The sequence below is a fragment of the Equus caballus genome, chromosome 31 (assembly GCF_041296265.1).
Source record: "Equus caballus isolate H_3958 breed thoroughbred chromosome 31, TB-T2T, whole genome shotgun sequence".
NCBI classification, from domain to species: domain Eukaryota; kingdom Metazoa; phylum Chordata; class Mammalia; order Perissodactyla; family Equidae; genus Equus; species Equus caballus.
Window position 1 is genome coordinate 9,905,391 of NC_091714.1, and position 124,610 is coordinate 10,030,000.

At 41.5% G+C, this 124,610-nt stretch overlaps 3 protein-coding genes across 18 annotated transcripts in view; 1 reads left to right on the plus strand and 2 right to left on the minus strand.

Moving 5' to 3' along the window:
• Positions 1–19,329: 19,329 nt before the first annotated feature.
• GTF2H5 (general transcription factor IIH subunit 5) lies at positions 19,330–33,653 on the minus strand. Of its 3 annotated transcripts, none has more exons than XM_070256308.1 (3): positions 33,544–33,653; positions 32,682–32,754; positions 19,330–21,367 (listed from the first exon to the last, which is right to left on the minus strand). In XM_070256308.1, exons 2-3 carry the CDS (start codon positions 32,714–32,716, stop codon positions 21,187–21,189), a joined length of 216 nt encoding a protein of 71 aa, XP_070112409.1. In that variant the 5' UTR covers positions 32,717–32,754; positions 33,544–33,653; the 3' UTR covers positions 19,330–21,186. The 3 variants fall into 3 exon arrangements, with proteins under 3 accessions (XP_070112409.1, XP_023488832.1, XP_070112410.1); XM_023633064.2 differs by having other exon boundaries at positions 33,440–33,570; XM_070256309.1 differs by having other exon boundaries at positions 33,508–33,562.
• A 25-nt stretch (positions 33,654–33,678) lies between these two features.
• SERAC1 (serine active site containing 1) lies at positions 33,679–86,645 on the plus strand. 4 transcript variants are annotated; one of them, XM_014738136.3, is made up of 17 exons: positions 33,679–33,799; positions 44,417–44,508; positions 45,825–45,861; positions 48,118–48,254; positions 49,460–49,549; positions 50,881–51,012; positions 53,301–53,422; positions 54,848–54,976; positions 67,328–67,441; positions 69,511–69,673; positions 76,997–77,147; positions 78,390–78,534; positions 79,541–79,635; positions 80,934–81,031; positions 82,219–82,401; positions 83,920–84,063; positions 85,716–86,645. In XM_014738136.3, the coding sequence occupies exons 2-17, from the start codon at positions 44,418–44,420 to the stop codon at positions 85,850–85,852; spliced, it is 1,968 nt and encodes a 655-aa protein (XP_014593622.1). In that variant the 5' UTR covers positions 33,679–33,799; position 44,417; the 3' UTR covers positions 85,853–86,645. The 4 variants fall into 4 exon arrangements, with proteins under 4 accessions (XP_014593622.1, XP_023488830.1, XP_001501141.1 ...); XM_023633062.2 differs by having other exon boundaries at positions 33,684–33,799; positions 50,881–50,943; XM_001501091.5 differs by lacking the exon at positions 33,679–33,799 and adding an exon at positions 33,835–34,137.
• Positions 86,646–87,688: 1,043 nt separating this feature from the next.
• Positions 87,689–124,610, minus strand: part of SYNJ2 (synaptojanin 2) — a 117,611-nt gene continuing 80,689 nt past the window's right edge. For 3 of the 11 annotated variants that reach the window (XM_023633037.2, XM_070256299.1, XM_070256305.1), the window contains exons 17-27: positions 124,395–124,551; positions 123,220–123,337; positions 119,308–119,526; positions 119,124–119,202; positions 118,356–118,524; positions 117,762–117,935; positions 115,660–115,794; positions 114,232–114,344; positions 112,964–113,072; positions 110,677–110,828; positions 104,429–108,768 (exon numbers count right to left, since the gene is read on the minus strand). In XM_023633037.2, coding sequence (XP_023488805.2) covers positions 108,022–108,768; positions 110,677–110,828; positions 112,964–113,072; positions 114,232–114,344; positions 115,660–115,794; positions 117,762–117,935; positions 118,356–118,524; positions 119,124–119,202; positions 119,308–119,526; positions 123,220–123,337; positions 124,395–124,551 — 2,172 coding nt within the window. In that variant the 3' untranslated portion in view covers positions 104,429–108,021. Of the gene's footprint in view, positions 88,346–89,137; positions 89,186–104,428; positions 108,769–109,709; positions 109,861–110,676; positions 110,829–112,963; positions 113,073–114,231; positions 114,345–115,659; positions 115,795–117,761; positions 117,936–118,355; positions 118,525–119,123; positions 119,203–119,307; positions 119,527–123,219; positions 123,338–124,394; positions 124,552–124,610 lie in introns of those variants that run through there. The other 8 variants (XM_023633039.2, XM_070256300.1, XM_070256306.1 and 5 more) reach the window with 6 other exon arrangements.

Below are 124,610 nucleotides of genomic sequence, written 5' to 3' on the forward strand. Positions count from 1 at the left end.
TTTGCATGTGGGACACTGCCACAGCATGGCTTGACGAGCAGTGTGTAGGTCTGTGCCCACGATCCAAACCTGTGAACCTTGAGCCACCGAAGTGGAACGTGTGAACTTAACCACTACGCTGCCAGACTGGCCCCAGTATTTGATATTTTTGATGCTATCGTAAATGATATTTCTAAAATTTCATTTTTCAACTTTTTGTTGCTAAGACATAGAAAATGTTGATTTTTGTTTATTGCTCTAGTATCCTATGACTTTGCTAAATTCAATTGTTAATTGTCTTTTTCTTTTTTAGATTTCATTAGGTTTTCAACATACGCAATCATGCTGTCTGTGCATACAACAGTTTCACTTCTTCCTTTACAAGGTGTGTGCCCATTATTTCTTTTTCTTGACTTTTGGACTGGCTAGGACTTCCAGGATAATGTTGAATAGAAATGGTTAAAGTGGATATTCTTGCCTTTTCCCCAATTTTAGGGGGGAAACATCCAGTCTTTTGCTATTACATGTTAATTGTAGTTATTTCAATAGACGTGCTTCTCAGATTGAGGAGGGTCCCATAGTTTCCCAGTTTGTGGAGAGTGCTTATTATGAAAGAGTGTTAAATTTTGTCAAACACTTTTCAGCGTGTGTGTGATGGTTCTGTGGGTTTCTCCCGTATTCTGTTAGTGTAGCGAGTTACGTGTTACATTGATGGATTTTTGAACGTCAGACTAACCTCAGTCAATTGATCATGATGTATTATCCTTGTTATATATATATATATATATATATATATGTGTGCGTGTGCGTGTGTGCGTGTGTGTGTGTATTCTCCTTAGTAGATATTGCTAGATTCCATTGGGTAATATATATATTTTTATATATATATATATTTATTTTTTGAGGAAGATTAGCCCCGAGCTAACATCTGCTGCCAATCCTTCTCTTTTTGCTGAGGAAGACTGGCCCTGAGCTAACATCCGTGCCCATCTTCCTCTACTTTATTTGTGGGATGCCTACCACAGCATGGCTTGACAAGCAGTGTGCAGGTCCACACCTGGGATCCAAGCCAGCAAACCCTGGACCAACTTAACCACTGCAGCACCAGGCTGGCCCCTCCATTGGGTAATATTTTGTAAGGATTTTTGTGTCTATTCTTATGAGAGATTTTAGTTGATAATTTTTCTTATGGTATTTGTCTGGCTTTGGTATCAGGGTTATGTTGGCCTCATAAAATGAACTGGAAACTGTTTTCTCCTCTACTATTTTCTCAAAGAGAAGGTGCGTAAGAAGGGTATTATTTCTTCCTTAAATGTTTCATAGAATTTCAATTGGGCCTGGAGTTTTATTTGTGGGAAGATGATGATGATGATGGTGATGATGACGGAGGAAGACTGGCCCTGAGCAAACATCTGTGCCCATCTTCCTGTGTGTTATGTGTGGGACACCTGCCACAGCATGGCTTGATAAGCTGTGTGTAGGTCCATGCCTGGAATCCGAACTGGCAAACCCCAGGCTGCCAAAGCAGAGCGCACAAACTTAACAGCTATGGCACCAGCCCAGCCCCTATTTGTGGGAAGATTGTTGATTAAGCATTCAATTTCTTTAATAGTATAGGGATTTCAGCTTTCCTGTTTTATCTTATGTTGGTTTTGATAAATTGTATTTTTTCAAGGAATTTGCGCATTTCATCTAAATTTTCAAATTGATTGGCATAAAGTTCCTTGTAATTTCCTTTATTAAGCTTTTAGTGTCTGTAGGATCTGTAATGATATTCCCTCTTTCATTCCTGATATTTCTGATTTGTGTTTCCTGCTTTTTTTCTATTCTTTGGAATTATTGAGGCTGTTTTATGAGACAGCGTATGCTCTAGCTTGGTGAATGTTGCATATGCACTTGAAACGAGTGTGTATTCTGCTTCTGTTGGGTGAAGTATTTTGTACATATCAAATAGGTTGAGAGTGATATTCAAATCTTCTATATCCTTACTCATCTTATACTTTCTCTGCTCCAACTCTGGAGTCAGCCATTTCTCCAAGGAACTCTGATTCTTTTTAGCATAGTATAGCATTTAGAAACCATGATCTGGTGCTTTTGCCATGAGGATGTCATTGCTTCTAGGCCCTTTCTGGAGACAGAGATAGGAAATTTTGTACCCACAGACATCTATAACTATTTCTAGAATTATCTGGATATCTTATATACATATCATGAGTTTATATCATATTTCCAATTCCAATCCAACATTCCTATGTTCTTTCTAGCCCTCCCCCTTTCATGTTTGTAAATCTCTTCTCGGACAGTCAGAACCATGGCTCCTGTTATCCTCAGTATATTTACTTATTTGCTCAGACCATTAACTTATTTGCTCAGTGTAGCCATCTCCCAGTCGCTCTCTCCAGTGCCTCCTCCTACCTCCTCTGCACCCTCCATCCACTGCTCTGTTTTCTCTGCCACCAAAGCTCCTGCATGACATCCTTCCTTCATTTTCCCACACCCTCAGCCACCAGGGCATCCCACTGCTGTCTCTGTATGCATCCTGTCCCTCCGCTGGGCCACATCCTGGCACTCTGGGGCATTCTGCCACCATAGACTCCGTGTCACACTCCCTCTCCCTCCTTGCCTCACTTCCTCCAATGCCAAAGTTTCTGTGCCAAGAGGGAAGGGAAAGAGAGGATGGGTAGAGAAAAAAAGAAAAGAAAAGAAAATTTTAAGTCTTTTATATTTGTCCATATATTTACTCTCTCTGGTGCTCTTCATTCTCTCCAGCAGATCTGGGCTTTCTTCTGGTATCATTTCCACTCAGCCTGAAGAACATTTCTTAGGATTTCCTGGAACACAGGTCTGCTGATGACAATTCTCCCAGCTTTTGTCTGTCTAAAAACGTCTTTATTTTGACTTCAGTTTTGAAAGATATTTTGAGAATTCTAATTTGACCATTCTTTCACTTTCAACATTTTAAAGATGTGTTTCCCACATCTTCTGACCTCCACTGTTTCCGATGATGTATTTAATGAGTATTTTTTTCCTCAGGCTGCTTTTAAAGATTTTTCTTTGGTTTTGGTTTTGGCATTTTGACTATATGGTGCACAAGTATGACTTTTCTTTGCATCTATCCTGATTGGAGTTCCATGAACTTCTTAGATCTGTGGGTTGATGTCCTTCATCAATTTTTGAAAATTCTCAGGAATTCTGTCTTCAAATATTTCTTCAGCCCAATTCTCCCCCTCCTTGCCTTACTTCTCCTTTACACAGATGTTAAACCATTTGATTGTTTCACAGACCTTAGGGGTTCTCTTCCTTTTTTAAAAATTCTGTTCCTCTTAGTATTTCAGCCTAGAAACAGTCTATTAACCTGTATTCAAGTTCACTGATCCTTTCCTTTGTTGTATCCAGTTTTTTGTTAATTTCTGATATATTTTTAGAAATTATTTTCAGCATTTATGTTTGATTCTTTCTTGTAGTGTTCATCTCTTTGCTGAATATGCTTATCTGTTCATGCATGTTGTCCACCTTTTCTTCTTGATCTTTTAACATTTTTACTGTAGTATGTTTAAGTTCTCTATCTGATAATTCTAATATTCAGGCATCTCTACATCTATTTCTATTGATCATTTCCTCTCTTGACTATGAGTCATATTTTCTTCCTTCTTTGCATGTCATAATTTTTACTGTATGATTGACAATATGAGCAAAAGAGCAGTAGACGCTGAAATAAAAAATATTTTGTCTCAGAAAAGGGCATGCCCCTTCTCCTGTCATGCCACTAATGCAGGAGGGGGATACCAAGTGAAAATAATCTGTAGATGAGCTAGGTCTGGGCTTTGTTGCAGATTTAGTTAGATTTTCCACTATTTTTGATGTTTTAAAATTGGAATTAAGACTTTCCTTTTGATAGGGCTTGGAATCTGAGCAAAAGTGAGACTCCAGAGTTCTCTTTATGCCTTGCAACCCAGCCACCAGTTCCCCAAACTGCAGATCTGTGTGCTTTATAGTTAATTAATAGCCTGGCTGCCAGCCTTGGGGGTCGCCAGAGGGTTCTCTTTTCTCAAGTCCTGTTCTTGGCTTTCTGTGCTTGGGAGGTCTCTTCTCCCCTTGCTGCCCCAGCCCCAATTTGCAGGCCACTGCAGTGTACTTGTTGAGGGCCAGGAGTCTGTCAGAGGGATTTCTTTCTGCTCTCCTGCTCCGCCCCAGCCTTTGGAGGATCACAGAAGTGCACTAGCTGAAGGCCCAGACAGCTTCGGTGGCATTTTTCTCAGGTCTCCTCTCCTGTCCACAGCCTCCAGAATACTACCATGTGCACTCTGGTGAAGACCTATGGAAAAGAGTTGGCAGATGGGTGCAGACTTGCTGGGTGACTGGAGCTCAATCCATCAGGCTAGCCCACACATGGTGTCAAATTTGTTAAAAGTTAGGCAGACTTCTCCATACCTCCGTCTCTGGCAGCTTCCTCCTCCTCTTGCCACTATGGCAAGAATGAAAGTGGCTGTAGATCTCCTCTGTCCTAGGAAGGGCTCATCATTTTCTGGAATTTAGTTCATTTAGGTTTCTTTGTGACCTCAGCTCTCTGATGTGTTTATAAAACAAATGATTTTGTACCATATCTAGCTTATTCTCATTGTCAGAGTGAGAGAGATGTCATGCTATTTTTACTAAATGGAACTAGAAGTTTAACATTTTTTCAAATCTTGAAATTTTGTTTGATCTGAAAAACTTATGATATATATAGTTAAATTTTTATTTTGAATTAGTACATATATGTTTATGTATATACATTAAATGTAGCATAAATTCAGATTTAAACTTTGCCCCTATGGGAATCTTTTATTAAAATGCCAATGGTCCTTGGTCCTACTTCCTTATTGTCCAAACCTTCTGCATCACTAAAGCCCACTGGAGGAGCAAAGAGAACCAGCCACTGGAGCAGGGAAATAAAAATGAGGCAAAGGTCCAAGGAGGAGGACAGCTGTGTGGAGTCAAGGACACCACCAGAAAAGGAATGGGGTCAGGAGAGCAAGTTGTAGGTTGTTGTGTTATTGTCTAAGACTCGGACTACTCGGATCTCATCATATGCTCTTGATCGAGAACACGTGATCCAACTTGTTGACAACACCTATGGTTCTGTGCCCTGTACTGGTGTCATTCTGCATTGCTTTGTTCTCTTCTGTCGCTGAGTCTAAGATGTGTCCTATAAATATTCCTCTCTCTTGCTTTTTTTGGCTAAAATGTTAATGGCTATTTCCTATCCCTGTCTCCATATTTGCAGCTCACATGGCTTATTGTCCCCACAGACAACATTAATTTATCAAACCTTTATTTTCCCTCAATGTGAAAGGATTAAAATAGAAACTAAAGATTTAAAGGGACATCTAGTTTGGGGCCAGTATGACAGACAATAATATAAGTTCACTCAAATGGATAAGAAAAATATTAAGACCCCAAAAATAAATAGGCAAAGGTCATGCTCAGATCGTTTATAAGAAGGAATAGTCAAAACTACTGCTACCTCCCATACGCTAACCTCCAAATTTGCATTGCTACCCTCTTTGTTCAATCCTGAATAGCAGACCGTATATCCTAGTGCCACTGGATTTCTTCATCTGTGTGGACTCAACTTCTGCATTCCAAAATCAAACACATCTTCTTCCCTGACCCTTCTTCTCTTGCTTGTCTTGGTGAATGGGCTAACCAGTCCTCTCTCTCCTCCCAAATACAATCACCAACTCCTGTCAACTCAACCTCCTAGATACCTCTGTTTGACTCTGTTCCATGCCCACCGCAACCTCACTGGTTGACCCTCTCATTTTTCAGCCGGTATGTTGAGATGACTTCTCACCCAGATCTTCTGCCTCAGTCTACAGTCCATCCAGATGTCTCACCCAGTCTATCCCCACTCCATTTCATACTCTTGCCAATGGCTCCTTTGACCCTTCTAAATAGATACCAGAAACAAATCTATATCAGAATAAATGAAGGGAAATCATGAAATGATTTTGCTTAAACATTTTCTGTGGCTTCTCATTGCCTACAGGATGAAATTCAGATATTCTGTCGTCAGAGTACAAGGACCTCCTCTCCTGCCCCTCTCCCAAACACACCGTCTGTCCTCTAGTCTTCCCGAATAGCTTGCAGTCCTTTGAACACAATGCACTGTTGCACATGTCATTGCTCTGGCCGTGTTGTTGTTTCTGCTTGAAAACCCTCCCCCGTCCTGTTGCCATTAAGTTTCAGTATGAATGTCACCTCCTCTGTGACGTTTCAGGCAGAATGAGATGTCCCCACCTCTCTCATACAGCATGTTATAAATACTTACATGTGTGGTGTTTATCATGTTGTCATCTCCTTCCTGCACCGGAATGCGAGCTCTGTGGTGGCAAGGATTTTGCTTTTATTTTGCCAAATCCTAATCAGTCCCTAATACAGTACCTGTTTGTTGAATGACGAAATGAAGACATTCTGGTCCGTGCAGTGTGAAACGAGTACACCTTGACATTGCTGGTGGCGCTTTTGGTTGGTATGATCATTTTAGAAAGCAATTTTAGAAACATATATCAAGGACCAAACATATATCATAAAAATAGTGATATTCTTTAACCCAGCGATTCTACATCTAGGAATCTTTCTACAGGAAGTGATTCAAAATTTTTGCACAAGTTATTCATCATTTTATTACTTAGATACTCAAAATATTGGAAACTACCTAAATTCTAGCAATAGGGAAATGGCTAAATAAATTATCATATGATTTTAAGAAACACTGCAGTCATTAAAATTTGCGACTTTTAAGGAACTATTGGGCCACATGGAAAACTGCTTCTATTCCAGCACCACCGGATGCTCCGATTCCAGTGGTCCCCGAGGGTGGCCCCCGGAACCAGTGAAGACTAGGTCCGCTCTGGGATTGTCTGGGACAGGCAGAGCTAGAGACTTGAGAGACTTGAGTCCAAACTGAAATCCTTCAAGGGGAGCTGAAAGTCAGAAGCCAGAGAAACCAGGCACAATTGCTAAGTCCAAAAAGCCACAAGGCAATCTGAAAAAAGAGGATAAGTGGCTGCAGTGAAGGCGGAGTGGGTGAGATCAGAAAGGGGAGTTTGGGCACTTGCTGTGAACACTGTGGGTCTTCTGAGGCTCCACAGGTGAAGGGACTTAAGGTACAGGCTCGAGGCAGACAGCAGTCAAGCAAGCTGGTACACGCATAACGGGAAAAGAACCCACATCCCACCCTCTGGCTTCAAGGCAGGGAGGGTATGGTTCTGGACTATAGCACTGGGTGAAAGTAGGGTTCCTGGTGAGCTGGGTTCCGGATTGAGCCAAGTGGGAGCTCCCTCCAGGTCAACCGCCTGAAGAGGCTCTGGGCTATGGGAGAGAAAGCAAGTTGGCAACCAGGAGGTGGGGGTGTCACAAGTCAGGACAGGAGCCTGAGTTGTTGACTGTCTGGGATGTTTCACTGGGCCAGCGATGTCCACAGAGCTGCAGAGCACAGCAGACAAGATTTGCAGGCAACACACCAAAATGCTAATTTGGGTCGGGTTAGGGTGGTGAGGTTGTGGCTAATATTTTTATTTTCCTTAAAATGATATATGGCTTTCAAAAGGGCAAAATTAACATTTAAAAATAAGAAGTGGACATCGAATGACTCCAGGTGCAAGAACAGGCTGACTCCGGTCACGATGTTGTGCAGACTGGCCAGGGAAGCAGTTGACCCGACTGGCGGCGCAAGGGAGGGAGCTTGGTGCGCAGAGTCAGCTCCCCGGCGTCCTGTGACTCGTCGTCATTTCTCTGCGATGCTGGGGATTTCCAGATCACTGCTTACAGTTGTACACAAGCGCATCCTGCTGACAGGGTGAAGAGGAGCTGAAGTCCTATGGAGGAAGGGGCGCCTTTTTCTTCACCCAAAGGCACCGACCAGTAGCAAAGCCAGGTACCAGTCACCTTTTTCTGAGTCACACAAAGGCACTGGACAGGCAGCTCTGTGCTTCCCATCTGCAAAGTGCACATCTCAGAATCTGTATTTCTTTTACTAACATAACTTGGATCCTATTTCTTGGGAAGTAATGAGCCTGCCTTTACCTTGGTAAAGGTGTCTTTGCCCCTCTGGATGGGAGGACATTATAAAGCTTCTTCACAGTAACACCACACCCACATCACTTGTCTTTAATCCGCAGGTTTCTCCCCAGAGCTGGGGTGGGAGAAGGGAGAGTTTCAGGTCACGTGGGTGGACAGCAATAGGTCGACTAACAGTCACACAGTGAGTGCTGGGAACACCTCATGATCCCTTAATCTGCTATTCCTGCGGCTCCCCCAAATCAGTTTTTGAATTCTCTGCCTTGACCCAGAGTGGCTCCTTTATGGCAGATCTTCTCCAACTTTAATGTGCAAAAGAGTCATCTGGGAACCTCGTTAAAACGTGATTCCGATTCACTGAATTTGGGGCGGGTGTCCACATGAGGCCAATGCTGCTGGTCTGCGCACCACCCTTGGTTTATCAGGGCTCTAAGGCCTCCCAGATGCCTATGGCGGAGGCTAGAAAGGAACTGGGGGTTCCCAAAGGAAATCTGGCTACTGAGGAAAAGGGTGCTTCCTCCAGGGGTGGCCTCTGCTTCTCAGAGTCGATTGTGGACACATGTCAGCGCATCCCAGAACACTAGCACAGCAGCCGCTAACATCTGGCTTTCTAGGGAGGAGAGCTCCACGGTGTGAATCTGAGGCTCCTGGCTTCACAAGAGGAGAGGAAGGTGCAGAGGGGCGGGGAGAGAAAGCGCCGTGTTCATCAGATGGAGGGCATGGAGTCGCGGGCTTTGGGAGTGCTAGGGTTCCTAAGAAGGGGCGCTTGCCTGTAGACTGCAAAACAGGAAAAGACCAGGCACTCCCCTCCCTAAGGCATGATTACTCTAAAACAACCTCAACGGCCTAACTTCTTGTGCCTTTGGAAGCCCTTCCCCAGGGCTTTCTGACCTGGCAGTGTGTGGCTCTCAAGATCAGCTGTCAGAACTGATACCAAACTTGCTGGAAGAGCTCATGTGTCCAGCGGCTTTTTTCTTCTCAAACATAAGTGTCGTGTGAGTAAATAACACATTATATTATGTTTGGGATGGCGGGAGAAAGATTTACCGACCAGACTAAACTTCTGTTTTTCTCGTGAGCTTTATTAAGTAGCTAATTGGACCTAATCTGGGTTTTAAGAAAACAAAGAAGCCATATTTCCCCACATTACTCCTTCCTTACATTATTCCCCCTGCATTGATCCTTCCTGAGGATACAAATTTAGAGAATGTGACCTGTTCACTTCATTGGAATTAAAATCTGAAGCCTGTTTATCTTGCTGCGTTCATTAACATTTTTGGCAGGATCTGCTTAATTATCCTCGAATACTGTTCCTTTCTAGCTTCTGCCAGCCTTGTATTTTCATTTAGAATTTCCAGTACTGAGATATAAACTAAAACATCAACAGAGAGGATGAGTGAGTACCTCTCATAAAATTTTACTACTCGCACAGTTAGAATATTATCATACTAAAGTTCTAAAATGTCATATGAATATTTGTTCTTGATTTTTATTTTATTATTTTTTTTGAGGAAGATTAGCCTTGAGCTAACATCTGCCGCCAATCCTCCTCTTTTTGCTGAGGAAGACTGGCCCTGAGCTGACATCCGTGCCCATCTTCCTCCACTTTATATGTGGGACGCCTACCACAGCATGGCTTGCCAAACGGTGCCATGTCTGCACCTGGGATCTGAACCAGTGATCCCCAGGCTGCCAAAGCGGAATGTGCACACTTACTGGCTGTGCCACCCGGCCGCCCCTGGTTCTTTATTAAGGATAGTTAACTTTGTCGAAATACTTGGGATTAAATTTGGAGACTAGATTCAAGTTTTTGTGACTTTAAGATTTAATACTTACTGGACTCTTGCAGGAATGAGAATGCCAAGAGAAGTAATTATATATTTTTCTTACTAACTATACACCCAACAATCAAATGATCCACTGATAGGTCAACTGGTGTATTTATGCATAGCTTGTAATACAGTTAAAAGAAAAAATTGTTTTGGGCTTGGGTTTTGGCTCTGGGGGGAGGGGAGGGAGTATACATGCCATAAAGCAATCAGTTCAAGAAACATGAGAATAAAATACTTGATAACGATGAGGAGGAAGAGGATATTGATAATGATTTTTTTTCCTTTTTTTCCCCAAAGCCCCCCAGTACATAGTTGTGTATTTTTAGTTGTGGGTCCTTCTAGTTGTGGCATGTGGGACGACGCCTCAGCATGGCTTGATGAGTGGTGCCATGTCCACACCCAGAATCTGAACCAGTGAAACCCTGGGCCGCCAAAGTGGAGCATGTGAACTTAACCACTCAGCCACGGGGCCAGTCCCCCTTTTTTTCCCCTCAATAATGAATTTTTATCTTTGAAAGAAAAACTGCAATTTTTTTCCATATAAACATTGGAAGACAAATACATATAATGTATATGATTTCCATAACCTATCCACATGGTCACAGTCTCTGCCTCATTAAAATATTTTCTTTTACTTTTATTATTTCTCTAATATGCATATGTCACATGTTACTTGCAGGCAATACGGAAAAGAAAGAACAAATCACCTGTGATTTCAGCCAGGTGGAGTTTTGGTTTTGTTTATAATTCCACTGTTTTCTTTGCCTGGATAGATACATTCACACTCATTGGTCTTAGTCAAAAGTTTTTCTTTCAATGAAATGTTAATTATTCTAGTAATCAAGAACTGGGAACATGTAGTTTTCCTTAGATTTAATCTACCAGGTCTCACACTGAGGCGAAATGAGACTTTGAGGCAGAGAAGTGGAGATTTCAATATTTTTTGATACAAAATTGATTATATAACATTTGGCATTTTAGGGAAGAGTTTAAGCTAGGTGTTCTCTGCTAGGACACCACACAGATGCTGGCGCCATCAGACGCTCCTCGTCAGACTACCGCGTGGCTTCTCAGTCACAAAACACAGGGTGAATAACGTCAGCTGCAATATGAGGAATACATCAGGGTACGACAATGGAATGATACTTTTCACTTGGTGATTATTTTCCATTCAAAAAGGATTTGAGGCTGTGTTACCTACTTTCTCCAGATATTAGATATTTATAAATCTATTTACAGACATAGAAATCTTCAAAATTTAAGATTATGAGTTTTTTTCATTATGTACCCACAGTGCCCAATAACATCTCTGGTTCTAGCATAAAGTTGAGCAAGAGGACAACTAGTAACAATCGCGACGACCACATGCATGGACCATTCTCTCCTGGTGACCACATGCCAGCCAGAGGGTTGCCTGGTGAGCACAGGATGAAAACACAGTAAGTGAATGTTCCCACGGACATCTACAGGGAGACAGCAAGATGACGCCCTTCACTGTCCTTTTATCTACATAACCTGACTATGCTTCTGAAATTAGGATGTGTGCACTCCTGGAAAGTACACTGTAAGGAGCTAGAGGATATATGGAAGTCATAGGATGTACAGAGCACACCCTCCTTAGAACATTACTTTTTCTCAAGTTTGAAAGAAAGTTTTGAATGTTTGTACTTTTGTCACAGGCACATGAAAGTAAATAATTAAATTCTGCTTTTCTGCGTTGCCAAATGAGGACCAAGTCTGTCATGTTCTATGTATCCTGAGGCAGTTACATCGTGTCTGGCATTTAGTAGGTGTGTAATAAGTATTGGTTGAACAAACAAATGAAAGAAGCATGGGTATTACTAACTTGATTTTATTGCCGTCTATTGTTTTTATATAGAGAATTTGGTGAAGATCTTCCATTTTTCAAAGCCCATGATTGTAAAGTCACTGGTTTTAGTGAATACTCTTCTATCGGCTGCACATGTCCATCCACATGGTTACCCCAGTTAAGCTTGTACAGTGTGACTGTCTTCCTGGCCACAGCTGCCTGGGCCAATGGGCCCTTCCTGGGAAGTTAGGAATTGGGATCAAGAGATTTTAGTGTCGGTCTGGCAGGAACCTTGAATGGACAGATAGGATCCTTAGAGCTGCGGGCCACCACCGTTCCCTCTTGAATTCGAGACTGAGAAGCGGAGAGAGTTGGTCCTTGGCTGGAAGAAGGAAGATGGGCTTGCAGAGGGGCCGGAAAGTTCCTGGTTTTAGCCTCTATGTGAAGCTCAGCTGCATCCTGTCCTTGGGTTTTATGAGACACACCTTGATAATAAATTCCTCTTTTTTTGCTGAATCTAACTGAAGTGTATTTCTGTTAAGTAGAGCTAAAGGAGACTAAATTTATATGCTAGTGAGGATCCTTTCAAATCGTTCTGTGCTTATTACGTGCCATATACTGTAACAATGCATGTTATATGCTTTATCTTAATCCTTAAAACAACCCCATGAGGTAGGTATTATCACGATTACCTGCATTTCACAGATAATGAACTGAGATTTAGAAAGGTTTAGTAATTTGCTCCAAATCACCCAACTGTTCAATGTAAAGCTGACATTCAAATATAGAATTCTTGATACCCAAATCCATGCTATTAACCATTATGTTATACTTTATTATTGATTGAAACGAATGTAGGCACATTAGGTAGTCAAACAAAATGTTCACATTTTAACACTTTTAATGGAAACCTTCAAGGATAGACAGACGCAGACAGAACAGTGTATTGAGTTCCAGCGACCCATCGCCCGGCTTCAACTTATCAACCTTTTCCCAATCTTGGTTCATCTAATCCCCCGACCCCCCACCATGGTTAACATCTGACAACCTTACGTTAGCGTGGTACGTGTCACAGCAGAAAAACCGAGACTGGGACCTTATTATTAACTGCAGATTTCATACGGATTCTCTTCGTTTATACTCAGTGTCCCTTTCCTGTCCCCAGATCCCATTTGGGTACCGCTTCACGTGAATCATCCTGTCTCCTTCGTCTCTTCTTGTCTGCGGCAGTTTTTCAGTCCTGCCTTGTTTTTCATGACTTCGGCGGTTTGATGAGTACTGGTCAGATATTTTGTAGAATTTCCTTAAATTTGTGCTTGCCTCATGCTTTTCTCCTGAAAAGACTGGGGTTCTAGTTTTTTAGGAAGAAAACCAGAGGTGAAGCGCCCTTCTCATGACATTATTTTGGGGTCATGCTCGCACCATGACTCATCTCAGATGTTAATCCTGATCACTGGGCTAAGGTAGTATTTTCCAGGTTTCTCCAATGTACAATTATTTTTCACCCCGTCCAAATCTATTCTTTGGAAGCAAGTAACTGAGTGTGGCCCACACTCACGGTAGGGGCTGAGGTCCACCTGGACTGGACAGCATCTACATAAATTATTTGGAATTCTTCTGTAAGAAAGACCCCAAGTGATTTTAAAAGTTGAGAATCACTGATCTAAGCCCATTATGATTATTCCATTTCTCTGTCAATGATACTCTACGAATGGACATGTGGGAAGATTCTGGGAAAGATTTTTCTCCAGGATAAAAAGAGTTACACCAGGGGGAGGTTTTGCCTTATCTTCTCTGCTGGCAAGTGGAGACTTCCTTTCCTCGTTTGGGTTGCTGCTGTGAGCACGTAATCCTTGGAGTGTCAGCCACCATCTTATGACCATGAGGCAATAAGCCAGGGACAAAAAGCCAACATTATTAGGATGGCAGAGTAGAAGAGGGTTGAACTCTCTGGAACTATCCTCCTCCAGCCTTGTTGTCATAAGGGACAATTAAACTTCTTTATTGTTTAAACCACTCTTCGCTGCTGTTCTGTTACTGGAAGTTGAAAGCTTCCTGATATAGGTGCCTCATCCATCTTTTTTACAACTGTATCTATCCTCCACATCTAGGACATGGTAGGCATTTCATAATTATTTTTGGAATGAATAAGTGAATGACTGAATGAAGAAGCTATTCTAATAACCATAAACTATCAGTGTAACTAATGCCAGTATATTTTGCAATTAGATTCTGTACTTCCATTTCTTTTCTCTTGATAGTGGTAAATTTTTCTGACGTATCAAAGTTATCAAGTTCAAATTGAGGTCTAATGCATGTATAGTTATTTATTAAATTTTTAGGATTGATTTATTAAGCAAAATCTCTCTAGCGTGGTTGAGGCAAACCTACCGTGCAGCAATGAGAATGAGAACTATTACCTTGCAACAGCATGGGTGCATTCCCCCCAATAGAAGGCTGAGCAACAGGTGCCAGACCCAGGAGGACATGCTGCATGACTCCACTGATAGCAAGTTAAAAAATAAGCAGAACTAATCTAGGCTGTTCCAAGTCAGGACAGTATTTACCCTCTGGTGGGTGCTGGCAGGAAGGCATTTCTGTGAAAGGGCTTCTGGGATGGTGGTAATTTTGTTTTTCCTGATCTGGGTGCTGGTTATAGAGGTGTGTTCAGTTTGTGGAAATTCAGAGAGTTGTACATTTATGATGTGCACTTTCCTCTACGTTACACTTCAGTTAGTAAGTTTGCTTAAAAAATTCAGCCTGAAATTTTTCTTTTGCTGAGGAAGATTCCCCAAGCTAACATCTGTTGCCAATCTTCTCTTTCGTGAGGAAGATTGGCCCTGAGCTAATACCTGTGCCAATCCTCCTCTATTTTGTGTGTGGGTCACCGCTACAGCATGGCTGACGAGTGGTGTAGGTCCGGGATCCAAACCTGTGAACTCGGGATGCTGAAGCTGAGTGAGCAAACCCAGCCCCCAGGCCACAGGACCAGGCCCATCAGCCTGAGAATTTCTCTCTCTAGCATTGTACTGATCAACTTTGGAAGCAGGTAAACCTCTTAAGTTATGCTTATTTACAACAGCACAAAATGGTTTCCTATTTTTAGTAAAATTTAGACTGAGTGTGGGGGGGGAAACCAGCTTATTGCAGGAAGTCTCCAACTTACGAATATAAGCTACCTTTGTACAATAGCTCATTTGTAATTCAGTTGTGACAAACAATATTTTCCCATAGATTTAGTGTTAGAAAAAAGGATAAGATAAAGGCCAACCCATAAAAATAATGAAGCTGAAATACTATTTCCCATTAAACACGGTGTACAATTAGTGCTTTTACACAAGACTGAAACAGCTTCCAAAAGTAAACAAAAAGATAAAAACGTAGTTGAGATTAAATTCCATTTTAAATCCATCAGATAAGTAACAATAAAGTGTGGTAAGGGTGTAAAAAATGGGAACTTTCACATATTGCTGGGGCCGTGTTAACTGATTCAGTTATTTTGGAGGTTAACCTGGTAAGATTTCTTGAGGTTGAAAATGTGCCTAACCTCTGACCCAGAAACTCCATTTCTGGGAAACAGGTGCAGGAGGAGATATATGTATGTTTACTGCAGCATTGTTCCTAACATTTAGAAACCGCCCAAAGGTCCATCAAAAAAGGAATCAACACGTAGAGTGTATGTATTTATATGACTGAACAGTAAAGAACAACTATAATGAATGAAACCACATGTATCAACATGGATAGATCTCAAAAATAGGGAGAAAAGAATTACAGAATGATGGCTTACATCATACCATTTACGTATCATTTAGGTTTAAAAATACACTAAACAACTGTATGTAACTTTTTTGGATACATAGTAAGTAATAAAAGTAAAAAATGTGCAGGATGACACAACTTCATGGTTAGACTTGTGTTGGGAGAGTAAAAAAAGAGGAATGTGATTGAGGAAAAGCACAAAAGAGAATTCAATTCTGTGTTGCTTTCTTTCTTTAAAAAAAAAACAGAATCAAATATGAATGTTAACACTGAGTGGTATGGATGCTGTTCTGTGATTCAATCTATTTATGTGTGTTTGGATGCTTTCATACCAAGAATAAAAGAAACGAGGAATTTGAAAGGAAGGAAAAGTCAGGATATGAAATTAAAAGCCACGACTAAATTAACACACTGAGATGCATATTATAGGACCTATATAGTTTCTAGAGGCAGTGGACTAATTAGTTCTTTAGCAGTGTCTGCAAGATTAAAAAACAAAACTAAATAGTGGAGGAGGAACGCACCTTTGTTCTTGCGAAGTACTGAGAGGCTTTCCCCTCCAGGCCCTCAGCTACTGTGTGACACAGCCTTGGGACTCACAGTGCCAGGCAGAACAGCAGCACTGACATCGCCTAGGAGCTCGTGAGAAACGCAGACTGTCAGAACCCTGCCCAGACCTGCTCAGTGAGAATTTGCATTTTAACAAGATTGCCAGCTAGCACACTGATGTCTGAGAAGCGCTAATACCATAGAAGCAGCCCTCAACAGACCATCTGCCTAGATCATGACCAAAATAATGTTATTCTGGGAAATTTTCATACTAATCGCCCACTGTAGCCATAGTTGAAGGTTTAAACCCTTATAGAACATTCACTTTTAGACAAGGTGGCTTCTACTAAAATTTCTAAGATGCATTAATTGCAAATTGTAGCTGCAAGTACCATATGATTTAATGGTTTTATAAGGTTGGCTTAAGACTAGCTCCTCCATTCCATGTCCCATGGAAAGTTCATCAAGATTTCTGTGAATTCCTCACGTCACTAAATAAATTTTGTTTACATATTTCTCATGGTCCTGCCTCTGCACTCCCTGCTTTCTGAATGAGAAACCAAACTTCTCTTCTTAACAAAATCATACACATCCAAGACCTCGTCTCAGTGCAGACTTACTGAGGGTTTTGGGGAGACCGAGGAATGACCATAATAATTACGCAGACATGCTAATATTGAACATCAGACATCCCCCTCAGAAAGGCCCTGCCTGAGAACTGATGTAGTGACATAGCTTAACAGTTTGTTTCACTAAAACTCTGCCCTGTGGTAAATAGTAAATAAACAGACGACTAAAGCATCTTACAGGGAATTTATGTTTAACCAATTAGGAGCGTGGCAATTACTTTCCTCGATCCAGCCGAAGGATCTACAGCAAGGTAACTGCTGTCAATAACGAAGATCCTGCAGCTACGTGGGGAATCAGTTATCTAATTAGTGGATTTTAACAGAAGCTGGCTCCATGCTGGACAGGCTCAGCCATTTCCTTGGCAAAGGAAACAGCTACGCTGGAAGATTAGCCTAATGAACACCAAACAAGGCCCCAAACCAAAGCCCCCTACTCAAAGCCTCCGTTGCACACACTTGGCCAGGGGTTCTCAGCTCCCACTGCACATAAGAAACACCAGGGAAGCTTTGAAAAATGCTGACGCTTGGGTCCCGTCCCAGAACAATTAAACCTGAATTCCCGGGACTCAGGAGAGGCATCAATACTTTTTATAAAGCTCCCCATGTAATTCTAACGTGCTCAAGAGATCAAAGGAAAGACTTCTCTCTGAAATAGAAATGCTGCTTCATGTTTTCAATAAACAAAAGATGATTAAGTGAAAAATCCAGGGTCAAAGCAGTGTGATCACATGGGGCAGGGGGGTGGGGACTGTTTTTATGCTCTTAGAAAAAGGTTTGAAGATTGTCATCAAAATGTTAACTATGGCAGGACTCTGGATGAGTCATATTTTCTTCTTTTGCTTCCCTTTTCCAGTCTACCTGCAATGAATGCGTACTGCTCATAAAAAAGATAACTTCAATTAAAATTAAAGATACCAGTGGACCTTCAGTAAACAAAAGTAGGCTGTGACAAGGGACAGTTTAAAGAGCGCAATGTAACCAAAGGCACAGCAGCCAAGATAAGGTCCAAGTTGGAAGCAGTGGGAGGCAGGTTTTCATGAAAGTAAAATGAAGTTTAGTGACAAATATGAAAAGCATTCCCGGAACAGAGAATAAAAAAGCAATGAAAATGATGAGAAAACAACATAAAAAATGTTAATTGTGGAGAATTATCTACTGAATAGGTGTTTCTAAAGAAGACAAATGGAATACAGGCATGGAAGTTGTAACAGAAAATTTAAAAACTTAAACAGAATCCTCCCCAAAGCAAAATAAACAAACCAGCTGAATTTTCAGAGATCAGGAAGACTCACATATTGTGAGCAAAATTAGCAAGGGATATATTCTCTGACTAAGTTTTAAAATTTCAAAGAAATAATAAATAGTACAGAGGAACCAAAAAAAGGGAGGGTGCAAGGGACTGATTAAGAATGAGAGCAAGGTAGAAAAATAGGGTAAGAGAGCGACAAGCTGAAAGAAACTCCTGCAATCCAAGTAGAAAAAGTTATTCAAAAGAAAAAATCCAAACTGGACTTGGCCAATAAACATCTGAGGACAATGAGAAAAATGGCCCAGTTGTGACGGAAATGGATTGTGACCCAGGAATTCTATACAAGAACAATCATTCAAGTGTGAAGGCAGAGAGGATTGGTCTCGGAAAAGTTAACTATTCAGATATTTCCTGACAAAGTTGCTCAGAGTTTCGAGGTCGATGAAGGGAGTGGGCCCCTGTTGAACTATCTACCCAATGCTCTTTTTCTAGGAATTCCCCCCCTCCCCCATCTGCTTGTTCTCTCTCTGCACTGCGACTGTGCAAAATAAATAAATAATAAAAAATACGTGGGGTGTGCTGAAATGTCTTTTCCCTTTTTCATGTGCTCTTCGAGGCAACTAAATTTCAGAACCACCTGCTTTACATATGTTAACTTAGAATCATCCAAAAGATTTTTGAGGACAGGGATTCCTGTTTGCACAGATGAGTGCTCAGAGAAATTGGATTGGAAATGACATGTCCAAGATCCCAGAGCTAGGAAGCAGGGAGCTGACATCTGGGTCCAGGCAGTGCTCTGAATCACCTTCCTGCAGTGAGGAACAGTGTTTTTATAAAGCTTGTTCAATAATCTCACCAACAGGCCTTTCCACGTTATCTCTGCTGCAAATGAAGTAGAGCTAGGTACACTCGAATATTTATTGACTATATTTGCAAACTGCATTATTTCTCCACCTTTCATATATACCCTTTCTGTCTGTTAAGGTTAAGAGAGAGATTGATCCCAGTATTCTAGTTAAATTAGAAGGAATTATGTCAGAGCTTTATTATTTTGTTTCTTTAGAGCTAAGTGACGTTTAACGTGTAACTACAAACTCATGTGAGTACGTTATTTACCATCTTTTCAGAAAACTAGCACAATTATGTCAAGTGACCTGTTACAGCTAATGTTAAGAGCAATATAATCATTAATAATTTTGATTACCACCTACATGTCTATCAGAGATAAGAGAGACTAGTCTTTGTTGCCTGTTATCAGTAATGTTCAATTACTCTTCACAAAGCTCATTTCTCAATACACCTTTTCACATTAACTGTGATGCATACTTAGGAGGCCTGGAGTTTTAAAATGATCACTCTAAATTTTACAAGGAAATCAGAGTTCAAGGAATTAAGAATTTTTGACCTGATATAATATTAAAAAAAAAAAAAACAACCTTTGTCAAGAAGTTAGTATAAGTCTAAATATCACAATTTTAATACATGGATATCTGTGACTATCTTCCATGAATTAAAATATGAATCTTTTATGCAGTTAAGAAAATGTAAGTTAATACCTTTTCACAATATTTAGGACTTTGTTAAAAATAAAAAGTAGTAAATTTCTCCAGTACCAAGCAGCCAGCACCTCTTGTTGTGGAGATGTAAAGTGTGCCAAATTAATAACATCAATCAGATTCTAAGAAGCAGAGTCTAGGTAAAATGGCACTTGGTTATTTTCTATTCTCTGATAGTTGGACAAGTCAACCAAGCAGCTGCAAGTGGGGTTCCTAGTCTCACACGGTCCCATTTTTCTAATGCAGTGTCCACAGAAAGATAGTTAACATTCGCCCCAATACAACTTTTTAAAAAATAAGAGCTAATGAAGATTTTTCTTCAGTTCACACTCGTTGCAGTCACTGTCCAATACAGTTTTTTCTGTACCTTTTAAACTCTGAGATTCTAAGAAAAATTTTCTCTAAGTTTCACGTTAATATAAAAGGTATTAGGTGATAAATGCCTGAGGCATATTAGACATTGACTTAGACATGCCTGAAATACAAGATTCAATAACATTTCAGTACAGCTGGACATTCTAAAGAAATACATTTTCTATTCAATAAATTTTAGGACCAAATGTACCAATAACTCATCAAAATTGTTTGCACTGTAATGTGGAAATCAAAATTGTATGGATTGATTTATTTGGGTGAGAATCATGATAAATATATCTAACTCTGGAAGTTTCCAGCTTCAGTAATGCATGTATCAGTGAGTGAAAATGGTGCACAGGTGCTTTGAATAAACATCCCATCAGGAGGAAAGTAAATTGGGTTTGATATGATTCCACCTAATGTCATGAAAGTTCTGTTTTCTCTTGGAAAATTCCCATCACAGGAACCCACCCTGGTGACACTGTCTTCCGGAGGGGGAGCAAAGCCCCCATCAGTGTGGTTTCTGCCTCCAATCAATCATAGGACTAGAAGCAAGGTGCCTTAACCTAGTCACGTCACTTCCCACAGCACTGACTTTGCTTCCATCTGTTCCTGCCTTTCTTTTTTGGATAAGTTTAAACAGGGATTCTCATAGGGAATAAGGCACAAGTAAAACTGATTTCTTAACAAAAGAACACTTGCCTTAATGGGAAAACGTGACCACCAAAGTCTGAACAAGGAAAAAGAAAAGCTGCAAAGCAGCCACGTACCTTTCCTATTTGGTTGTTTCTAATCCTCTGCACTTTTGAAAAACTGTATTTTTAGGGAAATGGAAACTGTAGTGTACATTGTTACAGGGTTCTCTCCCCCATCAGCTTCACCACAGAGCTGGCAGGTATGCGGATATTATTTGTAAGACATAAATATTAACAAAGATCTCACTTTGGCACGGTTATCAAAATAGCAAATCTGTGAAATTTCTAATTAAAACAAAACAAACCACATCCACACTACAAAAACCCACAATTAACAGGAACAAACAAAATAAATACCTAGGTTAGACTGATAATTTAAAAGTATATCCATTATATTCATAATGTATTAAATTGTCACTAAAAATATAGAAAATCACTTACATTTATAATAAAGTATAATAAAAGCCAAATTACAGCCAACTATTAAAGCTCTTTTTTTTTTTTTAATTTCTAGGGAACATATGAAAAAATACAGAACAAGAAAATCAGTTCAGTGGCTTCTTTTGAAGAAACGATACCACAGCCTTTCCTGTAGCACACTCCTAAGCAATTCCCTAAGTCTAATCAATCACATAGGATACTGAATGGTGACAGTCTCTCGCACTTGTAACTTGTAACTCCTAAACGGTCGATATCTAATAGCTTCATTTCTGGGTAAGAGAAAAAGCATTCTGGTCCATTAATTCACCTACTCGCTCCTGGAGGACATTAACCAGCTCTGCTATTACGAAGACATGAGTGTCATCAATGTCTTGAATGATGAACTTCTTCCCTAGGGCATTTGACTCATCCAAGTACAGCAGAAACTGCTTCATGGCAGGGTCACTGCAGAGATAAACACACGATGATGAGACACCTTGTTGTCAAGTTACACTGTGAACGATTCGAACTGAGCAGGTAGAATTTTTAGGATAATTTTTAAAAGTTCTACACTGTTACTCAACCCCTCACTCCTTCTCTGCCTGAAGTGTTAACAATTTATAGACATAGCTTCATTTTAGAACTGTTGGTGCAAGTTTAAGAGAAAGAAGCCAATGATAAGATTTAAAAGAATAATTTGTTACTGACAAATGAAAAGTAATGTTCAAAGCCTAGAATCACAAACCCTTTAACTGATTTAAACAATGCATTTCCTTACTTGTCCATGGTCATTACACTTAAGAACCCAACAGCTTTCACATCTTGCCCATGAAAGATTCCTTTACGAAACCAGTTAAATATTTAGCCCCTGTCCTAAAGCAGGCAGGAGAGGAAGTCAGATCTGGATTCAACCCCAGCTTTACCACTTCCTTGTGTGACCTTAATATGATCTTCATCTCCCGAAGCCTCAAAGGGAGCCTACGTGACAGACTTGTTACGGGAATTGAAGGAGAAAAATGCCAAGGGCAGTGTCAGCTTGCAGTGGGTACTCAACTTTTTTTTCTTTCCTTAAAATTTTGAACCTCATAAATCTGAACTATCATTCAGAATCTTTAAAGGAAATCCTAACAAAATCTCTTTGAGAATACTGAGCTCAAAGAAGAGATCCAAATTCAATTCTATTTATTTGTGGTTCTTAGTTTGGAATGAATAGAACAGTCATAAGCGAAAGAGGAATACAATTTTGGATTTACAGAAATATGTCTCTTTCCTAAAAACCCTGAATCACAACAAAGGACACTCTTTAGATCTAATACACAATATGTGTTTAGCAAAAGATGAATATAAGAATATCAAGTTGCATACAGATTTTTTTTTTAATTCTTAGAGAAAAGGTAATCTTTTCTAATCTTTAGTTTCTTGAGGACTGTCAACATCAATTACAAAGATAATTTAATTCAAAAGAAGTCACTATAACTTACTGAAAACAATAAAAATAAGTTTTATTTCTTCCAAGTACAAACTAAGTGTAAGTGAACCTAACAAAGGATTCTGTTCAGTCACTAGATGGGTACGGTTCACGGTGTATTAACTGTTAATAAAGTCAAGTCTTCCTGAAAAGATGGTTTCCTTAAGTACTTTCAACAACTTCTATTAAAATGATTGATGAACAATTCACTATGCCATAAGATGAGAGTAAATAAATAGATCTGCCCATCTATTTCAGTTCTGCCCAGAACTGACACAGATTTTAAATTTAGTTTCTAGTATGTTTATCTCACACTCAGATTCAGAATACTTAAGTTACACATAGCCACTTAAGTTTGGCAAAATTCAGTTCAATTCTACAGTTGCAGTACTAGAATGATCACACTAATGTGCAGAATTGATTTGTTCAGAAGTAATAAATTCGCAACTTTAAATTTTATTCACTCATTCAACAAATATTTATTGAGCACCTGTCAATAAATATAGGCACTATTCTGGTCCTGGGATTCAGAGGTGAACAAAACGACTAAGAACCCTCCCTGTTACGGAGGTCACATTCTAGTGGTAGCACGATGATAAATAAAAACACAAAAAACAGGGAAGCAGGATGAGAAACGGCAGTGACGAAAGTGATAGGATCTTGCAAGTTTAAACGGGAGGAAGGCCTTACTGAGCAGGTGTCATCTGAACACACACCAGAAGGAGGCACTGAGCAGCCACATGGTGCCACTGGGGAAGAGCATCCTGGGCAGAGAGAACAGCAAAGCCAAGGTGGCTGGAGGGGGTTGAGGAGTGGGAGATGAGGTCAGAAAGTTAAAACTGGTCCAGATCACACAGGGTCTTGGAGGTGATTTTAGGGACTTTGGCTTTCCCTAAGTGACAGAAAGCACTCTCAAATACAAACTGACTTAAATTTTAAATGTAAGGATCATACTGTCTGCTGGGTTGAGAAAAGACTGGGAGGTGCTGAAGGCAAGGGTGGAAAGAGGGAGACCAAGTAGAAAGTGACTGCAGTAATCCAGGCAAGAGGTGAGGCTTGGGACCCAGGTGGTAATAGTGAAGATGATAAGAGGCTGAATTCTAGACAGATGGTGAATAAAGTCAACATAATTTGCAGAGACTGGACTCGAGCTTTGAAAGAGAAGAATTAAGGAGACTCCCAGATTTTTGGTCTGAACAAATGGAAGGATGGAGTTGCCTTTATTCAGATGAGGAGGAATGTGGGAAGAACAGGTTTGCTGGTGAGATTAAGAATTTGGTTTTAGGGATCTGAGATGCCTACTGGCACCCAAATGAAGAAGTTGAGCAGGAATTCAGCAGTGCAATCCAGACTGAAGAGTAAAAGTTATTCATCAATGTACAGACAGTAGTTAACATAACAAGGGAGTGAGCACAACTACAGAGCAGAGTCCAAGGACCAAGGCCTGGACACTCCAACATCAAAAGGTTAGGAAGGAAAGGATGAATCAGCAAAGTAAATTATAAAGAAATGACCACTGAGGTAGGAAGAAAGCCTGCAGAGTCCTGGAAGCTAAGTGAACAAAAGATATTCAGGAAGAGGAAGTGATTGCCTGTGTGAAGTGCCGTTTAGAGGCATTAAGGTAAGATAAGGACTGAGACCTGACTACTGGATTCAGAAAGTTACTGGCCCTTGGCAAGAACAGTTTCCGTGGTCACAGAAGAGAAAGCCTGACTGGAGTGGGTTTCAGGATGGGAGGAGAAACTAGAGAAAGTGAATACAGACAAGTCTTCTGAGAAATTCTGCTACAAAGGGCAGGAAAATAGAGTAGGGGCTGGAAAGGGAAGTGGGAATCAGGAGTTTTTGCCCCGGGGAGGATGAAAGCATGCTTGTAATGCAGAGAATGATCCAGTAGAGAAAGAAAAATTGATAAAGGAGGAGAAAGAGGAATACTGCAAAAAAGGTGACTTTAGATAGGCAAGAGGGATGGGCTCCAGCTCCCAGGGAGAGAAGCTGGCTTTAGACAGGAGAAGGGACAGGTCACCTGCAGTAACTGGGCCCTCTTCTGAGTGCTTTTCTTTCCTCAGAGAAACAGGACGCAAGGTGAGGATCAGCTGGTAGTGAGGACAGGGAAGGGTTTTGACGTAAGAGAACTGAAGGTATGAAATGCTGTATTTCAACCATTCTAAGCAGCAAACTTCCCCCAACATTTTAATGTCTCCTAAATTGGAATGAGTCTTATAATCATGCTATAACTATGCAATAGTATAATTGGCAGTGATTTTCCTTAGAGGAACATACAATACTGGTAAGTGTTAAAATTGATGAAATCTTAGATTTGATGAAATATAACTGCTTTACCAGGAAAGTGGGAGAATAAAAGGATGGGAAACGAAGTAGGTTTGCTGGCTAGCATCAAGGGCCCACATGAGTTTAGCAGTCATGAATTTAAAGCGAGGCCAATTGGTATGCTTGTTTGCTTTTCTCCAGCCACTTAGAGCTGTGGCCGTAAAGGTTCAGAGTAGGTGGAGAGTGGATGGAACCAGATTTGGTTAGTGTGGCTAAATGAAGGGGAAGCGAGTTGAGAGTGTCTTTAAGACGAGCATACTGATGGACTGTGGAACCCAGGCTGGGTAAGGAGGAAAGTGAGGACGTTGGGTTGGTGGAGGACAGGGAAAAGGTGGGAGATCAACAGACCGTAGGTTTGGTAGAGTGGAAGAAATCAGAGTTAGGGCATTAGAGGGAGTGAGCTGGAAAGAGGAGGGGTGGGCAGAACAAGGTGCCTGACCTGGAGATTCTGAAGAGATGGCAGTATTGGCAGGGACAGGTGTAGTTCTGTCCAGGCGAATGAGTGGCTGTGACAAGGTGGAGGATAAGCTCATTGGAACAGGAGGTCAGGGAACTGAGAGGACAGGGTATTGAAAGGACCAACCACATGAAATCACTAAGAATCTGAAGAGAACTAGTGCAGAGTGACAGGTAGCCTTCGCCACCTGCAGATGATTACAAGAGCAGGGTTAGTGGGTGGTCCAGTCTGATGGTATGAGATTCAGAACTGGGGTTTCTAGAGAAGAGGGAGGGAGAATTTCTGTAAGTAATGAGGAAGCCATGAGGAGTAAGGTAGATACTCATCCCACTTCTTTTTTTTTTTGAGGCAGACTAGCCCTGAGGTAATATCTGCCAATCCTCCTCTTTTTGCTGAGGAAGACTGGCTCCAAGCTAACATCCATGCCCATCTTCCTCTATTTTATATGCGGGATGCCTACCACAGCATGGCCTGCCAAGCGGTGCCATGTCTGCACCCAGGATTTGAACTGGCGAATCCCGGGTCACCGAAGCCGAATGTGTGCACTTAACTGCTGGGCCACCAGGCTGGCCCCCCTCCCCCCAATCTCATTTCTTGACCTGATGGTACAAGAGGTATTAGAACAAAACGTCACCAGTTGATAGGACTGTGGGAGAAGCAGTGTGCTCAGGAGAAAGCCAGGTGCTGTTATAGCGAAAAAATAAAGGGGGGGGGAAGGGCGGTTTGAAGGAAGGAAAAGTGCAGAGAAGAGGCTGAGGACACAGTGGACTCTGCTGCTGACATCTCACTACGTCCTAGAGGGCAAAGTGGAAAGAATGGAGGGGCGGTGGGTAGGAGATGAAATTTAAAAAGCAGATGTACAGGGCCATAGATAATTAGTGTCAAAGGGATGAGGGATGGCCTGGAAGTCTGTGGCTTTCTGGGTGACCGAAAGCAGGAAAAGTCGGGATAATGGGCATGAGAATGAGGGTCTCAAGGCAGATAATGACATGAGACTGAAAGGCGACAACAGCCACGGAGGCTGGGAGAGAGAATTTAAGCAGATGCTGAAGAAGTCAAATCTCACATTTTCAGCAGCTCCCTAGTTTTGGCAATTACACAGAATAAAAATGTAAATAAGAAATTTCTGTAAAGAAACAACACACTGCACATTGAGAAATCTCACTGAGGTGAACAATTTTACCGATTATGGACGAGCAGGCCGTGAAACCTAAAATTACAAAGAGCTTACAGAGCAATTCTAGCAGGAAGGTGGGGTAACGCGGCAGGGTGAACAGGGCTGTTTCAGACGATATTATGGAAATGGAAACGAGGAGGCCCGCGGACGGGGAAACCAAAGCTTCAGCTTCTACGGAACTATGGTTTTCCTGCTCGGACTCATGCCAAAAAGGCAGCTGTTTCCCTCAACTTTTCCATGCCTGTACAAATAAAAGAGGGGTGGTGGGCTGAGGTGGAGGAGAAAAGGAGAGTAAGAGTGACAGGAGTGGGGGGACAGACGCACTCCTCGGCTTTAGTGCTCCACAGCTAGGCCGCTTCCTCCTTGCCCCGCAATTAAGGGAGGAGGGGGGGCCCGCCTTTCTCGCTCCCGTAGTGACCCCTTCACCGGCCAGGCCCTTTCTGTCCTGGACTGTTTCAGGTCCCACAAGAATCTCAGTATTTTCTATAAAAATCACAGAGGTTTCTTAGAAAGATATACTTTACAGGACAGGAAGAACAACAGTTTTTTGTTAGTCCTTTAAAATAAATTTCAGGTCCAAATGAAACACAGTGATGAGGACAAATGTGAACATGATAAAAATTGCTGTCCTGATCTGATATACTATCTTGTTACTGTTTGAGCTCAGTGCGTTCACAGATGACACCAATTTACTCTAGTAATTGGCTGCTACCACAGGTATCAGAGATAGGGTTAAGCAGTTATGAAGACTAATGTCATATCTCTAAAAATTTTCTAAATGACATAAATTTACATAATTTCAATGAAGAAAATGCTAAACAATTGAAATGAATAAGTGCAAGGGAACAGTCTGTGCTTTCAAATTTTTTCACTGGCAAACCATCCTTGCTATTTTAGCCAGCTCTCCCAACACCTGCGTTTCACATTACTTAATAGTTTTCTTTAAATTGCCTTTAAATCAACTAACACTTATGCTTAACTTCACCTGGTACAAAATCACCAGTCATCTTGAGGTGTTTGCTTTATTTTTTCTCAGATAAATTAAACTGGTCATATAAAAAGTATTTTTGTGTTCTACCCATGCCCTCTCCACCCAAATCTGTGCTCTACTCCAAATCATCTCAAACACCAATGGCATTCCCGAGACCTGGACAAACAGTGCTAACTGACAGACGAGAGGAGGACTGAGAAAATGACCGGTCAGTGAGACACTGAAATAACTACTTCTAATGTCGACTGCCTCAATTAAACTTATTGAAAGGAAATGGAAAGCAGTCAATTTGACACTGAATTCTCAAGCAAGTACCTGAAATATAATCTGTAACGATTGAAAAAGACACTCAAAGTTTAAGGGACATTTCGTTATGAAATGCAGAGGGCCTGGAACACCTTGCCTGAATGAATACAGGGCTATTCTACTTCTACACGTTTCTGGGAGAACCTACTGGCAGAAAAAAAACCCAAACCAAGTGACCATATCCATACCTGGTCAAAGTCCTGGGGTCAGGGCTGGTGAGCAGGAAAAAAGGTCTTCGCCCCGGAAATGTGAAGGGCAGGTACCATCAATCAAACCCCCTCTAAAGAACCTTATAAAATATGATTCCATAAAATACGATTCTAAATGAGTATAAAAAATGATTCTAAAAGGTATTCCACCATGAAGGGTCTATCAGGATGATGCAGTTTGCTCTAACAGACCACAAAATTAACTGGCCAGTTGGACAAAGTGGTCAGCACTGTCCATCCAGTTAGAACGATACTCTTGGCTTAGTCAATGGTAAACTATCCTTCTTGATGATACTCAGCCAACAGATATAATTACTTAAAAATTTTCAAAGTATTTCTCCATAAATTCTGTACGTCTTGAGAATAGAATGTTTTAGAAAATTGTTATTGAATGTGAAATGGCTTTGTTCATTTAAGTTTACTTCCCTCTGACAAGCGTTTTCCAAACTGTTCTCTGAATTTCGGTTCCGTCCAGCCTGAGATACAGGTACCTACTTTAGGGTCTGGCATACTGGAGGAGCTCCATCAATATGTGCTGCATGAGTAGGGTCTTAAGAGAAAGTAAGGGCCACCACAGAGGACATTAAGTTAACCAGAATGACATGTCTTGATTTCCCAATAAGACACATAATAGGTTTTACTGTTACAAAGACACAAGACTCTCAAGAGAGTACAGTCATACAATGCTTAATGATGGGGACATGTTTTGAGAAATGCGTTATGAGATTTCATCATTGTGTAAACATTGTAGAGTGTACTTACACAAACCTAGATAGTTCAGCCTACTACACACCTAGGCTATAGGGTACTAATCTTATGGGACCACCGTCATGTACGGGGTCTGTTGTTGACCAAAACGTTGTTATGCGGCACATGACTCTACATATTTCAGGCACTGTTCTGGGTGCCCGGGAAACTTCAGTGAATGTGGCCCTGCTAAGCGGCAAAGGCTCACAAAGGATATACAAACACGGTGAAAAAACAGAACAAAGGTTAGACTGGTTTTGCCTTAGTTCTTAGTTGCTTTTCACATACAACATAGGTTTAGAAACCAAACCCACAGGGATAAGGCTGGTCTAATAATACCTATGTCTCCAGATTCTTTGTTATTGTGCTGTAAACTGGCTGGAATTTGCACCTATACAACAAATCTTCTTGCTGAAGCACTTGCCAAACCAACTGTGATAACTGTCACACCAGGGCTCTGCTCGAGCACCTGGAATTGGACTCAGACGTTCATTGGGCATATGCTGCTTGCTTCAGTAACTGCTGTGGTTGGCTCGATTTGGGAAAATGCTTGGTGTGAGGCTGGCAGCTGACAGTGGTAGATCTCAACACAGAGGAAGTTGTCACCAATCTCAGTTTGACATAAAAATACAAATTCATAAACAAAAAACTTTAATTTAGCTTTAGATTTTGCTATGTGATAAGCCTTGGGAGGAGAGAATCTTACTATATCCAAGTATCTTGATTTTCCAATTCACCGATAGTTGGCCTACATGGCCACCATTATACTCTGGTTTCTTTACTTCTTTATTGTGGACTCAAAACCGGTTAAAAGGAACTGATGGACGTGGATTTTAAATAAGGCAGTAAGCTAAGCCATTCTAAGACAGGTGTCACATTTAGACTCCCTTCTTGAACCAGGTCATACAGGTCTAAGAAGTACTTTGCTGGCTGCCTGGACTGAAGATGCGGAACAGCACCACCTAGGCTTTTATAGACGACCTTGTATGACAACACGACTGGAATTTGGAGAGAGAATCACTGGGACAAGGGAAGAAGTTTCAGGAGACCCTTAAGTGGTTCACCTATAAACTCCAGACTTATCAAATTCTGTACTCTGATACACCCAAATGCTTCATATAATCTATAGATATTATGAGATAATACTGTATTATTAATCTTCTCTTTCACATCAAATATAGACATGAGGGAAACTGCAGGACTTTCCCAACTATCATCCTGTTCTTTCTTTTTTTTTTTTTTAAAGATTGGCACCTGAGCTAACATCAGTTGCCAGTCTTTTTTTTTTTTTTCCTTTCTTTCTTCTTCTTCTCCCCAAAGCTCCCCAGTACAGAGTTGTATATTCTAGTTGTAGGTCCTTCTGGCTCTGCTATGTGGGACGCTGCCTCAGAATGGCCTGATGAGCAGTGCCATGTCCGTGCCCAGGATCCGAAGTGGCGAAACCCTGGGCAGCTGAAGCGGAACATGCGAACTTAACCACTTGGCCATGGGGCGGCCCCACCATCCTGTTATTTCTTAGGCTTGGAGCCTTTTTGGAAAATTTGTATCTTTGGGAAGAAGGATACCCTTCGGAAAAATTGTGCAGGCTACACTTTATAATTCACCATGAATCGAAAAATTAGTTTTGCAAGAATAGTATCCATCTGCAAAATAAAATGTAAGCGGTCCCGGTGCAAAACAATTCTCCATAGAGGAACTGACTAGCAAACTTAAGCTTTTTAAGTGCTTCTCAAGCTTAAAACTGCACTGTGACAAGACCCTTTGTACCCACAATTCTGGTTTAGATTTGAGAAATAAACTTTTTCATTTCTAACAAGCGCCAGATGATGCTGTTGCTGCTGGTCTGGGGATAACATGGAAGACCAAGGTGATGGGGCGCCATTCGAGCCCAGGCAGATTCAGAGCCTTGATAACAAGCCAGCAAGCTAGCAGAGAGGTCGCCCAATCAGGAAAGAAAACACACCTGAGTTCCTCTTACAATCCTGTACTCTGTCTTCATGGCTAAACCGAAGGCTTACCAGCGAGATTTTAATGAGCTTCCCAGAGTCTTGCTCCTTAAAATGCAGCCCAGCCATCACTTTTCTCAAATTAAAATATAGGTTCAATACAATCTCAACCATCATTCCAAATAGATTATTTTAGAAATAGGCTAAATTATTCCAAGGTTATTCTCGAATACACAACGACGACAAAGGAAAAAATGGATGTGGGATGGGACAAGGGAGACTAGCAAGGGGAGTGCAACTATGTGATTCGAGTCATCACGCATCACCAGGGAATAAATGGTGTTGGACAATTATTCAGCTATTTGACCAACAAAAAAGCTCATTCGTTCTAGATGAATGAAAATTAAAACATCAACAAAAACTCTTAAAAAATACAAAAACTCTACAGGAGAGGTGAATATTCATCAAATCCAGGGTGAAGATTACACTTAGGAGAATCAGAAGAAACAAAAGGGAAAAAAATTGATAGCTCACACTGTGGGTATGTATCCTCTGTGTTAAGACCAACCAGAAAAATGTTTCCATTAATTATGACAAAGTTAACAAGAACAATACAATACAGAAATTAGCCTAGAATCCTTCTCCAAAAGACAAGAGAACAGTGTGTGTAGAACTTCCGGGATGTAGACCCGTTTGCTTTCTTAAGTGAATACCTGTCCCCTCTCTACCAGTTTATTCTTCCTCAACATACATTCTAGTCTCTCACATTAAAACAACAAAAATAATAAGAACCAGAGTCCCTGACCATATCCTTCTTCTGCTACCAACTCATTTTTCTATTCCTTTGCTCATTACCACAACACAACTTCTCCAGATTGTCCTACTTCCTCACCTCCCTTTCAAAGCAGTCCAGTCTGGCATCTACCTACCTCTCCATTAAAACAGCTCTCATAAAAATCCATGACCTCCAGTGTGTCTTCATCTTATTCCACCTCTCATCACCACCTGACACTCACCTTCATGAAACATTCTCTTCCTTAGCTTCCATCCCACTTAACCGGCTGTTTTCTTCTTAATTGCCGTTTTTGGTGTCTCCTCTACCCAAACTCTAAAGTTGCACTACTCATAAGATAGCCCACCAGTCACATGTCACTATGGAGTACTTGAAATGTGGCTACCGTGTGAGATGTGCTGTAAAACACACTGGATTTTGAAGCTTTAGTATGAAAAAAGATGGTATCAAGTCTGAAGTGTTAGTGGGGACTTTGAAGACTTAGAACATGTTGAAACGTTTTGGATGTGAGTTAAATAAAATATATTCATTTCACCTGTTTCATTTTACTTTATGACGTGGCTACCAGAACATTCAACTACATATGTGGCTTATATTATATTTCTATTGGGCAGTGCTGCTCTAAACGCCAGAAGTATCTTAGGGTTTGGTCTTGTTCCTCCCTCAGCCTTGCTATCACAGTAAACAGTACCATCATCCACATAATGGCTCCTATTAGGGGCACAGAAATGTAGACAGTAGTATTTTCAGACAATGGGAGTGTCCGCAGGGTAGGATTCCCAGATGAGACAGAATTGTTTGGTGGAGCAAATAAATAAGTGGAGACTGAGCAAGACTGGTCCAGCAGTACAGGTTTTCAGACTGGGTGATAACTAAACCCTGAAGAACTCAGCTCTGCCCATTAAATTTTCTAGTTTTGCCTCTGGAATGTGTGTCTAGTTTAAGACATCTTCAACTGGCTCTCTTGTTTTCCTTTCTCTTTTTTTTTAAAGACCATAGTTTGTAACGAAGACTAAGGCACATCATAAAATTCTAGTCAATCTCTGATGGTTTGAGAATACAAGCACTGATCCTCTAAAGAGGGTTAATTAAAAAACATGCTGCCTCGGACTAAAACTTGTTGGAAATAATGCCAATTGCATCAATTCAACAGAGAAATTGAAATCTGGCACCAGGAAGAAACATAGCAACAGAATCTGTCCCACTTGTTATTAAGAAAAACGAAGTTGAGAAAATTCAAAGACTTGATTCATTTAGATCTTAAAGCAAAACAAAAAAACGGGTTTTAAAAAGGTATGCATGTAACTCAAGATTCAACATGAAGATTTAGAACTCATTAAGTATCAAAACTACTAACCATTCTATAAGCACTCCTTTCAAGACGTTGACCATCTTTTCCCAGTCAGAAGGTGGAGACGACCTTAAAAATGCTAACAAAAGGAACAAGGTGACATAAACTTCAAAAACATCAACTTAAATATACTTTGGTGATTTACCTCTCAAACGAGGTGAAACATTAAATGTCAGGAGTAAAGATTTAAGTTTATGAAAGAAAACATAGATATTCTGATCTTTTAACAAAGTTAAAATGAGTCTACTTAGAATACTAATAAAGCATAAATCTTACTTGCAAACAAATACTACCCACTGTCAGTCCCAACGAAGGCCTAACTCCACAACGGTGTGCCCAACCCAGGTTTAAAACACGTGCATCAGTCAAAATATTTCTTTCCCCACCCAAAAATATAATAAAAGATAAGATCCTGGGAGGCAGGAATTACAGAATGGTAGCTGTGAAAAGGGTCTTAAAAATTATATAGCGAGTCGGACCATCTTGTTTTTCAGATGAGATTGAACCAAGAGATTAAGCGGCAGCTCCGGGTCAAAAAACCCCGAAAGGGCACAAGGCAAGTCGACTTCCCGATATTGCGTTCCTTTAGCAAGCAATCACGTCCCCAGAGGATGTGGCTTCTGTAGGAAGGGAACCCATCCAGCGCTCGCCAAGGTGACCCTTAAACTTCCAGACCTGGGCGCGGGGCAACGCCTCCCCCAGGGAAGCGCACGGTTCAATGACCGCCGGGCGACCATGCGGGACACCGCCCCACACCCTGGCACCTGAAGGACAGGCTTCTGAGTCACTCCCCGCGCCGCCTTTCTTCGGGACCCCTCCGCCTTCCACATACCCGACTCTCCCCTCTCCAAGAACCGACGCCACGTACCTGCGCCCACACACCCAGCAGCTCCTCGGCGTCGCCGTCTAAGTGCGCCTGCGCCGGCTACGTCATCGCGTCAGCGCCGCTCTTGTGGGTGGAGCGCGCCGGCGGGAGGCGGGGCGTGGGCTGGGCCGAGGGGGCGGGGCGGGCCGGGGGCGGGGTCACGTGCCGCCAGTCACCGGCTGGAGGGCGCGGGGTGGGCTCCCGGCCGAACGGGTCCGCGGTGAGCGGCGGGGGGCGGGCCGAGTCCGCGTGCCGGCAGGTAGGAAGAGAAGGGTGGGCGAGGGCGCCGGCGAGGGGCGTGGGGAGGGCGGCGACGGGCCGCGGCCGGGACCCCCCCGCGAGGTCGCGCGGCCCCCGACTGGCCCGCTGACCCGCCGCCGGGTGTGAGGGCCGCTCGCTCAGCCTCGGCGGCCCGGCTCTTCTTCCCCGGTCGCCGCCCTTCTCTGGGTCCTCTGCGAGGCGCAGAGAGCACCTGCCGGTCCCATGAGTGCGGGCGGGGTAGTCACGGAAAGATGATGACCAGGAGGAGGAAGGACTCTCCCCATTCAAATCGGAAGCTTTCAGACCGTGGCTTGTAGCTCTGCCCCGGGAGGTCGGGTAGGTGGGATGCTGATTAGGTCTCTGAGCCCGGTCATTTTAACGCGAAAGATCCCAGGGGGTTCTAAAATTAATCCCTTTCCCAAATTGTGACCTGTAGTCTCCTAGAGCTCTCTGTTTCTCCGATTCTTTTTACCAGTGGAGATAGGACGTTCTTGCTTTCTGTACGTTAAATTGTGCTTCCCCAGTTGAGCTTCTGATTGTTACTTCGTGTGTTCACGTGATCTACGAACCTAGCTCTTCCATTTATTTCCCTGTTTATCTCTCAGTCTTTTTCCTCCCGTTGGTTTCCATATTGTTGAGCACGCTCTCTCGCTCCCTTTAATCTGCCTCAAGTCTAGTTCCTCCCAAGTATCTTTTCTTTTTCTTCTTCTTGAATGTATTCTTCTCCTTGAGCGTCTCTGCAGTTCCCTTACGTGGAACCTCCCACTCTCTGGCTCCAGGTGCTGGCCTGGTGCCTGCATGTTAATGACCTGTGAGTACTCTCCACGCCACCTCTCAAACTGAACCAGTTCTCATTTCACCCTCATTTCAAAACCTGCTTTTCTTCCTGTGTTTTTCCGAATCGTCCAGATTTAAAACCGCCGTCCATTTATTCTACAAACATTTTTCTGCACCTAATATGTGCCAGATACTATGCTAGACACTGGAGATACAATGGTGAACAAGCAGCTAATTATAGTGGAGGAGAGAGGCGCTAAAATGAATTAGCAAGAAGGTATCAGATGGTGATGTGATAAAGAGACAAAGGGCTGCTTTGGTTCTGGGGGTGTCAGAAACGGCCTTCAGTTCAGGCGGATTTCTAAATTAAAAAAAATTGCCTTCTATACACCAGCAATAACGAGCTAGGAATTTTAATAATAAAGATACTGTTCATAACAGCATTCAAAACTAAAAGTATCTAGAAATAGATCAAATTAAAGCTGTATAATCTTTTATGGAAAAAATTATTATGCTCTATTGAAACACAAGAAAGAAAACTCAAGAAATGGAGAGCTATACTGTGTTTATGGGTGGGCAGACTCAATCTCATAGAGATGTCAGTTTTCCCCAATTCTACATATTCAGTGCAATTCCAATTGAAATTGCTATATGGTTTTTCATGGAATTTGAAACGCTGAACCTAAAATATATTTGGAAAGGTAAAGGACCAAGAATAGCTAAGTCAATTTCGAAGAAAATGAAAATCCCTTTTTCTCAGATAGCAAAACTTAATATAAAGCCGTAATAATTAAGACTGTTGTTTTAATTACTAGTATTGGTTCAGGGATAGAAAAGTAGACTCGGAACAGAATAGAAAGCCTAGAACCACACCCACCTACCTATGAGCTTAGTATACTACTAAGTGGTATTATAAAGCAGGAGGAAAAGCATAGAGTGTTCAATAAATGATACTGAGGTATGTGATATCCATATAGAATAAAGACAAGATTAGACCCCTACTTCACACCATTCACAACAGTAATTCCAAATGGATTAAAGACCTAAGTGTGAAAGGTACATCTGTAAAACATTTAGAAAAAACCATAGAAGGCTATGTTGTCTCCAGGAAAGATTTGTTTGTTTTATTAGGGTTAAATACATATAACATAAAATTTACCACATTTTAACCACTTTTAGATGTACAGTTCAGTGGGATTCATATTGCTGGGCAGCTGTCAGTTTATCTCCAGAACTTTTTCCTCTCTCTGGGAGGGATTTCTTAAGTTACAGAAAGCACCACTGAGGATGCTGTTGCATTACTCCAAATGGGAGATGACGGTGGTGACTTGAACTAGAGTGGTAACAGTGAAGATGGAGACAAGTGCATGGATTTGGGATATGTTTTGATGGCAGAGAACAGGAATTCTAAATGGTTTGGATATGAGGTGAGGTGAAAACAAGGAATCAAGGGCAACATCTTAAGTTTTTTGCTTGTGCTATGAGGTATGAGATTGTTTAGTTTTATCATCAAAAACTATTTACCATTTGTTTGGTAGTGATGGGGAAGATGAGTGGAGGAAGAGTTTGGGGAGAAGAAAATAAAGAATTCTGTTTTGGATAGTTAAGTTGGAAAGGCCTGTTTGATATCCAAGTGGAAATGTTCTACAAGCTGTTGGATAGATGAGTCTGGAAAGGTTGTGGCTGGAGGTACAACTTTGGGATCACTGGCATATAGATATTTAAATATCTTAGATATTTAGACCTTAGATCTATAGATCTTAGATCTATAGATATTTAAATATCTTAAATATGTTAGAATTAGATTCAGCTGTGTTACACAGAAAAATATAAGATAATAATGGCTTAAATATGCATATCATTCCATGCGTAGGCAGGCCACAGCTGGTATGGCAGCAGCTCCGTGATCATCAGGGACTCAGGCTCTGTCTTGCTCTTCTGCCATCATTAGCATGCTGCCTCATGGTTGAGATGGACCCTTTAATTCCAACTGCCACCTGCTCATGGGAAGACGGAAGAAGAAAGAGGAAAGATTGAAGAAAGGCACATACTGTTCTCTTTAAGGACACTTCTCAGAAGTTGCACATGACACGTCCACTTACAACCCATTAACCAGTACTTAGTGACCGCACTTAACTAGAAAGAAAAACAGATGATGTCGTCTTTATTCAGTTATCTTTGTGCCCAGTTGCAATTCAGGGGTTTTATTAATAAGAATGAAGAGAAGAATGGATGTTTAGTTTCAGTCTAGTTTCTTCTCCAACCAGGGCAACGAAGCTACCATTATGAAGCCTCTAGTACCTCCAGAGCCTTGTTAAATTTAGTGGAATTATTGAATATTTGTTTTATTTGGTACTCACAGTCTCTCCTTTTCTACTTTCTGTGTCCTCAGTCTGCTTCTCAGAATTTCTCTTCTGTTCTCTACATAAAATTAGTGTTTCAGACTTAATGCAGTCACAATCTTAATCTAAAGACTTTATAAAAATAGAAATTGACAAGCTGACTTTAAAATTATGTGGAAGTGCCAAAGACCTAGAATAGTTAATCTTGAAAAGGAAGAACAAATCCAGGGAACTCACACTAGCTAGCTGCAAGATTAATTATAAAACCACAATATCAATACAGCATGGTATTTATATTGGGATAGACAAATAGATCAATGGAATGGAATACAGTCCAGAAAGAGGCCCCTACTTCCATAGTCAATTGATTTTTGACCAAGGCACAAAGTCAGTTCAATGAGGAATGGAAAATCTTTTCAACAAATGATGCTGGAACTATCAGATATCCATGTAGGAAAAGAAAATGAACCTCGACTCCTGTCTTACGCAATACACAAAAATTAATTTGAGATGGATCATAGACATAAATGTAAAATCTAAAGCAAAAATGTGTTTTAGACAAACTTTCTCATAGGAGAATATCTGTCACTTTGACATAGGCAACAGTTTCTAAGGCAGGACATAGAATGCAATAACCATAAAAGAAAAATTTTGATTAAAGATGTTATGAAAATTAAAACTTCTGTTCATCAAGAGATGCCTTTAAGAAATTGAATAGGCAAGTCCCAGACTAGGAGAAGATATTTGCAGTATGTGTATGTACCTATATCTGATAAAAGATTTATTTCCAACGTATAAAGAACTGGTAACTCATTTAAAAAACACAAACAATCCAATTTAAAAAATAGGCAAAAGAAGGGACTCCACAGAAAAATAAATGTAAATGGCTAACGTGAATATTAAAAAGTGCTCAACATTGGTTTTCTGGGAATAGCAAAATAAAACCACAATGAGATACTACCATGTACCCCCATTTAGGCTGAAATCAAACAGGCTGACAGCATCAAATATTGGGAGGATGTGGAACAACTGGAACTTCGTACTCCAGCATTACTGGTTGCAGGGTGAAATGGTACAATCATATTGGAAAAATATTTGGCAGTATCTTATAAAGTTAAACATAAATCTGCCCTGTGACCCAGCAATTCCACTTGTGGGTATTTACCCAAGAGAAATGAAAACATATGTCTGCAAAAAGACTTGCATCGGAATGCTCACAGTGGCCTGTGGTAGGCAGAAAAACGGCCCCCTAAAGATGTCCATGGCCCAATCCCTGGATCCTGTGAATGTGTTACATGACATGGCAGAAGGGACTTTGCAGATGGAATTAAGGTTACACATCTTAAGGTGGGGAGATTATTTTAGATGATCCGGGAGAGCCTAGTGTAATCACACAGATACTTAAAAGTGGAAGAGGAAAGCAGAAGAGTCAGAGATTTGGCAATGTGAGAAGGATAAGCTTTTGCTGGTTCTGAGATGTAGGGGGCTCCCTGTAAAGACCAGAGAGAAGCCTCTGAGAGCTAAGGGTGGCACCCGGACAACAACGAGCAAGGAAACGAGGACCATAGCCCTTCACTTGCATGGAACTGAATTCTGCCAACAATCTGAATGAGCCTGGAGGTGGAATCCCCCCAGAGCTTTCAGTAAGGGATGCAGCCCCCCTAACACCTTGGATTCAGCCTTGTCAGACGTAGAGCAGAAAAAGTCTGTCTAAAATAGTGCCGAGGAATCTGCATTTGAATAATCTGCAGCTAATCCTAGGATGACATTTTGAGAAACACTGTTTTATACACCATTTGCAATAAGTTCCCCCAAAACTATGGTTTCAGTTAATAATGTGGTAATGACTCAAAAATGTGTATCTATAGCTTAGACCTCTTTGCTGAGCCCACGTAGCTTAATGGACGTCTTACGTGAGTATTTTACAAGAAGCTTAGTCTCAGCGTGTTGAAATTGGGAATTCATCTTCTTCCTCAAATCCATTTCTCTTCCTGTATTTCCCTATTTTGGTAAATGTTGTCCTTATATACTTAGTAATCCAAACCACAAACTGAGAATCATAATTGTCTCCTCCCTTTTATCCATTCCCCTCTCTTATCCAATTGTTTATTAGATTCTGTTCTCTTACTATCTTCTTAAGTCTTATCCGTTCCCTCTATCTCTTATCAATTGTTTATTAGATTTTATTCTCTCAATATCTCCTTAAGTCTGTTTCTTCTTGATCATTCTCAGAGCCACTTCCTTAATTCAAATACACGTTTCTCCCTGATTATCATTAAAACCCTCCCAATTAGTTTTTCCCATCTCTGCTTTGCCTCTTCTCCAACGTATTTTCAATCTTGTCAAGTTTTCCAAAACAAAATTTTTTATCATGTTACTCCATTTGTTAAGGTTAATCTCCTAACAGCTTCCCATAACTCAGGGTAAGCCTCAGACTCTTTGACTTAGTTAAAAAGGACTTGCATGATCCGACTAGCCCCTGCCTTCAACAGTCACTCCTTTGTTAGTAATCAACAGAATGAGTATTAAAATCAGTAAGGAAGAGAAGACCTGAAAAACACTGTGAACCAATTAATAGACATTTTAGGACTCTCTACCCAACAGCAACAGAATATACATTTTTTTCAAGCGCATATGGAACATTCACCAAGATGGATCATATTCCACATCATAAAACAAACCAAGATTTAAAAAAAAGGAAAATATGCAAAGCTTGTTCTCCAACCGCAATAGGATTAAGCTAAAAATCAATAACAGAGATATCTGGAAATTCATAAATATTTGGAAATTAAACAACACACTTCTAAATATCCCATTAGGAAAAAGGAGCTTGCCACCCACTTCCAAAAAAATTGACCATGAAAACCCCATGAATAGCAGCGGAGCATTGTCTGATATTACGCTGGAAGATGAGAGGATGGTGCAAAAAAAGGACCAGGCAGGGCCCTGCTCTCCTGTACACAGGAGAGCACTAGGAGTCAGAATTGACTCGACGGGACTATCAACAATGAAAGTATCCCATGAATCAAAGAGGAAGTTGCAGTGGTATTAGAAAATATTTTTAATTGAATGAAAGGAAAAACGCTCAGCATATCAAAATTTGAGGGATGCAGCCAAATCAGTGCTTAGAGGGAAATTTTTAGCATTAAATACTTGTGTTAGAAAAGAAGAAATCTTAGATCAATGATCTTAGCTTCAATTTTAAGAAACTTAAGAAAGGGGAGTTAGTTGAAATCAAAGCAATAAAGTCTAGTAAAAGAACACAAGTTGATAAAATTGGTAATAGGAAAACAAGAGTAATTCAATAAAGCTAAGAGCTAGTTCTTTGAAAATATCAATGAAATTGATAAGCCTTTAGCCAGACTGGCTAAGAAAAAGAGAAGACACAAATTGCCAAAATCAGGAATGAAAAAGAGGACATCACTTTAGACCTAACACCTTAAAACTTTTTAATGGAGAAGAAATGCCAGTTCTATATAATCTCTTCCAGAATATAGAAGAAGATGGAACACTTACCAACTTATTTTATAAGACTGGCATTACTTTGATGTGAAAACCAGAGTAATCAAAAGAAAACTAGAGATTAATATCTCTCATGCATAGACTTTAAAAACCTGTCTGAGTTACTGATAGATCATGCAGACAAAAATTAGTAGGGCTGTAGAAACTTTTAACTACACGGTTAATAAACGATATAATAGGTATTCTAAATTTTGCCCATAACACAGAATAAGTTTATGTGATACATTTGTAAATATTGACTGCACCCAGGTGACAAAGCAAGTCTCCACAATTCTAAAGAATCCACGTCATGTAGCACAATAAAAAGGTAATCTTTAGAAGTTTCATGTTTGGAAACAAAAAACAATTCTAAACAATCCCCAGATTAGAGGAAATTGTAGTGGAAATATCAGGACTTGTGAAATTGAGGCAAAGCAAAATTTAGAGGTAAGTTTGCAGTCTTAAATGCGTTTATGAAAGAGCAAGAAATGCTCATTATATATTAGGTAAGCATTATTGAACAAGTTAGGAAAAGAACAGGGTGAATCGAAGAAAGGAAGAAGAAAATAATGAAGAGCAGAAATAGAAAAGAAAACGCAATACAATAGAGATGGTCAGCAAAACCAAATGAAAAATAAGCAGTTTTTTCTATTAATAAACTTCGAGAAGACTCCTCAAAAGTAAAAAAGAAGAACCACAAATAGTGCTGGGAACAGAAGAAGGTAGGCAATTTTAGGGATAAAAAATAGGAATAGCATGAACAACTTTTTGCTAATGATTTTGAAAACTTAAATGCCTATTTTCTTGAAAAATAGATATTATCAAGACTAATTCAAGAAGGAAGAAAATCTGAATAAACCAGTAATTACAGAAATAACTGACTCTAAAAAAGAGGCACCTTAGCAACCGAATGCCATGTGTGGATCTTGTTTAGATCCTAATTCTAACAAACCAATAGTGCAAAGCAAAATAAAAGATTATGAAATAGTTGAAACACTGATTGGATATTGGATGATACTAAGGAATTATTTATATTTTTGGACATAATGATGGTTAATTTTTCTTTTTTTAGGATATGCATACTAAAGAATTTATAAGCGAAATGATACTACATTTTGGATTTGCTTCAAAATAATGGAGTGTCTTGGTGGTGGAAAGTGATGTGGGATATAGCGTAGAGCGCACTGTTCAGTATGATAGCCACTAGCCTTATGTATGTAAATTAAAATGTAATGTAAATTAAAATTAGTTAAAATTTTAAAAGATTAAAATTTCAGTTCTTCAGTGACACTAGCATATTTTCACACTAGTAGTACAGATGTAGGACATGTCTATCATGCAGAAGTTCTTTTGGATAAAGCAGGAATAGATGACACAAGATTGGCCAGTGTTGATAGTTTTTCAAGGTGAGTGATGAACCCCATTTCTTTACTCTAAGTTTGTATACACTTGAAATTTTCCGTTAAAGGAAGAAACAAAGAAAAAACTTGCGTGACCTTGGTGAGGAAAAGTGTAAAAGATCTAAAAGAGTTGCAAATATACTTTTCACGAGTGGAGGGACTCCATATGGTATCAGTTCTCCCCAAATTAATCTGTAAATTTAATTCCTTTCCAATCAAAATCCCAATAGGCAAGACAGTTCTGAAAAGAATGAGTGTAGAGATGCTCACTGTAGAAGCCATCAAGGCTCATTTTAAAGGTATAGGAATTAAGAAAGATGTTATAGCATTGATGCAGGGTTAGTCAAGCAGATCAGTGGAACAAAATTGTCCAGAAACGGACCCTAGCTAGATTAGACCTTGGTGTATGGAGGAATCATTTGTAATCAATGGGGAAACTATGGTGTAGTAATAAATGATCTTCAGATAGTTGGTTTTAAGAATATGATGATTTGATTTTAGCCCTTCTAGGTTTTAGGTGTTTGTGGTGCTTCAAAGTTGAAATGTGCATTAGGCAATTGAATATATGTGTCGGAAGTTTAGAGAGACCTGAGTTAGTTACAGAGATTTGGGAATCATAAGCTATAGGTAGAGCTTTGTGAGGAAAACACTGAAATTACTCAGCCAGAGAATATAGCATGAGAAAAAAAGACCACAGATGGAACCCACTGGAACACTAATATCTAAGGGCTGAGTGGAGGCAGCAGAGCCAATTGTAAGTTCCGTAGGGCAGGGGGCTATCCTGCCTTATTCACATCTCAAATTTCCATCCCCAATGGGTGATAGGTGCTCAATAAATGCTTGTTGAATGAGTAATGGGATAGCGCAGCCAGAAATGTGAGAATAAAACTAGAAGACGGGGTATATAGCAACTAGAGAAGGAGAGAGTAGTCAAATGCTTCCGACAGCAAGTCAGATGATGACTGGAAAGTGGATTTTGCAACAAAGATGTCCCTCACTGGTGACCTTAAGGATTGCTGTTTCAGTGTTGGCAGAAGGCGGACTGGGGAGAGAAGAGCTTGTAGCGGGATGGTACTTGATGGAGGAAGGGTGGTTTTTTTTCCCATCCTTTGTTTTTTGTTTTGTTTTGATGGGAGAACATTGGACATCCAGTATTTAGGGGAGAGGAGCAGAAAGAATTGAAAGAGAAAGAGAGTGTGAAGATTAAGAAGACGAAGGCAGATAATGACTGAAGGTCCCTTTGAAAGCAGAAGAGAGGAGGTCTAGAGCGTAGATGGCACATTTCCTGTGAGAAAGGGGTGAGGCCTTTTCCTCGGAAGCAGGAGAGAACAATGCAGATAAAGACCTGTTTGGACTCTGGAGTTTACATTGCATTCCACCCCAGTTTTATGAGCACCTGCTTCATTGCAGCCATTAGATAACTTTTACCGTTATCCTTATGTCCTTAGAGAAGTAGCAGCAACCCATTAAATAAGAGAGACATCATGAAACAGTGGCCTTTACAAGTTTACCTGTTGCCTAAACTGGTTTGCTTAGTCATCAGTGGGTGTACTAGAATCACGAGAAAAAATTGGAAAGCTTTTTATTTTGTGTTATCGCTAACAGATTTTTCTTTTACATGTCTACCAAGTAATTTCCCCCAATCCCTATAAAGCTGCTAGAAATTTTTTATATGTGAACCAAAGGACCATTTCTCACATGAGTCTCTCAAAGCATCTTCCTTCTTTTCCCTTATAGGAAAGGAAAAAGGAAAAAATAGCTCATCCAAAGACAGTCTGATATGATCTAGAATACTGCGTTCTAGAAACCATTGCATCGTGATCATATTTCGATCATCTTTACTCAGTTGATGAGATAGTTGAGCTATATTTCTCCTTTTTTGACAGGATGCTAACAATTAACAATTAAATTTCAAAGATTTTGAACAATGTTGGGTACCATCATGAAGGAGCTGGAGAAAAACTAAATACTTCCATGGTTCTGTGTATATCTTCCATTCAGAGCTGCTTTTCATTTCTGTAGGGCTTCCAGTCACCACAGAGAAATGGAAATATCTATCTATCTATCTAAATGCATATGTCTTTAAAAAGACATTTAAAAATTTTAAATTCCTATATTGATATTCTGATTAATGATCTGTGTTTTCCTGTTTCCTACTAGTCATTGGTCACAGTGGGACACTCTTTGAAGAATAGCAAAGGACTAGCAAAATATTCTAATAGGTCTGTTTTAAGTTTTTAACAGAGAGATCTTTTTTTTTTTGCTCAGGAAGGTTTGCCCTGAGCTAGCATCTGTTGCCAATCTTCCTCTATTGTGTATGTGAGCCACCATCACACTAGGGCCACTGATAGATGAGTGGTTTAGGTCTGTGCCTGGGAACCAAATCCAGGCCGCTGAAGCGGAGCATACGGAACTTAACCACCAGGCCACCGGGGCTGGCCCAGAGAAATTTTTTTCAATTGAAAAGTTTTCCTGGTCTTGAAAATTCTAACTCTGTGGACAGTCCACTGTGATTGTGACATGTTCTTCTAGTTAAAAGAAATATGTTTAATTAGATGCTCAATTAAATTTGTTGTAATTGTTCTAATTACACAGAATGTCCCTGGCTGCTTATTGTGTCATCTGTTGCAGAAGAATAGGAACTTCAACTCCTTCACCAAAAAGCAACACATACTGGAGAGATGTCCGTGAGTACAGTTTACACAACTGTTTTCTATAGAAACAGTGATAGGATTGTGGTTAAGTTTCCGGAGTGGTCCACAAGACTTATTTAACCCAATGATAAATCCATGATTTGTTTTATGTCTTTTCTGTCTATGCTAATGGTCCACCCCAAATATTCTTATTGTCCTCATGGTCACAAGATGGTTGCTGAATCCCTGGACATCAAGAAAGCAGAAAGGGGGCCAGCCCTGTGGCCGAGTGGTTAAGTTCACGTGCTCTGCTGTGGCGGCCCAGGGTTTTGCTGGTTGGGATCCTGGGCGTGGACATGGCACCACTTGTCAAGCCACGTTGAGGTGGCATCCCGCATGCCACAACTGGAAGGACCTGGAACTAAGATATACAACTATGTACCAGGGGGGATTTAGGGAGATAAAGCAGAAAAAAAAAAAAAAAAGAAAGCACAAAGGCCAAAAGCCATTGTGTGAGGCTTTGTCTTTTCTTCTGGGGAAGGATCCCTCCCTATGCTTCCATCGCTATCTGATTGGTTTGAACTGTGTTGCACAGCCAGCCGTAGCTGCAGAGGAGTCTGGGAATTTGAATATTTTTAGATCGGGTTGACTATTTTTAGTAATCAAGTTATATTAGTAAGAATTAAGGGGCTTACGTGTATTGGATAGGCCACTAGCTATATCTGCCACTAGGAGTTCTTTTTTAATGTTAATAAAATGTTTTCCAAGTTCCAAACAAAAAAATTATGAATAAACTTGTAGAATGTAACCTGTATTTTAAATGGAGCTATGTACATCTGGCACTTAATCACCAATTATAACACTGTTACTTTGAGAAGAGTCATTTTGTGTCCCCGCTTGACAAACATAATCGCTCAGTATAGTCCTAGTAGTGATAGGGAGAGTTCTCCCTGTTCCTTTATTTAACTGGTTGTGAACTGACAGGAGTCAGAGGGAAGTTAGCTCCCCAGATGTGGCATTTGTGGAAGCAGTGTTGGCCTGGCAACGTCAGTGGTGCAGCAGGAACCAGGTCTCTATGATGTGGTGGGCGCTGACAGAATTAGAGGTGGAGGGAGGGGAGAGTGAGTCTGAAATGGGGAGAATACAGAGTACAGATTCTCCTTTCGTACCCAGTGCTTATTGGTTCGTTTGTTTGCATCTGGAGATAGGAAGCCATGTGTTGATAGCAAATGATTATGTTAATGGAAAAATATCAGTAATTTCTTATCCAATTATATTTATTATAGGTAGGGACTTACACTGTTGCCTACTTCCTGTCACATTTAAAAAAGGAAATTCATCACATTGACTTTTTTCCTTTCTTTTTGAAGGAAAAATAATAAAGTTTACTGGATCACTGATTTTAGGGTAAGTGTCAACTATGAAATATTAATTGGCTTCATTATACTACTATTGAAATCTCAATGGAAGTGATTTACAGGTAGCATGGGGGTAGTGAAAAAGGTATAGATTTTGGAATAGACAGGTGGATTCATCACTGGTTAATCACTGGTTCTGCCACTTCAGTGTTGTCTGGATTCAGCTACTTTGCTTTCTGAGGAGTGTCTTCTCTTGGGTCCAAGTGTATGATGGGGATCCACCCTCCTGGCTGTCTTGCTCTGAGGAGAGCACTTGAGACCCCTACAGAGCCTGCACTCTCCACTTAGCTCGCATGCAGTCCAGTCTCTTCTTGTGTTACATTCTAAAGTGGATGAAGAAGGTAAAAATCGACTAGAGTCAAATTATTTTTGAAAATCCTTTAAATCACCATCAAGCTCTTATGAAAAGAAATTGAGCCTGAGGGAGAAAACCAATAGATTGACATCACCCATCTCATTCTGTTTCAGAGGTTAATGCTTAATGAAGGGAGTGACTCTCCTTTCCAAAATTATTTTTCATTCTCTTTTCTTTCTTTTTTTTGAGGGAGGGTTATATATCTTAAATGTATGTCAAATACTACTCTAGTGTTTTTGTTAATAATGCTCTTTTTCACTAGTGTAAATATAAAATCAAGGCTTAGATGCTAAAATGGTAAAAGAGAGAGATTTGGCATTTTATCCAAATACGTACATTTCTCTCTGACACTGTAAAGTAGAGCAAAACGTATTTAGATGATTTTTCTCTCTGGCTCATTCCAGGCAAAAGAGACATGTATGCTCTTTTCCGTAATGCAGTTTCTTTGTTTATATCACAATTATATTCAGAAGTATAGTGAAAATTAATCACAATTTTTTGTAGAGTGCTGTCTTTCATGGCAAGCATGATCAAAATAGTGAACACGTCTGCTCTGTTCCTCTGTGCTGGCCAGTGTCTGGCCTTCCTGTCTTGCCTGCTTTTGCTTTAGGGTGGGAAGCTCAGGAGAGACTTACTGTAACTGAGGTTACTCAGCTCTGAATCCAGACAGACTGCAGCCTTTGTGTCTGGATTTAGGGTGTGTGTACATCAGTCTGATTAGGGGAAAAAACCTCCATTTTAGGGTACACAGTAAACAACATAGTATTTCACATTCAAAACTTGACTTTAGTTGTAACTCTTGGGAGAGGAGAAACTTTCATATGCCGGTGATGGGAGTACAAATTAGCTAATGTTTTTGAAAAAAGTTTGAAAAGGCATTATGTAGTAAAGTTGAACAACATATATATATATTGCCAGAAAGTCTGTAATTCTACTTCTAGATATGTACCCTAGAGGAACACATACACGAGTACAGAGGAGACGTGTAAGATGTGTAACAGTGTTGTTTGTAATAGACTCAAACTAGGAATCCCCTCAATGCCCATCTGTGGTAGAATGGGTGAATAAGTTGTGGTATACCCATACAACGGATGAATCACAGACCACATGAAAACATAAGTGCCTGAGCTCCAGATACGTGCAGCCACGTGGATGATTCTCACAAACGGAAGGCTGAACAAAGGAAGATGTGCAGTGCGATTCCGTTCCTGTGCCGTTCACACACAGACGAAACTAAGCTGTGTTGTTGAAGGATGCACGCATAGTGGTATACTATATACAAAAGCAAAGGTGTTACTATAATAAAAGTCATACTGATAATTAGCTATAGAGGTAAGAGGGCAGGTCAGCATAAGGGAGGGACACATTGTGGGCTTCTGGGGTACTGTTAATGTTCTGTTTCTGCCTGGATATGGTAATGGAGCTATTTATTATTATTTGTTAAACTGAAATGTGTGTGTATACAGTTATACAAATATTTTTTAAGTATCTATAAGTATGTTATATGCACATTACTGTATATATATTATGTTTCTCAATATAAAAGAAAGAAAAAGTTCACTACAAAAAGCTTAATAAAAAGGAGTGGCTCTTGGGCTGACCCCATGCCCAGTGGTTAAGTGGCGTGCTCTGCTTCGCTGGCCCGGGTTTGGTTCCCGGACGCAGACCTACACCACGGTGGTCACACTGTGGTGGCAACCCACATACAAAATAGAGGAAGATGGGCACAGATGTTAGCTCTGGGCAAATCTTCCTCAAGCAAAAGGAGGAAGATGGGCAACAGATGTTAGCTCAGGGCCAGTCTTCCTCAGCTAAAAAACCCAGAAAAGAGTGGCTCTTGTGTTACATTTGGATCATGTATTTATGATGAATTTTTTGTTTCTTTTTAAGAGGTTCTTTATTTCTTACATATGAAGTCCTGGCGCTGAAGAAGTCTTTGACATTAGATACTCAAGTGGTAGAAAGAGAAAAAATGAAGTCATATATATATGTGCACACAGTTTCTTTAGATAAAAGAGAAAATCATGGTAAGTTTATGGTAAAGTAATCCCATCTTTGTAAAAAATGGAAGCCAGTTACTGAATTTAAGAATGAATATTTAAAATACAATAGTAATAAGATGGGTAGAGCTTACTCTAAGAATCACCAAACCTTGTGAGAACCGAGTTCCTGAAGAGTTAATTCAAGACCACATTTGGGACTTCCATGCTAACCCAAGTTTGAAATTCTCCTATAGCTAGGTGAAGTGAAGACGAGCTGGTTGTTTCAGTCTAAGCTTGGAGTTCCACAGTTTACAGGGCCGTCAGTTCACAGGCTGGCCCTCGGTTTGGCAATCACAGAAACATGATTCTGTCCCGTAGCTCAGAGATATTTCTGCTTTAAGGGATTTATTTATTCATGCACACTAAACTCAGGAGATGGATTCATAATTATGAGTATCAACCTACTTATTTACAGAGGGAAAACATCTGTCATAAAGGCTAGAAAACCTCTCTCTACTAGACGGAACATTCCCCTTCTCCATATTTAGCTCACGTGGAAACCTAATTAGTAATCAGGCGATCGCTTGGCGAACGTGAAATTTTAGAGCAGAGCAGTATCCTTTCATCGAGATGTGGGTAGCCCGGTGAGTCTCCACACTTGGCGTCCAGCTGTCTGTCCCTGCGTTGTCAGCCGGAACCGCCACGCCTGGTAGCACATCACGTTCCCTGAGTGCGGCAGGTTCTCCGAGCTGCAGTGGCGCCACTCTGTCCTGTTTGTGTCGTCATTATTTGGCCTTCCTGTAGTTCAACGTGCTGTTATGGTGTGCTAACAATTTCAATGACACAGAATTTTTATAGCTTATAATTTACCTATATAGTGACGCTTAATCTCGTTAGTAAGGTATCTCCAAATTTCGGTTTGAGAGGGGCTATTTTTAAGGAGCATTTTCCTGAATGTAGCTAATCCTGTGTTGTTCATAAGGATTTTTGTTATCTTTAGTTAGATAGTGTTTTTGGTTTGTTTTTACTTTTTCCCTGACTTGGAGAGCAATCTTATTTTGGGATCTAGAGCTCTGTGTTCCCATAATGGTTTTAGTTGCTTTGATAATGACCCAAAAAAAGGAAAAATATGCTATTTTATATTTTCTTTTTGAACAAATTTGGAGTTTAGTTTATATTTCTCTTTGAAGTATTGGAGCGTAGTGTTTAGAGTACACACGTGATTTTGTTTAAATTTGTTATCATTTTAGGAATCACCTACCAGGCAAGAAAAGAGCTTCACAAAGCAGTAAGAAAAGTATTGGCAACATCGGCAAAGATATTACGGGGTCCATTTGCTGGTAAGTATCAAATACAGTCATGCACCGCATGGCAACGTTTCAGTCAGTGGCAGACTGCATATGTGATGGTGGGCCCATAAGACTAGCACCATATAGCTTAGGTGTGTAATGTGCTACATCATCTAGGTTTGTGTAAGTACACTCTATGATGGTCACACAATGACGCCTAATGACACATTAATCAGAACATATCCCCATCGTTAAGCGACACATGACTGTATTTAACTTGGAATCCTTCTCAGTAATCTGAAAGTCATTTGATGATCAACCTGAGATTTTTTTCTCCGTTTCTTATACTAACATTTATTATAGCTATGGAAAATTGAATAACGTTATTCTCTTGGGCTATATTTAATTTTAAGGACTTGATGCCTTAAACAGTTTTCTTCCTCCCATCTTTGTGGATGTATTGTTGTTAGATAGTTTTAAATAAATATTGAGACTAAATATACCCTCGAGTGTTTCAGAATTTAGAGTTTGTTAGAAAATAGCTCCCATGCTTTCTCGTAGTGAGAATTGCATCAAAAATGCAGATTGCACAATCAGGCAAATCTACAACGTGGAGCCAGCTATAAAACAGCTGACGTGACCTCTTTACAAAGTTGGCATCATGAAAAAGAAAAGATGGGAAAATGTTCTAGAATTAAAAGACTGCAGAGACTTAATCAAATCTTGGTTTTAAAAAACAGCTCCAAAGATTTCTGGGATAATTGGAGAAATTTGAATATGATGTTAGACTGGATTTTACATGATTTTGGAAGATTTTTGTTAGTGTTCTTGGCAGTTATAGTGGCGTCATCATTATATAAGAGAATGCAAGCTTACTCTTAGGAGATGCAGGTTGAGCTGTGAAAGGGTAAAATGTCATCATGTCTACAGCTTCCTTTCACATGGTTTAGAAAAAAACTACACTCATGCATGTAAAATAAGCAAATATGGCAAAATGATAACATTTATTAAATCTAGTTTTGGTAAGCATATGGATGTTAATGTATTATTCTTTTAATTCTTCCATATGTAAGATATTTTTCATAATAAAAAACTTTTTAGGGAAAAAGAGCCAAAAAAAAAAAGACCGCATTGTGAAAGCAACATAGTATATAAAACAAAAGCACATACATAGTATACATAATAAATGTAACACAATAATACGACACATCTGAGAACAAGCCTGTGAGTCGTGATCAATACTGGAAATGGATTTAACTCTCCTAGTATAGATTTTATATATATATTTATAAGGACCATCTTAAATAAATGTGAGGATAAAAATGTTCTTCTCGCTGTTCACAATGTTCACTTTGTCTTGTTATTTTTCCCTTTTTCCGAAGACCCTTTTAGTACAGTTGACGTAGAAGATCATGAATGTGCTGTGTGGCTGCTCCTGAGGAAGAGTAAGTTGGATGACAGGACAGCACGATTGCAGGCTGTGCAGGAAATGTCAGAGACCCACCACTGGCATGGTAATGAGACCATCTGAACACATGGCACACCATCAGCCAGCTCCTGATTTCTCATATAGAAGAGAAGGGAATGAGATATTAAGGAAGGAAAATAATTTAGGCAATCTTAAAATATATAAAAAATATTCTCAAAATTTTTAAAAAGAAACTTCAGTGATAAAGTGGAAAACCTACTGCCTGTTAGCCAGATGTATTTGGTAAGAACAGCGTCAAAACAGAGGTAGAGGGGCTGGCCTGGTGGTGCAGTGGTTAAGTTCACATGCTCCAATTTGGCAGCCCAGGGTTCTCGGGTTCAGATCCTGGGCATAGACCTACACAGCACTCATCAAGCCATGCTGTGGCCGCATCCCACTTACAAAATAGAGGAATATCAGTATAGATGTTAGCTCAGGGCCAATCTTCCTCACCAAAAGCAAACAAACAAAAAACTGAAGTAGATATATTTGTCTAACTTTCTACCAGAACAAAGTTTTACTTGATCAGAGAAACTCTTGAAAGAAACTCTTGATTCTGATAGTTATAGCCTAATGTTGTATTTGCATTTTCTTTTGGTTCCTCTTTAGTGAAATACATTTTAATTGCTTGCTGCACTATATGGTTGTATTTGCTTTCACTTTGACAATCGACTTGGTGCTAATACTAATAATCAGTCAACCGTACCTGATTTGTGTATATTATTTTCTAAGGAAGATTTAAAATATTTAAAATATGTAATTGTATTTAATGTCAAGTTCTGCAGTAAAAGCACACGAGTGAGACCTCAGATCTGCTCTTATTATAGTGCAGGAACCCAAGTACATTTTGTTCATAGAATCATCTTATAAAAGTGGGTAAACAAATTCGGGGCTGGCCCCGTGGCTGAGTGGTTAAGTTCGCGCGCTCCACTGCAGGCGGCCCAGTGTTTCACTGGTTCGAATCCTGGACGCGGACATGGCACTGCCCATCATACCACGCTGAGGCAGTGTCCCACATGCCACAACTAGAAGGACCCACAACGAAGAATATACAACTATGTACCGGGGAGCTTTGGGAAGAAAAAGGAAAAAAAAATAAAATCTTTAAAAAAAAAATGGGTAAACAAATTAAAAAGAATAATGTTTTCAAAGAAAAGTCAAGTCGCAGAATAAGATCGCTGCCTCCATACAAGTTAATTAGTTGATTGATTGGTAGCTGTAATTGTAATAATTTATAATGTAAATACAAGCTTACTTAATGTTAGTGGAGACTTAGAATAAAAATCTTTTTCAAAATCTGCCTTCGAGGACTCCTTTTCAGACTTACTATATGAGAAAAATCAGAGTTGGAGCCCTGGCATGTAGCTTTTGGAAGAGTTTCCCACTTGATTCTGAAGACCTCACCCAGGTTATGAGCTGCCATTATTACAAATAACGTCTGCCTCAGTGGTTGCAGTTTTGTTTTGATTCATGTCTTAGTCCATTTGGGCTGCTGTAACAAAATACCATAGACTGGGTGGCTTATAAACAAGAGAAGTTTATTTCTCCTGGTGCTGGAGGCTGGGAAATACAGGATCGGGGTGCTGGCAGACTTGGTGTCTGGTGAGGACCTGCTTTCTGGTTCATAGATGGCTGTCTTTTCACTGCGTCCTCACATGGCAGAAGGGACAAGGGATCTCTCTGAGGTCTTTTTTTATAAGGGCCCTGTTCCCAGTTGTGAGCGCTGCACCATCATGACTTAGTCACCTCCCAAAGGTCCCACCTCCGAATACCATGACATTGGGGATCAGGTTTCAGCATGTGAATTTGGGGGACACAAACATTCATTCTGTGGCAATACATAAAGAATGGAATGGTCACACCATGAAGGCCAAAACCAAGTGCCACCACCTGGAACCTCAGGTTGTTCATGGGCATCGTGGAATGAGTGCCAAGCACTGGACTGTTACCAGTGACAAGAGATCAAAACGCAGCCTCGGGTTTTTGAGGAGTGATCAAAACAGCTTTTGAACACTAGAATTATTTTAAAAAAAAGGAAAGGGAGAAGATGTTAAATTGATTCTGAGCTATCCATTTTCACATTTGAGGTTCATTTTTTTTAAAAAGGTTAGTTAGACTGGTAGACCTAAAAATATGTTAAGGAGAATTGTGAGATCAGTCATGGAAATATTGGCTATTTAGCTTATTGGTATTGTAAATGCAGTTGTAGTTGTGAAAAAACTTTGGGAAATTTTGAATTACAAACTTGTAGTTTACCATTAAATTAAATTGTTCACTTAATCCTTGAAACAACTGTAAGCTACTTTGGGTGCTAATGATGTACTCTTACAATAGATTACCAGTACAGGATAATCGCTCAAGCCTGTGATCCGAGGACTCTTATTGGTTTGGCACGAAGCAAAGAGAGTGATCTTCGCTTTTTTCTCCCACCACCTAGTTTGCCATCTTTAACAGAAGTAAGTAAATAAACCGGTGAGTGAAAAATAGCTTAACATGTCATCTTTACTTTGGGTGCAAAGTAAACATTCAAAAAGCAGTTTGTTGGCTATTTTTCACAAGCAGGTAAACTAGGATATAAACCTGAAATTATGGTTTCCGTACAAAGGTTTCTTGATTCCCCAGGAGATGCTGCTCTCTCTTATGTTATTTTCTCCTTTGGGGTTGGAGTCTCGGTACACCAGAGGGTAACTTCACAGTGTATCAGCAGCCATGAACTGACCCATTGTCCTGAGGTTGCTATAGATCAGTTTTTCGCAACCTCAACACTATTAACCTGTTGGGCCAAATAATTGTGTTGCTGGAGGCTGATCTGTACATTTCAGGGTGTTTAGCAGCATCCCTGGCCTCTGCTTGTTAGATGCCAGGAGCACCTCCGGAGCTGTAACAACCAAAAATGTCTCCAGATATTGCTGAATGTTTGCTAGGGTATAAAACAGCCCCTGGAGAACTACTATGTATAGATATTAATGTATTACTATACATATATATTAGTTATTAACCACTCATGTAGATATTAGAGCATATTTCTTGAGCGCTTTTCCTAGAAAATGAAAATCTGAAAACTTGGGGCTGCCCCGTGGCCGAGTGGTTAAGTTCACGTGCTCTGCTTCCGAGGCCCAGGGTTTCACTGGTTTGGATCCTGCACTTGGACATGGCACTGCTCATGAGGCCACGTTGAGGCGGTGTCCCACATGCCACAACTAGAAGGACCCACGACTAAAAAAAATACACAACTGTGTACCAGGGGGCTTTGGGGAGAAAAAGAAAAAATAAAATCTTTCGGAAAAAAAGGGGGGGCCAGCCCCGTGGCCAAGTGGTTAAGTTCTCGTGCTCTGCTTCGGCGGCCCAGGGTTTCGCTGGTTCGGCTCCTGGGCGCGGACATGGCACTACTCATCAGGCCACGTTGAGGCAGCGTCCCACATGCCACAACTAGAAGGACCCACAGCTAAAATATACAACTATGTACTGGGGGTATTTGGGGAGAAAAAGCAGGAGAAAAAAGAAGATTGGCAACAGTTGTTAGCTCAGGTGCCAATCTTTAAAAAAAAAAAAAAACCTGAAAACTTGCAGTTTTTGAAAAATAGAAAAATGAATATACTAGATGTAAGTTGTTAGAGAAAATCAGATATTAATGAGTTCTGGATTTTCAAAGCCAGCTTTAGTTAGAAAGAGGGTAATAATCCATTTTGAGTCAGGATGTGGAGTAGCCCGTAAGGTGCAAATCTAGAGCTGTACTTTGCAGTTGGTCTTTCAGATCAAGGTAGCAGACATGAAAGTACAGAATTCAAAATTAAATGATTCTCTCTTTCCCTGGGTGAGTCACTGTTTTCAAGACTAAAAGCACTAATTTATCTGCTGGTTTTCTTTTCCTTTTGTTTCAGGATTATTCCATTGAAGAAGAGCTCAGACAGTTGCTGGCTTCTTTACCTCAAACGGAGCTAGATGAGTGTATCCAGTATTTTACATCTCTGGCTCTGAGCGAAAGCAGTCAAAGCCTAGCCGCTCAGAAGGTTAGCTCCTCTATTCATTCAGTAAATATGTTTGAGCGCCCAGTCTTCCCGGGGTATTGTGCCAGGGGATGTTGACTAGTCATTCCTCCAGGAGCCCTTCCCTCTGCTTAAGAGTCACGTGAGGCTTCCCGGGAGGTCACTGTGAAGTTGCATCTTGAAGAATGAATAGGTGGTGTAGTACAAGGTTTTAGATAGCACCTGTATGCTGCCGATGCCTGAACTGATATCTCTAGCCCCATGTTCTAACCTCAGCTCTACATTTGAATATTCGACCTCCTACGTGATGTCTCTATTTGGAGGTATAATGGGTGCCCCCAACCTAACGTGGAACCCACCCTCCCTCCGCAAAGCTCTTCCTCCTTTAGTCTTTTCATCTCAGTGAGTGGCAGAGTGTCCACCTAGCTGCTTAAGCTAAAGGCTCAGAATTCTTTGTTCCTTTCTTCCATGTCCAAATAGTCACCACTTCCTGTGAGCTGTCCTTGAATCCACTTGTCTCACCATCTTCACTGTAGCCATCTCCTCCTGGCCACCACCGCCTCTTTTTCATAGTGATCTTCTTGCATCTTGGCTTCTATTCTTCCATTTAAAAAATAATTGTAAAGTCTCCTGTAGTCTTCTATTATTTCAGTTTCCTGGGGTGTCAATTCCTGTTTATGATGGCATTGACTCGCCCTTATGTTAGATTGTGGATTAGCATGGGTTATGCATTTCTCCTGTGAGCGCCCCTTTAGCTGGACTGATTGTTTGCTATGGGAGTTCCCAGCATCCTGGATCATACATCTGTACCCACAGAGCAGTTTTGTTGGATACCCCAGGAGTTTCACTGTTACTGGACTAGTTTTTTATATTAACTCCTTAGTTTGGTATTTCTGTAGCACATAGGGAGTGTAAATTCAGATACATCTGTACATGGCATGGTCTTAGGATTGTGCTTTCTCACCCAAAGCCCCAAGCAGAAACAGGCTTTCCTGTTGCTTTCACGGGCTGGTGGGCAGAGTTCTTCTAGAGCGTCTTGTAGAGAGGAGGTAACCCTCATGGAGTGTGAGACCCAGAACCACATCTGCTGCCCTGAACGAGAGTGTTAATAGCCCATCCCACGGGGGCTGCAGGCATTTTACACCATCCCCCGTGTGCTTACCACTTCTGCTGGACAGTCTGTTTTCAGTTCCAGCACCCCAGGCCTCCCCTTTATTTCTTCTTCTTTTCTTTAGAGCTTGGCTATGTTTTAAAATAGCTTTTATTGTATTTTATCAAACATTTCTACATGTTTCTCATGGGAGGGGTTCACTGGAAGCCTAGCTCACCACCTTGCTGGATCCAGAAGTTTCCTCATCACATCTCCATCACTGCTCAGCTAGACGCTCCTCACTTGTCTTTCTAGTCGCGTGTCCTCACACCAGTCAGAGTGGTTTTTTCTTTTTTCTTCTTTTTTTTTTTCTTTTTTTTTTTAGGAAGATTAGCCCTGAGCTAACATCCGTACCCATCTTCCTCTACTTTATAGTAGCGTGGCACAGCATGGCTTTGGCAAGTGGTGCCTTGTCCACACCCGGGATCCGAACCTCGGGCCACCGAAGTGGAACTTGCGAACTTAACCGCTGCACCACCGGACCGTCCCCCAGAGTGGTTTTTTTAAAAGCATGAATTAGATTCTGTCACGCTCCTGCTTAAAGCCCTCCAAATGGCTTCCCATTACATGTTAAGTCCGAGCCCTTTACTTTTTGTGATCAAAGCATGGACTGGCCCTTGTTCACCAGCGTGGCTGCCCCCAGGAATGGTGATGAGATTGGCAGGAGGGCACCAGTAGGCACAGTTATAGATGTAAAGTTTGTGGCAAACGGTACAAAAACTGAAGGGGACCGTAGCATTGGTCAGCAGGGCGCGGCATGCTCTGGCTGAGGTGCAGCCTCCTCACAGCTCTCAGAGTGCCCCACAGCCGTGCTCCTGTCCCTTGGAGGAAGACTGCCTTTGGACTTGAAAAGTCTTTTTGAGAGGGATTTTTACGTTCTGTCTTCCTGCATACCCAAATCCTACTGTTTAGCTATGGGCCGGTTCACTAGGTGCAAATAACTGGTAGAAAACTGCTCTAATGCATCGCAGAGGGCTGCTTCTGGGGGGTCAAAGGACAGTGTCCTAGACGTAGCATCCTAAAGAGACTCCAACTCTAGGCCCACCCACGGGCGATTACTGAATTCCAGTGTTCTTGTGCTATCATCTCAGCAAGCTTGTCTCCATAAAATGTCTCATATCTCCAGGAGAAATGAAAACATGTTACCATCACTATTACTACAATAACTATATAATCTACTCAATGGGAAGAAAGTATTTCATCAGTAAAATCAATCATAGTATTCTATATTCTTTACCAATTGAATGATTTGTCTTTTTCTCATTTCCCTTTTCATGAGAAATTAGTGACACATCAGTAGATATGACTTCTCTAGTATACTTTATAATTTTCCCTTTGGGCTGTGTCTTGGAATTGCTCCAGTGAATTGTAATTATTGTTTCCTTTTTGGTGTTCAGGGTGCTGCTGCCTGGCCACTAGAGCCCTTTCTTTAGGCTGACCCCATTATTCTTTTTAATGCCATCGTCAAGTTGGCTGTGAAAGCACCTTTGTTTCCTGACAATAAGATGTCCCTGGCTCTTCTTGATTCTTCCTGCCCTACAGCATGAATCGGCTGCTCCTTCAAGGAGATCTGGTTCTTCTTAGTGGAGAATAGTATTAGAGTCCAAAACACAGGCACTAGGGTACATACTGAATTGTTCTACATGGAGGTAGAGAAGGTGGACCCAAGGGTCCTAGCTACCTAAGTGACAGAGCAGAACAATTACCTGTTTCTTAATAGGCCTTAAATTCATGATGATATTTCCAGTTTAAAAATATATAATTCATTGGGTTTTAGTATACTCGCAGAGTTGTACAACCATCACCACTGGCTAATTCCAGGACGATTTCATCATCCCCAAAAGAAGCCTGAACCCATTAGCAGTCACTCTTCATTCCCCCAACCCCCCTCCTACTCCCTAGCCCCTGGCAACCACTAATCTACTCCCTCTCTCTATGGATTTGCATATTCTGGACATTTCCAGATGTATCATCCAGTGGTATGGATATCGATGGTATCATGGAAATAGTGTCATCTAGTATGTTGCCTTTTGTTTCTGACTTCTTTAACTTAGTATAATGTTTTCAAGGTTCAGCCACGTTGTAGTGTGTATCAGTACTTCATTCATTTTTATGGCCAGTAATATTCCATTGTGTGGGTATACCATTTTGTTCATACATCCACCAGTTGATGGATATTTAGGTGCTTTCCACTTTTTGCCTATTATGAATCATGCTGCTGTGAACATTTGTGTACAGGTTTTTCTGTGGGCGTATGTTTTTAATTCTCTTGGGTATGTACCCAGGAGTGGAATTGCTGGGACGTGTTGTGGAATCTTCATTCTGGTTTTGGTTTGCATTTGCTTAATGATTAATGATATGGAGCATCTTTTCATGTGCTTATTGACCATTAATGTATCTTCTTTGGAGAAATGTCTATTCAAATCCTTTGTCCATTTTTTAATTGGGTTACGTGTCTTTTTATTGTTGTGAGAATTCTTTATATATTTTAGATATAAATCCCCTATCAGATATATTGTTTGCAAATATTTCTCCCATTTTGTGGGTTTTTTCACTTTCTTGATAGTGTCTTTTGCAGACCAACATTTTTAATTTTGATGAAGTCCAGTTTATGCATTTTGTTCTTTTGTCGCTGTGCTTCTGGTGTCATATCTATGAGACCGTGGGCCTATCATTGTGAGTGATTTCTTCCATTTTCCATAGCCTTCCCTTCTCTGTTCTCAGGCTCCCTTTGTCATCTGGGAGCCAGGGAACACAGCCTCAATTTCAGCAGGTCTTGTCTAACTTCTGATAGTTTCAGCTTGGCCAGGACCAGGCTATGGATGGACAGGGTCAGTGGGCACAGTCAGGGTGGGCACGGGATGCCTCGCTGCTCTCTGCCAGGGTGTCCCACCCGCTTCCATCTCCCACTGCTGCCACTCACTTCTCCCTTGTTCTCGCGCCACAGCTCCGGCTGCCTGGCCTGATGTTCTTTTTCAGCCGGAAAGATTTCCTTCTGCTCATTCCTATTTAGTCAACATCCCTCTACCTTCTAGGGTGTTCTGTCACTTCTATAGCATTTAATTACCTTTTGCTAAGTGAAGAGAGAGAAAGTGGTTTACAACACTCTGCTACTTCTTTGTCTACCCAGGAGTCATGGCCTCGGCCAGCAGTTTAAAGAGTTTCGTAGTTTCAGCTGACCCTGTGTGTGCATAATTAACATGTCATATGTGTGTGTTAACATTTACCACCTTGGAGAGGATGTGGGTTTCCTGCCACCTTCCCCATTGCCCCTCCCCCACCCGTCTCACTGGCCCGTTCTAAACGAGATCTTCCCCTAGACAAAGTGATGTCTGAGAAAGTAATTCATAGGACCTTTCAATTGCATTATCTTGACACTCTTACAATTCAGTATATTTAGGAATCATAGATCACAATGGAAATAATGAAACTGATTCTTAAAACATTTCCATCTGGGGCCAGCCTGGTGGCATAGCAGTTAAATGCACACGTTCCACTTTGGCGGCCTGGGATTCACTGGATCGGATCCCAGGTGTGGACCTAAACACCACTTATCAAGCCATGCTGTGGCAGGCATCCCAAATACAAAGTAGAGGAAGATGGGCGTGGATGTTAGCTCAGGGCCAGTCTTCCTCAGCAAAAAAATTGGTGGCAGATGTAATCTTCCTCAAAAAAAAAATTCCATTCTATTTGGGCAAATCACATGCACACATAGATCTATCCTTTAAGTAGAAATTTCAGAAAGAAATTGTTTTTGGTACTTTTAAAAAAAAAACCCACTGAGTGCTTTGTGTTTAATGAAGTACTTCTGGTTTTCTACTTGGAAGATGCTGCTTTCGCTTTGATTTGGGTCCCTGTCCTCTGAACATGTTTTTTTTTAAATAAGAAGCAGCACATCTTTAATTTAATATTTTAAAAAATATTTAGTTTCACTTCTGAGGTTCCATCTCATCAGACCAGTAAGCAACTCCATTCACTTATTCTTGTTTCTCCCCATCCTCACCCCGGTTTAGTCAGGCTTCGTGCATTTTTTCCACGCCAAGAAGTTGGGGGCAAAGGGATAGGAGGGGTGTCCATCTGGTTTTTAGTGATCTATCTGACCAGTTTATGACACACTTGCCCTGTGACAGTCCCCAAGCACCCTTCAAGGGGCAGTATGCTGCTTCTCTGCAAAACTGCTCACGTGGAGAGGTCACTCGAAGCCTCAGCAGAGAGCCTACACAGTTGTTTTTGGTTTTAGAGCAAGGATTCTTCGTCTTTGTACACCATGGATCCTTTTGGTGATTGGGTAAAGTCTATGAACTCATTTCTAGATGTATCAGATACAGTACATAGGATTACAAAGGAAACTAATTATATTGAAATATTGTGACCAAAATAAAAAACAAATTTGTGATATAATTAATAAATGTGCTTATTATTAATGCATTAACAAGAAAATACATTTAAAACAGGAAAGTTGAAGTTTATTTAAAAATATTTTAACTTTTACTTTGAAATAATTTCAGACTCAAAGAGTTGTAAAAACTGCATGTCACTAAGATTCACCAGTTATGAACATTTTATCCCATTTGTTTTATCACCCCCCATTTACTTTCCCTCTCTATAGATATATATGTCTGTTCACACACGTTTACTGTTTTCCTCCCTGAAGCATTTGAGACTTAGCTGCAGAAACGATGCCCATCACCTCTCAACGCTTAAGCATGTATTTCCTAACAACAAGGACGTTCCCTGACATCACCACAGTGTAGCTACAAGCTCAGAAAGTCAACAGTGGATAATACTGTTATCCAGTGTAGACTGCATAGTTGAACTTTGCCAGCTGTCTCAGTAATTCTTTCATGACAGGTTTTTTCTTTTGTAAATCTGATCCAGGATCTAGTCTAGGATGAAGCATTGCATTTGATGGCCATGTCTGTTTTGTCTCCTTTTATCTGGGAAAACGCTTCAGCTTTTCTCTGTCTTCGTATCGTTCACGTTTTTGAAGAGTACAAAGCAGTGGTTTCGAGAATGCCCTCAGTTCATCGTGATTGGATTCAGGTTGTGCTTTTATCACAGGGACACAGTGTCCGTGATTTTGTGCCCTTCTCAGGGCATCACATCCAGAAGCACATGTTGCCAGTTGGTCCCTTTATTGTTGATGTTACCTTTCCAGGTTCTCTGCTTTAATGTTAACATGTTTTGTTTGTAATGAATACAGGATCTGTGGGGAGAGGAGATAATTTTGAGACTATTAGACTACCCAGTTTCTCTTCAAACTTTCAGCCAATGATTTTAGTGTCTTTTGAATGAATCTTGCCTGAAAAGCAGTTATTATTGGAATGTTGCAGAATGGTGATTCCCACGCCCCATCCCCAATTCCATCATTCTCTCTTTACTTGTCAGTAATCTACTGTAAGGAAAAGCTTTCCTTCCTCCTTCTCCTCCCCGCCCCCCGCTTCCTTTTTTCCTGGTCCGTGGGTCCATGGGCTCATGGATTGTTATTTTATTCACTAGATTATAAACCATTGCTGTTATTATTCATATTGGTGCTCAGGTTGCCCCAGATTTGGCTATGGCTCCCACGTCTTTTGGAAATGTCTCCTTTATTTTTTGAGCACTGCTGTATTTTCTGGCATTAGAAAATGTTCCAGCTCATCTTAAACTTTCTCTGCTCCGGCCGTAGAATCAGATGATTCTTGAAGAAGTTCTGGTTTGTTCTAGGGCTGATCGTTTTTAGAAACTGAGTTCTGGGGCTAAGGAAGCTCATTGGTACTCTTTAAACCCTTTCGGTGGATAGAGTTGGGGAAAACGGCTGTTTCTTGTGGTTTAATTCAGTGTGTAAATTTTATTTTTTAAAGATGTATCAGTGTGAATGCTGTTGTTGCTTAACTGAATAAGAACGTTAAACTGAGGACTAGTCTCTCCATGAATGGATCTCAAATAGTTCTTGCTAGGGGGACACTGGATGCAATGTTGATTCTGGGTCGCCAGTCTGAGAATGTGCAGTTGGCGTCCAAAGGAACAGTGAGCGTAACATTATTTCCAGATGGCTGCAACAAGTAAGATGTGATATGAAGATGTCTGCACTTTCTCTTGCTGACTGTCACACAGACCACAACTGTCACTCTGGTTTATCGTCCACGTTTGTGACTGAATACGATGCAAAGTTTCAGTTAGAGGTTAGGAAGATAAAGGTGTAATTTTTGCCCCTCCACCCTACCTGAATTCTATCTACCCCAGACCCTTAAGGATGACCCAGGGTTAAAAACTCGTGCTTTAGAATGAACATCGTCTTTAAGCCCAGTTAGTTTGCACAAATTTCAGAGCTGTAAACTTGTAATTTTTTACGAAGAAACAGCAGAGATTAGCTCTTCTGCGTAGCATAACAAAGGGACCCACAATTAGAAGCAGTGTCAGACCACCTGCCCCCTGCTCCCCGCCCCGGCGATGATCTGCCTTCCCGCCGGTTGTCCCTCTGCTCTGTTCCTCGGAGAACTGGGGCGGGGAGAGCGAAAGCGCTTCTCAGTTTTACTGTCACCTCCTCCCCGGCAGCTTTCCGCATCTGCCTGGGATTTGCTGACTACGATTCTGTAGGTGGCTGGGGGACAGGGTGAGGTGGTCCTCGGGCCTCCTACTAGCCCAGATGTTACCGTCAAGATTGCTCCTTCTGGGGCTGACCTACTAGCACAGCGGTTAAGTTCGCACGTTCCGCTTTGGCGGCCCGGGGTTCGCCGGTTCGGACCCCAGGTGCGGACATGGCACCGCTTGGCAAGCCATGCTGTGGTAGGCGTCCCACATATAAAGTAGAGGACAATGGGCACGGATGTTAGCTCAGGGCCAGCCTTCCTCAGCAAAAAGAGGAGGATTGGCAGCAGATGTTAACTCAGGGCTAAGCTTCCTCACAAAAAAAAAATATATATCGTTCCTTCTTTGATGTCACAATCCAGTTTTCAGTCTTGTTTTGTTTTTGTTACCATCTGGACACTTGCAGTCAATCAGCTTGTCTCCAGTTTCAGCCCCTCTTAGAGGACCTCAGGCGCCTGTGATCTAGAGCCTAAGGAAGCAACCAGAGATGCAGAAGGTTGGACATTCTGGATTGTGATGTCTCTTTGATCTAATATGGCAAACCACCTGCAGTCAAGAGAACAGTGGATATGGTGCATTGAAATGATTTTCCATCATAAAGCTTTTGTGACCTTGGCTTAAGGACAATCCAACTAAAATCTTGAGCAATTCCAGTATTATCATCTTCCCCTGTAATTTCCCGAAGTCTCTCTGAAATCATCTCAGCTATTAGAGTCTGAAGTCCTTGCATCCCAACACTTCTGCATTCATCTCCCTAAGTATAGCAATGTGTTGTGATTGAGAGAAAGATGCCGACAGACACGGTTTAAAGATGGGAGGTTTCTATAATGCCTGAGGATTTGGAAAGCTACAGAGATGGTTACACAAAACAGGAGACTGTGCAGCTTGCTTTCAGATGGATGGACAACCTTAGGTCGTGCAAGTTCCCCAGGAGGTACATTCTGTTGGAATGAACCCATCATTGTCATCTGCAAACTCCTTGCACTTTCCCTCCTCCCGACTTTGGTTATGGGTAAATCTGCTCGTCACATGTAAGTAACAGGGACAAAGCAAACCCAGCTCAGTTCAAAGTGTTTTCCAGGAGAACAGGTAATTATTTTCAGATGTCACGTCTCATAGCCAGCTTTGGCTTCAGCTTGCTGAATCTGTTTCTTCACTACCTTTGTAACTGTCCCCTTTCTTTCTCCCCTCCCTTATGCTCACTGTACTCCAGCCACACTGGCTTCTCCTCTCCGTTCCTTGAATTTGCTAAGTGTGTATCTGCTTGTGTTGCCTCTGCCTGGAATGCTCTGCCACCAGCCTGTCACATGGCTGCCTCCCTCTTGTCCTTCAGATCTCAGCTTGTCAGCTCCTCTGAGAGACCTTCCTCCTTATCTCACCTGTTTATTGCATTTATTGCCCTTCATAGTATTTATCCCATTCTGTAATTATTTTATATATTTATTTTCTTGCTTATTTATTTAATTCTCTTATTCTCTTCCAGTAGTCTATAATTTCCCCAGGCCCAAATACAGTACCTCATATGCAATATACTCCCAATAAATATTTATTGAATAATGAATGGGTGAATCATGACATTGCTCAAAGAGCTGGGCTGTGCACAGACTGCTCTATACTTAGATAACAACAGGCGTATTTCTATTATGAGTCAAAGTATTTTGTATGACAAAGACAAAAATAGAGGAACCTCCAAGGGTTGTGTTTAATTGGAATGTAGATTAGATGGTAAGAAAATATCCATTTTGTATTAAATCATTCGGCTGTTATAAACTTGTTGAAATGCATTTGAAAAATACCATGTTAACTCATAGTAATGTTGTGTCTAAATTTGAGAATCATAGTAAATTATTCATAAAAATGCTTTGTTACATACCTGTATTTAACACTATATAATGTGGATGTAAATTCTTTAGTAACTTACTTGATTAGTTAGCATCTCCTCTTATGCTTTATTGTTATTGTTGCCTTTTAATTTTTATGCCTTAACATTGTGACTCTCTCCACCTTTTCCTATACATTTCTTTGATACTTAAGAAATTGTTTTTTAATTGCACTTATGGAATTTGATGTGTGGCATTTCTTAAATCTTTGTGAATTTATTTAACCTTGCTATATCTTAATCCAGTGATAAAGCGACAGTACCCTATATATATTTATTTTCATGTTAGGAAATAGAATATAATCCATACGACCACACCATGAGTTTATAACTTTTTATTCATTCCTTTTGCTCGTGCTTCTTACTGCCACACCATCTGCCAGTTTATAAATAACTTATAAGCTTCACCAACAAGGATGGAATTGGAACTGCACACTTATATCCACTTCAGGAATGATCAAGAAGAATGAAAATCCTAGATCATTTTTCTCTTTCTTCTTCCTTGGAGCATTTAGGTTAGAAGGAGGTCAGATGCTTTGAGGGTATCAGGTGGGGAAAGGGACTTGGGGGAGGCAGGTTGTGGTGGGAGATCTTTAAGAAAAATTTCCCATCCCCCGGAGCCCACCAGTCCACTGTTTACCCTTATCCCTGACTTCCAGTGAGTTAGTCCCTTCCCAATCCTCCTTATAAATAGCGTGAATCTTTGAGATCCAAGCAAGTTTAAACTTGGAAAACAGAATATTATATCTGAGAAGAAGGCATGAGTAAGAATTATAGAGTGGCCAAACACTTTGAATATTTACTAGGTTTACTGAACCGTGAACTCTATAAATTAACTAAAAATGCAGAAACTTATGGTTTATATTTCCTGTATGAAACACAGGGCTTTATATTTATGTTTTTGAAAGACATTACCTTGTACATAGTTGTCCTTTTATTTTTTTTTAAAGATTTTATTTTTCCTTTTTCTCCCCAAAGCCCCCTGGTGCATAGTTGTGTACTTTTAGTTGTGGGTCCTTCTAGTTGTGGCATGTGGGACGCCACCTCAGCATGGCTTGATGAGCGGTGCCATGTCCGCGCGCAGGATTCAAACTGGCAAAAACCTGGGCTGCTGAAGCGGAGCACGCGAACTTAACCCCTCGGCCACGGGGCCAGCCCCATAGTTGTCTTCTTTTGCCAGCAAATGAGTTATCTGTATGCACACGGTTATGACCCCTAGTTCAGTACGAAGCTCTTCAAAAGGAGAGGCAGTAATAAGTCCTCCCTCCATCTCCCCTACCCCAACAGGCACACATAGTTGTGCATACCTTTCTACACAAATGGTAATAACATACGATACACACTCTTCTGCCCTTTCTTTTTCTCCCTTAAGGGTTTATTTTGGAGATTGGTACGTATCAATATATGAAGAGACTCAACGTGTTTTATACTCACATAGCATTCCATTGTATGTAATGTATGGTACCATCATTGATTTAACCAACCGCCTATGATGGCCATCAGGTAGTTTCAGTCTTTTGTTCTTACAAACAGTGCTGCAGTGGGCCGACTTGTACCGGTATCACTTTGCCGTGTGTGGGTGTCTCTTTAGGATCAATTGTTGAAGGGCCTGGGCACTTGTACTTTTGACAGCTGTCACTAAGTTGTCCTCCATAGAAGCAGCCCCATTGATACTACCGGCAGCAGGGTGGTCAGAATGCCTGTTTCCCCACCCATCTGACAGATAAAAAATGTCCTTGCTCTGGGCCAGCCCAGTGGCGTAGCAGTTAAGTTTACACAGTCCACTTGGGCGGCCCAGGGTTCACAGGTTTGAATCCCAGGCGTGGACCTATGCACTGCTTGTCAAGCCATGCTGTGGTGGCGTCCCACATATAAAGTAAAGGAAGATGGGCACAGATGGTAGCTCAGGGCCAGTCTTCCTCAGCAAAAAGAGGAGGATTGGTGGCTGATGTTAGCTCAGGGCTGATCTTCCTCAAAAAAAAAAAAGTCCTTTCTCAGTGTAGTTTCTCCATGCATGCTTCTCATTGTGAGCACTGTGGGGCATCATTTCATATACCGAAGAGGCATGATATTTCTTTTCCCGAGAACTTTCTGTTTATGACTGTTCCTCATCTTTCCATAGCATTGTTGGTATTTTACCAGTGCTTTGTAGAAGATTATTGTATATTAGTGACATTAGCCCTTTATCTGTGGTAAGAGTTGGCATTTTCTTTTCCCAGTTTATTCTTATAGGATGTGTTGCTATCCGTTAGGACTAGTCCCCACTACTCTTCTGTTTCATAATTTTCCTAACCCTTCTTTTTTTCTTCCATATGAACTTGAATTTGAATTTATGAAGAATTAAAAGCTCTATGGTCATCATCATGGCCTTTATTTTAAATTTTTCCATAATGCCTCTTCTCTTTCTCATTATTGTGATTAATAGACTTTAAGTAGACTTTACTGGCATAATCTGACACCAGAACCTTGTCATCAACCCCCGGCTTTTCCTGCTTGATAAAGAATTGTGTGTTAGTCTTTGTACTTTCAGAGAAGAGGGCACAGAGGAAAGGATGGAGAAAGACCCCAAGATTGCTCTCCTCTAGGAATGATTCCATATGTTTTCTATTCTAGTAAGCAATGGTTGGCATAAATAAAGTTCCCTTTAAGTACCCAAAATATTTTGAGTCCTACATATTAGTTCTTTCTAATACTATATATAGTACAGAGATTTTCTTTTTGTCAAAAAAAATATTAGTCACTGTTTTCAGTAAAAATTTAATTATCTTACTTTCAGGGTGGCCTGTGGTGTTTTGGAGGAAATGGACTTCCTTACGCTGAAAGCTTTGGAGAAGTTCCTTCAGCTACAGTGGAAATGTTCTGTTTAGAAGCTTTAATAAAACATTCTGAGGTAACTTACATTTTCAAAATGTGGTTTGCTTTTTACGATCACATTGAAAAAATTACACATATTGGTTCATTCAAGGGAAATAATCCTCACTTTTTATAAAAGAAAACCTTTTTGCTTATTTTTAAATTTCTGCTTTTTTCCACATTTCCTTGTTAGAATTGATAATCATGATTTAGCACCAATACATGAATTTCATTTTTGCTAAATATTTCTAAAAATGGATTTAATTTTATTTTCATGTAAAGAAAACTACCCGTTGTATTAATATGGCATTTACCTTTGAGTTTTGCTGTCTTTCATTGCCTCTCTCAGATCCCTTGTACAAGTAATATTATCAGGTAGCTAAGTTCCATTGAAACATCTGCCAAAGATGGGCTGGCCTGGTGGCACAGTGGTTAAGTTCGCACACTCCGCTTCAGCAGCCCGGGGTTCCCTGGTTCAGATCCCGGGTGTGGACATGGCACCACTTGGCAAGCCACGCTGTGGTAGGCATCCCACATATAAAGTGGAGGAAGAGGGGCACGGATGTTAGCTCAGGGCCAGTCTTCCTCAGCAGCAAAGAGGAGGATTGGCAGCAGATGTTAGCTCAGGGCTCATCTTCCTCAAAAACAAACAAACAAACAAAAAGCCCACAAAGATGTGGCAAGATAGAAAAAAAAGAAATATTTGGATGACCATACTCTTGAATTTTAATTATAGCCTATATCAGTGGTTTTTAAACTTTTTGGCATTATGGCAAGTTTTCTGTCATGATCATAGTTTGATTTTAAAAAGAAAGAAGCACAGACTTTGCGGTGCTCAAACATTAGTGCCTAGAAATCACCCAGGAAGCGGGTTAAAAATGCCCATCTCCTCTCTTCTCCAGCAGTTTTAATTTAGTAGATGTGGGTGGAGTCGAGGAATTTGCGTTTGTAACAGGCATCCCTGGTGAGGCAGCTGCACGTGCCTCAGCCCTCGTCATGAGAAACCCCATCCTGGGGATTCTAAACTCTCCACGTTTAGATTTGGGAACCACCAGTCATAGCGCAGAAGCATGGTGCTTTCTCGTCGTCTGTGGCTCCCACTGGTGGGATTAGGACTCGAGCGCGGAGCAGAGGCAGGAGAGTCCTACTGCAAAGGGGATGAGGGGAAACCAGCTGGAGTGCTCGTGACTTGGGACTGGTGACTGAAGCAGGAGATGCATCTTCAGTAGGAAGCACAGTGCATGAATGTAACAGTTACCGTTCCAGAAACCTCTCAAGTTATTAATATCTCACTTGGTATCTGTCTAAAAAGCCTACTTTTAAATGCAGTTAATGTGACAAAATTTAATGGAAATTTACAGAATAAAACGTGTTGCATATACATGACGTGGTGTCATGTCAGTGAGGAAAACTAATGATGGGAAGAGGCGAGGCCTGCCTGTGACCTTGGCAGACTGATGACTTGGTCAGTTCTGTCACCTTACCTTAATATACATATTTCCTTTGACTTTCTTTGATCTCTTTTCTCCATTAAAAATTCACATCCCTTTTTCTTACTTTTTTATTTTTACATGATCTTTCTCTTTAAAAAATGTTCCAACTCCTGAGTTTCAGGCCAGCCCCATGGCTGTGGGCTGTGTGGGTTAGTGTGTGGGGCCTCAGATGTGGCTTATCTCCCTCTGGGCATCTTGTATGCAGAAGCAGAAGCTGCTGTTTGCACAGACGATTATTTCCTGTTATCAGGTGGCAGGTTTCTCAAAGCTAGAGAACCATGTTAAGGCAGTTTCAAGCCAATCAAAGTATCACTATAAGTTGAAACAGTTCTGTGATAATGACATTGTCAGGTTCCATCCAACCAAGAGCTAGGCGGAACAACTTTAAAAAAAATAAAGATTGCAGAAGTCTTAGTGAGCTATGCCTTAATTTTCTCAGTGATTTTGAAGCATTCCCATGTCGATGGAGATTTGTATATTAATTGAGCTGAAGCGGGAGTCCTGTGTGGTCTCTGTCCTTGAGCAGGAGCCACCGGGCTGCCCCATCAGCATGCTGTCACCTGGTTAGTAAATTTATGCAGTATAAAGTGAGCTGTCATTAATTTATTGTTAGATGCCTACACACTGTGATCAAATTGAAGCAAACGGAGGCTTGCAGCTACTTCAGAGGCTGTACCGACTTCACAAGGACTGCCCTAAAATACAGAGAAACATAATGCGCATCATTGGAAATATGGCCTTGAATGAGCATCTTCATTCTCCTATCGTTCGCTCAGGTAACAGCTTTCTATACTGAGGATTTGGGATCCAGTCCTTTGTTCTCTCACCTCCACCCGTCATGATACGTTCATCGTTCAGTAGACTTAAACTTTGCTTAGCGTTAGTTATGGGTCCTTAGAGCATGTTATTTTAATAGGGACAAGGAATTGCTTAAGGCATATGGGTAGTTCACACCTAAGGTAATCAGTGTGTGGACAGTCACAGGAACGCAGTTTGTGCCGTGACGACCTTCTAATTGTTTATATCACCTTCAATATGATTTTGTTAACTAAGAGGCATGGTGATGCTGAAAAGAGGACCATTGTATAATTAGTGATTTTCCTCCTTGCAACTGATAAGCCATCTGTAGGGAGATGATTAAGACCATGCACGTACCCTGCTCCTCATCTGCTGAAAGTTCCTGCCTGATTCACTCTTTACAGTGATGGTTGCAAGATGTTGGTTTGCCATCTGCAGCTTGCCCTCCCTGCTTGCATTTCAGCATTTGACATTTTACTGTAAGCAAAGCCCGCCCTTCTCTCTCCTGCCCTCCTTCCTTCCTGCTCTCTTCTTCCGTCCTTTCTTCTTCTCTCCCTTTCTCTCTCCCTCTCTCTCTTTTCCTATCAGCATGGGCACATGGATTCCTGTTTTTAATGGTTTATAATTTGTTAGTGTATTTAATAATTTGATGCCATATTGTCCCAGCTTTGGCTAGTGGGAGTGTGACAGACTGGCTCCTATGTCCTTGTGATTTGCTCACGTCATTTTGGGGGGCATTCCTTGCATTCTGGTATAACAAGATGTTCCAGGCTCGTTTCTCTAAGGAACCCTATTTCTTTTTAGTGGGGAATGATTATTAGAGACTAAGATCTGGGTGCTAGGCGTGCTTATTGCTTCTGGGGTGTCTTTGCTTCTTGGCTCTTTTGATGAAAAAAGATAGTAATATATACAAATATATATACACATACATTCAAGTAAATGTACATACATATGTGCACATATACATGAATATGTTCATACATATACATGTATTAGAAGCTATGACTTTACACTTGAGTGTCTTTTGAGTGGCAGAAGTTTTTAATTTTAATGAAGTTTAGTTCAGAGATCAGCAGACTTTTTCTGTAAAGGACCAGGTTGTAAATATGTTAGGATTTGCAGGCTAAATATAACCTATGTTACATATTCTTCTATTGTTTTAAATAATTATTTGAAAATATAAAAACTATTCTACTCTTTATTATTTCCTTCCTCCTACTTACTGTGGGTTTTATTTCTTCCTCTTTTTATAGCTTCTTAAGGTGGAAACTTAGATTGCTGATTTTACGCTTTCTTCGTTTCAGTTATCTATTGCTGTGTATTAAGCACCCTGAAACTCATCAGTTAAGACAGCAGTCATCTGTTTTGCTCATGAATCTGAAATTGGGCTAGCATCAGTAGGGAAGGCTTATGTCTGTTCTATCCAGCAGCAGCTGGGGCAGCTCAGCTGTTGGGTAGAGGATAAATTTTCAAGTTTGCTTGCTCACATGGCTTGTAAATTGGCGCTGGCTATCAGCTGGGAGCTCAGTGGGGTGGGAAGCGGGGTGCCAGGGGTGGAGGGACTGAGGGCATTGCCTCCTTTCTATGCCCCTCTCTGTGCTGCTTGGGCTTCCTTAAAGCCTGATGGCTGGGTTCCAAGGGCAAAGAGAGCCTAGTTTAAGCTCCTTTGGTTTTTATAATCACGCAATGGAAGTAATTTATTCAAGAGGACTTCTGCATGAGAATAGTGTCAAAGAATTCGAAGACATGTTTTAAAATCACAACAATGGTTTTCTAATATAGGTATCTAAAGCTGTAAATTTCTGCTACACTACTTTAGATGCATCCCTCAAATTTTGGATATATTCTATTTTCATCATTATTCAGTTTGAAATATTTTCTAATTTCCTTTGTGACTTCTTCTTTGTCTCATGGATTACTTAAAAGCGTGCTGCGTAATTTACAAATATTAGGGGTTTTCTAGATGTCATATGTCTGATTCTAATTTAATACTCCATGCATTCAGAGAACATACTCTATAAGTTTTTAGTCTTCGGAAATTTGTTGAGACTTATTTGATGCTCTAGTTTATGGTCTATGTTGGTGAATGTTCTATGTGCACTTGGAAGGAATGAGTGTTCCATAGTTGTTGGGTGAAGTATTCTATATATAACAATTAAACCAAATTGATTGATAGTATTGCTCAAATCTTCTCTAGGTCTTTACTGAGTTTTGCCTCGTTCTATGAATTACTGAGATATGTTAAATTCTTCGACTGTGATTGTGGATTTGTCTGTTTTCCCTTTGGTTCTGTCAGATTTTTCTTCCTGGTGAATTGTTCTTTTCTTTCTTTCTTTCTTTCCTTTTTTTTTTTTTTGCTGAGGAAGATTTGCCCTGAGCTAACATCCACTGCCAATCTTTCTCTTTTTGTATGTGAGTTGCTGCCACAGCATGGCTACTGACAGACGAGTGGTGTAGGTCTGCGCCTGGGAACCAAACCCAGGCCACCAAAGTGGAGCGTGCTGATCTTAGCCACTAGGCCCCTGGGGCTGGCCTTTTGTTCATTTTTTATTATTAAGTAATGCCTTGATCACTGGTAATACTCCTTTTCTTTAAGTGTGCTTTGTCTGGTATTGAAATAGCCACAGTGACTCTTTTTCTGACTCTTGCTGTTTGCATTGTATATCTTTTCTTTTTCCCTTCTTTTGCTGTCATTCTCTGTGACTTTAAAAATAAGTACATCTTTTACAGACACCATATAGTTGCATCTTTTAAAAAAAAATCCAATTTGATAACCCCTGTTAACTGGAGTGTTTTGTCTCATTGCCTCTCACGTGGTTATTGACATTGTTGGATTGTGGCTGTTGTCTTTGCTTGCTTTCTGTTTGTCCCCTATTGTTTGTCTCCTTTTTTCTCCTCTCCTGCCTTTTTTGGGGTGATTTGAGTATTTTTTACATTCCATTCTTTCTCTTCTTTTAGCTTTTTATAGACTATTTTTGTGTATTTTTTAATGCTTGTATCCTTGACTTATCACAATCTATCTTGAATGAATGCTCTACCTCATATATGGTGTGAGATCCGTACAACAGTATGACTCAGCTTACACCCCTGCATCCTTTGTGGTATTGTCATAATATATTTTGAAATACTCCTACATGGAATAGACTTTGTGATACAGCATTGTTATTTTTGTTTTAACAGTCAAGTGATATTTAAAGAATATAAGAAAAAAGAAAGTCTTTTACATTTATATACATATTTATAATATCCAGTGCTCTTCCTTCATTTCTGTATATCTGAATTCACCTCTGATAGCTTTCCCTTCAGCCTGAGGAGCTTCTGAGTATTTCTTGTATTTTGGGTCTGCTGGCAGCAAATTCCCTCACCTCTCATTTTCTGAAAGTGCCTTTACTGTACTTTCATTTTGTATCCAGGGAAAGCTATTTTCTGGGGATAAAGAATTCTTTGTTGACAATGTGTGATGTTTTCTGTCAGCACTTTCCACGTGTCCTCCCACCCTCTCCCAGCATCTGTGGTCTGGTAAGTCTCTTCTTCCCACTTTTGTTCTCTTTTATGTAATTTGTCTTTTTTCCTCTGGCTGCTTTTAAGATTTTTATGTTTGGTGTTCGGCAGTTTGGCAGTGAGGTGCCTGGGTGTCTTTTTTTGTATTTGTCCTGCTCAGGGTCCACTGAGCTGGCTGAATCTGTAGGTTGATGGGGTTTTTTTTTTTTTTATCACTTTTGGAACCTTTCCAGCCAGTAATATCTTCAAATATGTTTTCTGTCCCTTTATCTCTCTTCTCTCCTTTTGGGACTTCAATTATGTATATTAGATCTCTTGATACTCTTCCCCGGGTCATTGAGACTGCTTATTTCTTTTCAAAATTTTTTTCTTCACTTTGGATGATGTCTGTTGACCTATTTTCAAGTTCATTAATGGGATAGAGACTAAAGGATTCAAAGCAGAACAGAGACTTGATCAAGTCAATGTTTTATTAAAAAAGAAAAAATCACCCTTCCCCTAATTGAAACCTATCTCTACGCCAAGTCTTCAGTCCTCCTGGGTGATAGCCCACTGAACACCTTGGCCTCTCACCTCTTTGACCTTCTCATCTTCGTTGACTTCCCTCTCTGTTCCTGAGTTGCCTAATTCTCCACCCTGATGCCATACCTTGGGCTTAGTCATTGCCCGAAACACTTCACCTAAAAATCAGTAATTCACCTGCCTGAGCACATCCTCCTCTCGTTCAGCTTGTTTTTACGCCTGCTCCCACAAGGACTGGTTTTCTTCTCTACTGGAATCTTCTATCTGCTGACCCTTCATTCTCTCTCAATTCCTCATTCGTCTTTATTCTTCACGTCCCTCCTGATTTAGCATATGTTCGATGGTCCGTCATTTCAGTAACGTTCTTGCTGGGGCCCTAGAACTCCCTTCCCCTCTCTCCTTTTAGCACACCCTTGTCAAGACCCCAACACTAGAGGAAACCTACTCTCTGCTTCTTCTGTGGGTGAGAATAGAGTCACTGCAGATTGGGTGTCACTCTGCTTATGAGATCAGCAAATTAAAGGATTACTCACAATCAGCATGCCTTCACATTCTCAGCAGGGACGATTTTAAACCCTCTCCACATTCCTCACACCTTCCACATAGTCCCTCCCTCTCAGCAGATGACTCCTCCAGTGAGACGACTAAAACCCTAGAAGGAATTTTCCTTAATTTCTCACTACCAGAAAACAAACCTGTCCTCTTCTTTTCTCCTCTTGATCACAGGAAAAGGGACACCTCCTATGAGACCTCCAACTATACCTGGGTCCTGTCTGTTTTCACTGTCTGAGGAATTGCCACTGTTTTCTTGTCTACGTGGTCAGCTACTCTCCCTCAGCTGGGCCCTTCTGATCAACACAAATAGGGGAAGATAGGAAAAACGAAAACCTAAAGTCCTGACTCCACATCCCCCCCCCAATTTCTACCCTCTCTTTCTCTGCTCCTTTTATAGCTAAACTGTTGAAAGAGTTATTTATGCTTTCTTTTTGCTGAACTCCCATTAATTCTCAATACTCCAATTTGAATTCTGCTCGCTTACTTTGTTTTATTTTTTTCCTTAGGCATTCTGGATCCTTACCTGCATATATATATATATACACACACACACACACACACACACACACACACACATATACATAAGGTATAGATACCAATCTTAATAGCATCATGTCTGTAACTTTTTGCTATTCAGATTTACAAAAGCTAAAATGATACTGATAATAGCTACTGTTGGTGCAGGTGTGTGAAAACTGGCCCTCTGAATCACTCTTGGTGCAGGTGTGTGAATACCGGCCCTCTCATGCACTGTTGCGGGGAATGTAGACTGAGTGAGTGTTTTCATGGGCACTCAGTAGTATCTATTAAAAGAATGTATATACCATTTGACCTAGTGTTAATACTCTGGGAATCTCTTCTACCTAAATACTCATGGGTGTTCTTAAAGATTTGTGTATGAAGTGTGTACTGGCACATTGTTTACAGTATGGAAAAACTGGAAACAACCTAAATGTCTGCCAATGGGAATAATGGTTAAATAAAAACAATGGTATACTCAAAGTGTGTAATGCTCTAGTTAAAAAGAATGAAGTTGATGTATATGGAAAGCACTCCAAGACACATTGCTGAAGTAAAAATCAAGTCACAGAACAGTAGGAATGATATGATTCCATTTAGCTAAAAAAAAATCTATGGAGCCACAGGGTGTCTGTATAAATTATAGGCAGATGACAATTTTTTAAAAGGTTTGGAAGAGTGTCCACCAAACTTTTACCTTTGGTTACTTCTGAGGATATAGATGGAACTGAGAAATGATGGGAGTGTTGAAGTGGGCCCTTCACTATTTAATTTATTTATTTGTTTTTACAGTTAACATGTATTCAGATGTTATATAATTTTAAAACACTAAATATTACAGAAAGACACACGTTTTTGAAGGGGCCCTTGATGTTTTGTAAAAGGTGAAGCATCTCATGCGTTGTGAAAATACATTTTCAACTAAAAAAATGCCATAGAAATGGGTTGTGCCATGGTTTCTCTGTGTTTCCTTTCTTGTGACTACATTAAAAATAAACCCATAAAAAAAAATAAAGCCATATTTTTGTACATACCATTAATATACGTGTTTATCTCTATGGGTAGATTTTTAAAACATTCTTATTTTGTTATTATAAAGCATTCTTTAACAAATTTTGAAGAGGAATTTTCTGATTTTACACGTTTGAATGTTGTTAAAGAATTATTGAGCCTGGAACTTGTTTTGTATTGTTAAATACGGGCCTCCTGTCATCACAATGATTCTCGACGCGTTTGCCGTAAAGAGTGGGAGGAGGATGTAGGACAGCTGCTATCTGTTGAGCGCCTGCTGGGCTTGGTAAAAGGCAGTTTTTGTATAAGTTAATTTATTAGAACCTTCCTCCAGCTCAGAGAAGCCAAGGAACTTGACTGAGGTTCCACAGCAAGTAAGTAGGGGACAGAAATTTGAGCCCAAGTTTCAAGGCCCATGTTCTGTTTTATTTTAAATTATTTATATAATACATGAATAGATTCTCATTGTAAATACTTCAGAGAACATAGATACAGCAAAAAAATTAAACACCTTTTTACGGAGCACACCCCAACCCCAACCCTGTCTAAGAGGTAATGACTATTTATTAGTGTGTCTTTCCAGATCTGTGTGTGTAATAAAGTAACACAAGTGTGCGTATAAAGTAATATATTGTTTTAAACAACAAAAAACACAAAAAATAAATGAAATCATACTGCACATAGTATTGCTTTGTCTCCCTTTAAAAAATAGTTTTCCCTTTTGAACCCCAGGTTTTACAAGACTTTTTTCTATCAGCAAGCTCATTTTTAAGAAATAATTTCCTCATGTATATTAAAGTCTGCTAATATGACTGCCAATCACGATGAAATAACTAGTGTTAACTCACTGAGTTTAGTAATTCTTGCTAAAAGCAAAATATCATGATATTTTCTTACCATTTATGACCTCATCTCTAGTAATGGCAACTTTTGTTAGATTTTCTAAATAAAGAAAATGGCTCTTGAACCCCTCCTACTTCTTTGAGACTCCTAAGGGGTACCTGGCTGGGGACCTCGTGGCCTTGTGCCCTAGGACCCAGAGGACCTTAGGGAGGAGCAGACTTGGAGTGGGTGGGCTTTTCCGCGTGGACAGAGGCCGAGGTTTGTCTTTCTCCTGTCGTTTTCCATCTGAAACCGCTCACCCGTCTGAGGCAGGGTAGAGTCGGTACTCAGGGGTCTGTTCTTCTCACCAGGCTGGGTCTCCCTGCTGGCCGAAGCTATGAAGTCTCCCCACATCATGGAGGCCTCACACGCCGCCAGGAGCCTGGCTAATCTAGACCGAGACACCGTGCGAGAGAAATACCAGGACGGCGTGTACGTGCTCCACCCCCAGTACCGCACGAGGTGAGGACAGGATGGGCGCTTTGTTCCCTGTGGGGACGGAAAGCCTAGAGGGCTTAACATTTCCCTTGATTTCTGCATAATTTAGATAAGTTAAATACCTTACAAATAAGTCAAATACCTAGTTACTGAAACAATTTGTCCCTAATAACCTCAGAAGAATTGTAGGCTGTCCTGAAAGTATGGAACTACCTGGATTATCGGGGTCATTTTTCACCAAGGCTCGCCTTCAGCAAGGTTGCATTCAGCTTTTACCCCGTCCGTGTCCCACGTGAACTTGGTAATGCATACTTCTTCACTACACTTTTGAGGTGGATCTGAGCTGATGCTGATTGGGATTGTAGAGGTCGTTCTGGATGGGAAGGCGAGAGGACATTGTCATATGCAGGCACCCAACTGGCCTGGGCCTACAGCTGAAGGGGCTGGAGCAAGTTTATGCCAGGGGTAAATCGCGCACTTATTTGACTCGTGCCCCTTCTTCAGGTTATTTCTGGTCAGTATTTCCAGTTGTATCATTGCTGAGACAATAAATATAGAAAGGACCGCATGAAAAAATGACAGATTTCTTGGATTTTTCTCAGGCACTTTAAAACAATAACTCAGAAAATAGCAAACACTTTTTTAAATTTGAAAAATGGATTGTGTGGTTAATTCCAACTTGTAAATAAAATAATATACTAATGCACTTTATATGTGTTACATAATTGTGTGTGTACTATAAATAGCTTGCAAATAATATACTATCTACAATTTTTTAAAATGTCAGATCCAAAGAAAGAATATGCTACTTTAAAATCTCATTTGCCTTATTTCTTATAAACATTATTTTTCTTGATCAATTTTAAAAAATCTCATTCATGCATACTGACTTTGAAACTCACGTTCTTATTTAATTTCTTAAACACTTCTGTGGATTTGTGGAATGTTCTCATGGAATTTCCTAGAGGGTGATCTCTGATGTCTGTCACTTCATTGATCACTAAACTCATTACGGTTGATTTTGGTCGGTCCACCCGGCTAGATATGTCTCCATTTTTACAGAGAGAGCAGTGGGCACGCTCGTAGGTGTCTTTGCGAAACTCCTTATGGGGTTCCTCAGCACACCTGCCCTTAGAAAGCGTGCCTTCATTTTTATCTCATGTCGTGTAAACCTGCTAAGCACCATCCACAGAGAGTGCTGTGTGGATTCTTACCAAAGCAATAATGCGTTTATTCTGCTTCTTTTAAAACTCTCTCCCCTGTCAGTCAGCCCATTAAAGCAGATGTCCTTTTTATTCATGGCCTGATGGGAGCAGCGTTCAAAACATGGCGCCAGCAGGACGCTGAGCATCAGGGTCCAACTGACGAGGCTTCAGAGGACGAAGCCAGGCATACGACATGTTGGCCCAAGGTAAGGGAGCGGCTGGCTCTGGCAGGCCACCCGTATCACCACACGCTGCGGCGCCTCTGGCCGTGCGAGCCTCATTGCGGCTTGCTTATTCTCCTTTTGCTGGGATTTTCTTCTGTCCATTAGGGACACTTGTAGAGTGCTACATGAACAGCTGGGCTAGACCCCCGCGTTGTGTAATTTCTGGTTTGGGTGCAGTCTGTGGTTCTAAAAGAATATTCCATTAAGTAAAAAACAGGGGCAGGGACCATTATTAGTTCATTCCCATTAGAAATATAATATAGCAAATAATCTATTCATAAGAGTTGGCTAGTTCTATGATTTTAATAATTATAAAAATAGAAAGATTTTGAAGAAGTAATTCCACTTTGGATTTCCTTGATATTTCTTCCAAAGAGCCTTAATTCTGGAAGAATTCATTGAATGGAATTTGTCTAGAGCTCAGTGAAAATCGATGTGGCATATCTGTGTACTTTCCAGGGCTTTGCCTGCTCTTGCTTGTTCACCTTCACAAAGGCTTGTCAAGCAGAAAGATTGGTTTGCACTTTGTGGTGACACTGCAGTATGGAGATGACGATGGACCCTGGGTCCTCAGGGACAGAGCTGTGACGGCCATTAGTATCTCTGAGTTCTCAGGGCGAATCTCTAACCATCAGACTATACTTTCTGTCCTGAGATCTTAACTTTCTATTAAATGCTTTCAAAAGCCAATTTGATCTAGACTGCAAATCAGGCCTTGCTTGTGGCTATAGCAGTTTAAAATCGAGAATATTCTCTTGAAACCTACATTAGCCTCATGCTATAAATATTGATACCATCTTGTGATCAGGATATAAAAAGATAAAATGCTGGAATTATTTTTCTAGACACCTTTAAACTTTATTCCAAAGTGATCTTTAACTAGTTGTAAATATTGCAAGAGACCTTTAGTTAGGAATTTCAATTACTAGGAAATAACTGGGGCAGTGGACAGTCATGTGTGTTCCTTTGTACCTGGTATTTTACACAGACGTGGTTAGCGAGAGACTGTCCTGCTCTCCGAATTATATCTGTGGAGTATGACACCAGCCTCAGCGACTGGAGAGCGAGGTGCCCGATGGAAAGGTAACAGACGGGCAGCTTTGGACTGGGAGGAGGGGCAAGGGTCCAGGCCGTAAGTGGACCCGCTGCAATGGAGGGGAGTTTTATCTTTTGATGCCACAGACAGGATTTTCGTATGAAAAACTAACCTAACCATGTTTTTCTTCCTTCTAGAAGGAGTTAGCGATAAATTAACAAGGAAATAGGATAAGACTCAGATACAGTGTTGGTGTCAGGCTGCTAACGTGGTTCACTTACAACTATTCTAATAGTGAGGGCCATGGATTCTATAGCAGTCCTCTTCACTCCTGGACGTAAACATGAGGCTTTTTGCTTTTCTTTTCACAAGCATACTGGCTAAATGAAGCAAAGAAAAAGATGCTGAGCAATGTGGGCTCCCTACATCATTTCTGTCACATGTGCCAATTGTACCTAGAGGAAGGAACGTGGGACTTCTGGGCTCCAGGACCCAGACTGTAGCCAATTCCACCTTTGACTCACTGTGCAATATTAGATGTCATTTAACTCATCTGGGAAGCTTGGTCTACAGATAGAGAGAGTTGGTCTGAATGAGTTTTCTCTCTGAACGGCCCCCATGTAGCTGCCAGAGGAAGGGGGCTGAGGGCCAGTGGGCAGGACCCAGGGCTCCTTCCCCATGTCACCCAGAGAAGCTCTGACAAACTTTTATTTCGAAGAAAGGATTCTATGTTTGAAACTATAAACAGTTTGAAACTACCGGACCAGATAGGTTTGAAGTTCCCTTTTAGTTTGAAAATTACTTACTTTGAATTCTCTGATTTTGATGGTTTTCTAGTATTTCTAAATAAGAAACCAAAATGATGAAAGCTTAACGTTTTCAGCATAAATACAAGTAGAACTAAATAGCAATGACAGCTGACTTCAGATAGGCGAACTCACAAGAGACAACGTGATCTTATTGTCAGGCCACCTCATGAGAAAGGACATGCGTCCTAAGTGTGTGTGTGGGGGGCGGTTGGTGTGAGACCCCAGTGTGGCCTGTAAAAATTGCCATACACATAGTAGATGCTCAAACAGTGCTTGTTCAGTAAATGAACGGCTCGTTCTGGGCTTAGATCGTCCCAGTTATGCCAGTGTGACTAAGTTAGAAATGGTGAAGGAGCAGTTGCAGAAATCGAGCAGAGAGGATAGGGCTATTCCTGACTCCAAACTGTAGCATGTGGCATTGGTCCAATAAACAAAAGTCTTGCCTTAAAAAGTTGGATAGCAAAATGTCGGCGGGGCAGGGGGGACCGGTGGGATTGGTCGCCTCCTGTCACGCTTGCTGTTTTCATTTTGTTCAGAAAGTCCATTGCATTCAGGAGCAACGAACTTCTTAGGAAGCTCAGAGCTGCTGGTGTTGGGGACAGGCCGTTGATTTGGGTGTCACATAGCATGGGAGGTGAGTGTGTTTCACTTTTGCCACGCGAGCATTGGGAGGTTGTCAGCCATCGGGGCTCACCGAAGTTACTGTAGCTGTCTGTGTTACTTAATAGTGGCCCTTTTCCCCCCTAAATTAATGTTTTTGGCTATGGCTAGGAGTTCTAAAATCACTACTCTCCTTCCATGATATTTGTTTTTCTAGAGGGGACAGCTAGTAACAAACCATATAAAAGGAATATGCGTTTGTCAGCTTAATGCTTTCACGTAGCAATAATGAATAAACGTCAGAAGCAGTCAGTGGCTTATAGAAGCCTGACTTAACTATCCCTCAGCATCCCGGCTGGTCCCTGGACTCCTCATTGCAGAGTCCACTATTGCTGCCACAGCCCAGCCCGCTCCTGCCTGCTCACCCTTTGCCCTGAGCCTGCTGACGTGGAGGTGTGATCACAGCTGTCCACTCTGGGGGTCCCAGTGCTGGCTTGCTAAGCCACATGGCCTGCTCCTCCTGGCCCACTCCCCAGTCCACTTCTAAATTTTCACCATCCACCTTGCAGAGGGCCTTCCTGCAGGCCCTGGCCTAGTTTATCTGATGAAATGCTCAAAGTTGCTGCCTCTGAGTCAGGGATTCCTGCCGAGAGAAAGGTGGATGGAGTCCTTTGTGTCCTCCAAGATCCACTGTCACCATCTGCCTGACCTTTGTGTTTCACTGTCGGCTCTAAGCCCAGGCTGGGGAGACAGAAGGTGCCTTCCTAGCTGCATTTTCCCATGGCAGCTTTGTTTTCCATGGTGGATAAGCTTTATGGTACTATGTGTTTTCTGAATATTTCTGTCGTAGCGGTGTGGTCATTATTGGGCTGCTGTGGGCAGGCTGGGGAGACTGGCATGTTCATTTCATTGATGGACACCCAACACAGCAATGCTTAACATTCCTTCTATGGGACAGTGCCTTCTGTGATATAAGATCTGCCTTACAAACGGGTTTCTAGAATCTTAACCTGTTTGTAGGCTTGTGCTATATATCCTAGAGGACCAAGAGTATTACCCTGTGAGTATTTTAAGGCCCTGTTTATTGGACTACAGACAATTATTGTTTAAACTTTTTTTAAAGAAAGCATCTCTTTATGTATTTCTTTTGCCTTTTTAAAAAAAATAATGGAGGGAAAGAAAGTAACTTATGCATTGTTTTTCTTTCTTCTTTATGGCTAGGTCTTCTTGTCAAAAAGATGCTGTTGGAGGCCTCTAAGAAGCCAGAAATGAATACTGTTATAAACAATACTAGAGGAATCGTTTTTTATAGCGTCCCTCATCATGGGTCCCATCTGGCTGAGTACTCTGTTAATATTCGCTATCTTCTCTTTCCCTCACTGGAAGTCAAAGAACTCAGCAAGGGTAATACTTCCTGCTGTGAAGGGAATTTGGGTTGTATTAACATCAGTTATACAGGAGAAGGAGAAAACTTTCCTAACTTGACTATATTATCTCATTTTATTATTTGTATGTGAATTGTGTTTAGACCATCACGGAAAATTTTTAGTTTGGGCTTAATTTTTCTTTGCTATCCTCCCTTTTTGTTGTTGTTGTTTTTTTTTTTTTTTTGAGAAGTCTCATGTGTACATTATAATTTGACTTTTGCTGGGAGGCCAGAGTTGTATGCACTGTTTCTGCTGCTGCTGTCAGGTTCCCTGGGGCTGCAGGCTCAGCTGCTGTGGCCAGGGGGCTGGGATCATGGACATGGCCTCACTGTTCCTGCGTTCCGCCTCCTGTGTCTTCCCGTCCACCCACCTTCAGATGCGCAGACGTATGATCTCTCCAGCATCCTAGCGTATTGGGCTGAGGAACATTTGTTGAGTTACGGATGTTTTACTGGTTGTAGATTGAAGGGGAAAGACAAAGCGAGCACCTCATGCTGCCCTGATGCTGAGGTCACTCTCCCCTTTTTTGTTCTTAAGCCATTGTTTGCTCAAATATGACAATTTTAATACTGTCTTAAATATTAAAAACTTTTTAAGTTATATAATGTTTTGCTTTAAGTATTAGTTTAAGTATTATTCCAAAATAGCAATGAACTGCTTTTTTTCATGAGTTTGGAAAATCAACTCTTAAAATATACACGAGCTTTCAAGATTTTCATCATATGAATTATAAAGCACTGTATTTGGATTAACAAGCAGCTGCTCTCTCCCAGGAACACCTATTAATCGGAGTGGGCCCCGGCGTAAGCCTGAACGTGCCGGTTGTCTTTTTGCTTGTTTTCTCTTTGTTCTTCTTTATGGAGAGTTTCTTGACTTTATTTTCTAAAGTTTCTGTTGAATTTTATTTTTTTGCAGTCAAATTATATTTTCCACGAGCTGTTTCTTGTTCTCTGATCTATTGTGTTTTGAAATCAGTCTAAAGACACTAATTGGAGGTGGTTCTTTCTGTTTCTTCATTGAGCTTCTTCTCTCCTTGGGTTTTCTGTTTGCTCGCCAGCTCTGTCTCTCTGAGGTTGTGGGCTTTCTGCTGAGGTCTGGTGCTTCGTGATTGCCCTTCATATTTGAGGCCAGGGGCCCGGAAGGGACAGGCTCTTTGCGGTTAGAGAGGCTTTGTTGATGGAGGCTGCGCTTTGGGGTAGGGGTGCCGGCCAGCACACTGGGGACCCCTGAGTCCCACACATCATATTGCCCTGGGATGCAGCCTCCTGTCAGCCAGTAACGTGAGAAACGTGTCCCTCGGACGCTGGCCTCTCAGTCTGGTTGGTTCTAGCCCTTTACTCTCATCTTAATAGCATCTTAGGAAGGAGAGGAAATAACCCAGCCACCATCTGGAATCAGAACCTTACTTTCCCCCCTAAATTTGGAAGGTTAATGCATTTTATTCTGATTCAGGTAAACAGAACTTGTCATGATCTTGTTCTCTATAATTTTACAGATTCTCCTGCACTTAAAACACTACAGGATGACTTTCTGGAGTTTGCTAAAGACAAAAACTTCCAGGTGCTGAATTTTGTAGAAACACTGCCCACCTACATTGGCAGCATGATCAAACTCCACGTGGTGCCCGTGGAATCAGCAGGTACTCACTCATTCGAAATTGGTTGGCCATTAGAGGCCTAGTTGGTGGTACTGAACATTTAATCATAAACGTCAACTTGTGTATTCAGTTTCTCACTTTTAGCAGACAGTTTTATGAAGATCTAGATTCGAATTCTATTCTTTTCAGCCATAGATTAAAATTTCCCTGCCAACATATAACCTTGGCATTATCCCCCGCTTCATTTAACTGACTAGATGGCAAAGGTTTATTGGGTAAGTGTGAGTCAGCCATCAGCAGTGACTCTGGCGTTAAGAATATGAAGCCCTCTGTCAGCTGGATTGAAAGGGGCGTTTCACTTAATGGATTTACAGCTTCGGGCAGAATCCTGAAAAAATCAACTAAAGGCGTGGAAGCTTTAGCAAACAAATGGAAGATACGTGGGGAGTATTCACACAACAAAGTCCAGTGGAAAAGGCTTGTGGAAAGTAAATTTCTTCGTCATCCTGGGGTTGAGAAAAATGCCCAATCCCTGCTATAGGGTATTGTAATGTATTCCAGGCTCTTGGAGGGCAGGGCCCAAATCCTGCTTCTCCTTAGAGCCTCCTCTATTACTCTGCACACAGTAGATAACCCATGCATTTCACTCCCTGAAATGCTTTTCCTCACTGCCTGACTGCTCCGCTTGCTTTTCTGATCCCCTCTGAGGCTGGGTTAGGTGTGTCCTGTTGGCACTCGGCCATATGAGAGCTCCTTGCAGCCAGGGGCAGTGTGTATCTGGGGGGCCTGCTGGATGGTTCTTCCGTCTGTCTAACAAGTTTTGTCCTAACTTCGTTATGCGTTATCTAAGTAAAAGGAGAAAGGCTTCCCACTCTGTAGTGGAGCCCAAAGAGGCTTCCCCTCAAAGGAATGTGCCGCACAGGGAGGAGTCAGTGTTCAGTCGAAGAACTGAAGAGTTCAAAGAACAGCTGCCAGGTGGTTTGTATTTGTATTTGTTTAAAAGGGACTTTGGAAGCTGGGGGCAAAAGCAGAGTCCATATTGTGGACGAGCTGCTTGTGGTGGCGAAGCCTTGTCCTACTCGGTCTGCCCTTCTGCCGTGCCGCCAGGAGCCTTGCCTTCCTCCCTAACCGCCACTGCCTCCCTCCCCGAGCCGGCCTCACCAGCATCTCTTGTCGCTTCTGTCTCAGGGGACTTTGTTAGACTCAAACATCAGAAACGCTTCCAAATCTCTCAAGCATCGTCACCCTCCCCCAGGGGAGTGACCCTGGGCTTTGGGTGTGGAATGGCTCCCACGTGAGATGTTCCTGTTCTTTTCATCGTGAAGTGTCGTAACAAACTCTAGAGAAAGAAGTCGTTACAAGCAGCGTGGAGTAACCACCTGCGAGTGTGTAAAGGCTTGGAAGACGACAGTGCTCAGGCTTTACGAATTCACCGTCAAATCAGGCAGTGGCCAGGACACACGCGAAGACTGTATGAAAGGCATAAAAGTGTAATTATATCTACTGGGGATCCGTTCTCGCTCGATTGGTCACATGTAGTTTACCTACAGTCAAACTTCAGGTCCCTTTATCTCTAAGACTCCCTCATCAGAACCAAATCCACATTTAGAGTTACCCATTTGGCCTCTTTCAATATTGATGGGGGGAAGCTTATATTTTCCCTTAGATTTTATTGACATTTTTGTTTTCTCCAGATTTAGGCATTGGAGATCTAATTCCTGTGGATGTTAACCATTTGAACATTTGTAAGCCAAAGCAAAAGGATGCTTTTTTGTACCAGCGTACCTTACAATTCATCCGTGAAACTTTAGCCAAAGACCTTGAAAACTGACTCTTATCTTCTTCCATTTTTCATATGTGAACACAGTGCAAGAAATTTGGTGTTGTCTTTCTCTTTCAGCTCTAAGCAATCATGCAGACATAGTCACTATGGCATCCACTGTAGTGGTCTGGGGCATCTCGCAGGCAACAGAATATTGTTCTCAGTTCACGCGCTGTAAAGCACAAACGTGGAAGTGGCGATCAGAGAATGAAGGCTAGACTGGATTCTTTTGATTTACAAGCAGTTCCACGTGTGCCAGTTGATGCTTGGCATTGTTGTCCTGGTGACAAGGAGCAAGCTGCTGTGGATGGAGAATGCCTTTTGTTACCTGTGGCTGTTTCCAGCTCGTGCTAGGAGGAGCACCAATGGCTTCTGAAGGGAGAGCCATCACCAATGCCACAAAAACACCGTTTGGAGAGTACCTAGAATGAACTAGAGCATAAAAGACTGCTTTGTTCTGGGTTTCCGTGTGCTGCAAATTTTTTAAAACATGTCAGTGTAAGCCTTTGTCTAACGTGTTAACTTTGTTGGACCTGTTGTCATCCATGGAGCAGTTCCTTGTAAGTTTTTATTTTCGTATTGCTGAGAACAAATATTCCTCTTTTTAAAAAAACTCTCTAGTAATTCTTTCCAGACTGTTGCTACCTGTACGTTTATTTTTTCCCAGATAAAGTAGCTAATCCATTATTGATCAGAGTGTGAAATAAAAGTGTTCTAAGCTATTATATATATTAGCAAATACTTAGTATTGAGATTCTCACATTCTTTTTAACTAATAAAGTATTCCTTTCTTTCCTGCTCATTTGAAATTGGCATTAATTGACCTCCAGCATGTGAGAAACAGGAAATAACATTGATGACTTGCATTTTTTTAATAACAGCATTATTGAGCTATATAAAATTCACCCTTTAACATATACAGTTCCTTGATTTTTAATATATTTACAGAGTTGTGCAACCATCACCACTATCTAATTTCAGAACATTTCATCATCCCAAAAAATAACCCCACACCCATTAGACTTCACTCCTCACCTCCTTTGCCCTCAGCCCCTGGCATACACTAGTCTATTCTGTCTCTGTGGATTTGCCAGTTATAGACATTTCATATAAATGGAATTATACAATACGTGGCCTTCTGTGTCTGGCTTCTTTCTCTTTGCATGATGTTTTCAAGGCTCATCCATGATGTAGCATGTATCAGTACTTCATTCTTTTTTAGGGCCAAATAATATCCCATTGTATGGATATACCGCATTTGCTTATGCATTCATCAGTTGTTGGACATTTAGGTTATTTCCGTTTTTTGGGCTATTGTGAATAATGCTGCTGTGAACATTCATGTACAAGTTTTTGTGTGGACATGTGTTTTCCATCTCTTGGGTATGTACTAGGAATGAAATTGCTGGGTGATGTTAAGCTTCTGTTTACCATTTTGAAGATAATGGACATTTGTAGAATGGGATAGCCAAAGCGAACACCGGAGGACAGCATCTGAAGGTAAACTGGGGTCATCAGTAAACTGTCAACTTCTGATTGTTTAATTATGCAACAACATAACAAGTGACTTAACCACTTGTTTTATTCTGTAGACTCAGCAAATGTGACTTTTAGCACAACAGTAAGTACTAGCTAATAGGATGGCATGGGGAGAAGGGGTAGGTTTGTCTGTTTTCCCTGAACCATGGCAATGCCCATGGTTGAAACAACTCTTCATTAACTTAGAGTAAATGGAATGAAACTCCATTGCTTAAAATCTCAATGTAGCCATCATAGCTGTGCTTTGAAAATCAGGTCTGGGAGAGAGCCAGTGTATTACTAAGTTACTACAATTTTTCAGGCAAGTCACTTAACATTTCTTTTTATTCTCTTTCTGAAATGGATATGATATACACAGACTCACTCCATCAGTTTTGCGAGATTTAAGTCAATATGGTTTTAAAATAATCACCGCCTGAAAAACACTTTAAAAATACAAAGTATGAAAATACATGTATTTGAAGTAGTTTTAAACTTAGACCATCAATAAAATGGTTCTCCTAATTCACTCAGCCTTGTTTAAATATCCTTTCTGGAAAAAAATTTCAAATGAAGCTTCATATTGCCTTTCTTCTCATGTGAAAAGTCACTTTCAATGATCTGGCTTAAGAAGGAAGTAAACATACGTGTTACAGAGCAAGCTACTGAAAGCAAGCTGTAAATAAAACTAGGATGAAAATGAAGTCGTTATCCTTATTTGTAACCCCTTCACTTCACCTCACATTTCCCCAAAACCAGCTAGATTATGTTGTTAACCCTAAAACTCAATGGTACCGAGTCCCCCTTTACTTCTGTTTAATTAAATGTCACCACAGAAAGAGTCGGCCTTACAAAACAGAGGATCTTGAACCTTTCTTGACCCTGCATTGACCATTTACCGAAGGCTACGCCGACAGCCAGAACACAGAGGAGGCAGGTCTCTGCTCAGTCAGCCTGAGGGTGGTGGGCACCAGCATTTAGTTCCTATTGAGAAAGACAGCACGGTAATACAGTGATGTGTATCTCTCTCTCTTTTGATCTTGGTTCATAATTCACAGTGCCCCTCAAATTATTTCTAACTCTTAAAATTTGAGTTTTTGGGATACCTTCCTAAATTTTCATTCTTTTGTTATATTAAATACATTGTATGATTTGGTTTTTATTATTTGGTATAAAACTTATGCCCATGAAAAAAATTTGAGCATGTTCAGTAAATGTCACTTTCAAGTACTTAATACAACTGATTGTGCCCTCATATTGGATGTTGAACACTCCCAAAAGGTAATCACTTAAATCTATTAGAAATTTGCTTTATAAAAAGCGGCATTTTATTATAAATTACCTTAATAAAGCAGAAGATATAAGACAGTTTAATACCTAAGAAACTTGCAAATTTAGAAAAGCCATTCTCATAAAAATTCCAGCTCTTAATCTGCTCAGCTTGGCCTTGGAGTTTAGAAACAGTGTCATGGAGTTCAACATCTGGTTCCAGAGTTCAGAAACACTAAGTTTACTAGAACTTTCAGTTTTTAGTTTAATCCAAACTTTATCTTGATATTGTTAAGGCTAATTTATAATGAAAGCCAAATGTGCACTGATTCCTAGGACCAGTAGAGAGTGACTGGCTGTGAATTCAGTCTCCAAGCATAAAAGGTTTTTGTCATCTATAAGTCTATAATTTAGATTTCAGAATATTTTGACATTTGGGATTGTTAGATTAAAACATTTTAAAGAGCTCTGGTTCAAGGTGGTGACATAGGAGGCTCCTGAACTCACCTGTTCCCATGGACACCAAATCTCTAGCTACACACAGAGCAATTCCCCCTGAAAGAAATTCAGAAACTAGCTGAGTGACTCGTACATTTTGGGCAAACAAGAAAATTCCCACGTTGAGATGGGTAGGAGAAGCTGAGACACACACTTGCCATAAACCCCACCCCCAGCTCAGTGAGATACACCTGGGAGGGAAGGCACAACTCACGGCTTCCTGACGAGTGAGGGGTTTGGACCCAACATCTAGTGCTGCAACTTTTAACACTTCCACCTGAAGGCCGGCCCCAAAGCTCTGAAAGCCAACAGGGCTTGTGTCCATGAGACCCATAAGACCACAGCAAGGAAAGAAACAGTTTTTAACGGGCTCATGAGGACTCACTGTGGCTGTCCTCCCAGAATTCAGTGCAGAGGCAGCAGACAGAAACACCCATCTCCCAGTCTTTCCCTGAAGGACGCCGATTTGCATATCTTAAAAGCTGCAGCCTGAGAGTTAGTCTCCTAATTCAGCACACACCTGGAGACTGTGATCCTCCCTGGAGATGGGGGAGGCCAGTGAGTGCCATCTCTGCATTCTTCCTCCAGCCCACTTCAGGCTGCTGGTGTCTCCCTGGAAGGAGCTTGTGCACATGCCCAGAGAATGTACCCTTGATTGTCTGGCTCTGGTGGCCAGCAGGGCTTGTGTTTGTGGGCTCCACAGGACTGTAGTAAACAAAAAGTTCTCAACTTGCTATCCCATGGCTCCACCCAGGGCTCAGCACAGAGGAAGCTGGCACCCATCTCCCAGTCTTTCCCTGAAAGAGGTCTATTCACATACTTTAAAGGCTGCTGCCTGAGGGCCCAGTTTCCAATCAGCCTGCATTGAGGTGCTGACTGAGGTCCTCCTCCTTGGAACACTGGCAGGTCTTGGTGGACCCTCAACTACTGGGAGCCACTAAGAACAAAGAGGGCAGCTTGGACAATCACAAAGGTTTGTGAGACAAACAAGAACTTGATAGACTGAATGATAAGGTTCGTCTCCTCATGAGCCTACTCCATCAAGGCTGGGAGAAGTTGTTTTATCTAATGCCCAGAAACTAACACAGAGTCAAGAAAAATGAAGAATATGTTCCAAACAACAAAAAAAACACAAGATAAAACTCCAGAAACAGATGTTAACAAAATGGAGATAAGTGATTTACCTGATAAAGAGTTCAAAATACTAAAGATGCTCACCAAGGTCAGGAGAATAATGCATGAACAAAGTGAGAATTTCAAAGACAGAAAATAAAGTACCAAACAGAAATCACAGAGCTGAAGAATACAATAAGTGAACTGAAAAATTCAATAGATTCAACAGCAGACTGGATGATGTGGAAGGAAGGATCAGCAGACTTGAAGACAGGGCAGTGGAATTCATCTAATCAGAAGAACAGAAAGAAAAAAGGATGAAAAGGAGTGAAGACAGCTTTAAAATGGTACCATGATGGGAACAAGCAGTAGAACACACTCCCTAACAAAAAAATTTTTTTTTGAGATATTGGAACTATCAGATACAGAGGACAAAACGTGCTTAAAATTTGTTTTTTAAGAAGACAAGGTTGAAATATCTTCAGAAACAGGAAACTATATAGTGACTTAGATTTTAGAAAGTACCAGAAATAGCTTCTAGAAAAGAGACCTGAAATTAGATACAACTGAAAAAAATTAGTAAGCAGGAAGAGAGGTCAGAAAAATTATCCAGAATGCAGCATAGAGAGACAAATGATGGAAAATACAGAAGAGAAGCTAATGATATAGGCAAGTAAAAAGACAAAAATTCTCTTATATATTTCATTGGAGTACCAGAAGGAGACAAGAAAAAGAATGTCCCAGAGGCAGTATTTGCAGAGATAATGGTTGAAGAGTTTCCAGAACTGATGAAAGACGGCAATCCACAGATTCAAGAAGTTCAATGAATCCAAAGCAGAGAGAATAAATCCACGTCTATCCATAGCAGAGTGACACTGCAGAAAAGCCAAAATAAAAGGAAAGCCTTAAAAGCAGCCAGAGGAAGAGAGTTTAAAGGAACAATAGTTAAGATTGCTGATGTTAAGTCATCAGTCAATGGAAGACAGAAGACATCGCAACATTGTCGACGTGCTGAAAGAAAACCATGCCCACCCCAGGATTATACGTTCAGTAAAAATAAGGACATTTAAAATATTAAGATGAAACAGACACTACTATATAAAGTGAAAAAGCTTTCTACCAGCAGACCTTCATAAATGGAAGTGTTAAAGGATGTACTTCAGGTAGAAGGTAAGTGATCCATCCAGAGGTGCTGAGATTCAAGAAGAAATGCAGAGTGAAAAAAGAGGCAACTATTTGGGTAAACTAAGTGAAAATTGATTGTATAAGACAATAATAATGTCTTGAGTGGGTGTTAAAATATGTAAAATTAAGGGGCTGGCCCCTTGGCTGAGTGGTTAAACTGTGTGCTCCATTTATGTGGCCCGGGTTTGCAGGTTCAGATCCCAGGTAGAGACCTACTCCACTCATCAGCCATGCTGTGGAGGCACCCCACATACAACGTAGAGGAAGATTGGAAGGGATTTTAGCTCAGGGCGAATCTTCCTCACCAAAAAACCCCCACAAAAACAATTAAATACACAGCAACTATAGTTGGGGTGGGATAAATGGAGATAAAGTGTTCCAAGGTGACTGCATTATTCAAGAGGAAGGTAAAAGTAATGAGTAACATTAAACTTTGAGAATGTAATGATACATGTAATTTCTAAGGTCTCCAATAAAAATGTAATCAACAAAAATAGGTTATAATGACTTCCAAATTAGGAGATCATGAAAATTCAAAAGAAGGCATGAAAGGAGGAGAAAAGAAGCAAAGAACAGATAGTACAGAGACAAAGCATAGGATAGCATGGTAAATTTAAACCCGAATATAGCAATTATTACATTAAATGTGAATAGAATAAATACCCCAGTTAAAAGATAAATATATCAGGCTAGATAAGAAAACAACACTAATTATCTGCTATTTATAAGAGACCCATCTGAAGCATGAAGGCATAGAGAAGTTCAAAATAAAAAACATGGAAAAAGACACGTCATGCAAATACCAAAAGCAGGCCAGTGTTGCTACATCATATAAAACATTTTAGGGCAAGAAGAATAAAAACAGGGTGACTTCATAATGATAAAAGATTACATTTACCAGGAAAAGAGTAAATATTAATTGTGTATGAATGTAAGTATATGGCCTCAAATTATATAATGCAAAAATGGAGAAAACTACAAGAAGAAATAGACACAATGGGAGATTTTTACATATATATCCAACCAAAAAAGAAAGGGGGGGGATGGGGAGGGATAAAAGATTTGAATTACATGCTTTCCAGACTTGACCCATTGGAATATTTAGAGCACTGTACCTAAGGAATGGAGAATGCACATTCTTTTCAGATTTGACCAAATGGTCAAATGAGCTAAGCATTGATCTCAAGAAGTTAGAAAAATAAACAGTAAAATAAAACCAATGAAAATAGAAGGAAAGAATTTTAAAAGAACACAAACTGAAATAGAAAACAAACATAAACTAGAGTCTGAACAAAACTAAAAGTTGATTCTTTGAAAAGACTAAAAAAATTGACAACCCTATAGTGAGACTGATCAAGAGAAAAAGAGAAAAGGGACAAATTACCAATATTAGAAATGAGAAGGAGGTATCACTACAATGTAGACATTAAAAGATAAGAGGAGGGGCCAGCCCTGTGCCATACTGGTTAAGTTCACACACACTGCTTTGGCAGCCCAGGGTTTGCCAGTTTGGATCCCGGTTGTGGACCTAGCACCACTTATCAAGCCATGCTGTGGCACGCGTCCCACATATAAAATAGAGGAATATGGGCGCAGATGTTAGCTCAGGGCCAGTCTTCCTCAGCAAAAAGAGGATTGGCAGCGGATGTTAGCTCAGGGCTGATCTTCCTCAAAAAAAAAAAAAGATAGGCTATTATGAATACTTTTAGGCCAAGAATGTTAAATTTTAGATGAAATAGAAAATTGCAAGTAAACTATAGCTTACCCAACTTGCCCATGAAGGAGACACTAGTCCTATGACTATTAAAAAAACAGAATTAGTGATTAAAGAATCTTCTCACACAAAAAAACTATAGACCCAGTTGACTTCACTGGTGAACTCTACCAAAAATTTAAGGAGGAAATAATCCCAATATTATCAAATTCTTCCTATTAACATAAAAGAGTGTCCTCCTCAACTTCTGAGGTTAGTGTAACTGTGATACCAAAACTGTACAAGGTCAGTACAAAAAAGAGACTCTCACTTATGAACATAGATGCAAAAATCCTAAACAAAAATATTGACAAACTAAATCTAGTAATATTTTTAAAAGATAATATAATCTGTCCAAGCTACATTTATACCAGGAATGCAAGATTGTTTAGCACTGGAAAATTGATCAATGTAATTCACCATATTAACCAACAAAAGGAGGGAAAAAAATCATAATCATTTCAATATATGTAGAAAATGTCGCTGATAAAATTCAACAGCCGTTCATGAAAAAGATAAACTTGGTAACTCAGGAAGAGAATTTCTTTAATAAGGGTGTCTAAAGAACAAAAAACAATAGACATCATACTTAACGGCAAAAATATTAACACTTTCCCTTTGAGAAGAAGAATAACACAAGAATGCCTATTATCAACACTTTTTTTCTTTGAGGAAGATTAGCCCTGAGCTAACATCCACCACCAATCCTGCCCTTTTTGGTGAGGAAGACTGGCCCCAAGCTAACATCTGTGCTCATCTTCCTATACTTTAGATGTGGGATGCTGCCACAGCATGGCTTGATGAGCAGTGCATAGGTCTGTGCCTGGGATCCGAACGGGTGAACCCTGGGCTGCCAAAGCAGAGTGCATGAATTTAACTGCTGTGCCACTGGGCTGGCCCCATCAACACTTTTATTTAAAATTGTACTAAATGTTCTAGCTAGGTCTATAAGGCAAGAAAAAGGCATAAAGAGGTATAAGGATGGGAAAGTAAGAAACAAAACTCATTATTTGCAGGTGACATCATTGTCTACATAGAAAATCCAAAAGAATTTACAGATAGCATGTCTTACCAACTTTAAGACCCAGTTAAAAACATTTCAACATCTCTGTAACTGGGGTGCATCTCAGAATAGATGTCATAATTTAGTTGGAAGCCTTCTTAGTCTGTTTGGGCTGCTATAAGAAAATATCACAAGTAGCTTATGAACTGCAAACATTTCTTTCTCACAGTTCTGGAGGTGGGGAGGGCCAAGATCAAGATGCCACCATGGTCGCATTCTGGTGAGGGCCCTCTTCCTAGTTCATAGCTGGCACTCTCTTGCTGTGTCCTCACATGGTGGAAGAGGTGATGGAGCTCTGTGAGGTGTCCCATTCATGAAGTCTCCACCCTCATGACCTAGTAACCTCTCAAAGACCCCAATCCCCCAATACCATCATCTTTGGGGGTTAAGACTTCAACATATTAATTTTTGGGGGAAACAAACATGCGGACCATAGCATCTTCTTAAGAATAATAGTACATAGGGCCAGCCCGGTGGCACAGTGGTTAAGTGCGCATGTTCTGCTTTGGTGGCCTGGGGTTCCCTGGTTTGGATCCTGGGTGCAGACATCGCACTGCTTGACAGGCCATGCTGTGGTAGGCATCCCACATGTAAAGTAGAAGAAAATGGGCACGGACGTTAGCTCAGAGCTAATCTTCCTCAAAAAAAAAAAAGAAGAATACATAAATGGTGTATCTTATAATTGATTGTATATTAGGTACATTGAAATACAGTAAGTTGTTAGAATTTTATGACAGTTTATCAAGGTTGTTTGATTCAGTCAATACACCAAAAATTAATATTTAAGTACACTCGCACCTGATGTCAAGATGGCAGCATAGGCGGACTCTGAACGCACCTCCTTGCATGCAAACAACAAATTTACAACTACTCTGGGAAGAATTACCCCTAGGAGAGAACTGAAAACTGAATAAAAAGAACCCCCACAACAAGGGACAGTGCTGACTGAGGTGGAAAAGGCAGAAATTCCTTTCTGAAGAGAAAAATGCCAGCTTCGAGCTGCAGCACCTCATGGCTGGCCAGGAGCAATCCCAAGGTTCAAAGCCTCCCCTGGAGGAGCAGGTGATCTGAGCAGAAGAGCGTTACCACAATATGCAGCTTTTGGACTCAGCACAACCAAGACAAGTGTCATAACATCTGGCTTTGCTGGCTATTAATAACAATGGGGAATACTCCCAGAAAAGCTATTGGACATAAGGGGGAAAAAAAAACCCCTCCTCCTAAGGGGTCCTCACACAAATTCACCCATTTCTGAAAGCAACCTAAAATCACCAGAAAGAAAGGGGCACAGTCCTTTGGTGAAAAGAGACTCACTTGATAGGCTGTGGGCACATCTTGGTGGGAGCTGAGACCTCCCCAGGCTGGGAACACTTCCCAAGGGACTGAGACATTGGTGGCAACCATTATCGTGACCTAGTGCAGGCATGCTGATGCAGATGCTGGCAGACGCCATCGGAGTTCTTCCCCTAGCCTGTTAGCCCAGGGGTCTGCCCCACCGGCTAGAGCACTGATTTAATCCAGCTCAGCCAGGGCAGGCAGCCTACCCTAGGGACTGGCCCCACTCAACCGTAAGCCTTCAGGCAACTTGTGGGCTCCCATAGGCCGGCTGCCTGGAACCTCTGCAGCTGGGTGAGTGGGTCTGCCTCTGTGGTGCAGGGAGTTCATGAGGGGCAGCCTGCATTAGTAGAATGTGTGGGGCCTCTTCCATGGGGTGACCGGGTCCACTTCAGTGGGTCAAAGTGTGCACATGGGACAGGACTGTTTTGACAGAGTGTGTGGCCCTGTGGGAAGTGGGACTTCTCAGCTGCAGCAGACTTGTGTTTTTCAAACAGCCATATAGAGGATCAGCCCCATGCTCCAAAGCCTGAAGCTATTGGGTGCTCCCATGCCTGGGGCCAGCCCCACTCAGCTGCACTCCTAAGAGAGCTGATAACAGCCTTGCAGGCTGGAGGCCTAGAGCAATTGTAAGCCCCTGAGCCTAGCAAACAGCCACACTGGGGGTCTACTCACTTAACAGAAATACTGCAACAGGAATGTGCTATTAGACCTTGCAGCCAATTGTGCTGGGGCCCCCCACACCCAATAAAGTGACTGAAGGGACCCTAGCAGCCACACATAGCTGAGCATTACAACCAGAAGGCCAGGTGGACAGCCTACCCTCCCCGGGTACCTGCAGCAAGAGTAACCCTGACACAGCAGAAGGACATACACAGCCCATACAGGGAACACTCCTGGAACATTTGGAACTGGTGATGAGATGGAAGCACACTGCTGGGCCTCATAAAGCATTTCTTACACAAGGCCACCTCTCCAAGATTGTGAGAAGTAACTGACCTACATAATGTATAGATATAAGCACAGAGAAAGAGGCAAAATGAGAAGACAAAGGAATAAGTTCCAAGTAAGGGAACAGGACAAAACCACAGAAAAAGAACTAAATGAAACAGATAAATAATCTACCTGACAAAGAGTTCAAACTAATAGTCATAGGAACACTCACTGATCTTGGGAGAAGAATGGATGAATTTCGTGGGAACTTCAAAGAATTGGAAAATATAAAAAAGAACCAATCAAAAATGAAGAATACAATACTGGAAATGAAAAATTCACTAGAAGGACTCAAAAGTAGAGTAGATGATAAAGGAGAACATATCAGTGAGCTGGATGAAATACTAGAGGAAATCACCAAAGCTGAACAAATAATAGAAAAAAGAAGTAAGAAAAATGAGGACAGTCTAAGGGACCTCTGGGACAACATCATGCACACTAACATTCATATTATAGGTGTCCCAGAATGATAAAATAGAGACAAAGGGGTAGAGAACCTATTTGAAGAAATAATAGCTGAAAACTTTCCTAACCTAAGGAAAGAAACAGATATCCAGGTACAGGAAGCCCAGAGAGCACCAAACAAGAGAAACCCAAAGAGGCTGACACCAAGACACATTATAATTAAAATGTCAAGAATTAAAAGTAAAGGGAGAATCCTAAAAGCTACAAGAGAAAGGCAACAAGTTACATACAAAGGACATTCCATAACACTATCAGCTGACTTCTTGGCAAAAATCTTAAAGGCTAGAGGGGAGAGGCATGATATATTTAAAGTGCTGAGAGGAAAAACCCTACAGCAAAGAATACTCTATCTGGCAAGGTTGTAATTCAGAATGGAAGGAGAGATAAAGAATTTCCCAGACAAGCAAAAACTAAAGGAGTTTATCATCAAGAAACCAGACTTAAAAGGAATGCTAAAGGGACTTAAATGAAAAAGAGAAGACTACAAATAGGAAAAAATTATCTGTTTCCATGATAAGAGGGTAATGGATACACACTCACAAAAAAGAAGTAGATATAATATCAAAAACATAAAATGTGAGAGGAGGGGAGTAAAAGAGTAGAGCTTTTAGCAAGAGGTCAATTTAAAGAGACTATCAACTTAATATAGATTGCAAGATACATAGGTTATTATATATGAACCTTATGATAACCACAAACCAGAAACCTATAATGAATACAAAAAAATTAAGGGAAAGGAATCGAAACATAATACTAAAGAAAGCCATCAAACCACAAGGGAAGAGAGCAAGAGAAGAAGAAAGGAACAGGGAAGAACTACTAAAACATCCAGAAAAAAATTTGGAACAAAATGGCAATAAGTGCATTGTTATCAATAGCCACTTTAAATGTCAATGGACTAAATGCTCCAATCAAAAGGGTGGCCGATTGGATAAAAAAACAGGACCCATATATATGCTGCATACAAGAGACACACTTCAGACCTAAAGACACTCACAAACTGAAAGTGAAGGGATGGAAAAAGATACTCCATGCAAATGGCAATGAAAAGAAAGCTGGGGTAGCAATACTTATATCAGACAAAATAGACTTAAAAACTGTAACAAGAGACAAAGAAGGGTACTACATAATGATAAAGGGAACAATCCAACAAGAGGACATAACACTTGTAAATATCTATGCACCCAACATAGAAGTACTGAAATATATAAAGCAATTATTAACAGACATAAAAGGAGAAGTACACAACAACCCAATAATAGTAGGGGACTTTATTTTTATTTTATTTCTTTTTTTTGGTGAGGAGGATTGGCCCTGATCTAACATCTGTTGCCAATCTTCCTCTTTTTGCTTGAGGAAGATTGTTGTTAAACTAACATCTGTGCCAATCTTCCTCTGTTTTATATGTGGATGCCACCACAGCATGGCTTGATGAGAAGTGCGTAGGTCTGTGCCTAGGATCTGAACCTGTGAACCCTGGGCCACCAAGGTGGAGCATGTGAATTTAACCACTACACCACCAGGCCAGCCTCAATAGTAGTGGACTTTAACACTCCACCAATGGACAGATCATCCATACAGAAGATCAATAAGGAAACATTGGCCTTAAATGATACATTAGACCAGATGGACTTGGGAGATATATACAGAACAGTCCATCCAAAAACTGCAGAATACACAGTCTTTTCAAATGCACATGGAACATTCTCCAGGATAGATCACATTAGGCCACAAAACAAGTCTCAATAAATTTAAGAAGATTGAAATAATACCATGCGTCTTTACTGACCACAATGGTATGAAACTAGAAATCAAGTACAGGGAAAAGAAGAAAAGCCACAATTTCTTTCCACAAAGAAAATGAGAAAAGCCACAAATAGGTGGTGATTAAACAAAATGCTACTAAACAATGATTGGGTCAATTAATAAATCAAAGGAGAAATCAAAAAATACCTGGAAACAAATGAAAATGAAAATACAACATGGCAAAAGTTATGGGATACAGAAAAAGCAGTTCTAAGACAGAAGTTTATAGCAATACAGGCCTACCTCATCAAACAAGAAAACTCTCAAATAAACAAATAAATAGTGCACCTAAAGGAACTGGAAAAAAAGAAACAAAGCCCCAAATCAGTAGAAGGAAGGAAATAATAAAAATCAAAGCAGAAATAATGAAATAGAGACTAAAAAAAAAGAAAACAGAAAAAAAATCAATGAAACTAAGAGCTGGTTCTTTGAAAAGATAAACAAAATTGACAAACCTTTAGCTAGAATCATCAAGAAAAAATGAGAGAAGGCTCAAAATCAGAAATGAAAGACGAGAAATTACAACAGACACCTCAGGAATATCAAAGATTAGAAGAGAGAACTATGAAAAGCTATATGCCAATAAACTGGATAATCTAAAAGAAGTGGATAAATTCTTAGAATAATACAACCTGCCAAAACTGAATCAAGAAGAAATAAAGAATTTGAACAGACCGATCACCAGTAAGGAGATTGAAACAGTAATCAAAAACCTCCCCAAAAATAAAAGTACAGGGCCAGATGGCTTCCCTGGTGAATTCTACCAAACATTCAAAGAAGACTTACTACCTGTCCTTCTCTAACTTCTCCAAAAAATTAAAGAGGAGGGGAAGCTCCCTAACTGATTCTACAAGCCAGCATTACCCTGATACCAAAACCAGACAAGAATGAGACAAAAAAAGAAAATTACAGGCCAATATCACTGATGAATATCGATGCAAAAATCCTCAACAAAATAGTAGCAAATTGAATACAACAAAACATTATAAAGATCATACACCATGATGAAGTGGGATTTATTCCAGGGTGCAGGGTGGGTTCAACATCCACAAATCAACTGTGATATACCACATTATCAAAATGAAGAATAAAAATCACATGATCATCTCAATAGATGCAGAGAAAGCATTTGACAAGATACAGCATCCATTTATGATAAAAAAAAACTCTCAATAAAATGGGTATAGAAGGAAAGCACATCAACATAATAAAGGTCATATATGACAAACTGACAGCTAATGTCATTCTCAATGGAGAAAAACTGAAAGCTATCCCTCTAAGAACAGGAACCAGACAAGGACGCCCACTTTCACCACTCTTATTTAACGTAGTATTGGAAGTCCCAGCCAAAGCAATCAGGCAAGAAAAAGAAATAAAAAGGATCCAAATTGGAAAGAAAGAAGTAAAACTGTCACTATCTGCAGATGATGCAACTTTATACATAGAAAACCCTAAAGGTGCTGGCCCTGTGGCCGAGTGGTTAAGTTTGCGTGCTCTGCTTCGGTGGCCCAGGGTTTGGCTGGTTCGGATTCCGGGTGTGGACCTAGCACTGCTCATCCAGCCATGCTGAGGTGGTGTCCACATAGCAGAACCAGAAGGACCCACAACTAGAATATACAACTATGTAGGGGCAGCTTTGGGGAGAAGAAGAAAAAACAAACAAACAAAGAAAACCCTAAAGACTCCACCAAAAAACTTTTAGAAATTATAAATGAATACAGTAATGTTACAGGATACAAAAATCAGTTGTGTTTCTATACACTAACAACGAAGTAGCAGAACGAGAAATTAACAATCCCATTTACAATTGCAACAAAAAGAATAAAATACCTAGGAATAAACTTAACCAAAGAGGGGAAAGACCTGTACACTGAAAACTATAAAACATTGTTGAAAGAAATAGAAGACACAAAGAAATGGAAAGATACTCCATGCTCTTGGATTGCAAGAATTAACCTAGTTAAAATGTCCATACTTCCTAAAGCAATCTACAGATTCAATGCAATCCCTATCAAAATTCCAATGACATTTTTCACAGAAATAGAACAAAGAATCCTAAAATTTGTATAGAACAACAAAAGACCCTGAGTAGCCAAAGGAATCCTTAGAAAAGAGAACAGAGCTGGTTCACTCCCTGATTGCAAAATATACTACAAAGCTATAGTAATCAAAACAGCATGGTACTGGTACAAAAACAGACACACAGATCAACGGAACATAATCAAGAGCCCAGAAATAAACACACATCTATGGACAGCTAATCATCGACAAAGGAACAAATATACAATGGAGAAAGGAAAGTCTATTCAATAAATGGTGTTGGGAAAACTGGACAGCCACATGCAAAAGAATGAAAATACAACAATATCTTACAACATTCACAAAAATTAACTCAAAATGGATTGAAGACTTGAATGTAAGACCTGAAACCATGAAACATCCAGAGGAAAACATAGGCAGTATGCTCTTCAACATCAGTCTTAGCAGCATATTTTCAAGTACCATGTCTGACTGGGCAAGGGAAACAATAGAAAAAATAAACAAATTGGACTACATCAAACTAAAAATCTTCTGCACAGCAAATGAAACCATCAACAAAATGAAAAGACAACCTAACAATTGGGAGAAGATGTTTACAAACCATGTATCTGATAAGGGGTTAATATCCAAAATATATAAAGAACTCATACGTCTCAACAACAAAAACACTAACAAACCGATTAAAAAATGGGCAAAAGATCTGAACAGACATTTCTCCAAAGAAGATATGTGGATGGCCAACAGGCACACGAAAAGATGCTCAACATCACTAATTATCAGGGAAATTCAAATCAAAACTACAATGAGATATCACCTCACACCCATCAGAAGGGCTATAAATAACAAGACAGTAAATAACAAGTGTTGGAGAGGATGTGGAGAGAAGGGAACCTTCATACACTGCTTGTGGAAATGCACACTGGTGCACCCACTATGGAAAACAGTATGGAGATTCCTCAAAAAATTAAGAATAGATCTGTCACATGATCCAGCTATTCCACTGCTGGGTATTTATCCAAAGAACATGAAAACACAAATGCAAAAAGATACATGCACCCCTCTGATCATTGCAGCATTATTCACAATAGCCAAGGCTCGGAAGCAACCTAGGTACCCATCAGGGGACGAATGGATAATGAAGATGTGGTATATATACATAACGGAATACTACTCAGCCATAAAAAGGAATGAAATCTGGCCATTTGTGACAACATGGATTGACCTTGAGGGTATTATGCTAAGCGAAGTAAGTCAGAGGGAGAAAGTCAAATACCTTATGGGCTCATTCATAAATAGAAGATGAAAATAACAACAAAGAAACACATAGAGACAAAAATTGGATTGGCGATTACCAGAGGGGAAGGGGGAAGGGAGGAGGGTGAAAGGGGTGATTAGACACACGTGTGTGGTGATGGATTGTAATTAGTCTTTGGGTGGTGAATATGATGTAACCTACACAGAAATAAAAATATAATGATGTACACCTGAAATTTATCTGTCATAAACCAATGTTATCACAATAAATAAAATCAGTACACTAGCAAAAAATAACAAATTAATTTTAAAGAAATGCTGTTAATTGTTAGATATAATCATGGTATTAAGGTTATAAAAGAAAATGTTATTTAGAGATACATATTAGAAGTATTTAGGAGTCAAATATCAAAGCAAATATAGCCAAATGTTAATTACTATTAAATCTTGGTGATGGATATATGAGGGTTCAAACTGTTTCCTCTGATTTCACATTCGAAAATTTTTCTAACAAAAACTTTGAGATACGTTAATGAAATCCTTAACTGAAGAAATATACCATGTTCTGAGATTGAAGAGCCAATATTGTAAAGATATCTACTCTATTCCATGCAGTCTTAGTCAAAAAGTGTAACAGGTTTTATTTTTTTTAATAGAACTTGATGAATTGACTCTATGATTTACATGCAATTGCAAAGGGTCAAGAACAGTCCAGATACTCTAAAGAAAAAGAATAAGGTAGGAGCGCTTGTTCTACCAGATTCCAAAGTTAAATGAAATAAGACAATGTAGTACTGGTACGCAGATTGACAAGTAGACCAGTGGTGCAGAACAGATTGCCCAGGGGAGAGAAATTCTGGAATGGCAGTATGAAGGGCTCATGGAAACCTTTCCTCCAGAGAGACATCTATTAAACTAGTAAATATTAGCAAAGGCAATCATTCCAAGTATCTAGAGATTCATCAAAAGACAACAAACTGAGAAGCGTTTATTCAGGAAAATCTAAGGAATCTTGCTAAGAACAGTGGGAACCATCGCATTGGGGCCAGAACCAGAGCCTGCACTGATCCCCCAGATCTGCCTTGCAGAAAGACCTGTTCCATTTGGGGTACAGAGGAAGCAACGTACCAACACACACACACGCACAGACACACATACTTTTGTACCCTACAACTAAAAAACATTTTTATTTTATATTGATGAAATCACTTTGAAAATCAATTCTGCACTTGACCACAGAGCAAACTTAAATCAACTTTAAAAAGCAGATATTTATCAAGGTTGCATTCTCAGGGCATAATCCAATAAATTTAGGAGCAATTTTAAAATGCCAAGCAAATCCTTAACTATTGGAAAACTACACAGTCTCCCTTGGATCAAAGAGAAAATAAAAGCAAATTGCAACCTAGAAATCAATGAAGAGGAGAATATTTCATGCCAAAATGGATAGGGTAACATTAAAGCTATAATTAGGGGAAAATATATAACTTTAAATGACTTTACTTAAGAAAAACTAAAAATAATGGAACCCAGTGCTACCTTTAATTAATAAATTAGGAAAAGAACAAAATTTAAAAGTAGAAAAATGATGCAAACTAAGGGTAAGTTTAAGTTAATGAAGAATGTTTAAAAAATTGACAGAAAAAAATATTAAAAAACAAAAGAAAGGATATATAAACCCAGTGTTATTTGAAAGTGTCAATAAAGTGAATAACCGCTTGAGAAACCTAATTAAAGGAAGAGAGAGCAATGGTTTGTTACTTAGTAAATGGTATAACTATTCCCCCAGGAAGCTGCCGTTGGACCCCCTACCTCACACCATCTAGAAACTATATTCCAGATGCTTTGAAGAGCTGCTGTTAGCCTAGGCAAAGCCTGTAATCTTCACCACTCTAACACACAGATTTATTTAGGTATTTCCACTACCCACTACTTCTATTATCTACAGAATAAAACCCTAACTTGTCATTTAAGGACGTCTGAAATTCTTGCCCATCAGCTAACATGCTTTCCATGCACATAAATCCACTTTGCTACTTGTCAAATTCTTAATCCTCTTCTCTCAGATTTTCCCTGACCCTCTGTGCACAACGCGTCACTCCTTCACCTGGTCTCCGACCTCATGCAGAGAGAGCCTATTACACAGGCACAAACAACTTGCCTTGCATGACAGTGGGCTTCAGGGCTCTCTCCCACTACCTGGGAAAAGGAAGGTACCACATCCAGCCAATTCCTTCCTCCCCATCCACATCCCAGGGCTGTGCACTCAGATTAAATGAATTCAATACAGCACTTACTGGTCAGGATGGACTAGCCATCTTTATTATTTTGAGAGTGTCAGTATATTCTTATTCCTGAAAGTCATCAGGGAACATTCATGACTTTATTTTGTGCGTTTCTTAGCTAACAACAAACCTAGATAGGACCTGAAGATTGTTTACTCTCTTCTTCTTTCTTTCTACACAGTGATGTACGCAAACCACTCTAGCAGTCAGAGATTTTAAAAGTTTCCAAAAGGTCCCACAGAAAATGAATTCTAGCATCTCTCAGTATTGTAGATATTGTCACACAAAGTTATCATATATGTGATGGCAATGGTCCCAGGTAGCAGAATTCAAGTCATAAATTCTTAACCAGATTGTTACTTTTCTGCTTTTTCAACTTAGTTTGATGGTTGAAAAAAGACCCCAAACCAAAAACTCAAACAGAAGAATAACTAGTAATCACATTTCATCCAGAATAGAAGGCTAGCCAAAGAAGACATCCCAAGGTGTTCTTCATATCTGAAAAGAAAGAAGCCAAATTAAAAAAAAAAAAGACAAAACATTTAATAGGTATTTGTCACAATTTCAGTACAAATTATCATTTCAAATAAACATTACAGGGTGCTATTAATTGCCAGTCACCTAATAAATAACTTTTGCAACTTTTCTTTCTGATGAAATTACTTCATTATAGAGCGAATGTTTTCATACATTACTTTGCTCACATTTATACGCATGTCAGGAGAATTTTAAGCGTCTGGAACTTCAACAACTTCAAACTTTTACAGGAATTGCTTGGGCGCATGTCCTAATTTCATTCATTTACTGGATCCAATTTAAAAAACAGGCAAGAAGTCTGAGAAGATGATGTTGTAAAAGGGAATATAATTGGGGTCAGAGAGACAATGTTGAATTGCAAAGCACTGTGCCCAAAACACTGCAGTGAAGCGTAACGTCTTACAGAACAGTCGCGAAATAAACCGCAAGGTCACCAAAGAAAGGCCCGCGTGGGAACATCAAAGACAGACTAAAAATAAAAAACCACAGAATGAAATCCCCAGGAAGGCAGCTGCTTATTGTCAAGATCATTCCACCAACTCTGCTGTTAACCTCGGAAACCTACAACGATTAAGCACTGATTTAAAGAATAAATAAGGCAATTCCAATTCTTTGTTTTTTAAATAGAACCTTGGTGTGAGAACCTTACATGTTATCAACTCAAAATCCAGTCTATGTCGTTCACTAAATTTGAACATCCATCATCAAATAATGTTGGTTCAATTCTTGTTAAACTACTTGTAATTTTTCTTATGACCTGCCTCAACTTTGTGTGTTAAATATTCACTGTTGGATTCTTAAAAGCTACTTGTGTGATGAGCACTTGTCTTTATTGAAATTCTGTTCTCTGTACCATTTATGTGCTATTTGCTTTCTAGAACAAAGAAGCAAGCTGGAAAATTAGGCCTAGTCCCAGCATGGCAAGCAACTTCTATGGTACTTATGTTTCTCTGCTCTTCTGACTGGTGGTTACATAATATCTGCTTTTAAATTCACCTCCTTTTTGGTGGGATAAGAGGTTACAGATAAAAGAGCCTTTGAATTCAGAAATCTTTGCTTCCACTCCCAATTGTACCCTTAGTAGCAATGTGAACCCTGTCAAATTATTTAACTTCTCTGAGCCTATTATCCATCTCGCTTTCTTTCTCCCCCAAACTCTTTCAAGGATCACGTTGTTTACCTCTCACATTTGTTAGACAGATAACAATGATATAAAGTACGTAAGTGCTACAGAAGGGGCCTTAATCAGCTAAGGCCGGAAACACCATCTTTTAGGACCAGTCAACTACATGTATTATGTATTTATCTTTATGGGTCACTAACACCTTTTTCTGTTATCTGTTTTCAGATGAAATGAGATAAATGTTGTAGTTGTGTTTTTGTTGTGAGTGCCAGATTTAAATACTCTGCAGTGTATCATGACAGTGGCAATGAGAAACAATTCTGAAATCCCAGAGGTCTGATTGGTCAAAAGAAAGTGGTCCCCACCCCCCAACCCCCCAGGTGAGATGCTTATTGCCATCCCAACTACTGGCATTTAGTACAGGAATTCCCCGGTCACATTAGGGACAACACAGAATCACTGCTCTATGATTCTATGATGTGAAAGACTCCTAAATACACTATGTGGCAAAGTAAGCTTCTGCCAGTGAGTTTCTTTTTTTTTTTTTTAAAGATTTTATTTTTCCTTTTTCTCCCCAAAGCCCCCCAGTACATAGTTGTGTATTTTTAGTTGCGGGTCTTTCTAGTTGTGGCATGTGGGATGCCACCTCAGCGTGGCCTGATGAGCGGTGCCATGTCCGCGCCCAGGATTCGAACTGGCGAAACCCCGGGCCGCCGAAGCAGAGCACGTGAACTTAACTACTTGGCCACAGGGCCAGCCCCCAGTGCCTTTCTTATTCGCAAAAATATATCTGCTCCAAATGCATTCTAGACCTTATGACAATATTTTAAGAATGTAAAACAGTATGGTGATGTCTTTTTAAGTGATCTAAGAGGCAAGAAATGGTGTTGGAAATGTACAGGAAAAATGTATATGCAAAAAATAAACCTAATAAACACATAGATGAGCAAACCCCAGAAATGCTGCCCTGGGGTGTCTTATAGCTAGGGACATGTGGTACGTTCCTTCCTGAAGCTACAGCCTGGCAGACCAGGCTAAACTAAATATTCTTCATACTATAATGATGAGGATCAATATCATGTGCCAGCATGAGTTTTCACATTTCCTGGTTTTACTAGGTACGCAATAAAGAATCCAGGAGGTTGTGTTTAACAGGGAACAGATAGTGTGCAAAAATTGGTTCAAGTAGCACACCAGGGCTCAGGACGATAGCAATTTATGGGGCATGCAATGTCTAAGACGTGGTACAGGAGTCTTTCCCCAGTTTAAGCTCAGGTTAAGCTAATGGTATGTACTTCAGAACCAGAACAGTGTAAGACACCATCTCCCACAGGATCACACGTAATCAAGATTCATCTACATGTGCGTAAGTCAACAAGGGCTCATGGGAACGTACAGTCTAGTCATTGCTTGATCTATGGGCTGCTTCCCACTCTGACTTTTTAAGCCGGTGTCAGCGGGCCACGTACAGCTCTTAATGGCCCCGACCACCTTTCAGTCTAATCCTTACTTTATGCATCAAGCCTTAGGTGGTTCGCCAGAAAGTTACTTCAAATCTGTAAAGTACAAATAAAATTTTAAAAACACCACATACACACATAAATTGAACAACCATCAATAGGAGAGAGCTTCTTGGGCATTACCGGCCAGACTCTGTCTCCTAAAATCCATACAGTGAACCTAACCAGCGGTTTCCCACACCCCTGAGAGGACACTTCAAACGCACAAGTCTGGAATAAAGCATATCTTGGTGGCTGAATAATCATCTTATTCAATAAGAGACACAAGGTTTGTAAACTACACAAGAGGGACAGAAGTACAAATGTTTTTTCAATGTGCCTTTAAATAGATGTCTCTTTTGACTCTGGGCTTTTCCCTGTAAAGTGATGCCTAAGGGAAGGAGGCACACGTTCCAAGGAAGTGGGGGTCAAGGTTTCCCACTCATGTTTTCGCCAGTGGGTCAAACACCTGTAGCACCGTCCTCTTGTCCTTGTCACTGACCGTCACCCAGTGACCGAAGTCTTTTTGCCTGTGCTCCGCTGGCGGCTCCTCGGCAGCTGAGGCGCTGACATGGGGTGGGGCTGTGTGCGCCCTTCCAAGGTTCGTGGTCCCCGTGTCCAGGCGGTTAGAGCTCTTGGAAAGCCAGGCATTATTCAGCAGCTTAGGGTGTTGGAGAAGGCTCCAGAAGGGATCCTGATGGTCATCCAGAAGGGAGGCTGCCTCTGACTTCAGCTCTTTGGGGCCATCAGTTTCTGGGCTTGCAGCAGATGAAGTGCCAAGAAAAGCTGGTTGTGGAAGGAGGGCACCCCCGTCAGGCTGGCGTGCAGGGGGACAGTCACTGCTGGGGCTACTGCTGCAGGTGAGGCCCTGGAGAAGCTGGCTGTTGCTCTGCAGAACCTGCAGATTGAAGGTGGCGGGGGCTGACTTCTTCCTCCTTGGGGGGACCTGGGGCACGAGAGGTGGAACCTGCAGAGGGGGCGGCGTGGTGGCTCCAGCCACCGGAGGGGCATTGTTGGGCACTGGCTTCCCGCCACTTGGCCTCCTCTCCACACCTTTCCCAGGCTGAAGTGTTCTTGGTTTGGGAACAGGTGGGACTGTCGTTAGAGGAGGAGTTTCAAGGCTCGTCTCCGGGGGCCCGATTGTAAAATGGGCAGTCTGTTGTCCAAAGTTTTCTTCCGGTGACGTGGGCTGAGAAAAAGCACAACAAAGAGTGTAAATAAGAAGCCAGCCCCAGAGGTGGGGTTGGGAATCAGAGAGCATCAGTCTCGGTGAGGGAGCAAAGAGGGGGCTAAGCTGACATTCTAGCAAATTCAAGATTTGAGAATGTCCGGGATGCGGACATGTGGCTGGGTCTGAAAGAGCACAAGAGAGACACACACACATTTATCAAGTGCCAGCAGGTCCAATGAAATATGAGTGACAACTTTAAAACCGGGGCTTCAGTGAATAATTTGAGACAAGTTTTTCTTTGTTACCTTAGGAAATGGGGTTCTGCTCTTTATTAAAATTGAACCTCTCTGAAAACTCTGTCCTTTGAGGCCGAAGCTTTGATAATTCAGTCTGCACCGTGCATGGCTGAAGAAACTGATCGCGCAGCAAGAAGCTAACAGAAGAACTAATGGATTTACTTGCTCCTTGAATCTTTGATATTTAAATATAGAAGAATGGAAAATTTCACGCCAGAACTTTACTTCCTTGGTTCCAATTCAAAAATATCACAAAGAAAACAATTGCAGAGCGCAAAAGAGCTGGCTCCATTTCTTTCTTCAAAAAGAAATGGCCCTCCCCTAGCTCAAGCTTCGGCATTTCAGGATTTCCTTTGGTTCTTTAGGAAACAAACGGAAAACAATCCCTTCCCCGACAGCCTTTGACTGTAACTCCTATGCAGCCGGTTGGGAAAATGAATCCATTTCTGCCCCTGGCTTTTAAAAGAAAAGACAAAGTCGGAGGAGAGAGGCCTGTTTTGCAAGGAGGAATGGAAAATGGACAGATGCAACGAGCAAAAGAGGGACAAGCAACCCAGAAAACACAAAGCAAGCTCTGGAAGGACGGCGCACCAAAGGCACGGCTCACGTTCTCTACAGGTAGAGAAACAGCAGGCATTCTGCAAATGACCAGCCAGGCATTACCGAGAGTCCCGTTACAAGAACACCGAGATCAAACGGAAGATCCAGATGTCTCTATGGGTGCCAGTCTTTGGGCTGCTACTGTCCTGACAAACTCATGTCTTTGAAGCAGCAAGCAAGGCTGAGAAGCTTGAGAGCGAGAGCAGAACACAATCTGCAAGAAAAGTGGCACGAGAAGCTGTCGACCCTCCAGAAGCCGAGCTGCGCAAGGGCTTGTCAACACAGCTAACGGCGGAATCCGTTGTTGCCTTTCTTTTTTGCTTTTTAAAAAACAGTATTGAAAAGATATTATGTAACAACACTTTAGACGGAAACACAGCTACAAATGAAGCATAAACGGTCACAAAATGAATACAAAGTTTCATTTTCGTTAATTGTTTTCTGGATCTTGTCCACATGAAAGAACCAAAACAAATATTTTTACTTAGTTATCATCATGCTGAAACACTCCTTTACCACATTATCTGAAACGGTTGTCCACGTTTGCACAGAGCTCCCTTAAGAGCTTGTAGAAAGGGGCGGAGAGCGTGGCGGGGTGGGTGAGGGGGCTATCGGGCTGGTCCACAAGGCAGCGTCCAGAGCAGGGCTCCAGGGACAGAGCCCTTGCATCAAGGCAAATAAAATCTGTACATGTGAAACCACGTGCCCACAACACAGACCACACACAAATGGGAAGTGTGGAACATTTGGAATAAAGCATCCCATGGTGGTTCGATTTGGGGACTCCAACAGAACATTCGGGAGGCATGATACCTCCAAGCTGTTCCCATCACGGTGAGAAACTCCTGGTTTTTCTGCTCAGCTAGAGACAAGATGCAGCAGGAATACGAAGGGGAAAGCGCTTGCCAAGCATGTTCCTCAAGGATGCGTATTCATGAATGCGTATGCAGAGACCAGGCTCAATGGAGACATTATCTAACGAGACATTCGAGCAACTTAGGACAAGGGGCTTCCACTACCAGGTTCTTACCTTTCCTGTCCTCCTCAAGGTTGGCTTCTTGATGGCAGGAACTCTGGGTGCTGGCCGACGGGGCAGGAGTGGGGCCACCCCCGCTGTGGGCTCTGGTTTGGAAGACCCTTGGTCCCTTGGGGCCATGGCATTTAGGGCTTCTCCCGGGGTGCCTGAAACACACGATTGCATGGCTGACGTGTACAGGTCAAGGCAATTCGCTGCATGAGTTAATCTTTAGGCGGTCTACATTCTAAGGATAATTTACTGATGCACTTTATTTCCTTTTTTCTAAAAAAAAATCTTTGACAGTTGTCAGGACCAATCAGCTAGGTTTGGCCCCAGCTTCTCATGCTCAGCTTCTCACCAGGGATGTGATCTGGGGTCCGTGGGCGGTCCTGATGGGCTTCAGTGAGGCCCTGACATCACATGCACGGTTTTATGTGTATTTCTCAGAGGAGATGATCCAAAATGCCTCAAAATCGCAGCAGGGCCCAGGACCAAGAAAACATTAAGTTGGGACCCTGGGTATATTTCAAACCTCAAACCTCTCCTAACCTCTCCATCTATAGATTTTTCTTTTTAAATCGCTTTATTGAAATAATTCACATACCATAAAACTCCCCCTTTTTAAGGATACGATTTGGTGGGTTTTAGTATATTCACAAAGTTGTGTGCCCATCACCACTATCCAGTTCCAGAACAACTTTACCACCCTAAAAAGAAACCCCACACATATGCATAGCCGTCACTCCCCATTCCCTCCTCTGTCCAGCCCCTGGAAACCACGAATAACTTTCTGTCTGTATGGATCTGCCACTTCCAGACACCTCGTATAAATGAAATCATATAATGTGTGGCCTTTCGTGTTCGGCTTCTTTTACTTAGCATACTATTTCTGAGATTCACCCATGATACAGCATGTATTAGTACTCCTTTTTACAGCTGAATAATATTCCATTGTATGGATACACCATTCATCAGTTGATGGACACTTCGGTTGTTACATCCATATAATTTTAGTTATTTCTTTTTAAATATTAAAAAAAAACACTTGTGACTGTGTTATCCTACAACAGAGTTTTGCAACCTCTTAATTTATGTCCCCCTTAAATGTTATTTGGGAATTCCAAATAAGTTAAATATCCAGACTAAAAGCAAATCAGGCAATTGTAATTGCATATGGCTTTTCAGAGGGCTTAATCTCCCCACTCCAAACCAAAACAAAAAACCCCTTGGGGCTGGCCCCGTCCATGGCCGAGTGGTTAAGTTCAAGCGCTCTGCTTCAGCGGCCCGGGGTTTCGCCAGTTCGAATCCTGGACATGAACATGGTGCCGCTCGTCAGGCCACGCTGAGGAGGCATCCCACATGCCACAAGTGGAAGGACCCACAACTAAAAATACACAACTATGTACCAGGGGACTTTGGGATAAAAAGGAAAAATTTTAAAAATAAATAAATAAAATAAAATTCTCAGCAGTTTAGAAATCTAGGGTGTTTTAAAAACAAAACGAAACAAAACAAAAACCCCCCAAAAACGTTAGTGACCAGGGATTTGAATGCATGGGGGAGATTCCAAGTTAAAAGATGGTCAACACAGGTTAGACAGAGTAACAGCAGCAAAAACGATCAGGCAGTGTGGCAGAGAAGAGATCCCTGGCTGCCAGTAAGGAATCTACAGTTGCTGCTGGATCTAAAAAGTAGATTTTGGGGGCTGGCCCCGAGGCCAAGTGGTTAAGTTTGTACGCTCTGCTTTGGCAGTCCCGGGTTTTGCCAGTTCAGATCCTGGGCGCAGACCAGGCACCACTCATCAAGCCATGCTGAGGTGGTATCCCAGGTGCCACAACTAGAAGGACCCACAATTAAAATATACAACTATGTATTGGGGGGCTTTGGGGAGAAGAAGGAAAAATTAAAAATCTTTTTCTTAAAAAAAAAAAGGAGATTTTATGCCTGAATTCGGACGCTATCTAACTATCTCTTTTTACAGAGCCAGCAGAATCTGTCAGAGCCCACATTAACCTCTTCTAAAATTCATTTTCATTTATTTCAGTCTCTCCCTTAAGTGCTGCTTAATAATCCTGGGATGATTTTTATATACTTACTACCTTTTAAATACATAATTTTAAATGGACAATAAATCTTAGTAGTGGAATTTTATAAAATGTTGCTGAAGGGTACTTTCATTTAATACTGGCTTCAGAAAAAAAAAAAAAAGTTACTTTTGTCTTCTAGGCCCCTTTTAGTAGGAAGATGAAATGACAAGGAGAGTCAGTTTTTCTCTCAACCCGGGGAGGAGAGCACCTACCTCCTCTGGCTTCCAGGAGACATCGGATTGCTGCTTCCGCCTCCTGAGCATTGGTGGTTTTGATCTGCTTGACGTTATAAGGTTTACTTATCCCAGTCCTAGCTTTGGGCTTGAGGACAGAATCGGGAAGAGAAGCGTATTAACACGGGTAGGAAACCAGACCGGCGCATTCACTGTCTACTGATCTGTAGGTGAGCATGAGACTTACAAGCTCCATCAGAGAGTGATCAAAACACAAACTCCAGCCTGAACCCCATCCCCCAAGCCTCTCCTTCCCCCAGGAGCACTCTCCCACCGAGAAGAGGAATGCAACAATATTTAGAGCAGATGACCTTTGTCTCCCAAACCGGGTGGTTACAGGATTTCGCAATGTGGATAAACTATCCTCTGTCTTTATTTCAGTAACCAGATAAAAGCCAGAAAGCATCATCAGAGGCCACTCTTTCCACAGCCCAGCTGAGGCATTCAAACACCTTGCACACGTATTTTCTCAAAGTGCGTTTTCTAGCTCTTAACTCAAACCTCTGGGTCGCCTCTGATGGTCAGCCTCCATCACCATGAACCGCCGACACCCAGTTAACTGCCTACTCCGGCCCTGAACGCCGGAGCCTCGGGCCTGGCCCAGCTCTCTGAACTCTCCCGGGACATATTAGCTTCCACCCAGCACCCAGCCCCACCGCCCTCCTCCTTGCCTCTACTCCATTCACTGTCACCCGCAGTCTTTACCAGCTCGCTGTCATCCTCTGGAACTCTCCACCTCCAAAATCCTACAGCTCTGTCTTACTAGTGTTCCCCTACTGCGTTATTTAGCCCTGTTAGAACTCTTTTTGGCCTCTTTGCTTAACTAACTCTGTGCCAGAACAATCAGCATTTCGTCAAGACAACTGATCTGAACTTCTCCTGTTTGCCCGTCTACCAACCACCGTAGAGTACACACCAAGGTCAAAGCCGAGCGTCGGGAGAAGGAGAAGCAGGTGAGCCTGGAAACCAACAGTCCCGCCACGCAGGCACATGGGATTTTTCATCAAACATGATTTTCTCTCTAACGTCCTAAAGGACCACTTAAAAGCCCTATAAAGGACCTGCTACTAAGTGACGGGGTTTGGGGATGAGCTGGCAGGTGGGCAGACAGTTAGAGAGATAAAATCTATGTATTCACAGAAAAGAGGTGATCTTGCATGATCTTAGGAACTGAGGATGCACGACAAGGTAAACCCCTGGGTCTGAAATACTGGCCCGTTTCTCTTTGAGCTGAATACAGAACTCACTGCTTGCTGTGGTGCTCCCGGGAGAAGTTTTGCTGTCTGCAAAATCGAATACTGCCCGTGGGTGCCAGAGGAGATGGACACATCCGAAGCCGACTTTTTCACCATTAAACCAGCTGCGAAAACCAACAAGGACAGAGTGTGGGTCTCAGTGAAGTCACCGGCTGCTTCAAGGCACATTCCCAGGCAGCTGAGAGCAAGGCCAACGGCAGACGCATGCGGGTGAGAGCGCGTACGCGGCCCTGGGGCATCCACAGAGCCAAGCTTAAGTCCTCTTTCGACTGTCCATCAGCTTCTGCTGCGAATGCAGATTCTCTGGAGAAGCTTTATTTGAATGCAAATTTTAATCTAACATTCTAGGGGGGATTTAAATCAGATATAAAACTCAACTCATTTTTAAGGGGTTTAAAATGCACTACTGTTACTAGGACCAAATTTTAGAAACGGTTAGTGGGCAAAAATCTAAAAAATTCCAAAGCAGGGGAATAAACCCTATTAAATCATACTTGCAGCCATTAACGAATTGTGTTTTAGAACAAGATTTAACGACTCATTAAATGAAAGACAAATGACCAAACAAAATGGCTATCAATTTTGTTTAAAAAAAAAAAAGTAAAGAAAAAATTGTGTGTATGTTTAAAAAGTCACGTGCTTCTCGCTTGCCATAGATTTCTACTGTGAAGTAAGCCAAGGTGAACCTAATTCTGAAAGTAAAGCCTCAGAAAAATCTAGATATCTGATTACCACATTTTGGGGGGAGGAGTGTTGGAGAAGTCAACAGTAGAGGTCAAAGAGAAACTGATCAAAAGCACGTCACAACTTTATTTTCAGGTAATTAAGGAAAGTTTGATGGGCAAAGCACTGTCTTTTTGAGGAGTCAGGAGGAAAAGCACTACCCTGTGAGGCCTGAGCTGGGAAGAACTTGTCCTCAAGTTGAAGAATGCCAGGAGCCTGCAGGCATGGGCGCACAGCTGGGATGGCGCCTGGTTAGAGGCTGGCATGCCATCACCCTGGGCTTACTTGAGTCCTAACAAGCAAGGAGAGGGCGGGCAGCAGTCAAGGAGAGAAGATTCTGAAAGATATTGCAGGGGGTCGGGGAGGAAGGAGCTAAAAAAGTCGCTGGCTCACCCGCGGCCCCAATATTCCATCCTATAAGGTTTCAAACTAAAATCCGCTTAAAGCTACACAGCTACAGGACGACGAAGAACAGCTTTATGAAGGAATCGTTCAACCTGCCACGAGACGCACAGCTGTCTCTGCTCTCAAGCGTGTCGTGGCTCTAAGACAAAAAGGAGCCCAAGGAAGGGGAAAAGCATTGTGGGGACTCAAAGCCTAGAGAGAAGTGGATTTCGAGCCATCTGTTCGGTAGCAGGAAAGGCACAGTGATTCCCAGCAGGCATCGTGGTAAGCCAAGAGCAAGCAAAGTCTTACTTGGAGGGGGCGGTCTCTGCGGTGGGTGAGGTGGCCGAGGCCTACTGGGCACCGACAGAGACCTGCTTGGAGAGCGGTGGTGCGAATCCCCAACTGCTTCCAGCTCCTGCTTTAACTCCGCCAGGTCAGCATCATCTGGAGGGCATGGCGGAAGGTGAGTGAGGCGAGTCAGGGGCCGCCCTCAGGCCTGCACAGAGCCGACTGCGGCAGGAGGAGCTCCCGCAGGACAGCGGAGGCGTGTCCCTTTCTGCGGGCACGGGAGGGAGGGGGGCATCCAATGCCTGCTTGGAATACGCAGCGAACCGTGGACAAGGTTTGCTGTCCAGACATGAGAGACACTGACATCGTGTTTAAAAGCGTCGGTGTGTCTCCTTGGAAATAATCCACGAGATTTCCACATAGAGGAGAGGAGACAGTTGGAAACCAGAGTGCCTCATTGGTAATTCCTCACTCCAAAACATGACAACTGTTTGGGAAGCTCACTCGCTGCCAGCAGGGCAGCCTGGCGTCCAGCCACAAGCTCCTCGTATGAGGTGTCCCTGCTTCCTCCTCAAGTCCCACAGATGGCAGCCATCGCCGGCTACTTCACCAGTGTTCGCCATCCTGCCTCGTCCTGCGGAAACCTTCGAAGGCTAAGAGCGGTAGGAAGAGGCGACTGCTTCTGTTTTATTACAGAAATATTGCATTGAAATTCAGGACAATTTTAGGTCTCCTCTCCCACACTACAACACAGCCCGATTCATTTCATTTTGGCTCAGACGCTCATCCTTCAAATCCAAGCGCTCAACCCCATGTATCTTCGAGGTTGAGCTGGGGAGAAGCAGGACTTCTCCTAATGGGAATGCCTGAGCACCCCACAGGGTGTTTATATCTCCTCGATGCCCACCGGGTGGCCAGGCTGCCCGCACAGCCCCAGGTGGTTCCATTCTTCTTTCAAAGAGGCACTGCTCTCACATCTGCCCTCCCCTCCAGGGGCTGCCTGAAGGACGGCCACCCCAGGGAAGAGGGCCGCCTCTTGTCTAAAGAACACATCCCTTCGGCTGCGACCACGCCAGGGCAGGAGCACTTCGGGTGAGCAGCGTGCAGAACCACGTTGACTGCTGGTGAAGGCTGCTGGTCCTGTATGGGGCAGCAGCCCCCAAACCTGGCTGTGCATCCCAATCGTCTGGGGAGATTCACAACATGCCAGGTTTCCCAGATCCCAGCCCACCCCTGGCTAAAGCACATCTCTATGATGGGGCTCGGCAGCCTGTAAGTTTGACAGCTCCTGATGGTTCCATGCAGCTGGGCTATGGACCAGCTTTGGGACACTAGACAAAGGGGCTTGGGGGACTTTGCACCCCTCCCAGCAAAGCACCTTCCCTGGGAAGCATCTTAATTCACTTTCACTCCTGTCCTCTGTTTTCAGGCTCAGCTCAAAGGGTCCTGGCACACGGCTAAGCTCCTACACCTGCTGGGTACAGCTTTCTTCCAGGGGGGGACACACAGCTGGACCAACAGCTGGAAGGCATTCGTGGCTGTGGACGGAGCTGTGCCGCAGGAGTCTGATGCTGAGATATGAACTAGCCTGCTTTCCAGCCCACGTGACGCTTCCGTTCCGTAAGTTCTAAAACTTACTCAAAAAAGAGTGATTATACCATTTAATCTAGGGACCTGCAGTTCAATCCACTGACTTTCAGCCCTGCTTAAGTCTAAAATGATACAATGATGCTAATGTATAATATTACTCTATCATAATATAAGGATGTAACAATGCACCAAGGCAGGACAGAGATATTGAACATGTCTCTTAAGAGATTGAATCAGAAAAGTTTTAGAGAAGGAAAAAAAACCCCACAATTGTAAAACCGGTTCAGAGCTGTGGTCATCCCAATCACAGAGCAAACAGGAATCATTATGAATCTGGTGTGTCATACGGGTACCAGGTGTAGAAAAATACAAATCACTAGAGAAATCAGTGTGATGGCAGCTGGATTCATAGTAAACTTATTTTAGCCTTTTCATGGGACGTGCACACTTGATTGACGGCACGATGCAGCCGCTGCCGAGAAAGAGAGGGAGCTCAACGCCAAGGCTACTTAGAAAAGGAAGGTCCAAGCTACCTTTGTAGGTCGGATGCTGCTTCTTTTTGACGAGTGCAGGTGACTTGCTGGGAGGTGCCGCTGCTGTGGAGCTGGGGGTATCGGAAATGTCGTCTCCCCCCAGTTCACCGTCTGAGACCACAGGCTGCCCCAGCTCCTCCACCAAATAGTCTTCATCATCTTCGAGAATATCCCCTGGAGAAGGAAATGAGTCACAGCCAACAATCAGGGTGAAACGGCATAGCCTTTCATGGGTGTGTCTGAGTCAACATCAAGGCCCGTGGCTCATGTCAGGACACCTGCGACATAGCTGCCAGCAGCCCACGGGCACCCACGTGTCAGCAGGGACGGGACCCCAATTCCATTCATGCCTGAGACATGGGACGGAGCTGCAGCCCTGACATCCTCAAAACCACTTATCCAATGTAATTTTAGACGTCTCTAGGTCCCATTTACCATTTCATGCATCCTCCCTGCACATTTCAAGTTCCCTGTCTAACCTCCACGAGGCAGGGTTCCAGAAGGAATCTTGAAAATCTCACGCCTGCTCCTGGGAGAACTTCCTGCCCGCCCGCCTTGCCGTCCCGACTGAGAAGTCCTCACAGGGGTACGTACCTTCTGAGTCATAGTCCAAACTTGTGAAGTCGAAGTTCTCCTCCAGCAGACAGGAGTTGGCAGTGGGAGACATGGAGACCAGGCTGTCCCGCTTTCGGACGATCTCCTCCTGCAAACCTTTCAGCCAGTCCTTGGTCTTCGGTCTGATCTGCACGGCTCTGCCTTTCACCTGTGAGGACAGAGCGGCCGTCCGAGAAGGAGCGCAGACGTCAGAACAACTCCCTTTGATCCCACAGTGCATCTCGTGCAAGTTCACGCAGGGGGGGCCAGGCCAGTCTTCGTGTTTCCCCAAGAAAAAGGGAGGGTCTAGAGCTCAGGCAGGCTCAGCACAGCTCACAATTATTTGGTCTAAATAAAGCTGAATTATCATCTCTGGCTTTTCATTCCATGTGAATTTAAAACCAGAATATTATCAACATAGAAGCTACCTATAAGCTGCATATTCCAAAATATATACTCTAAAGAGAATGATGGCAACACCCTCCCACGTGGAGGTGGGAGCAAAGACAGACTCAGTAACTCAGTGGGAACTAAGTTTTAACTTGCTCTTTCTCTCAAATTCTGCAAGTGGCCAGGGCTGGACATTAGATACCTCAACGAAGATACCAGAATTAGATATGAGAATGAGGAGTCCTAGCTGCTGCCCGAATGTGGCACCTACACCCAAAGACACAGGTGAGGAGAGGGGACGACACGACCACATGACAGCACACGCAAACCACAGGGATTAAGCAGCTCTCGCTCCACGAGTGACCAAGCATGACCCACCTTCATACCATCCACATCCAGGACGCTGAGAGCCGAGTGACCGTCTGCAAAAGTCACCAGCATCTGCCCTTGGTTGATCCTGGAATAGAGGAGATGCGCCAAGTCAACCCCCAGTGCGACTCGGCAGCTCTCAATTCTCGAGGATATGCACACCCAGGGCCACGCCAGCCAGGCCAGGAGCTACCTGACAAGGACGATTGTCCCATAATTCCCCAAGGTCTCCATGAGCTCGATGCGCACGTCCTCAGGAAACTCGTTTTTCTCTTCTAAGGTTGGCGACTGAAGGTTGACTACGACGGTGGCGTCCAGGGGACCCTGGAAAGAGGACACTTCCTGGAACACCCTCTCCCGAGCACCCACATCGACTTCTTGTACTTCCACCTCCACGATCGCCAGCACGGGTCTGCATTAGACACGAAGGGAAGATGGGAAAAGTTAACCCGGGACAAGAGCCACAGGGCCCTCAGCCCCAGTCCCCAGAGCTCCGCTGTAAACTCTCCACATCGATTGCCTGTCAGTGTGGCCCCCAGCACGGGCCCCTGCAGCCTGGCTGGTCTGTCCTAGCGTTTCAGTGTTTATTGTTGCCCAATCTTTGTGCTATCTTGGCATTTTTATCTAAGGATGATTTGAGAGAAAACAGTACCAACCATTAGCAAAGATTTTTTAAATGGTAATCGCCAGCATTGCCAAGGATTGCCAAGGATGTAGAGAAGTGGGAATTTCCCCCTTTGCTAGGGGGTCAAGCTTTTCGGAGGGCAATTTGGCAATTTGTGTTAAAAACGTTCACCTCGTTTGACCTACTAATCTCAATTCTAGGACTCTGTTCTAAGAAAATGGCCAGAGATTCAGACAAACATTTAAACACACGGTTGATCATTGCAGCACTGTTGATGGGAGGGAAAAAAGGAGAAACAATCTAACTGTTCCATAATAGGGACAGAGGTTAGGGTGCAGCCGCATGGTAACACACTATGAAATCATTAAGAATAACATTGTAGAAATCTATTTGACATACACCGGAAAACAAATCAGCAGGGAATAATGCAATCATTACTGTAATTCTGATATAGGAATGGTTTTACTCTTTACAAAATTTAGAAAATCCTTTATTATGAAGTTTATGTAAGCTTATTAAAGACCTTTACAATACAATGTTAAGTGGAAGCAAACATAAGACAAAATAGTACATAATATGGTGACAACCTTTAAAACTAGGGAACGCTACAAAAATTAAGACGTGGGTGATACTATCAGTATTATTCCTCCAACAAATTTATATTATTATTGTTAGATTTTTTTGCATTTTCTAGAGAAGCAAGAAAAAAGAAGATTGAGAAAAATATGACACAAGGATATACACTAAGTGAGTGTTTTAAAAAATGTGTGGCATGGTGCCGGCCCTGTGGCAAGTGGTTAAGTTTGCACGCTCTGCTTTGGCGGCCCAGGGTCTCACCAGTTTGGATCCTGGGCACGGACCTAGCACCGCTCATCAGGCCATGCTGAGGCGGCGTCCCACACAGCACAACCAGAAGGACCTACAACTAGAATATACAACTATGTACTTGGGGGCTTTGGGGAGAAGAAAATAATTAATTAATTAAAAAATAAATAAATAAGAAATAAAAACTTGTGGCAGAAAAACTCTTCAGAGAAGCCCCATGTGAAGAAGAGAAGAAGGAACATCTCTCGTGAAAGGAAAAGCAGGCAGCTTTATCCACTCAGCAATAAAAAGGAACAAGCTATTGATACATGTAACCACTGGATGAATCGCCAGAGGATTATGCTGGCTGAAAAAAGCCAGTCTTCCAATTCCGATTCCATTTGTGTAACATTCTTGAAACGACAAAATTATGGAAGAGAGGAAAGATCAGTGGTTGACAGGAGTTAGGGAGCAAGGGAAATGAACATGGCTAGAAAAAGGCAACACGAGGCATCCTTGTGATGGAAATGTTCTATATCTCGACCATATATCAATGTCAATATCCTGGTTGTGCCATTATGTATCTATATTAGTACAGATTTACAGGATCTCACCATTGGGGGCAACTGGGTAAAGGGTCCATGGGATCTCTATTATTCCTTACAACGGCATGTAAATCTACAATTATCTCAAAATAAAAACTTTAATTTAAAAAATATTAATGGAGTAAGTTGAAGAGCAAATGTGATGACAGCTCACATCATATAATCCTAATTTTCTTAGACACATTTATACATCTATAAGTACGTGTGCACATGTTCACAAACCACACACAGGTTAACATTTTGGTGTAACATCTTCTAACATACATGGAAAATGCAGCGGAAAGACACGTAACACATCATTACTAGATTTCGTCTCAGAGGGTGAGACTATGGATGACTTATTTGTTTATTTTTCCCTAATTTTCCCCAAGATGTTCTGCTTTTATAATGAGAAAAATCAATAAATATCTAAGTGTCAAACCAGATCTGCACCTGCCAGGCTTCGCAGTTGAGTAACCTCTACTCCATCCTTCCAGTTGCTCAGGTCCAAATCCCTGCAGCCATCCTCAGCTCCTCTCTCTCTCTCTCTCTCTCCCCACATCCAATCCATCAGCCAATTCTGTTGGCTCCGCTTTCAAAATCCATCCAGAACCCAACCACTTCTCGCCACAGTGACCCACGACCACGGTGGTCTAAAGCCGGCGCCATTTCTTCCCTCGCTTCCTGCACTAGCCTCCACCTGGCCCCATCGGAGTCCCTTCGGGTGAGTCTGTTAACACCTCGTCAGAGAACACCGCTCCTCAGCTCAGAGTAAAATCCACCGTCCCAGTTATGGCCCACAGGGGTCCATCCAGTCTGCGTTCCATGCGCATCTCACCTCATCTCCTTGTGACCTTCCCTCACTCTTTTCACTTCAGCCTCTCTATTCTCCAGACTCCTGGATCTTCACTGCCATGCTCCCCACCCTGAACACTCTCTACCTGATATCCACATGGCTCACACTCTCATTTTCTTCAGGTCTCGGCTCCAAGGCCATCTTATCAGAGAGGCCTTCCAGGATCACTGGGTATAAAATAGCACCAACCCCTTGTCTGACCTCTGCTACTACTTTGTTTCTTTCACAACACTTATATCTGGTTACTGTCCATCTGTGCTCACTAGAAAATTCCATGAGAGCATGATCTCGTCTGTTTTGCTCACTGCTTATCATCAGTGCCAGGAACAAGGCCTCGTCTATATGGCCCCTTAATAAATATTGGTTAAATGAATGCTTCTAAACATACTCACTGAACCAGCAAACCCAAAAGTCACCTGAAGATTTCCACAGCTCATTTCTAGGTATGTATTTGCAACAACAGGTTTCTAAAGAATTTAGAAGTATCTAAAGATATAGACCTACTGGCTGACCAGCCATTCACCACCAACCCTCTTTCTTCATTTCTTTCCTGGTCAAAGTTGAGACTGACATGCTAGCTTTGGTAGCAGCTGTGGAAGATCAAACTCTTCCTACCTACACCCTCCCTCGCCATTTCCATCTCCTCAAAGATGTTCTACCAGGTAAGCTCCCCGTTCGCTGGTCCTAGCGCACTCTGAGTGGACAGACCTCGGCTGCTTGTGTTCCATCCTTAACGCATGACACACAAGGCCAAGCCACCAGCTCAGAGCATGTGAAAACCCGGACTCCAACACTTCAAAACCCTATGGTATTTGTAATAAGAAAATATTAGGAAAAATATTCATCAGTAGGTGAATGGGTAAATTCCATGTATATATTTAGTGGAATACTGGAATGCCATAATACCAACCTGATTGTATCTCAAAAATATTAAGGAACGAAAAAGCAAGTTGTACAATGACATCCTTTATGAGAATTTAAATGACATAGAATACTATAGGCCGTGTCTTTGAAATTTTCACAAACGATGTCATTTCTGATACAGAGCAATGACAAAATGCTAGCACTGGTTAATTCTTGGTGGTGGGTACCCAGCTATTTGTCATCTTATCCCTCGTTCTTTGCTGTATTTTACACACGCATTCAGACGGGGCCAGCATGCCCGTCCTCCGCGTGGAGCACCAGATGCTGCCTTCCCCAGCAGAGGAGAAGGTGCCCACGGCAGCGAGGACATACCTGTGATCAGATGCTTGTAGCTCCGCTCGGCCGTAATACTTGAGGGCGCCAGGAGACCAGGTGTGTCTGACTTTGGTGTCCGCGTCTAGATCGTTGTCTAGGAGGTTGAGTTCTCCAGCTACTCACCGGGATTCCAATCAAGAGACCCACAGACAACACAGGATGTTATCAACACACACGAATGCCGGTTACAAAGCTTCTACAACAGGGATCTATGTCACAGACCAGCACGTCTCAGACTCATTCACTCTAACCCTCTGGGCTTGAAATCATGCGAAAGCGGCTTTGGGTCTTGGGGTAAAAACTCCTGCCATGTAAATTATCCAAAACAGTAAGACCAGTGCTACCTACATCCTCCCCCGACAGGCAAACTGGGAGGGGACACAGAAATCGCTGCTGGGGGTTCCGCCCCAGGGGCACAGGAACACAGGAGATCTGCAGCACTTGGTCCAGCAGGAGATGCGGAGGCTAAGAACACGAAGACATCCCTGCCTCCCACTGCCCGGGGGCCACGCGGATGTCCACAAACTGAGCTGAAGGAAAACGTTTCTTTTCCATCTGCAGATGAGATGTCCTGGCTTTGAAATCTCAGCACACATCTCACCAGCAAAGTTTAGTTGTTCATGTACGAGTTTATAGGTGTTAGAATTTTAAATAAACTGCACTTCCTAGCTGGGCATCAATAATTGTTCAGAACATATTTGACAACTAATTGATTAAAAAAACCCTCTTATCTTTCCTGGGTCCTGCTCATGTTCGATATGAGCTTTAAGCAGCTAAGAGTTTGGTTGAACAAAACGGGCTGGATAAAGTGCACGAGTGTTGTGGGCGGAGGTGCTGGAGAGAAAGAGCGAGGCTTCGCTCCTCATTTCCCACCCAGAACAAAAGGCGGACGGGGTGGGGAGGGAGGGCAGCCGTGATACAGGAATGGGGACAGCCAGGAGCAGGACCAATTCCAGATCAGTCTCCAGAAAGAAGCCAGAAGGGAATTCCTCCAAAGCACAACCTGCAAAGCTCAGGGGCTAACATCTGGGATGACTTCTGCATAGTTCTGGGATATCAAGAAAATGTTATTTATGTAGCCAAGAGCGCTAGGCTGAATAAATGCAATCGTTTCTCTATGGTACTGATCATTCGCCCTCCAGCAGCTCCGAAAATACACACGCCTCACGCACCTGTTCGGTCAAAAGGATGCCTCCTCCTCCACCACAGGACCCTGTCTGTCCAGGCGGGGGTGCGGCATTTGTCACTTGTGTCGTAGGCGGCAGAGCCGACATCATACTTGTAGGTGGGTCCAAAATTAATGGCGCCTTCGTGAAAGTCTTTAAAAATCTATTGGGAGGAAAAGAAGTCAGAAGACCACCTCAGTTCTCCTTGATTCTGTGTTATAT

Excerpts from the sequence above, each read along its gene's own strand:
- GTF2H5 (XM_070256308.1), bottom strand. The coding sequence starts at position 32,716 with ATGGTCAACGTCTTGAAAGGAGTGCTTATAGAATG. Across the intron at positions 21,368-32,681 it reads AAAGGAGTGCTTATAGAATG|TGACCCTGCCATGAAGCAGT; the intron begins GTTAGTAGTTTT and ends TTATCTCTGCAG.
- SERAC1 (XM_014738136.3), top strand. The coding sequence starts at position 44,418 with ATGTCCCTGGCTGCTTATTGTGTCATCTGTTGCAGAAGAATAGGAACT. Across the intron at positions 44,509-45,824 it reads CACATACTGGAGAGATGTCC|GAAAAATAATAAAGTTTACT; the intron begins GTGAGTACAGTT and ends TTCTTTTTGAAG. Across the intron at positions 78,535-79,540 it reads ATACGACATGTTGGCCCAAG|ACGTGGTTAGCGAGAGACTG; the intron begins GTAAGGGAGCGG and ends TATTTTACACAG.